The sequence below is a fragment of the Talpa occidentalis genome, unplaced genomic scaffold (genome assembly GCF_014898055.3).
Source record: "Talpa occidentalis isolate TD23 unplaced genomic scaffold, MPIMG_talOcc4v2.1 talOcc4.2, whole genome shotgun sequence".
Classification (NCBI taxonomy): domain Eukaryota; kingdom Metazoa; phylum Chordata; class Mammalia; order Eulipotyphla; family Talpidae; genus Talpa; species Talpa occidentalis.
The window spans coordinates 134,185,622-134,329,800 of NW_023602073.1; the positions used below are offsets into that span (position 1 = coordinate 134,185,622).

Sequence of the window (144,179 nt, forward strand, 5' to 3'; positions counted from 1 at the left end):
GTATCACTACTTTATAATTTTATCCTAACTTGAAGCTAGTATTTCATGTGCAAAATGAGCATTCTCTTAAAATTATACTGTATCTAGTTTCTTTGTAGGTTGACAGATGTTAAAAATATACTTGAATTAAAATACTGCATTATTAGAGTGGGAGTAAATGAAGTCAAAACATGTCCATATGACAATAGAAGACTTAAGAATTTGCTTTCTCAATTCTTTTAAGGAAATAACTCTTATCACTATGATATCATGTGATAGATGATACTCTAAATCAAGTTCTCAATTTTATTTCCACTGACATTTATGTTAGGACTATAGCACAATTTCTGAAATATACTCTTTTTTAGACCTTGTAGCCAAAGGAACTTATTTCAGAAATTTTGCTGTAGAAAAGCATTTATCATTGAAATATTTAGGAAAATGATGGGGTGAACTCAAATTTTTTGGAAGGAGGCAAATGTGAATAAATATACAGACAACTGAACAACAGATTAGTTAACTATATTCATAGTGATTACTAATCAAGTTCACCTAGTTTGACCATAAAATATATCATTTTAAGTCCAAAACAGTCAAATAGCATCACTTTTATGTCTTAAGTTCTTTATCATCCTCTCAATTCACTTATAAATAAGGATCATAGGCATATATCTTTCCTATTTAGTTTCTTTAAATGCAAATGTTATATTAAATGAAACTAGAATATTTTGGGTATCTATACATTACCATATTTATAAGGACTTTGGTATATAGGTGTTAAAGACTCAACTCACACTAATTTAAGCAAGTAATAAATAAAGGGATTCTTTGACTTAAGGGTAATGCTATCCTGTTGATTTAATTCTCAGGCCACCCCTATCTTTGTGATTCGAAGTTGGAAACTTAAAAAAATGGTCAGTCATGATAATGGTAAATAAAGATAGAGTGTTCTCTTTCATGTTCCATGAATTAATCTCAGGAATATTGACTTTGACCAGGATTGGTCACATTTCTCATGCCTAAATCAATCACTCTACTCAGGTACATGCAATCTTTATTAGTCAAACTAGATCAGATGTTGATTGTGGTGGATGGGGAGAAAGGCCCCATCTAGATCATATTAAATGTGGGGAGGGCACAGTGTATATATCCCTTCCCCCCAAAAAGCCTTATTAGTGTTAGAAGAATTTGAAATGGAAGTAGGCCCATGTAAGCAAGAGAGGTCAAATATTAACTTATCTTTCAATAACATAATTCAAGGATAAAGTAGGGCAAGTAAACATTAGAAATCTATGCAATAACTTTGATAGAGTTACTCTCAACCTAAAAGAAATTAACATATCCAAGTAGCCTGAACAAAAATAAAAACAAAAGACTTTCTAATAAGATTTTTAAAATAGTTTAAGAATGTTTTAATATAGAGTCACATGATATAGAAAAGAAAATATAGGAAGTTCTGTGTATCATTAGTCCAGTTTCCCCCCAATGATTACATTTTACATATCAAAAGCATATTAAAAAAATCATGAATTTGACATGAGTAAAATGTGTAACTTCTGTGTCATTTTATCACAAGTAGTTTTGTGTAACAATTGCTTGAAAATATATATATATATACATATGAGAAAGGTATAACTTTTATTTTTTAAAGATTTATTTATTTATTCATACAAGACCTGGGGTGTAGGCCACGGGTACCTGGGGGAGTGGAGGAGGGTGAGAAGATTCACCAGAGACACAGTGGGGAGCAGAACAGGCAGATCTTCTGAAATACACTGCTTGGGGGAGCAGCAGGCTAGACAGGAGAGTTCTGCTGCACCATGTGGGTCAGTTCCCTGGCATGGATCAAACTTGTGCTGCAGTGGCTGCAGATTGCTTCATAGTGCTGAGACTTGATCCCTTGTGCCACCAAGGAGGCCCCTAGATATATAGCTATTTTATCTTTACAAAGCTCTCTCATGTTACTACTTTATAGTCCTATAGATCCAAGTCCTTAATCTCAGGCAACCACTAATCTATGTTCCAACTAGATAATATTGTCATTACTAATATTACTAATATTGTCATTACTAATATTATATAATATTATCATATACTAATAAGATTGTTATTAGTATATGTTCTTTAAGAATGACTTTTTTCACTCAACATTGTGTCTGACAGCAATGGAAGTTGTTGTGTCTATAGTAATTCCTTCCTTTTTGTTGTGAGGTAGTATCCCATGCAGTGGATATAGCTTACTTGATTTAATTGTTTATGTGCTGCAGGATATTTTTATTGTTTACAGTTTTTGGTTATTATAATTAAAGCTGTTATAAACAAGCATATTCAGGATTGTTAGGGGGACACACATTTCTATTTCTCTAGGGTAACTGCATAAGAATACCATTGCTGGATTTTATGCGTTCATATATTTTCTAAAATGATTCTGCCATTTAAGTTCTCATCTACAGTAAGTAAGAGATCATTTTTCTACATTCTGTACAGCAGTTAGCAACTTACAAAATTTAGCCAGTCTGCTAAAAGTGTTGTGATATCCCATTGTGGTTTTAATTTTCATTTTCTTAAAGGTTCGTGATGTTGAGCATGTTATGTTTATTCATTGTCCATTTATCATTTTGGGTTAACTGTTTCTTCAAATACTTTCCCACTTTTTAATTGGATGATTATTTTTATGTTGAATTTTGGGAATTCTTTAATAGTCTAGGTAAAGCCGTTTGTCAGATGCGTGATTTGCAGTCGCATGTGTTTTCATCTTTATACATTCTTTGCGAGGGCAAACGCTTTTAGTTTTGATTATCATTTTTTTCTTGCATATATTTGCAGTTGGGCTTACATTATAAGTTTTTCACAAACTCTAAATTTTAATCAAATCTTACAACTTAACACAAAAATCAGCTCTCAATGTCTCATAAATGTCAATATAAATTTATGAAACTATTAAAAGATAACATGGATGATTTATTATTTTAATATAAAGTTGCATTATTTCCTCCAATTTAAAGTTGAGTTGAGAATATAGGCATGCAAGGAAATATTTATAATTGCTCTATGTAAATTAAAAGGGCAAGATTATTTACTGTGAATTATTTAATTCCTATCAAAGAGCAATTAGTAACCTTTATTTAGACTATTCCCATTCTCACACATGCTAGAAAATTTTAGTAATAATTGGTGAGTAATTCTCTGAAGCAAAAGGGGATCAATAGACACCAAAGTGATCACAAGTATTTCCACTGTAATAAAATCTGGCTAATAACAACCTTGTGCTGTAAGCAGCAACTGTGACCTTTGAACGAAAGAGTTTGGCTGAGATTGAAAATTACTGAGAACTCCACTTCTGGGACACAGGGTTTTCTTAGGAAAAACTGGTGGAAAAGTTATGTCTCTGTCCTGTTCCGAGGCAGCCCTGGGTGTTCGCAGCAGGAGTTCTTTCTATTGATTGAGGCAGCACCGCGTTTGTCATAATACAGTCAGGGCCAAATTGAGAGTGGCGGAGAGGAAACGGTCTTTCCTTCCTCCTCAAGCTGTATTTATAATTTCCTATTCATTTTTAGTTTGGCTACACTGGTGTGGAAATTTTCTTCTGACTGAGCAATAAAGCAAGTCAAATTTACCTCTAACCAGCTGGTAGATCAACTTGAGAGCACCAGCTAAAATAATACCAGCAAGCACTGGGAATTGGATAAGGTAACTTCTTTTGCAAGCATATGAAATAAAAATGCTGGATGAGTATTGATTTGGGAATTAATTCCTAGATTTCCTTTTAACAGAGTATGTTTCATCCCCAAGAACGAAAAAGCATTGTAAAAAAAAAGATATTCCAAACTTTAGATTTAAATTGTAAGATGTGATTGACCATAGAAGTATTTAGTAACTGTCAGGCAACTAGTGTTAGTTGTATTCACTGGAGAACACAGTTAAGTTATCCAGGCTGAAGTATTGACAGAAATTCTCAATGAATCATTCAGAAAACTTAGGAGGGCCTGAAGTTTGTGTGAGTTGTTGCCAGGTTAATCTTGGAGCCCATTTATGGTTTAAATACTGGTGTAGTGGTATTAGATAGTAGTGTAGGATAGGGGTGAAGGAGCAGAGGTACCATTTATTACTGCTACCAGTCTCCCAGAAAGCACGGGGGACATAGTTTTGGTTGCTGTGGAGATATCTCTTCTGATAGAATAATGACAACTATCAGCACCCAATTTATTAAATCCCAATAGGAATGTTTCCATCATCTCCTTGCTAAGAATTTGCTAGATGTAACATTTTCCAGAAGTACTGGAAAATTTATTTATGTGCCAAAAATAAGAGTGAAATTGACTAGAAGCAGAAAGTCCCTGTCCAAGCTAAGGAAATGCAGAAAGTAAACAAATGGTATAAATAGCAAAAAGAATGTAAGTCTGTGGTTAGCAGGGACGTCTGGATGTCCAGTTTAAAGTTTTGTGCTTTATTCCCAACCCTAGTTACAAACTGAATGAAATTGCAGCAGTAAATAGCTGCATGGTCTTTAATTAAATAAGCATTCCATAAATGTCATTCTGAAATGTTTAAAGATTTGAATCTCTAAAATGATTATCTTTGTCAAAAGCAAGTCATTTTAATTGTTCCTTTAAAATACATGTTAATGACAACAGTACACACTCTCTTACCCTAAACATACTTTCATTGCATTGTAGGTCATAGCTTCTTCAACCCCTCAATTATGTTGGTTGGTGGTGTTAATTACCAGTTAAAGTCTTTAATGGTAATGCATATGGATTTTTGTGATTGTTGTTTAATTTGGTTTAGTTTTATTTTTGACCTTAAGTCTATAGGATATTTATTTTTTATATGCAAATACTCAGAACCTGAAAAGTATAAAATATTTTCAGGTTCCCTCTTTTCAACTGGTAACTTTTTGTCATTCATCTTGAGTATTACTGTATTTATAAAAATTTTTAAAATTAGAACTCACAATCAATATTATTTATATGTCAAGCATGCAGTCTTTTGAAAACACAAGAATTAGCTAGAAAATACTAAGATACTTGTGTTTTCTTTCTAATACTTTAAGAAACAGACTATGACCACTGAGGATTTAGACTCATATTTTCATAAAAGAAGATATTGCTTAGCATATGAGCAGTTCATTCTTTTTTAAAAAAGATTTATTTATTTACACAAGAACTGGGGTACAGGCCAGAGGTACAGAGGGTGAGAGAATTCACCAGAGACAGAGTGGGGAGCAGATAAAAGACCGAAGACACCGCTGAGGGGAGCAGAATGTGAGGCAGGAGAGGTCTGCCATGCCATGTGGGTTTCTCCCTGGCCGGCCGGGAATCGAACCCGCACTGCAGAGGCTCCAGAGAGATTCACAGTGCAGTGCTCAACCTGCCATGCCACCTGGGAGGCCCTAGAACAGTTCATTCTTTCTCATTTTATATGTGAAGATCTATGATAATATTATTTCTATATTTTTTTAAATACAACTTACAAAAGTTTGTAGTACATATGTTTAATTGACAATTCTTAATACTTTACAATATTAAATGGAAATTATTAGACTCTAGTGGTTTCTATGCAGCATAATAGAAGACATAAGAATGAGGTAGTCCTGGGCCTCCCCGGTGGCGCAGTGGTTGAGCCCTGGGTTGCCGGTTCGATCCCTGGTCACCAGGCAAGTGTCCACATGGCGTGCAGACCTCTCCTGCCACCTGCTCCTTCCCTCAGCAGTGTATTTCGTCAGTCTGCCTGTTCTGTTCCCCGCTCTGGTTCTGGTGGATTCTCTCACCCTCCCATGTTTCTGACTGTACCCAGTGCTTGTATAAATAAATAAATCTTTAAAAAAAAAAGAAAAAAAAAGAATGAGATAGTCCTTACATCTCTTTCACTCACTTTGGTGCCATTCTCTGCAATTTTTGGATGTTTCCTACAAAAAAAAAAAAATCCCAGTAGAGAATCAGTTACTCCAAAATTTAATCTTTCTTTCCCTATTGTATATTATAAAATATTACACTATCCTTTCCCCCCCTTTCTTTCTGTGCCTTTTTTATTTATAACTATTTTACAGTAATTATTTTAACAAATTTTAGAAAATTATTCACCAGAAAGGATCTTAGGAACTGTTTTGACTAATTTCTACATTTTATGTATGAGGAAGTGGAAATCTGAAAGTATTATGCTATATAGGGAAAAAAATTTCCTCATTTCTTACTGGTTCTAACCCAGGAACAAAGGGGCAAATAAACATGAGAGAAGCATAGATTTACTTTGTGCAAATTTTACGTGACATGGGAGGCTTCATAAGGAAATAAAGACCCAAAGGAAACATTTCATCTGACTGTTTCAATACTAGTTTTGAGGAAGAGTACAAGGAAGTGGGAAAATGTGATAGAACACAAAAGACTATTGCTAAGTGCATAAACTGGGGGAATTTAACAGCTTCTTTGCCTTCCTCTGGATTCTGAGACAGGACACTCCTCTCCTCTGGCTACAGGAAGAGCACGTTAGCTCATATGAGAATCTTACGACCTTGTTCAGGCAAAGGTCAAAAATCCTTCATGCACCTTTTTGCCACTTCTCAAATTTCTTCAACTTAAAGTATTCAATATGCCAATGTGTTATATTTAGGGGTATTATGGTGTGAACCCCATTATTGCTTTTATATCTTATTCAGGACATTGGTAACAAAGTAAGATCTTGGGCCCATATCTGTTGAATCGGAGGTGCATTTTACAAATAAATACATGATTTATTTAAACAGCCTTGGTGTCCTTTTTTCAATTCCATGTGACAATTTCCATAAGTTTCATGGCAGAAAAAAACTTAACATAGTATTTAGGTTCCTTTCTAATGATGTAAAGGTAAATATGGTATACTGAACCTCTAACAATGAGCACTTATAATAAAATCGAGGGATTTCACATTTCAGGGCATTTTACTTTGATTTTAAGCATGTGTTTTTGACTGATGACTTGATTTGTATTTTTCAATGATGTGTGCTTTCTATAAACAAAACAAAAATCTTAAAATAATATTTTTGCAAGATTCATCCCTGAGTGCTATTGTTTTCCTTCGCAGAATGTCTTGTGGATTTTATATTGAAATCAATCTATCCATCCACCCAATCTTTTGTCTGTCAACGTCTATCATCTCTTTATCTGCCATAACCTTTATCTCCATGCATTCCATTAGTAGCATGACTTATTTGAAATATATCATAATTTTTTATTTTTATATATCATAAATATATCATAATTTGAAATATATCATATATCAATATATCACAATATATCAAAAATCAAAACCTAGACTCAGTATTACTATATCTATGACCTTTGAAATTTACTTAAATGTGTCTTAGTTTTTATATTTCTAAAGTTTATAATATGTGTCTCAGGCACCATGAGTGATTTTTATTATTCATTTTGCTTATTGAAATATGAGTAATAATTAATGAATGAACTAGAATCTACTATTAAATATGTGCTTTAAGATAAGAATCTAACATTAGACTAAAAAACATTCCTGTCCATTTGTTCTGTGAATTATATAGAGAAAGCTGTCCTCCCTCTACCTACAGTAAAACATTGTCTTTGACAATGTGTATCTCTTTTGTGCATATCTGTGTAGAAATGGAATGAGTTTCTAACTGCTCATATGTTATGGTCAATTCTTAATTGTTCATGATGAATTGTCAGCCCTATTACTCTCTTATGAGTACACCTTTAATTAGCAATATATTACCTCTGCTATCCAGGTATTAATCAAAGTGTGACCTTAAACTCACTGCCCCATAATCCTCCACAGGGTCTGTGTGATTTATTGAAGATTGAAAAATATGCCATGAAGCCTTCTTTTGAAGACACTCTAAAACCATGAGTATCAAGTCAGACAATCATAGAGGTTTACAGTGCAACCGTATTGTTTGCCCAGGTTGCAGAAGAGCTCTCATTGATTCTTACTTTGGCCTAAAGCCAATACTCTAGGTCAAAATACATTGAAGCTGGAGCCCTTCAGAATTCTCTTATTTACTAGAGGAATGCTAGGACTATTGTTCTCTCTACCGATCAGTATTCGCCTCATGGGAACTAAAGCACAACATTTTCTCCGGTCTTAGTAAGAGTGGTGATTATGCTTCTCCTCTACTATTTCTTCTTGATGTGATTCAATCTTATCAACTCTGTAACTTAGGAAACATAATTTTCCCTTATTCTATATTGTTATTATTATCATTTTATTGTTATCACCATCAATATTATCAAATACATTAGCTTCTAGGAAAAGCAAAGACATATTTGCAGTCCTAATTCTTAAACATTATTTTATGTCATTTCTTGATATATTAACTTTCCCTTGATTTTATCTTAGTATTTTCTGATTTTTACCACTTATGTTTTTAGCTTGTCAGAATGCATGTTCTTTTATAAAGAGCCTCAAATCATTTTTGAATAGATGTTTGAATAAATACTGGTTATTATTCAAATTGTACATCACTAGGAAAGTGATTTGATGTACAATTTTGTCTCTATATGCAGTTACTTTAGTAGCTAAAATGCAATGTTTAAAGGATGCAAGTAACTAAAAATTTTTTAGAAAACAGGTAAGGAAATTTGTCACTGAATAAAACAGGTAAGGAAATTTGTCACTGAATAAAACAGGTAAGGAAATTTGTCACTGAATGTGTAAAAATAATGATGACACTAATAATAGAGTAAGAAGAGGAGGAGGAAGGATAGTGAAGAAAGAGATTAGTAGAAAGGAAGTAACTGAACTTAGTATGTGTTAGGGACTGTCAGTACACACACACACACACACACACACACACACGCACACCCATATACCTCAGTTTTACTCAGGAAGAAAATGAGTCATTGAGCAGTCATTGCCTCATGTTAGACAACTTATAAATTATAAAAAATTAAACCCTTCAACTTTCTTATAAACCTTTTTTTCATCAAAAATAACATGAATTCAAATTTTATTTTAAGCTTTTCCTTTGGTCTAATTCATTAATCTCACAAGTAACTTTGGATTCAACTGGGATTTCTCACATAATCCATGCTACTACATCCTGAGAGAATTTAACTGTCCTAAAATGACATCTGAAGCCAATATTTATAACACAGCCCCATGTCCTTGCCAAGTTTCCTGTGCTAATGATCTCAAGCTTCAATAACAGCTGTCATGTAGATGAATTGCAAGGTACTTTGGGAGCTATACGGATGTATCACACAGCTTATATCACAGAAATATTCTCTCCATCTCCTCTGGATTAAAATGTCACCTATTTTAGGAATTCCTAGGAAAGAATTAAGAACCGCGTACATACATGTACCATAGCCAACTGAAAATTCAGAATAAAAATTAAAGTTGACAGAATGTCATTATAACACAAATTAGAGTGGACATAGAAATTAATCTTTGGAATTGATAAAATGATAAGATTATCATTTCTTTATATTTTCATTCATTTGCTTTTAAAAAGAAAATACAGTGAGAAAACTAGTTGTCAGCATTTTATGGTTAATTAATTCAGGGATTATTCAATGGCATAAAATGGTTTTATATAATTTTTAAATAGTTACTTTAGATATTGCCTTGACTATAGCACACCAAGCAAATTATTTTTATTACAGTGCAGATTTCTCTCCAATGTATATAATGGCCTCGATATGTTCTGTTACTTATTTTTTTCAGTCTTATTTTGTACACATTCTTTTTCCACATAAATTACCACTAAACAAAATCAACTAGGTGAGTGTTTTTCAAACACATTTGATTATGAGCATCTTAGTAATAATTCAGAGTCCTGTGTCCTCTATATAAACTTGAATCATATTTCCAAACAGAGGAAACTTATAACAGGTCATCTTCTTTGCAATTCCTGTTGATTTTTTTAAAGATTTATTTATTTATGCGTATAAGAGCTGGGGTACAGGCCAGAGATATATAATTATATAATTTTTAAATATAATTATATAATTTTTAAATAGTTACTTTAGATATTGCCTTGACTATAGCACACCAAGCAAATTATTTTTATTACAGTGCAGATTTCTCTCCAATGTATATAATGGCCTCGATATGTTCTGTTACTTATTTTTTTCAGCCTTATTTTGTACACATTCTTTTTCCACATAAATTACCACTAAACAAAATCAACTAGGTGAGTGTTTTTCAAACACATTTGATTATGAGCATCTTAGTAATAATTCAGAGTCCTGTGTCCTCTATATAAACTTGAATCATATTTCCAAACAGAGGAAACTTATAACAGGTCATCTTCTTTGCAATTCCTGTTGATTTTTTTAAAGATTTATTTATTTATGCGTATAAGAGCTGGGGTACAGGCCAGAGATGTGGGGGGTGACAGGATTCACCAGAGACAGAGTGAGGAACAGAAGAGGCAGACTGACGAAATACACTGCTGAGGGGAGTAGCATGCGAGACAGGAGAGGTCTGCCTCACCATGTGGGTTTCTCCCTGGTTGGCCGGGGATCGAACTCATGCTGCAGAGGCTGTGGATTGTTTCATAGTGAGGTACTTAACCCCTTGCATCACCAGGGAGGCTCCACCAAGTCATAGATTTTAATTGACCACCTTGTGAAGCCTTGAGATCTCTGCACAAAATCTGTAGATTTTCATTCCATTTCTTTTCCCGCTATATTTTTGATGGTGATACTTTTCTGCTCCACCTTCTTTTTGCCTCCTCCTCACCATCTCCCTCTCCCCACAGTTAATGTTATTGATTAGAACCCATTCCATACAGCTATTTATTAATAAAAAAATCTTTTATATACTCTCCATAAGCTACTTTTAATATCTAAACCTTTATAAAATACTGGACATTAACTCAGCCATTATGTTTACCTTGTTGATTAGAACTATGGTTCCACACAGCCTTTTCTCTCATTGAGTGTCAATATTCTGACAGCATTTGCTAAGATTTTAATTTGGTTCACATACAACTCTAATACATGGTAGTTGTCTCATATGTGGTGATAGTTGAATGGGTGAGTGGGTGGATAGATGGGTAGATAGATGGATGAATAAAAGGAAGCATCTTATCCCTAAAGTATGTATCAGAGAACAGTAAACAGAATGGACCTTATACTTTAATGAGTTTTAGAACATTGCACAGCTTTATAGATAGACAGGGAATTACCTAGAAGATATTTATCCTAAAAGTAAGAAAATAAATGCTCAGGTGGTTGCTAGCCCCAAAATATCCATCAGAAACTCAAGACAGGTCTTGATTTTACAATAACCTCAGTGTGTGTGTGTGCATATGTGTGTGTGTGTGTTTATAATCTCTACTAGGACTGAATATAACTTGACCAAAACGAGGCTATAGCAAGCCTTCCTGTCTACACTGGAATACCTTGAAGAGCCACACTGATTACTTTTAGTGCAATGGAGCCTTGCTCTTTCTTTTATTTAGAGAACAGGAGTCTTCTTCAGGTTGAATATAATTATATAATTTACTCACCATGAGGAACTTGGATAAAATCTGGTTGTACAATTTCAGAACAAATTAAGCTATATATTTCTCAGGCATAAACTTGGTTCAATGTTCTGAGGAGCTGAGGAGAGTGAGGTGGGTCAGAGGGTTAAGTTCTTCTCACATAGGCTGTGAGTGATATCACAGCTTGTGTCCTCTTGATTTGTAATGGAAATTAGACCCAGTAAGGGGCATCTTACCTTTTAAGCCATGACATTTTTGAAATTATACATTCTAAGCAGGCTGGAAAATATTTTAAACAAAACACCATAGAAAATCCAGTTCATCAGAGTCACTGCACATTCTCAATTGCTGATTTTTATATTGTAGTATTTTTGGCTCTAAAATCATGATGAAATAACACCAAAAGCAAATGGGCCATATTATGCACAAATAGTTTGCTAAATCTAAATTGCTAAATTGAAGCTTTTTCCAGCTGTGTCAGACAAAAATATATTCAGCTACAAATATATAGAATTGGGATATTTTAAAGGTATAAAAATATGCTAGAGTTCTATTATAAAACTGATTGAAAAAAGATAGCCTTCCTTTAAATTCTGTTTTTTAAACAGAAGAAATTTGTATTTCTGAACAAATTCTTTCCACATTAACATTTCCTAGGACATGTGCTCCATTTGGCCTGTAAGCTACCACTATGGAGTTATGACAGAAAAATCTTCTCTTAAGAAAGTATGGCCAACTTGATTGTAAAATTAAAACTGGATATCTGTGACACAGTACCTTCAGTTTTATGGAATGCACACTAACTCAGAACTGAATTATCTAGATCCTAAAGTTTGCAGAATAATCATTCTTGGCCAATTTATTTTAGAATTACAGTCCAGTAAGTGTTAAGAGAAGTTAAAAACTTTAATCCTGTGATTCCAATTTAAATCCTTAAAAAGTAAGGAATGCAACTGGTATTTTCAGACCCCTTGTGCAAAGAAGCACCAAATACAGTGTTCCAATAAATTTTCAAAGAATGATGAATAAGGAGTCCATTATAAGATTTACAAGATTTACTTGAAAAAAACAAGAGAATTTCAAAACCCAGATTTAATTTTTTTAATTTATTTTTTACTGAAATGCCTTTTTCTTACATCCTTGTTAATTTTTTGATAGTATAGGATTTCTACTTTCAGGTGGCCAAGGCATTCTCCCACACCCGTACTGCTCAAAACTCCACATTTTAAGTTGGTTTTGCCATTTTTAAATAACTATGCACCAATAAATTTTCTTCTATGGGCTGCTTTTGGTTTTTCAGTCACCTATTTGCCATTTATTTTTCAGGAAATTACTCTATTTTAAGAGGACAATTCACTCTGTTTTGCTGCTTTCAAAATCCTTTGTTATTCCTTGTTTTTTAACAAAGTACAATGTATTTTAGTGAGGTCTCTGAGTTTATCCTGATTGGGGGCTTGTTGACCTTAATGGATGTAGATTTATTTAGTAAGTTTTCCTTAAATATTCTTTAGGTCACTTTCTCTTTCTAACTGCATGGATTTATAATGCTTATGTTGCTATTCTTGAAAATTTCCCAGCCATATCTCAAGTTCTATTCATTTTCCTTCATTCTTACTGTTTTCTGCTCCTTGCTTATTCAAAATTACTGTTGTACTTCAATAGTGATATTTTTATTTCATTTATTGTATTTCTCACTTCCAGAATTGCCATTGGATTTGTTAAAAAAAATCCTCTATATTGATGTTATCCATTTGATAAGTTATCATTTTCCTTCTTTCCTTTAAGTCTTTTCCATGCTTTCTTTTAGTATATTTAAAAGTTACTTTAAATTACTTGTGATGTAAATAAAATCTTAAGACTGCCTTTATGGTAATTATTCATTATTTTTGTGAGTAGAATGAACTTCCTTGTATCTGCATGGCTAATAATTTTTCGTGGAAAAGTAGATATTTTGAACATTGTTCTATGCTGACTCTAGTAATCATTCTTCTCTATCTTCATAGTTTGATCTTATAACTTGTAGTAACTGTATGTTTAATTCCTTTTCCGAACTTATTTTGCTATTTACATTCATTGTCTTGTTGACCACTAATACATCCTCCCTTCAGTTTAGTGGTCAACTAGAGAATGACAGATTTTCTTAAGCATTTAGAAGAAGAAGGAAAGAAGGGAAGAGGGAAGTTGGATGAAGGGAGTGAAGGAGCTAGAGAGGGAGGGAGAAACAACCTCCTGGTTTGCAGATTGACTCTGTTGAGGTACTCCTTCAATGCTAGCCAGGCAATGTGTCTGCTTCATGCTTCACTTCCTGCTCATCCAGAACACCTGCCATTCAGCCAAAGACAAGAGCTTAGGTTCTTAGGTATCTTCAGAGAATGTTTCCAGATTTAGGCATTTGCATGACATTCTATAGTCCAGAATATGTGGACAATTTTCAAAGCCTTTGCTCCCCATGAATTTTCTTACTCAGTTACTTCATTCTTTAGCTTCTTCGTCTATTGTTTGTCCCAACTATTATATTTTGATTCAAGTGCATATGGATAATACATTTGCCTTAGGAATTTTCAATTAACACTACTGGAGAGGCTGCCTTCATCCAATGGAATCTCTGAGGCAGATGGGATATATCAAGCCCCAAACAGAGAAGATCCTTTCGAGACAGAACACAACCAACATTGTATGAGTAAGGTCCATATTGCTCCCTCTAGAACTAATAACAACACCAGTAATATAGGTGGACATCTCAAGTCTGTTGCTGTACTGTATAGTGGGGGATGGCAAACAGGGAAGTTAAAGTTTTTCAGAGCTTTCTTACTGAAATCCAAGTTGTTTTCCTCTCATTACATATTAACATAATTGTTTTATTTTTTATTTGATCCCAGACTTCAAAAAAGTTAATTCTGACAGATTTTACCAGCTTACTTCTTGCATTTGCAACATGACAGAGCTTTAAAATCATCGATCTATGATTTTTCTCTGATGTCACATTAACTTACTTTTTCATGCTGCTTTCTAATTATAGATAGTATGCACAATTTTTATCATTGGTTTTTATGTTATCTTTGATGACTTTCCATTTTAAAATTTTATATACAGTAAATATTGAACAATAGTTTTCAGTGAATGCATGAATGCACGAATGACTCAGTCAATGAATGTCCACATAAAGAGATTTTAATCACCTACCTAAAAGTGACTTACTTTTCAGTATAAAAATCATGAATATAAGATAATTTTCCTTATACTCCAAAAAAGATCTCTTTGGGCACATTACTTTTCTTTTGCTCAAGTGTTAATGAAGTGTTAGTGAAAATGATAAAATATGATCACTATATTTTTCCTCTCTTTGTGCACACAGAGTAGTTTTTTTAATCATTCCAAAGTCTCTTACACTCTAAAATAAACAATCTTTCAGTCATTTCTCACTGGTTTTGTTTTTTGACTGAGTTATCCAGATAAGGACTGGAAAATAAAGACCTCTCTCATTTGGCTAAGTTAGCAGCCTCCAAATCACTGGGGAATTGAGTAATCCTTTTGCAATGAATTCTAAAATTTTTTAATTGAGTGTGATTTTGTAAAATTACAATAGTAATATTACCCTTGAGATTGATTTTTTTTTTTTTTTTGGTAGTACTAGTGGTGGGCCTGATGGAGTTCATGGATGTTTATGATTGATACATCTGTGTTAAGATTGTTCCTGAAACCAGTGCAGGCAGATTCAGAGTTGAGACAAAGTTAGAATGATATTCTGAAGGACCAATTCCATATTTTTGCATCCAAAATCTAGAAAACGTTTATAGAAAAAGTATTTAAATACTGAATGTAGTATATTTCAATAGTCTATATTAGTTTTATTGAAATAATATTTCTAGAGTGTTTTTATGTACCATGTAAATTCCTAGAAGCGTTCTAATAATTGTTCAATGTGACAAATGCTAGCACCATAAATTGGATATCAAGTACCCATATCAGTGAGTGAAACTAAGGATCAAGGCTATTAAGAGCTATCAAGGATCTTGTGCAGAGGTTATGGTAACCACAAAAGGATACCCTTTAATTGAGCTCCTGCTCAACTGATTATCTCCAAATATCTTTTCATTAGTGCTCCTGCAGCAGTGATGCTGAACACATGCTCTCCTTGAATACCTTCATCCAATGTCCAGGCATAGTGGAAGGACAGGGCTTGTTCATTTCTGCTCAAGGCAGAACTCAACTGGCAGTCTTTGCTATAGATATCCCCTTCGAAATCCAGATTTTTCTCAGACCTACACCTTTGTCTCAGTCTCTCCCTTCCCACTTGCCCTCCCTTTATTCAGTGTCAGAGCTGCCCCACAGTCTCAGAGCTTTTCCTGCCCACTCCTGCTCTCTTTTCTGTTATATGTAACAAATATTACTTAAAATAATTCTTTTTAAACTTCAAATTCTGATTTGGCATCTTTTTTCCCAAAGGACCCAAACTCATTAAGGAGAAAGAATGACATATTGGAAAAAAAACAAGACTGATTTATTTATATAGGTGACTGAATAGGGAGGAGATGTATGTAGATTTTCTTTTTTTTAAAGATTTATTTATTTATACAAGCACCGGGGTACAAGCCAAAGGCGCCAGAGGGTGAGAGTATTCACTAGAGACAGAGCAGGGAACAGAACAGGCAGAAGGACTGAAATACACTGCTGAGGGGAGCAGTGGGCGAGAAAGGAGAGGACTGCTGCACCATGTGGGAATCTCCCTGGCCAGCCAGGATTGGAGCCGGCACTGTAGAGGCTGCAGACAGCTTCACAATGCTGTGCTCAACCCTCTGCGCCACCAGGGAGGCCCTTATCTGGATTTTCATTCTACTTCTGTGCAGCAATCCTTTTTTTTTTTTTTTTAAGATTTATTTATCTATGCATACAAGAACTGGGGTACAGGCCAGAGGTGCGGGGGGCGGGGGTGAGAGGATTCACCAGAGACAGAGTGGGGAACACACAGATCGACTGAAATACACTGCTGAGGGGAGCAGCAGGAGTGTCAAGAGAGGTCTGCTGTGCCATGTGGGTATCTTCCTGACCGGGGATTGAACTCATGCTGCCGTGGCTGAGGGACGCTTCATAGGCTGCATCTTAACCCCTGGCGCCACCAGGGAGGCCTTGTGTAGCAATTCTTACAACAGCATTGCTTTGCATGCAAGTCTTTTCATGTAGCAATACTGTTTCTGTAAAATGAGGACTATCCTACCTTTCATACTTTTCATGGTTTTTACAAATGTCTTGAATGCCATTTTTTAAAATCAGCTCTTAGTAACTTCTTAAAATGATAACTATTACTCTTGTTGATGATAATAAGCAACAGTGTTATATAATAAATATAAAATAAATTAAAAAATAATAAATCACACATTAAATATTAGTTTGGTGATTAAAATTCAAGCTTGCCTTCCATAAGTATGTCCTTTCTGGGCTCATACCTTTCTAACATCATTCTAAGAGATGGTATAGACATTTTATTTATTGAAGTTACTTTTCTTCTAATAAGTCAGTGAGTTTATTTTGTCTCTAAATATTTGGATTGATGACATACTGTAATGTATATGCTCATCTGCACAGTAATTGATACTACCTGTCAACAATCAGCAATGTATTCCTAAATGTCCATAAGAAGTACTGCATGCATTCTCTACTTAATTGTTTTCTAAAGAGCAATGATTTAAGAGTAAGACACATAGACTTAGTGCAAGAAAAGTCTGTTTTTATGTTTTAGCCATCTCATCAAGTAGCAATGGTTTGGGGCAATCAGCTCACACTTAACTTTTGTTTCTTTACTTATAAAATAAAGGAATTAACTCAGTTTATTTCTAAAGTTCCACTAACCTCTAAATTCTAAAAACTGATAACCTATAAATTTCTCAGAATGTATGCTCTAAGGTTGCAATTCATACCATAATTGTCTTAGGTTTTTATCATTATACAATAGGAATACCTTTATAATAAGTATGAAAGATTTTTATGAAAAAAAGAAAATAGTTACATATGTTTGTTCATCTAATAAATTAGGTTAAACAATTAATCATTGGATTTAAATTTTGATGCTATATATCCATGAGGTTACTACAATAGCAATAAATATTACTATTGATAGGCTTTTACCAATAGTAACAGAAAACACATATTTTAAAGAAAACCGACTCTTTCATATTTCCTTCCCTGAATAGAAAAAAAAATTAGGAGAACATTCATGAAATTATAGTGCTAAAGATGCTGAAACCATTAGAGATACAACACTCAGGAAGTTATTTCTATACTGCCTTTAAGATAAAAATTATCCTATCATTTCTAGACTATGAAGTTTGCATTATCATAAAAAAAATATGTTTAAGGTTTCTGTGTGATACTGTCCTCCAAGGCTATATAGGTTCAGGCTCTTATCTAAACTAAAGGAATCACATTTGACTTCTGGATCAATGTCATACTTGACATTAAAAACCCAAAGTTAGCATCAATAGATAGGAGTAGGTCACTGGTAATTAAGGATGGAAATGCCACCCATCTACAGCGATTGAAACCTCACTTCAAATTATTGAATTCAATTAGAAAAACCAGAGGGGGTAGATACAAAAACAGTTGCCTAAAGACAATTTGAAATGGCATGATTCAATTCAATAGAGTGGTTAGTCATTTAGTTCCTACTCTGAGCCAGCAATACTCTTCCAGGCTCTGCAGATCAAAAATGAATAAAATATGGCTTCTCCAATCAAGGGAGAATGATTTATTAGGAGACATGAAGTTGTGTCCAGGAGCATTAAGTATAATTGATGCAAGTTGCTATTTCTTATTGGATAAAGAGAACAAAATAAGAGTGTTCAATTTGAACAAAAATGATAATTCCCAGAGAAAAAGATAAGGAGATAGACATAGCAGCATATCAAACAAAATTAATAGAGTGTGGTCATCTAAGAACTTGTTCTATTTGGCAATGATGATTTTACATCTTGGCTGGCAGTTGTAGATTTTCCAACACCAAAAGCTGTATCATCTCAGGATGAAAGGATTGGTAATATAATAAACACAGGTCATTTTCTCTAGTATCTCTGACTTCTCACTCTCCTTTCTTTTTCCCTTTACACAAACACACAAAACACATACACGCCCTCCCTAAATGTCACTGAAACGTGATGACTTATCATTATGGTGGTAAAAAATCAATGCAGAGCTATATCTGGAGAATGACTATTTCCAATGACTTTGCTTGTTTCATAGAATGCTGTTCTTGCCAGTGCTTTTAGCATATCTGGAGAATGGCAAAGCTTCTTCAATGGAATAAAATGAAAAATAGAGAATAGCTACCAATATTTGATGTTCAAATTGTAAATTTGACCTATATCATGGAATATTTTAGATAACAGGGTAATAAACTTCTCTATCCTCCTTCATAAATTCTATTAATTTAAAGACAGTTAATAGGATGGCAGGAATAAAACACAGTTGAATGTCATTTAAATATCACTGTCCCTAATAGTGCTTTAGAAACAAGGAAGTGTTGTTGTTTGAAATCTTTATGCATGTCAAAGTTGCCAAAGTTCAGTATATCATATTTTCATGCCTGTGAGTTAACAGTAACTGTCCCTTAAAGATTCTGCAGTTGATTACTGGGACAGGAAGTTGTGGTTTGATAGTAATGGTAGTCACTGGCAGTCACTGTGAGCTTACTGAATCCAGACCCTGGGGTTTATGCTTTATCTTGCCTTAACTCATTTAGTTCTCAACACAGTGAAGTTAGGATTGCTATTTTTCCATTTTACATGCAAGGCAGCTGAAACCATGAATCCATTCTCAAATCATTCCAATTTTATAACACCACTCTCTGTTTCTATAGCTCTCTGTTGCAATATAGTTAGGATGCTAAAATCTCATATACAATGCATGTTAATAAAATTTCTTCACGTATTTGAAAATGCTGCTTATTTCAAGGTTCACACATAAATCTATTTTGATGCTTTTCTCTGAGGGAGAGTAAAATGTGGATGTATTTTCCAAGCAGAATTGACCTCTTTATTCTCCACCAGTCTTTCCCTAAGATGCAAGGCAATTGACTCCCAGTAAGCCTACATGCTTTTACATTTCCCATAGATACAATGACTATCTTTAACTATCATCTGTTGATAGTGTTCTTAATAGACACTCCTTTGGTGTGACACAATTGTAAATGGATTCCTAAATAAATAAACCATTTAAATACATGTCATTTTTTTTGAGTGCCACAATCATCCTTTACAGGGAAAATTTAAAAGCATTGATCAACCCATTGTCCCAATGGAATATGATGGAGGACTATGGGTACCTTTGTAGTGGGTGTCGTGTGGTAACATACATCTGAAGGAATGTGATCCTAGACCTCTCAATCACATATAGTGATAAAATGAATAAATAATAATGATATATATATTTAGCTTTTTTTTTATTAATTTATATGCATACAAGAATTGGGGTATAGGTCAGATGTGCAGAGGAAGGGGTGAGAGGATTCACCAGAGACTGAGCTGGGAGTAGAATAGGCAGATCTACTGAAAAAATATGCTGCTGAGGGGAGTAGTGGGTGAAATAGGAGATGTCTGCTGTGCCATATGGACAAGCTTCCTGGCTGGGGATGGAACTCATACTGCAGTGGCTGGTGATAACTGGATAGAACTGAGACTTAACCCCTGCAGCACCAAGGAGGCCTCCCCAAATGAAAAATATTTGAATGACAAAAATAATTATACTGATATAAATGTTAAATATCTCCAAATTATTTTGTTTCTTTACTTCATTTCACCTTGAGAGATGGGGAAATAATTATTCAATCCAGAACATTTAAATCTAATAAAAGATCCTGTATGAAGCTAAAAAGAAATACTATGTTTCCCACAGATCCCAGCACCATTATATTATGCTGGATGATTTCCAATGCAGCCATAAGACTGTGGGTCTTTTTATGTGTCTGTCTGGTGATCTATGAATACCTAAAATAATACTCTATTACTAGCAATCCATGCTTGCTGTTTACCCACTTTGTAGTATGTGTGATCTTGAGCAATACATTTAAGGTGTTTATGTCTTAGTTTCTTTATCTATACATTTAATTCTGCATCAGCGCACCTGTGCAATCCTGTCAGAAATAAAACATATTGATTTTGTAGCTGAGAATGATAATTTACTAGAACTGTTGTGCTACAACTGCTATCAACTTGAAAATACTCATTCATTCTTCTATTTTCTATGAAATAATATTTCACAGATACTAGAAAGAAAAAGCATTAACTCCTACTAATAGAAAATATTAAATTTCTGCTCGCTCTGGAATTCTTAGATAGCTCATTTCTTTATACATTGCCATTTTTCACACAATTTTTTAGTCAGAGAACAGAGGTTTGTGGTTGATCCAGTTCTGATCTTGAGATACAATTCACGAGAATGAAAAACTCTCTCATTGAGGATGCAGAGCAGAGAAACAGAAAGAGTTTTTTGAGGGTAATATTGAACACAAAAGCAAGACCAGCAACTCTCTTCCCCTGGGCATTTTGTTATGTATGAAAAATATATTACCACTTGTGTACAGATAGTTATTTAGGTTTAGGATCAAATGGAATTTAGAACTGAAAGATATAATTGTTAATCAACACTGGACCCTTGTGTTATTTCAGCCTTTTAATATCATCTTGTGATCGATGAGATGTCTTTGCTACGTGATTCAGTTTCATGCACTCATGTTTATACTTTCTCACCTACGTAGTGATAGTAATTGCAATGATACATGTCTACATTTGAAATTCAGTGATAATCCTTTTCTATTGGCAAGACTCCCTTGATATAATTTGATATTTGTTTTCACTTACCTGAGGTTTTTCTTTTGTCACTTTGGTCAGTGACCCCAGGTTAGTTATTTGATTGAGCATTTCTAAGGGTGAAATATTTTGAGAATACTACACTCCTGAATTATCAAATCAAAGTGTTGAAATTGCTTTAAAAAAATGGAAGCATAGTTTACCAATAAATTCCAAGTCCCTCATTGAATCCTATAGGATAAAAGTAAGTATTTACATAAAGATGATATTGATTGATATGATTTGCATCTAGTATTTTGAGAATGATATGAAGTCTTTTGGGATAGTTTTCAGATACTAGGTGCATTCTTAGGGTTCTAATAAAAGAGAGTGACATTAACTTTGTTAAAATATTAGAATAGGTTTATAATCTGATCTATAACATGTTTTCCTAGGAAAACTTAAAATACCTTTTAGAAATGAACACTTTATAATTTAAACAGACATCTGAAACCAAAATCAAGCTGGAAGGGATCATGCTCAGCGAAATAAGCCAAAAAGAAAAAGAAAAATACCGGATGGTCTCACTCATAGCAGGAATCTAGAAAACTTAAATAAGGGACCAGGAAAATGAATAAGTATAAGAAAGTGAAAATCAAAATCAACAAAAAACTATGAACCAGAGACACTTTTTGGGGGGTGGGGGGCGGGAGGGGAAGGATTGGGGTCAGAATGGGGCGTTTGCAATTGTATGGGGGAATATAAAAATAAAATTTATTATCTAAAAAAAAAAAAAAAAAGAATAGAGGGAATCATTGAAACGGATTCTAGGCTAACCTAATCCAATCTCTGTAAACTCTGTATTGAATAGTCATGTTCAGTGTATATTTATCTGTTGAGTGTTGGTATGGTAATAGATAACTCCCAATTCATCAAGTCTATCCATTCTACTTTTGTACCAGTCTAATTGACAGAAATTTCTTGCTATGGAGTTATATGTCTCATATAATTTTACTCAATGATATTGACATTCTATCCATATATCAACATTTTATTTATATATTGTTAATCTGTCAAGTGCTTTTTAAAAATAAAGCTAAATTATATATAATTTCATTTCACCAATTTAAGAATCTAGTTCCCTTTGCAGAAATTTGAATATGGGTGACTATGTGAATTTAGTTGAATGAAAACATGCTGTGTTTTGATAATGTCATTTTTTTTCTATTTTTCTATGCTCAAATTATCACTTTAAGTTGTCTGTCTAGTTTCTTGTTTGAGACAAAGTCAAAACAGCACAAGCCAAATTTATAGAACATCTTGAAACATGTACAACATTCATTAAATCCATAGTTCTTTTAAAACCTGTAGGTTATATAAAAATTGTGGCCCTTCATTATTTATAAAGTATATGTCTTATGGTTTTAAAAATACCTCACAGTAATTAACCATAAACCAATTTTTTCAAAGTTGATAAAAGGAAAATGTTTATTTCTTTAGTTAGTCGAATAATATTTTAGAATTAATAAAAATGAAATATAGCTAATATTTAAATATATTTGTATATAATAACATAAAGTTATAATGTTAAAATCAATTTCATATAATTTATTCTCACTGATTAATTTTATTCCTCTTTGCAACCATAGGCAATGATTGCAGTGAATAAGAGTATAATCCCAATGTGAAAATTACTTGATATTTCATTTACATGAAAACAAAACAAATATTTGCATCAGAAATTTACTTATTCATTAATGGCTTGAAAAACTTCTTCACAGAATTGGCTAATAGTTTTCTTATACTAAAAGTGTATTTCTTTAAATTTGCTGTGCTTTTAACAATACATTGTAAATAGTGACCAATCACTTTTAAGTTTATTCTGTTACTATTAACATTTTTTTCCATTATTTTCCTGAGTTGAGAGAGCAAAATAATAAATCAAGCCCTGATGTGCAGTCTTTTCAGTTTCTCACCGTTAATATTCTGATCCTGAGCATTTTCATGCTCCCACGCCACTACTGAAATGAATTTGGGAAAAACTGTACATTAGACCCTCTATGTCATATTTCCATCACCTTGATATATTACTGTAAATAGCTACAAAATTACAAAATAATTAGGAAGTCAAGATTCTGGAATAATAATGACTTTTGTTATAAATAAAATGTAGGCAATTCTAAAGTATAAAATTTTATTTTGTTAATGATTATGATTAAAAATGAGTTTGCATTATTCCTGAAAATTTATCAGGGTTTACTATAATCTAATACAACTCCTTTCACACTCACCACAATGTCAGGTTTAAAAGGAACAGGCGAGATGACAAGATGCTCATTTATTTTTTGTCTTTTTTAAAGAAGGGGCAGAAGTTATTGGGAAGCCGTGGTGTCCTGTTAGAAATATGGACTGTGGAGCAAGATGGGCTGTGTCACTCTCTCAGTTGCTATGTTTCTGTCAGCAGTTTTCTTATACTCTTTGTGTTCCAGTCTCTTCATCTGTTAAATGTATATAGTAACAATACTGATAAGAAGAGGGGGTAAATGCAGAATCTTTAGGGCATAGCCTTTACTAGAACATAGTAAACATTCAATACACATTACACATACTCTAAAATTATTATAATAATTGTGTTTTTAATATAAATATTTAAGATGAATGATTACATTTTAAGATATAATAAGGTATTTGTAATTTAAAAGATCACTTAGTCTATTGAAAGGAGTATTCAAATGTGTGGAAAAAGCAGTCAAATATCTACTATGTTAGTCTAGGAAGGTAAACAGGTTTCAATTTGTGATAATGTAATCAGAAACAACTGGACAGAATTGAGAGACATTTGATAGAAAGAAGTGTTACAGATAATGCCATTGTTCTTTGAATTAGGTAAATGGATGGATTTCTTCTTCACAGAGGGAAATATTAGTAGGAAATAATTACTTTTAGGCCAGGTGTGGGATCAGAATTTTTTTTGGGGGGGGTTATAAGTTTGAGATATAATTCAGAATTTCAGGAGATGTAGAGTAGTAAGATTAGTAAATGTGTAATATATAAAAATATGTCTATAATGCAAATATAAATTCATACATAATTTATCATCTATGTATTTTTGTAGAGTTCAGATGAGAGGTCTGAGTTTGGAGGTTTGGTTGGAGTTATTGGCATAAATATGGAGTTGGAACCACAGGAGTGGCTAATACCCTTTAGCAGTTTGGAATATATGGTAGAAAGATAAGAGATCTTATCTGAAGAACATCAACTCTGGAAAGTTGTGTCACAGAAAACTGTTACTCAAGGCAGAGTTTACTATCCCCATTTCATTGCTAAGAAAACTGAGTTACTTAGAGAATTCAAGTACATTTTTCTTCAGTCACATTGTTAATAAGCAGAGCAGCTGGTATTCACCTCAGTTTCATCATGCTCAAAGTCTCTTGGTCCATGTGCCATTAGTAGATTCTTCCTTCTTTCCTTTTTCTACATGGGAAGATTCATTGGTGTACAACTATATTCTGTAATATACATAATGCAAAATAGGTGAGAGAGAGGAAGAAAAGGGGAGATAAGGAGAGGAGGGGGAAGGAGAGGGATGAAGGACTTTAAGACTTTTCTGAAGTTATTTTATGTGTGTATGTCTAGATCAGTAATAGTCCTTATGTTACAGGGCAGGGAGGGGGCAACCCAGAGCCCCCAAACCTGCCTGCTCTAAATAGGTTCTGCCATCTGCCACATCAACACAAAACATGTAAGACTTTAGTGGGAAGGAACTTTAACACAATTAGTAAACAATACAGGAAAGGCAAAGGATCTAGTTTCTAAATCAAACACCCAAAGTTATCGGTCCCCTCATGGGGAAAAATCCACCCAAGCAGGATTGGCCAAGAGCAAGGCCCCAAAGCCTGCCACAAGTCCAAAGCATCTCTCAGTGGGGACCCACAGGAAAGGATCAGAAACAACCAGACAAGTCTGGAAGGAAAAGAGCAAAATCAAAACCAAGACAAAAACCACCATTGTCACCTCCCCACTGGTCTCTCACCCACATCTGTGTCACCCAGTCCACGACCAAAAGGCAAGTGCAGCTTCTTCACGTGTCTCTTGGCTCCATGTGGCTTCTCCAGGTCTCCTTCTGGTTCTCCATCCTGCTTCCTTCCTTCTTCAGTCTCTTCTCTCCAGCTTCTTTTCTTCTTTTTAACTCCACTCTCCTTTGGGTGGGGCAGGGAACCTGGAACTTCCCTTTTCCTGGGCCCCATCCTATTATAATTAGAAAACCTGCAAACTGTTCTAAGGGATTATTTTGTTTATAAGGACTCAGGGAGTAAAGATAACCCGTTTAGAACAATCTGTGCCAAGTGAGAAAGGAAAAAGGTAAAACACACCATTAACCCAGAGATATTCATATATGATCTTATCTGACTGTGCATGTTTCAGAGGAAATTCAAGAAAAGGGCAGGTGAGGTTAGGTCCTGGTGGTTGGATGAGGATCAGGGAGGCTGTTGTTTTCTCCTACCTGTTATATATACTAATCAATAATCAGAACTTCACTTTTAGTGAACTAAGTTCAGAATTTAAAGTGAAATTTTATAAAAGAGCATCTAAGGAATCATAAAACCTAGAATAATAATAGGTCAATAAAGTGTGTATTTTTCAAGTATTGTGTAGGAGATGTGCATTACATTTTTTTTGCTGAAGAATGGAAGACAACGAAATGTTAAAGCTTCAGTTCAAAATGGCTCACACAAAAGTGGATAAACAAAGCACTGAGATGAATATACAATGTGCAATTTTATAAGTGCTGAGCAATTGAAAAATACATTAATTGCTCATTCTAATTCAATGGCCCCAAGAGTGATAGTTCTTTTATAAGAGGGAAAATCCCCAACAACCCCAGAATACTTCCTATTCAACTCAAGAGACACTCATTTAATGATGTTACTAAAGGGGTGAAACACTGGGAGTATTTTCATTTATCACGGAGTTATATTTCAGACAAGGCTGAGAAGTTAGATTGAATAAAAAACAGATGAGGGATAAATTTAACCTTGGATCATTTGTTATTCAATCTTTGCATGGGATTTGCCATTTAAAGAGATTTAAATCTGTTTCAATAGATTCACACCCTTCTAGTTAATACACCAGTGGTAGCCTTGTAAACGAAGAAGTGTGTATTACCCTCCTAAATAAGGAAATGAGGAAACTGAGGCAGAATGTTTGGTTTCGGTTTAAAAATGTGCTAGTAGAAGCATTTTAGTTGAGAGTTCATTCACTTGAAATAAATTACCTATTCTCAGGAGCCTTATGATGGCCTTAGCAAGGGTAATTTATTTCCAAGAAGGGAGTACTTTGCTTTTAAGAGGAAACATTTTTACTTATTGTATTGTAGAATTGTGTCTGTTACTAATATAATAAGAAATATATATCCTGACTACACTAACATTAAGCCAAATGCTGTGTTCTGTTTTTCCTTACCAGATGTTTTATAGCCTGTAAGTGTGTTAAAGAAGATTGATAAACCTAATAAAGTTATATATAAACCTATCAGTAAAGGATTATAGAGAGGAAATTCTACTTCAGTTTAGAATATTTGTGAGCTTTTGACCATAGGTTTTGCTCTACTTTTTAGCTCATTCCCATTATAAGAGAAATGTTTTTTAAAGCTGAGTTTTCAAGCGCTTGTGTTTACACTAAGAAAGAGAAATATATGCAAAGCTTTCAACCAAATGCTTTCACTAGCTCTAATGAAACTATTCTGTGCCTCAGATATTTTGCACTTTTTTAATGAAAATATAATATGGCTGGTTAGGTGCCAATCAGTTTGACTTAATCTGATTTGGTTACTTGAGAAAATGGATTGAATTCCTAGAAATTTAAATGCTTAAGTGTTAAAGAGGAGAAAGGAGGCTTAAATAATTTTCCTGTGTAACAGTATCATTAATTTAACTGCTGGAAAATGATGACATGATCTATAGGTGAATATGCAGCAAAAATAGTTGTTTGCATAATTATAAAAACAATATAGGAAAGAATTATATTTATACAGATTTATAAGTAATTACATAAAATCACCAAAATGTTGATGCAGTGAAGTCTACTGAATTTTGATAGCTATTGTCCTACTTTCAATGATGTGCATAGATAATCCTAACATAATTCATGAGGCACAGAATGCCTTTCTAATGTAAACATTTTGTATATGTCTTTTTGTGAAAATAAGCAGTGGTTTCTGTAGGGTGTTTACCTAGGTGCAGAGTTGCTAGGTCAAAGTGTATCATATATTCAGCTTTAGAAAATACTGTCAAAGGACTTTTCAAAGTTGTTGCAAAAAATGGGTGGTTGCTTCACTTTTTTTTAACATTTTTTTTAATCCTTGGTTTTGGCCAAGTAGTCTATATTTGACCTATATTAATGTACATTTGCAACAGTATTGCATTTTGCAGTTTCTGCACTTATTTCCATTGTTCAGATGACTAATAATTTTAAGTAGATTTTTAATGCTTATAGCCATTTTGATTAACCTCTTTTGTTTCCTCATATTTAAGTGTTTGGTGAAATTGTCCCTTGCATTATAGTTCTAGTTGTTATTGACTTATAATAGTACTCTACACATTCTTAATAAAAACCATTGTTGGATGCATATTGGATTATTTACATTTGATTTACCATATAGTTGGGTTTACATGTAAAATCAGTTTTATATTCCATTCTCTCCATTATTGTCTTCCTTTGTATTAGTTGTTTATTTTTACTAATATTTAATTTTTCTCTATTATCTGTGTATACTCAAAGAGGTTAGCAGTTTACTGAAATATTTGTCAGTAAATATTTTTGCTGTAAATATTTAACATACACATGACATTCTAATGTAATATAAATATTACTTTTACAGCTCCATTTACTCTCATTCCCTTTTGTGTTATTTCCATAAAATTTAATCATACATATATTTAGAAATCTTTGACACATTTCTTTTTATACAATATCCATTTCCATTTTATGCTGGTTTTTTTTTTTTTTTTCATTTCATTCTGCATTTCTGTCCTTTCTGCTGGTGTCATTTTCCTTCTTACTAAATAACCCCCTTTAGCATTTTTAAGTGCAGATTTATTGGTAACAATTTTTTCAATGTTTTATTTACTTGAGAATATTCTTAATTTGTCTTCATATTTCGTAGACATAATTGCAGTGCATTCAATTCCATCTATCACTTTAAAGATATTGCTATATTGTTTTCTGACCCTGTATTTTTATAACGTTTTCAGTTGTCAATCAGACTATTACTCTTGAAGCTTATTCATATTTTCCCTTTATTTCTATTTTAAAAGCAACCTCTCTTTCTTTGATTTTCAGCATTTTGACTATAATGTGCCTAAATGTTTTATTTGATGTCATTTGATTTGATGATTATATATCTTACATGTGTTTGTAGAGATTCTTGGTTATATGAATTGATATTCATTGTTAGTATTTTAATAACTCATTATCTCTTCAAACATTTCTTCAATTCTCTATCTCTTTTCCTAGAACACCAATTACCAGTGGCTTACCTCTTTTGTCTTTCACTGGTCTCAAAGTCTTTTCTGTTTGGCTACTTTCTGAATATTTTTTTGACATTTTTCCTAGTTTCCTTCTCATATTTATTTTGCTATTAAGGTAATAATTTATATTTTACTATATTTTATATATTCTAATTTTCTTATGAAATTCTCAACATTTTACTCCACTTTTTCAGCATTTTTCTTTATTTTCTTGAGCAAATCATTCATAGTCATATTCTAGTCTCTTAGATCTGGATCATCTATAGTTCTGATTTTTTTAAATCATTCTATAATTTCTTTTTTTTTTTTTTTTTTTTATAGAGGCATGCTTTATTTATTTATTTATTTGTTTGTTTGTTTTGTTTATACATGCACTGGGTACAGTCAGAAGCGCGGGAGGGTGAGAGAATTCACCAGAGCCAGAGCGGGGAGCAGAGCAGGCAGAAGGGCCGAAGTACACTGCTGAGGGGAGCAGCGGGCGGCAGGAGAGGTCTGCGCGCCATGTGGGACCCTCCTCCAGTGGCCGGGGAGCAGCCGGGGATCGAACCGGCGCCACAGAGGCTGCGGGCAGCTTCGCAACCCAGTGCTCAACCGCTGCGCCACCGGGGAGGCCCTCTATAATTTCTTTTGACATGAATATTTAAAATTTAATTAAATATAATATCATACATTGCATATAAAAACTTTTAAGGGCTTCATGTGGCATTACGTAATAAAAGGAGTTTCACACATCATTTTCCAAGCAGGGATTAACCTGATTTATGGCTAGCTTGCTGTTTTGACAATAGTCAGCCTATAACTTTGTCCAGTCTCCAAAGTGTAGCTTTTCTGGACTTTTGCCTCACAGTGTATTATGTTTATGAGGCCTCTCTTCCATGACTTTTGTTTCCTAAAATCAAAGACTCTCAGTGATACTCACTAGCATACAGGGCTTTGGTTTAAGTGTTGAACCTCCTGCTTTGCTTAACTTCAGCATTCAGAGACATGCAAGCCATTTGAATTAATAAAAAGAAGTGAGATAGAGAGATGGAATCTGAGAGGCAAAATGTGAAGGCTGTATCATCCACATTTGAATAAGTACATTCTGTGACATCCACACAATACCAGTGCCTAACAACACATTTTTCAGTACCTGTCCTCCTCATTAAGGAACACATGACTTTATCCAGTTACATCAGTATATCTAATGATCAGATGTTTACCTTATTTAAGAAAAATTACAAAAGGGTGAAAGCAACAGCATAATATAAAAAAAAAAGCAAACATGTTATTAAAGCAAACCATTTATTTTGGAAAGTAGCTTAAACTAATTATTCTAAATCAATTTGGTCTAAAACTCTGGAAATGCTAATTTTAACTTTATATTTTCCTTAAGTTGAGGCTATCCTATATGTGAGTGGGGTGGAGAATTAGTAAGTGCATTGATGCCATGATTTACATGATATGCCTATTCACCTAAAATATGTGATTAAAGAGGTATTTTTAATTGTAGTATTTGTGAACTTGTCTTGAGCACTTTAAGGAAGAGTAGAAAGTGGGGAATGATAACAAAGCTTCTAATAACATGGCATTAGAACATATTTATATTATAGGAGAATGCTACTCTGATTTGAGCAGTTCTGAATTACTTTCACTATTTGAAATTTTCGGGATTTTTCCAGTATCATTATGTTATATGAAAGACAATAAGACTCTTAAAAATGACATTTGAAGGGCCTCCCTGGTGGCGCAGTGGTTGAGCGCTGGGTTGTGAAGCTCCCCGTGGCCTCTGCGGTGCCGGTTCTATCCCCGGCTGCTCCCTGGCCACCAGAAGAGGGTCCCACATGGTGCGCAGACCTCTCCTGCCACCCGCTGCTCCCCGCAGCAGTGTACTTCGGTCCTTCTGCCTGCTCTGCTCCCCGCTCTGGCTCTGGTGAATTCTCTAACCCTCCCACACTTCTGACTGTACCCAGTGCATGTATAAACAAATGAACAAACAAATAAAATAAAATAAAATAAAATAAAATAAATGACATTTGAAAACAGTTTTCGCTACTGTGCTTCAAATCATTTGATTATATTATTTTGTGTTCAATAAACTATGATTAACCTAGGTATGAATGTGATATGTGGTGGTATGTGTCTGTCTGTGCATGCACACACACGTACCTGTGTGTATATGAGGGGAGAAAAAGAAAGCAAGAAAAATAGGCATGTGGTGAGTGTAATGGACAAAGAATTTGAGGAATGTGATCTTGAACTAATAAACCATATTTTACTTAAAAACGGACAATTAATGTTCATGGATTGTTCATTGACAATCAGAATGTAGTATGATCACAATTAAAAATTTGTAATCTTATCTTTTGAGTCTCTTGGGCCCAGATTGGTGGTTGATAGACTCTAAAAATATTTCACTGTTTTCTATTTGGACTGTTTAACATTGTTCAACATTAAACCAATTATAATACCTTTCAATTGTCATAAGAACTATTCACTGGGCAGGAATTAGTTTTTTTTAAAAAAGATTCATTTTTATTTATTTATGCATACAAGAACTAGGGTCTAGGCCAGAGGTGTGGGGCAGGGGAGGGTGAGAGGATTCACCAGAGACAGAGTGGGGAGCAGAACAGGAAGAGCTACTGAAATATACTGCTGAGGAGAGCAGTGGGCGAGACAGGAGAGGTCTGCCACGCCATGTGGGTAGCTCCCTGGCTGGGGATTGAAGTCATGCCACAGTGGCTGGTAATAGCTTGATAGTGCTGAAACATAGCCTCTTGCACCACCAGGGAGGCTCTAAACAGTTGTATTAATAAGAAACAGTGACAGACTTACAACTAGTAAGTATATTCAGGAAAAAGTATATTTTGCCCAGAAACAAGAGTTTAGAAGGCAGAAAAGGAAATGTCAAAATTTTTTGGCTTTTAGTTCTTCATCACTTAACCTAAATAGTTGAATGACCTGATAATATTTTCAAAACAGATCTGGAAAAATATTTTCAGGTGGGATTGGAAGGGAAAGACTGGGAATGAGGAACCATTTGGAGTTTGATAAAGGGATTTTAGATGGATGTAACAAAAGCCTGAATTTAAGTGGTAGCTGTGGAAATGGATCCTGCTTCCAACTTCTTAACTGTGTCCTATGTCCTTTTACACATTTTCTGTGAGAACTGGTTTGATTGAGAGTCTTTACAATCCTTTTAAAGGTCTCTCTGGTGTTTTTACAATGAGCTGAATGCTTTTGGATAATCTCTCTGATTTATCTAAGCTTAGTAAAATGTTCAATAAAAGTGGACTATTTGAATTCAGTGAAAGAGCACAGACTGCTGTTAGATATTTGGAATGTTTTCTAATTTCTACGTGTAAAAGGATAACAAATTAAACATTCAAGGAAAAGAATATATTATATGTGTTTCATCCCTATGTAAAACAATGGAGTTTGAGTTTTGGCCAGAGAACATTTGTGTATTTGCAGCCTCCCTTTTCTCAACTCCACATTTCTTCTTGTTGCCTTGGTTTGTTTATACATGATCAAGTCCGGCTGTAGTTAGGTGACTATTTCCTTGTGGATCGTAATGTTTATTGTGCATGGTAGAGTGGAAAGAGCACTAATCAAGAACTTACAAGACCTATATTCTGAGCCAGGTTCTGTTACTTCCTCAGGTTAAATTGTTAAATGACTAAGATTAAATTGTTCATCCTTATTGTCTTGATCTCTTCTACATAGAGATTCTAATTCATTTAATTTTCTATACATATATATTTAATATCATCAAGCAAAACAAGAAATAAAGACTAAATAAATGTTTAAATCTTTTATAAATGATAAATCAGGTGCTAATATGTTTATTATTTATTTGTAGTTAAAAATAGATGGACAGAATAGATGATGTCAGGCACAACTTTTGATTCAATTCTGATTATTACTTGAGAAGCTAATATATGCATAAATAATCATATATCTGCATATCAGGTTTTGTGGATTGATTTAATAATTCTAATCTCTTTCTACATGTGTTTCTTGCTATCAAAGCTGGGAAATGAGTAGCTCTATTTTCTGAATTACTTTGCAACTCGGTGTCTACTGCAAACTGAGAGCTTTTCTACAGATAAACCCATATGAGACTTGGAAGTCAGTAGAAAGCAATGTGATCTGGCAGCTACAATTACTTTGTTTCTCATGGTTCTTCAGAGAAAGAGCCAAAAACCATAGTATACACACACGCACACACACACACACACACACACACTCATGTATTTGTGGGAATAAGTGAATCTGAAATTTGTAGGTCATGTCAGCAAGCTAGAAATCTCCTAAGAGTTGATATTGAAGTATTGAATCCAATATTTGAATACTGGATCAACAGGCTGGAATTAAAAGGCATTGCAGCATGAGACAACATTTATTTTTCTTTGGGAAATTTGTCTTTGCTTGTAAGGCCATTAACTGATTGAATGAGCCTCATCCACAGCATGGAGAACAATCTGCTTTAATCAGTCAACTGATTGGAAATGTTAACCACATCTGAAGAGGTCTTCAAAGTACATATAAGTCTAGAGCAATTACTAATCTGTATTAAACAACTGGACACCTTAATTTTGTAATGTTGCCATGTGTAGGGTAAGGAAAAATGTCAGGCTTTTCTGCCCCCCTGCCATCAGGATAGATGATGGATCCTTGCGGTCCTGAATGCATGCCTGATGGCGGGCACCTGGAATAGGGTGTGGGCATGCGTAGGTGGGATTCACCTGAGCTAAGACTGTGCTTTTTAAGGGCGGCGTCACGGGGACGCCAGTAGAAGCCGAAAGAGAAGCCGAAAGAGAAGAAGCAGAAGCCAAGAGAAGGCCCAAGAGCCCATAGAGTGAAGACCTGCTGGGGGCTGGGGGCTGGAAGGCCTACCAGGAGGACTACCAGCCTCCCAGCCCTCCCAACCCTCCCAGCCCTCAGCCCCCAAACCCCAGCCTCCCAGCCTCCCAGTACTCCTGCCTACCGTGTACCTGATAATCCCAATAAAAGACCTGCAAAAACCACTGAGGACCCTGACTTCTCCTTTACCCGGTCTGCTGGATCCTAGAAAACCTGCTCAGTGGTCCTTCCTGCCCCTATACCATGTAAAGGAACACATCTGATCATTTTTAACTTTCTTAATTTTGTTATTGCTTGGTGGTGTAGATGCTGGATAATAGATCACAGAACCAGTGGTGTTTTTCCAGCATTCTGTTTGTATAGAAATTAAGTTGATTTCCTGAGAATCAAAGATATTTTTATACTACTTAATTACTAATATCTAGCTAGTTAAAATAAAATCAAGAATGTATACTGTTGTCTGCAACTGAGAACCTTAACCAAAATAGAAGCATTTCAAGTGTCGTATCTTCAAAGATAAAGAACCTAGAGTTGGTTGTCTGCCCTAGATTGAGTTTGACACACTGAGAATACAGTTAGCATGAGAGATTGAGATGCTGGTAGTGGATGATGGACAAGGTGATATGGTTGCTTAAAATTATTCTCCCCGCTCCCCGACTTTGAATACATTTCTGCTTAAGATCAGGCTTTAGTAGACTGATTGGTTACTGTGACAGATCATTTTAAAAGAGTGCAAATATTGTGAGATGAGCTGGGTATTTCTAAGTTCAGTAAGGATTTTTTTTTTAAGATTTATTTATTTTATATAAGAGCTGGGGTCCAGGCCAGAGGCGCGGGAGAGTGAGAGGATTCACCAGAGACAGAGTGGGCAGCAGAACAGGCAGACAACCGAAATACACTGCTGAGGGGAGCAGCGGGTGACACAGGAGAGGTCCACCACACCATGTGGGAATCTCTCTGGCCAGCCAGGAATTTAACCGGCGCTGCAGAGGCTGTGGACAGCTTCACAGCACTGTGCTCAACCCTCTGCGCCACCGGGGAGATTCTCAATAACAATTTTATGGGAAAAAATGAAATGTTTAATATTTTTTATTAATTTTTTTAAAGATTTATTTATTTGTACAAGAACAGGTGTATACACCAGATGTGCGGGAGGGTGAGAGGATTGACCAGAGACAGAGCCTGGAACAGAACACACTGACAAAATACACTGCTGAGGGGAGCAGCGGGTGAGACAAGAGAGGTCTGCCGCACTATGTGGGACACTCGCCTGCCGGCTGGGATCGAACCTGCACTGCAGAGGCTGCGAACAGCTTCACAGCACTGCGCTCAACTGCCTGTGCCACCAGGGAGGCCCAAAATGATTAAGATTTTAAATGTTTGGCTCAGGTAGTAGTTGTCTGATAGTTTTTTATAATTGGACTAAACAAAAAAGAGGAAGAAGGAAGGCAAAGACATCGCTTATTCTCTCATTGCCCCAATCTACAACACTGATATTATCTAAAATAAGATGCAGAGTTTTAATTTTGAGATTGATTATTATAATGGCTGTTTGTTTGAATTCAATTTGGTGAAAGTTAGAGCATCAGTTGAGAGAGATTGTGCAAAGGCCTGCTGAATATAAGTTTGAATGGATTCTGAGCCACAAAAGGAAGAAGCATAATTTTTATCAAGTTTATTTATATAGAAACTGATGATTCTGGACTCAGTGTTCTGGAAAGGACAGCTGAGAGTGATTCTGTTTGCTTAATTAGTTGACCTATATTAGGCCTCAGGAGATACTGGTACTGATTGAAATTTAAATAACAAGATTTTCCTGTCGAAGAATGTGGAAGAAGGGATGCAGTAACTTAGGAGAGATAAATATTTATTATGTGTTTCCTGCTCATTGAGCCTCAAATACAGTCCTCAGGACATCTCAAAGGACACTGTTCTCCAGGGCCCTTTGGATCGCACCAGCAGTTTTTGAAAGTACTGTGACTGTTGTTGCCATTTGCAGCCCAAGCTGAAGGACATGGATGCTGCCATTAAAGTGGTTTTCTTATATCTTTGAGAGGCTGGGTGTCAGTATGCTTTTGCTAGACAATGTGACATGTCTAAAATTATGGGCATCAGAAAATGAAGAATAATAAAAATATTTTGGTGCACATAAATCTTTTGAAACTGGAGACCTCCTCCCCCACCTCAGGGCTCCAGCACCCAGCCCCAGAAGCTGCTTGCAGGCAGTGCAAGCAGCAGCAGGTGGTGGGCATTTTACTGTCCACCAACAGTGGGCCCTCTGGGGCTCAGGCTGTAGGCAGAGGCCAGCAGTGATGATGGATAGCAGTGGTTCCCCTACCATGCCATCTCAGGGCATGCAGCCCTGAGAGAGTCAGGGCTGCAAGGAGGAACCTGGGGGTCCCGCCTGGCCAGGTCCATGCTCCTTTCAGCTGCAGGCAATAGAGAGGCTGTGAATGTGGTGCCTGGGCCTATCAGGTGCGAGCTATGAGCTAATTGGAGCTACGGTCCAGTCCACTATGGGATTGAAAACATCCAGTTGAATTTGTGGGTGGGGGACCTGGAAGAGGGTATAAGGCAGGGCAGGCACCAACTTGACCACACTCAGATTCTCTCACTCTGACCCTGGCCTCCAAAGAAAGAGAAAGAATTAGACAGCCAACCTCCAAAGAGAGAAGAGAAGTGGAAAAGCTTCTTGGAGAAGCTGAAGAACTTTTCAGACACTGGGGGCTGCTATCACCTGAAAGGAACACCAGAGGAACACCAGAGGAACACCAGAGGCCCGGTGTCTCAAGGAGCTGTTTGTTGTTGGTGTGGGCCAACTACTCACAACAAATTGTACAATAGTGACTGGTTGTGACTGACACCATTGGCCATTGCTGTCCATCACTGTTGATAGGTGACCTCTGTCAGGGTCCTGACCATCCAGCACCACCTTTTGGTGAGGCTGCCTCCATTACTGTCTGGTCCAGTGTCAGGTGCCGTCCATCCCAACCTCGGGACTATCGCTTCAGGCTGCTGTGGTGTCATCTCAGCGCCCACCTTGTGAGCACCTCCAGCTGCTGCGGTGAGTTGGATCCTGGCCCACTGCTTTCTTGCCTGTGTGCCAGGATGTAAAACATGGCAGGGCTATTTTGGTTAGTAGGGAACACATGCCAATGGTATGATGACTACTTTCAATCTATTAGGGAGGAATACATGGTAGAGTTGTTGTTATTTTGAATATGATGATATGTGGATATGTTTGAGAATGAAAAACCGACAATTTGTTTTATGCTAGATGTTGTACATTGATGATGGGTTTCCCGTTAGAAAAAATTCCCTAGAAATCGGGGTGTAGATGGCTATAAAATCCCATCTGAGTTTGAAGAATTGAAGTGGATGAGATAGATTTTTTTTTTTTTTAATAAAGAAGTGACCAGGAGAATGTGGAACATGTCTAAGACAAGAAAGGAAGATATGACATAGCACTATTGGATGTCATCAATCCGAGAAAAAATGCTTTATGTTTATGTCTCTTTCAGGGTCACATTGTTTAATGATTGTTACATTTTCCACATGGAAAATGATAGAAGCAGTTGTGTGGGAGGAGGTGTATTCAGGATAATTTCTTATTTGAGCTGGGTTTAAAGTGGGATATCTCTTATAGGTGGGGATACTGGATGTGAACACAGATAAACATTGACATGAGAAATTATTTCTTTTCATACTGTTGTCCTTTATTCCTGCTTTTCTTCTTCCACATCATCTCTTGTATATCTTTCAGTCTGTATTTTGTCTGCTGTTTTCATAAGAATTTGGAGTGGTTAATAGAGAAATTTAGTTTGTGTTCTAATATTTCTAATGCTAGATTATTATCCACGTTTTATCTCAAGGTTTTGGAACTGTGTTCCATTGTCCCAGGGAACTAAGAATTTGATCTCTTTTTGCATTCATCAACAATAGCATTCTCATAGTACTATTGATGAAATATTATGAAAATATATTCTGAGCAAAGCCATTCATCAGTGTTTTGGCCTTCTTAAACTAGGCTTAACACTTCAAGTAATGCCTTTAAAAACATTTGTAACAAAGACATATTCATGCAGGGTTTTAGATGTAATCAATTATTTTAACTTAATATATAAAGAACAAAACAAAATAAAGCAAAACCAAAAGTGACCTTAGGGTCAATGGTTTGATAAACAAAAAGCTTGACTGTTTATGAATTTTAAAATCATTGAGAAAAAGAAACAAAAAACCTGCATGATTAGTTTTTCTTTTGGATTCATCTAAAATGTAGTTTATTTCTCTGATCTGCTAGTATAAAAAGGGGAAATTTGATGTGATGTGGCCCAATGCCATGCAAAAGAGAGATATGCCAATAACGTAACTTCTTTGACAGATACATAGTATTTAAACCAGATGAAACAATCAACATGTTTATTTTTCATCAAGTTAAGGTCACTAGAAATATTTCTATGTAATGTAATATATCATCATGGGATGTCATCTTGAGAAGGTCAATTTAAATAAGAAAGAAAAACTTGTAGCCTAGATCAAAGCCACAGAAAAGCCTCTAAAGAAATGCAAGCCTGGGAGTTGTCTTTAGATTGAGAATGTTTCATAATTGCTTTTATTAGGTAATTTCTGGGACATGGAAATCTAGCCTGTTTTGTTGGGCAGGAGGGTCTTAATTTGGTCTTTATAAAAATAACACTGGTCTCCTGCAAGGAGAAAATCCCAATTAAAGGGACATAAACTTGATTTGTGTCGTCACATGTGTTCCCAGAGCATGGACCTTTGTTTAGAATAACCTTACCACTCAAAACCACAGTCAGGCAGGACTCCGAAAAATACTGGAAATTTTCCAGGTGACTGGCCAGCTAATTGGTCCTCCATTTGGGGATGTGGGAGTAGAAGTAGAGGAAGGAAGATCAGTTTCCTGATGTTCCTGAAAACTGCTTAAACAATATGGCATGATGGGAATTTACCGGCTTTTTCTTATGGTTGTTATTATGTTTAATAGAACAATCCAGGTACTTCCACTGTGAGTGGTGCCATGAAATAAATTTAGCAGTAGAAGGAACAGGTATTTTCTTCGCTATAGAAAATTTGGCACAATGCTTATACCAATTAACATCGAAGGAGAAGAAAGCTGGATAAGCAAAGCATGATTTTATAATGTGCAATCTCTTTAAAAGTAAAATACTAAGAAAAATATATAACATAATACACTCTTGCTCTGTAGGACACTTTCAGGAAATCCTTCAGTGTTAATATGAGACATTAAAAATTCTGTGGTGTCAATAAAATGTTAAAAGCAGGAACACACAGGAACACTTCTTTCCCAAGCAGGTGTTGCAAAGAGTTAGTCAGAGGTTTTGAGAATAAGCAAAGTATTCTGCATAATCATTTTATAAAACAAATGTGTTTTCTTTGGAAAAGACCTTTCATTTTCAAAGAGTTGTCACAGTAGGGTAGAAGGTGGTAGCTTCCATGTACAAGTTTTTTTCTTGTACTTTAGAGACTTTTGGTCAAAGAATCTGTAAGCAGTCCTCATATTTCTACTGCTGGAGAAGATACAAGGTCTTTTCTTTCAGTTAAATAGTTGTATAGTTACTCACAAAGCAAATGTCCCTAAATATTTAAAAAACATCATATTTAAAATTTTCTAGAAAAACAGTTTTTTAATCCTCTTATGTAATCATTTGATTTCCTTTTCTATCCTTTTGAGTTTACTTAATAAAACATCCTGGTGTTTCTGTTTTGAAACTACTTATTTACATTCCTACATTTTCACTCCAGGGAAAGCATCAGTAAGCATCTATGAGGAGTCACATATTGGATAGACAGATATTAGAGGTACAAAGGTAAATAAAATGAGTGACGCCTATTATTTGCCATGGAGATGTTCATGAAATTCAAATCATGTAATGTGAAATTTCACTAAATTCTAGCTCTACCAATGCTTCCAGACATTTTCATATGAAAGTCTTATGTTAACTGAATTCAATGTTCAAAACTAAACTCATTTTTTTGTGTCTGCTGTTAAGTTAATGATCCCAACCCCCCTCCTTGTCCATTCATTTGTATACACACAAACATTATTGAAATAACTGTGATTTACATCACTGTTTGTATTTTGGGAGTACAGGATCCCCCCTTCAGGTGTTATTAACATAGTGCACAGACCACTGAAGAACCTGTAATCCACCACCATAGTCCACTGTGCTCACTCCCCAATTTGTTCTCCCTTCTGCTCCTTCTCTGGATTCTTCAGTTCCACATTTAGCTTTCATCAGTTAGTTTTTAAGTTTGGGTCTATCTGTCCATATTTTTAAAATGAAAACCTTCTCAAGTTGCTAATTTGAAAACTTCACACTCTTTTTCTTTTCCTTTCTTCTCTTATGTAATGATTTGCTTTCCTTTTCTATTTTTTTTTAGTTTTCTTATAAAAAGTCCTGACATTTTTGTTTTTAAACTGCTTATTTGCATTCCTGCATTTTCACTCCAGGAGAGATAGCTTGGTAGGTAGGACTTGGTTCCAATTTCTACTTTGCCACTTACGAAATGTATGTCTTTCAGAAACTTATGTTACATTTGTAAGTTCAGTTTTCCTTAAAGAATTGTTGTGTGGATTAAGAAGACAATGAATGCAAAGCACTCAGCAAACTACCCTCATTTTCATGAAGCCAACATTATCTGTATTAGGTTTAGACTGTAAATAGGTATTAGATAATAAATCATGACTTACATATATTAAAGATGTACCAATAAGATCTTAAAACAACTTTTGAATTAAAAAAAATATGTTTCAGGTTTTAAAACACTTTCAATTAATTCAAACTAGTGGTAGAACTCCGGTGAGACACACTGCTAGGAATCATTGCATATCCAAAATGAATTGATTCTTTCCACCAATCTGTTTAATTTTATTATATGTGTGGCTTTACTTTAGATCCTGTGAGATTTTTAACGGGAATGATAACTTATGTTTCTGAGACCAGAGGAATGGCTCTAATAAAAGGCCAAGAAAAAGAAAAAAAAAAAATCTGAGAAACCAATTGCCCGTGCAGGCTAACTATCTTTCTTCTTCCTTTCTCAACAGTTTCACTTTGAAAACAACTCTTCTGTAAGGGCCAAACTGACAGACTAAAGAGAACACTTCTTATGTTGTTCCTTGTTCTGTCTGAGTCATCCTCTGTTCAGGAAACCACTGTTAACAACTTGGCACCAGGGAGTATTAGCTTTTTGGGAATGCTTCTCTTCCTCCTTTCTCCGAAAAACAGTGAAAACATGCATTGCTGATAGAATGGCTTCAGGTGAAGCTATACTTACCTGCCAACCCTAGGAAGGGCAGAAACTCAGCTGTGAGGTTCGATCCACCTTGCTATTGAAAAAGGCATTCAATATAGGCCCGGACTGCCTTTCTTATTTATGATGTGGGCCATTGTCTCAAGGTTAGTCATGCAGGAGTGCCTTATCCAATTCTTTTGCACATGCATAAGTGCAAAGAGAGGCCATGAGCAGACAGGTGCAGAGGACCTAGGTGGACGAGAGGCCACACTGGATATGCCAGTAATACCAAGCTCTGACTGAACTCTTTGCCTGGACCATTTCTCAGGGTTGTGTTTGTGGTGAGCAACCTTGTAGAATGGGGTGACATCTATTTTTGGACACAGAGTAGGTTTTTCTTCCACCATAGAAACAACATATCCACCCAAATTAGTGTTTGTTCCTACAATGCAACACACTGAACTGCAGATATCCATTATGGACTGCTGTGGACAGAACTGTATCCATCTAATTCACATGTGAAAGCCTTAACCCTCACTGCGACTATCTGGAGATTGGGCATTTAGGAGGTACTTAAGGCTCTCAGAAGTCATAAGAGTAGGGCCCTAATTCAATAGAACTGAGGCCTAATGAGAGTCTCTCTCTCTTAGCAGTACCCTCTTACACCTGTAACCCTGCCCCACCTCTAACCACCTGTGAGAATATGGGGAACTAGCTCTCACCAGACACAAATCTCACTAATATCTTAATATTGGCCATATTTGCCTGAAGTATGGGAAAATAGATTTCCATTTTTTTTAAGTTTTATTTTATTTATGCATACAAGAGCTGGGGTATAGGCCAGTGGTGTTGGACGGGGGAGGGTGAGAGGATTCACCAGAGACAGAATATGGAACAAAACAGGCAGTTTGACTGCAATACACTGCTGAGTGGAGCAGCAGGTGGGGCAGGAGAGGTCTGCTGAGCTATGTGGGTTAGCTCCCTGGCTGGATATTGAACTCAGGTTGCAGTGGATGCTGATAGCTTGATAAGCATTGAGACTTAACCCCTTGTTCCACAAGGGAGGCCCAGATTTCTGGTCTTTAAGCCCCACAACCGGTGATATTTTAGTATAGCAACTCAACAAGACTGATACAGGACTTTTGTGTTGGTTCTGTGAAGTCCAGCAAAAAAGGGGAACTGTAACAAAGTTAAAGCTCTGGCTCCTACTGTTGCTTATGAAGTTGCTTGATAAAGTTACTGAGGTAGTACATTGTTTGTTGCCTGTGCCCATGTAGTACTAACAGGGTGTAAGGTAAGGAAAAATGTCAGGCTTTTCTGCCCTCCCGCCATCAGGATAGATGATGGATCCTTGTGGTCCTGAATGCATGCCTGATGGCGGACACCTGGAGTAGGGTGTGGGCATAGGTAGATGGGATTCACCTGGGCTAAGACTGGGCTTTTAAGGTCGGCGTCACGGGGACGCCAGCAAAAGCCAAAAATGAACAGAAGCCGAGAGAGAAACAAAGAAGCAGAAGCAGAGAACGCCAGAGAGAACACCAGCCCCCCAGCACCCCTGCCTGCCGTATACCTGGTAATCCCAATAAAAGCCTGCAAAACCACTGAGGATTCTGACTCCTCCTTTACCCGGTCTGCATGGGATCAGAAAACCTGCAGCGTCCAGTCCTGCCTCTACACAGGGGAATGTGTGTCACACGCTGTTAGGATAAAACCTAGGATGCTGTACATGAGGATGCCCTATCTCAATCTAAAGTGGTCAACTTCTAGTCACTGCTCTGAGTGATGACAGTGATGATGTGAATATGGTGACATAGCTCTTTCTGTCCCCACAGCTATGTCTACAACCACCATCATGTACTGGTAATTTTGTTCAGCACTTTTTCATATTAGCCCAATTAATCCTAACAACAACCCTGTGAAGTAGCTAATATTAAATAAAGAACATTAAATGATCTGATTTATATTTTAAGAAGATTATTTTGATTGCTTTGTGGACATTGGGGTTAGTTAGCAACTATTGTAATTGTCCATTTAAGATGTAATTGAAGTTTCAATTTATGATGTCAGTGATGAATACTGCATTACAACTCTACTATTGGTTTTAAAATATTTATGACATGTTTGTTCAATCATAATGGGGAAAACTCATTAATTAAAGTTAGCCTACTCTAATTTTTGATTCAAGATACCAAAATTTATTGTACCCACGTAGATTAATTCCTCCTACGTGAAATGAAATGAGGGTTCTAACAATATTTAGCCAGAGTTGAAACTGGTATTCTTGAGTGAGGTATAGCCATCTATGTTGAATGAAACCTGAATTCTCAACAATAATTACTATGGTGACTCACATTGACTATCAGTAACATTCATCAAAATCTTTAAAATATCTTTATATAGTCAAATAATTTAGAAATGTTTTATATGGTTTTTGTTTAAAAATATTTTATAAAACAATGCTTTAAAATGTTTTATATGGATTTGTTAATTTCCAAAGTGTTATTTATAATAGATTGTTGTCATAGATTAGGCTTATGTGAAAAAACAGTATTAATTTATAGTTCCTCTTCAGGAATCACAGCTGTGGTCAAACCATGGTCCTTTCCTCTCACATTATCTGTATTACCTCCTCTTGTCTCACCATTCTTATAGTGAGTCTCTGCCTTTTTGTTTCTGACACTCCCTGAGTTTGAAAGATTATGCATTTTCTCTCCTCGTGAGGCCAGTAAGAGGGAGTATAGATATTTACAAAATCACCTGCCCAAGAAGCTTTGACGACCTCTGTAAATGCTTTGCTTTAGCTTTCCAGAAACTGTTCTCTGACAACCTTGTTTACCTCCTACTTCAGCACTGCATAGTTTAAAATTCAAGTATAAGATTTTTGAAATTGATCACCTCTCCATGACTGGTACACCAACTTTTGCAAAGAACATTCAGTCTCTGAAATGTTTTGTTTTTTTTTTTTTTTTTTTTCATTTTCTATTTTAGAGTGATATATTTGCTGTACTGCAAGAAATCTGCAGAAATGTTTAGCAAAGAACAGATAATAGAACAAACTTTTCATTCTGTTATTGTTCTGAAACATGTCACAAAACATTGACTTAATACCAACAACAAAAAAAAAAACCCAAACTTTCTATGCTAAAAAAATGGTTTCTTGAAAATTGTGTCATTTCCAGAAGATTATTACTGATTATACCTTATATTTACATTGTACATTATAGGGATTAAAATGCCACAATATTTTTATTAAAATTTACTTTGGTTATTAAATTTTCTGAAATCAATAGTTGAGGTTAATAATGCCAAAATTCTGTTGCTGTTTTGATATTTTATTTTCAGTTAATTATGTTTTAAACTGTTAAGGATATATCTCATTCTTTCCTATGGTCTATTGCTTAAGAGGGTTTTTCTCTAAGAATTTATTAGTTAAGGGTTGATTCAAAATGATCTGATAACCAATTCTGATTCAATTTTTGCTCTAGCTGTTCTTTTGTTTTTTTTCCCTTTTATGCAAACCTGTCTACAAACCAGTTTTGAAGTCTTTATTCATGTGTGTCCTAACTTTTTGCTCTGATCACCTTCATTAAAATATCAACAGGACATGTCCCCAGGATAATCAATTTCACTATTTCATTAACATAACGTAGTTTCAAGATGGCAGACTTGTAATAATACTGTCTAGTTAATGGGTTTATTGGAAAAAACTAATTTGTTAATACTTGCAAAGATAACTTTAATAGTTTGATTTTTTTCCCATAGAAATGCACACATAATAAAGGAAATGCAAACATTCCTTCAAACAGTGAACTGATACCATTCTTAAAAGCTAAGATACTCAATTTAAAAGTTATGTCAGAACTTTTTCTTTCATGAATAATTCAGTATTTAATCCATTAATATTAACCATTTCATTTTTAAATATAGCCTGATATCAAATAGATGTGTGCATAAATTTATATGTATTTACATATAAAAACCTTTACAGTTAGTATGTTCTTTGTCCAGAAGTTCTGCTCCCAGAAATTTGTTCTAGGGAAATGATAATGAATATTTGCAAAGGTCAGAATAATAATATAGATCAAAACTGAATTGAGAAAAGTGAAAAATATATGAAATGCTCAGCAATATGGGAAGGGCTAAATAAGTGATATTCTAGTCTTAGTGTAAGTAATCTGAGTCTTATAAAATTATATTATGGAAGAATATGTCCTTATTGAAAAATACTCCCAGTGGATGTTAACAATTGATTATAAAAAATTGATATTATTAGGAAACATATGGATTGGTGTGATACTTAGAGTCTATTTTAACAGACTGTTAAATCTTTGGTATACTATCAAAAAATGGCAGAGGAGATTAAATAAATCAATACAGGGAAAATCTACAATTATTGGTGCTGAATAATTGGAATCAATGGATTTCTTACACTATTTTGTGTGTGCTTACAGTAAATTTACATATAAAAGTTAAATTTAAGTAAACTTTAATTTCTATTTAGGAACAATTAGAGCTAAATTTTCAAATGTATGTATTGACTTCTGAAAAAACTGAAAATATATTTTTGCTTAATTTATCTTTTTTAACATTTTGTGCTTTATTATTTATTTTTATACTTTTAATTTTTAAAAATTAATGTAACATTGGTTGACAGCATGATATATGGTTCACAACATAGGATCTGACTTTACGGATCCACACCTCAGTGAAAGCATCATAATCTGCCACCATAGTTATGTTTCATTTTAATCTATATAGAATTAAAACATGTGTATTTGTGTCCTGTATATACTAAGACATGTATACACACATATATACTAAGGCATGCATACATATATTTGGATGTTTATTTGGAATATAACGGGACCATTCTTAAACTTTATTCCATCATTATAGTCCATGTTAAAGAAAATCTGTATTTCTAATTTGGAAAATTGTCTAGGTTCATTTTTTAAACAGTATTTTTTTAATTGTTGTTGAGTTTTATGAGTTCTTTGGAAATTTGGATATAAGTTCCTTGTTGACTATGTGATTTGGAACATCTTCTCCCTTTCAATAGATTGCTTTTATATTTTGATATTGATTTATTTCATTTATTTAATAGTAGGAGCTTTGTGTGTTTGCGTGTCCCATTTGATTCAGATGTGTTTCTGTTTCCTTTAACCAGTACACAAAGACATTGCTAAGTCTGATGCTGAAGAGCATAATGTTTTCTTCTATGCATTTTATGCTTTTCAGTCTTACATACAATCATTAATAATTTTGTTTTTTTTTTAATGTACTTACTGTCTTGAATATCCACCTTCTGTCTTTTATATGTGGCTGTCCATTTTTCCCAGCACTATTTCTTGAAGAGACTTTCCTTTATCTATTGTATGTTCCTGACTCTTTTGCTATAAATTAGTTATCCATATATGTGTGGGTTAATTTGTGAGATTTCAATTCTTTTCTTTCATCTGTGTGTTTATTTTTATTCTATATTATACTCCATGTTATACTCCATTGACTACTATAGCTTGTAGTTTACCAAGAGCTTGATAATCCATTTTTGATCTTTTTTTTTTCTCTCAGAATTGTGTTGGCTATTCAGGGAAAATGAAAAAATATTCATTATCACTTACCATTAGGAAATTGCAAACCAAAACTGCAATGAGTTCTCACCATATTCATGTGAGAATGAATATTGTCAACAAGCAATGAAACATGTGTTAGTGAGCATGTAGAGAAAAGGGAACCCTTGTACAATGTTGATGGTAATGCAAACTGGTTTAGCCCTAGGGGAAAAAGTATAGAGTCCTCAAACGATTAGTACTCGATCTGCTTTTCCACTTTTAGATATTTATCAAGAATATGAAAACACCAATTCAAAAATATATAGCTACTCCTATGTTCAGCACAGCATTATTTTCAGTAGTCAAGATTTGGAAAAAAACTTAAATTCCCATTGGCTGATCCATGGACAAATAATATGTGGGGGTGTGTGTGTGTTTGCGTGTATGCATATATATTTGTGTGTATATGGGTATACCTATGTTTATGTATACACACTCCCAGTGAACTACTACTTAGTTATAGAAAACACATGAAGCCCTGTCATTTTTGACAACATGGATGGACCTTGAGGGTATTGAACTAGGTGCAATACATGAGACAACCACATATACTGTATGATATTTTTCTCAAAGAAATACAGCAGACTTGAAAAAAACAAAAACAAAAAAAAACAAAAAAAAAAAAACAAGAAAAAAATGGTGTTTGCCAGAAGGGATGAAAGAAGTGGAATGGATAAATTGGGAAAAAGTATTATTTGTATGTTGGATGATAGAAATTGCTTTTATATTTAGACTAATATTTTAATATTAGTATATAGTATATATTAGTATATATTTAATATTAGTATATATTTAATATTTAGACATATTAGACTTTTGGTCTAATTTGATCATAATATAATAAGGATGTAACATAATAATATGGCACCTCTGAAACCCACATAATATTAGAAGCCCATGTTCAATAATGATTTTAAAAAATTATTAAAATGTTATCTACTTAACATTTATTAAATATAGAATCAGAATATAGTTGTTATCAAGACACCTGAAACTTAGTAACATGTTATACACCTATTATATATGAACTTTAAATATAAACCCCCCTTAAATTACTCATTATCTAAAAGTCAGAAATCACTTATTTGGCTTTTAATAGAGCATTTTAATAAATAACTCTTCAAGAATTTGTAAATACTTTTCATTGATTGGGGAATCAATAGGTCATTTATAATAAAGCTGACAAATTTAATGAATAAAGATTTAATCCAAATACTACATGCACAGCAGTAAGACATTTATATTCTAGCAGGCAGGATCATTTAAACCCTGATTGGCTAACATACTTTATTCATAAAAATGGCTTATTGATTTCAAAAGCTTTATTGAATTTATGTCTGTTGAACTTAGGTACCTTGCAAATTTATGAGCTGGCTTCATTGACTCTGTTTTGATGTTTTTTAGAAAGTGCTATAAAAAGTTTCTGGCATCTGACCTTACCTATACAAGATCATCAACCTGTAAATTTTTATTATGTTAAAGTCTTCCACAGAGCAATAATAAAATCATTAATTTTAGCTTCTGTTATTTATAAAGCAAATCAAAGACACTAGTGGAAAAGTCAAATATTTTAAAAATATTCATAAGAATTTATTGCAATATAACTTTTCAAATGAGAGACTTGACTAAAGGAACCTAAATAAAACTTGATTTTCCCAGCACTATCTGGCACTATTGGCTTACTTGACAAAAAACAATGAAATGTTAGGGTGACATAGATGTGAAGACTTTTTCTATCTTCACAGAATTTTCTAATTACAGAATGACAATTACAGAATTATTTCAACATTTCAAATAAAATTGAGTTTTCTATAAATTTTTGATTCTGAAGCTTTTGATACTGTGAATTCAACTTAAAAATAATTCAAATAGGGCCTCCCTGGTGGTGCATTGGGTTGAGCGCAGCACTGTGAACCTGGCCTCAGCAGACTCTGCAGTGCCAGTTTGATTCCTGGCCAGCCAGGGAGATTCCCACATGGTGAGGCAGACCTCTCCTGTCTCGCCCGCTGCTCCCCTCAGCAGTGTTTTTAAGTTTCCCCGCTCTGTCTCTGGTAAATCCTCTCACCCTCCCATACCTCTGACCTGTACCACAGCTTTAGTGTAAAAATAAATAAATCTTTAAAAAAAAAAAAATTCAGGGCCTCCCTGGTGGTGCAGCGGTTGAGCGCTGGGTCGCGAAGCTGCCCACAGCCTCTGCAGTGCCAGTTCGATCCCCGGCTGCTCCCCGGCCACCGGAGGAGGGTCCCACATGGCGCGCAGACCTCTCCTGCCGCCCGCTGCTCCCCTCAGCAGTGTACTTCGGTCCTTCTGCCTGTTCTGCTCCCTGCTCTGGCTCTGGTGAATCCCCTCACCCTCCTGCGCTTCTGACTGTACCCAGTGCTTGCATGTACAGACAAACAAACAAATAAATAAATCTTTAAAAAAAATAATTCAAATGAGCAGAAATTGATTCTGCTGTTTACACTGTGTCATCCTATATGTGAATCATGTAAAATCTTTAAAAATTAGGATAATGCTTCATGAGTCTTATACATCATACTATCACCAAAAATATCTAAAGTTATTAATGTGATTTCCCTATCAAGGTTTTATTTAATTTTTCTGCCAACATTGTATAAAGTTGAAGTAGTTTTTCAAAATCTTGGGTGATATACATATATAATATATATATAAAATATTGTGTATTATATAATATAAATAAAGTTGATATAGTTTTTTTGAAATCTTGGGGGATATATATATAATGTACATTATACATTATATATAATATACATTATATATTATATAATATACATTTTATATATATATATATATATATATATATAAGCACTTCAAACTTAATATGACCTCAAAATTCTTTTACTTTCATTCATGGCATGGCTTGTTATTTATCTCAACGTTATTTTTAAAAATAATTTGTATAAATTTCCTTCATTTCTTGTCTTTAATATTTTTCTGTAAAATTCACTACTTGCCCTCTGTGTTCTTATTCAAGAAGTCAATATAAGTGCAGAATTGGGCAGTATTGTGGTTTGCTGATAGATGTCCCCTTTTAGATTGACATTGATCCATGAATCAATTCAATCATGACATAAAGACAGAACAAACAAACACACACCTATTGACAGTCTTTAACATATGCCAGGATTTTGTTCAATGATTAGCTTAGTAGCTGAGGATTTCAATGTTGGATTTTACCACCTGCATTAGAATTCTTTGTCAGTTACAAGTTTTTTGATTTTGATCAATGATTTAACTTTTCTGTGCTTTGTTTTTCCAACTGTAAAATACATATAACTCTTCAATATTAGTATCAAGTTGCCACTTTAAGGATTAATTCTACAAATAAATTAATACATTCCTACCCTTATATAGTGCTAATCCTAGTTAACCTCAATAAATACTACTTGTTAATATATACTTAACTAGAATTAACAGTGAACTGCATTTTAGATTTAAAAATTATGATTTGATTTTATATTCTTTTATTTAGTCATTTATTTTTAAATAAAATGCTATTGGGATAACCCTAACAGGTAATACCACCATGGTGCATCCACCACCAACTCACCCTTATTCCACCACCATAGACTTTTGTGCTGCCTTCTCTCTTTGTTCTTAACACCCTCCCACCCCTATCCTCCTTGGTACTTCAGTTCTATAATCAGCTATCAATGGTTAGTTTTTAAAATCGTGTTTATCTGACTCTTAGTTACTTTATATTCCACAGAGTAGTGATGCCATCTAGTATTTATCTTTTTCCTACTGAATTTAAAAAAAAAAATCTTATGGATGGTCAAAGAACAATAAAAAATAGCATGTAATAAAAAGACTCTTCTCATGTTCTTCATCTGTCTCCAGAGATAATAGCCATCTATTGTTTCTTTGGCATAATCTCAGACATAGTCTATGCAATTTTGTGTGTGTGTGTTCCTCTTTTCTAACAAACAAAATCCTCAATGAGGATTATATAGTTTGCAAGCAGGTTACATGAAATGTTTCAAGGATTTCTGCAAAGAAAATCTAGGTAGAGGTCTAGTTAATGTATCTGCCTGATGTTGTCTATGCACTGATGAAATCAGAGGATTGTTAAAATTTATCTATTTAGAGAATTGTCTACTGGGAACTGGGAGTTTTAACAACTCACAGATCTCAGAAAGGACATTCTTTGAAGATAATCATTTGTCTGAAGAAAGCAACTTCCACATGCTTTTTAAAAATTTAATTACTGTTATTGAGGAAACATTGGTATACATGATTCAAAGGTTTAGGTTCACACACCTTCAGATGTATGTTACCACACCAAAACCACCACCAAGGCACCCATAATCGCCCATCATAATTCGTTAGGCTCCCTGCACATTTTGCTCCACATCCCCCATCCTCACCTCTGGGACCCTCATCCCAGAAATCAGAAATTTCTAGGGCTTTGGTTGCTTTACTATTTTTCTGTTTCCTTTTTGTTTATAGTCCACATATGAGTGAAATCATCTTATATTTTTCTTTCCCCTTCTAACTTATTTTAATTCACATAATGACCTCACATCCATTCATGTTGTTGCAAATACAAGAGTTGATTCTTTCGACAATTGTGTAGTGTTCCATTGTGTATACATGCCACATTCTTTTTTTTTTTATTTATTTTTTAAAAAGATTTATTTATACAAGCACTGGGTACAGTCAGAAGCACCAGGAGGGTGAGAGAATTCACCAGAGCCAGAGCGGGCAGCAGAGCAGTCACTGCTGAGAGGAGCAACGGGACCCTCCTCTGCAGGACCCTCCTATGGTGGACGAGAGCAGCTGGGGATCGAACCAGCGCTGCAGAGGCTGCGGGCAGCTTTGCAACCCAGCGCTCAACTGCTGCGCCACCGGGGAGGCCCCATGCCCCATTCTTTTAACCTTGTCTTCTTTTGTTTGACACTTAATGTTGTTTGTATAATTTGCTATTGTAATAGTGCTACAATGAACATAGGAGTGTATATATCTCTTCAAACTGTTGTTTTTGTATTCTTCAAGTAAATACCTTGGAGTGTAACTGCTGGATCATATGGTAGACATATTTTTAATATATTGATAAATATCCATACTCTTGTCATAGGGGCTGGACTAATCTAGACTCTCAGATATATGATGTGCAAATATTTTGTCTCATTCAGTGGGATGTCTTTTCATTTTAATGATAATTTCTTTCACTTCATGGAGTGTTTTAATATAGTCCCATTCATTTAATTTTGCTTTTGTTCCCCTTGCTGTTGTTCTTCAGTCCCCAAAGACATTGAAGTCAATGTCATAGATTATTTTACTGTGTTTTCTTCTATGTATTTTATGGTTTCAGGTCTTACATCCAGGTCTTTGGATCATTTTGAATTTTTTTTTTTTTTGTGCATAGCGTGAGGTAGTAGTCAATTTTCATTCTTCCGCATGTGACTGTTCAACTTACCAACACCATTTGTTAAAGAGATTTTTCTTCATTGCATATTCTTGCCTATTTTGTCATTGATTAACTCTATGTAAGTAGGGGAATATTTGTGTGTTCTAAATTCTATTCCATTTGCTGTGTTTCTATTTTTATTCCAATACCATATCCTTTTGATTACTATGTCTTCATAGTATAGTTTGAAGTAGATACCTTCTTTCTCTTTTTTCAGAATTGCTTTGAATACCTAGGGCAATTTTGTGTTTCTATGTAAAATTCAGAAATGTTTGTTCCATTGCTTTGAAGAATCTGATTGTGTTAAAAATAATTAAATATCTACAGATAAGTTTACAAAAGAGGTAGAGGACTTGTAAAGTGATAACTATAAATACTAGTAAAAGAATTAGATAGAAGACACAAAGACATGGAAAGATATTCCTTGATTGGAACAGTCAATATGGTTAAAATGGATATTTCACCCATACAGATTCAATACAATCCCTTTCAAATACTAAGAGAGCACTTTTTTTTTTTTTGCTTAGAAGAACAAGGGTGTAGGCCAGAGGTGCAGATGGTGAGAAGATTCACTAGAGACACAGTCGGGAGTAGAACAGGTAGATTTTACTCAAATGCAGTGATAAGGGGAGCAGCAAGTGAGAGTGGACAGGTCTGCTGGCCCATGTGGGTCAGCTCTCTGGCTGGGGATTGAACTCAGGTTATGGTGATGATAGTGCTGAAACTTAACCCCTAGGCCATCAGGGAGGCCTTAAGAGAGCATTGTTCTTAGTTTCAGCCCTTCACAGGAGCAGCCAAGCTATTCCCTGACTTGTGACTTGAGCCACTTAATTTGGACCCGGGCCATGATACCTAATTAATTTGTTAGCTTTAGTTAACATAATTTGCCTTTACTTCATTTATTATATCTTGGCATTTTTATGTTATGCTAAACATAGAAGGACCTCATACATTTTATTGACAGCCTCATATACTTTTAAATTTTCTCTCTATTCATGGAGTCTTAGGTTGTTTCTTTTTTTTATCATAATTACTGTGATAATATTTGTGCTTGTATTTGAGTATGTGGATAAATATATCTGTTTTACAAATTCTTGCAATTACAATATTCATGTAGCAATTCAGCTAAGATTAATAAAATCACCTTTCATTTTGTATTCATTATTTAATAGTGCATATTACATATTCAGTTTATGTGTTCTAGTATTTTCTATGTTTCTTTCAGGATGTGAAAAGTTTCAGCATGAATTTTATGACTTATAAGAAGGTGACTTGTTTTAGGAGAGTTAACACTGTCAACATTGTTCTATGCCACTATTTTTATAAATTAATAGAGTATCATTTTTACCACACAAAGCATCTTTTGTTTCTATCATTTTAAAGATAAAAGGCAGATAAGGCAAACCTTTTAGTGTCAGCATTATTTAATTTCTGAGTACAATCAAGTCAAATAGTTTTACCTACAGTTGTATTTGCTTTTCCCATTTTCATCACCCCTGAGAGAGGCCACAAGTAAAGTCATGGAACATTTCCATGGTATGTTATTTATATTCCCAGTGGTACCATTCTTCCTATTTTAACTCTGGTCCACTGTTTTCTAACACATTTAGATAATTTTGAAATTCTATTCTTACATGATTTATTACCATTCTCTGCTTCAGTGTGACCAGTTTTAGCTCTGATATTGAGGATAGAACTAAATATTCCTTGTTGGCTCACCAAAACACATATGTTAGTTATCTAATAGTGTTGTTATGTTATAGAGTTTATGATCCCTCTTACTGAATATAACATTATTTTTTTAATGATAGTTTATTCCTAGTCTCATTGTTATGCTGCTAAATATTTAACAACAAACACTATGATAGCAAAAATGATTTGTAGAATTGTTGGTTTTGAAGATGTGCATATACTTATCCTCACCTCTTTTAAGCTCCCAAAGTGACGTCACCTGGTCTTACACTATTGTCAACATTTAACAATTGGCATTTGCCACCAGTTTCAGCACAAAGATGCAACCCTTGTGACTTATATGTAATTTGAATATTGGAAAGCATTAGATTATCCTTATTTTAATGGATCTTCTTTATGAAGAGATTGCTTTCCAATTTGGCAAGGACATTTCTGATAGTTGACTTTAGTACTCAAAGTGGCTGGGCACTTTCCTTATTTCTCTGCTTAGGGTTTTCTAATAAAATAAACTAGATAGCTTAATTATTACTTTCTATCAAGTGAGGTATTGATAGTTTTCTTGTTTTGAAAAAGCATAAATTAAAACAGGATATTCATATATTTATTTGCATTTTGGTTCATAAAATACATGAGTTAATTATTATAGATATATTTAAAAAAATATAGACAAGAATCAAATTAAAAGTTGGAATTTTTACATATACTGCATTTTGTTATTACCCCATTGGATTAAATATGTTTATGTCCACTTTGCTCTTATTTCTATGAAATATAATCAATACTGATTATTTTAACTTTGTACAGTTTTAGAATTTCATCCTTTGCTAACCTTGGGGACTAGAAACATTTTTCACAGTAAAGATGTTAGACTTTCATGTTTAATTTACTCAGGTTCCTGGAGGCAATGAGTAGGAATAGAAGGGATAGTAGTTGGGCATGATCTCACTAATACGATCTTCAAGATATTGGCTCCACATTCCTAAATGGAAGTCTGATTTTGTGTAGGGAGATGATTGCTTATACTGGCACAATCTCCTTTTCACAAATCTTGGCAAAGAACATTACTACAATTTTTTCAATCACCTTCTGACATTTATCTTCTATTTCAGCTTTTCTATTCTTTAGGGCAATGATGCTGAGGTATCTATCTAATATAACCCTATCATTTTGATAAAACAGAAATCAAAAATAATTTGGAAAGGTCTCTCTTGGTTTCTGAGATCTTCACCTTAATTTCTGGGACTTGTTTGTCTCTCTCACTCTTTTTACTCTGTACAGCATTTCTACTGCATGATATAAATCCATTCAAGTGTGACTCAGAGGTACAATATCAACAATGAAACAGGCATGTGGAACCTGAATAAATAAATTCAGTGTTTCTAAATAAAGTCTTTCACAAACATTCTTAATAAAGTTTATGACATCCTAGGATAACAGAATATATAGTAGGAACGACATGAGCATAGGAAAAATATGTCCATGGGGATGCATGATAATAATCCACACAATAAAACATATTTTGAAATGATAAGGAAATGAAAAATGTTTTCAGTATAGTTTCCAAGGCAGTAAAAGGTCTAAATGTAAGAGGTATTGCTTGGGTTAAACAGTAGAAGGGAGATATCATAGATATTTTCAAATATTAGAAAAATGCTTATAGGAATAGCTGAAATTCACTATTTTTAATTCAATTTGAAGGATTCAGTCTCTCTCCCAGTTACTTCAAGCTTAGTGAGATGCTAGCTGTGAGTTCTCCTTAGGGAATTCAAAAGAGAAAAACCTTGATTTTTTTTTTTCCCTTGAACCCATGTTGTTATGCCAATGTTAGAGTAACATAGCAGCTGCTCCCTCAAATCATGGAAATCCCAGGAGAGGTGGTTCTACTTGGTGATTGTAGCTAACTCAGCTGCTCTGGGGTTAGCATTGCTTCCTCCTTTTTCTGTGTCCACAAATACTTGTTAAATCATGTTCTGGGAGAAGGCACAGCAAAGATACACAGTCTTGTTTGGTACGCCCTCCTTCACAGTTTAGGATTAACAAAAACCCTAAGAATGTACAAATCCCTTTTTGTTAGAGGAAAGTACTTCTTTGGTATACATGCTGTTTCCTTTCACATAAAAGGATCTACATTTCTGGAAAACCCCTGATTTCTCTCAGGAAAGGAAAAATAACTTACTGTAATGTTGAGATTGGGAGACAAAGAGTATATGGGTAGTTCATCGTCTCCCTTCCTTCAACTCAATGAATTATGGTGATGTATCACCGTATTTTAATTTTAATAAGGTTTATAAACAAAGGAAGTTAGAGAGGAATTTTGCAGTACAGTATGAAAAATATGCATCAAATTATGTCATTAGGAAGTCCATTGTTGTAACCTGTATCTTTGGTATGTCCTGTGCCCAATTTTTCATTTACAATGATATATTGCTCTACTTTCTTTTTCTTATTTTTTAAAAAAGAGTATAGAACACAATCTGAACCAATGGGTGTTATTTGTGGGCATCTGCATTCTTGGAGTGCAAGTGAAATTTGGGGAAATTGAAGGAACTAATACTAATGAACACATGGCACCATCATAGACAGATGTTACACACCTATTTCAATTGTTGAATTTGTCAAGAATTTTTTTATCTTGATTTGATTCTTCCCAAAAGTAATTTCTAACAACATTAATTCCCACAAGTATTTGAAGTGCTCATTGGGTATCATAATACACAACCAAAACACTCTATAAGTGAATCTAGTAATTAAGAATAAAGAACTGGAAAAGAAGGGTAACTTCTAAAGTGATTCTCTCTCTCTCTCTCTCTCTCTCTCTCCCTCCCTCTCCCTCTCCCTCTCTCTCTGTGTGTGTGTGTGTGTGTGTGTGTGAGAGAGAGAGAGAGAGAGAGAGAGAGAGAGAAAGAAGTATTTAGTTCATAGTAGTGACTACCATTACTGCTTTCATTTTCTCTGCTACTCAGGCATGAACAAGTGTGTTTAGACTTTGGGTGATTTGCTATAAGATCATTTTTCCAGTTCTCCCATACTTACTTCTCATGTCCCTACATCAGTGTCTGTTAATGCAATGCTAATCCTTTGAAATTTGGTAGTTATATGCCTTCATACTTCCTAAATAAGTGATTCTCAACCATTTTCAGAAGAGAGAAGAATCCTCCCTCCAGAAACAAATAAGAACCCAAAAAGCAAATACACAGAAACAAAAGTCAATCTTAATATAATTTGAGAGAATTTACAAATCTTCTGAAATCCATGGGTATGAGATTAGAAATTGAGTACCTAGAAATTTGATAATGTGAGTTAAATTTGCCAATTAGGCTACAATAAACTCTTGAAGTAATATCTGGGGACTAAAAACACTCAGCTATTTTCTCCTTGTCCTCCCATATTTGACCCTCCCAAATCATTCATTGCATCTGGCCTTCTGACATTTCATAGAAAACATTCTCTTTGTGTCACCATGAACAAAGAAGACATATAGGAACTTTTTCTTTTAAGTTGTGCAGGTGCGTGTCTCATGCTGAGATGTACAGCAAACAAAGGAATGTGTTTACTATGTAAGAGAACATTCCGAAAAATATTGAGTGATTATCTCACTAGGAAAAGAAGATAGAAGTGTCATAATTGATATTTATGTTCAGTGACAGTTTATGCTTGCTGAATTTTATGATCAGAAATTACTTTTAGAACTTTGGAGTGTGGACTATAAAAGTTTCTTAATTTCTATGCACTTACTACATTTTGTCGACGTTCCATGAAACTACTGCTTTTCTCAGCACATTTAGGAGGAAACTAACTCTATACTTCAGATATAACAACTTTAATCCTTGATAAAAGTAATAACCAGTATGGGACAAACCACCGGAAAATAGTGTCTGCATGGCAATCCAGTCATGTTTCAAGGGTTGCCATTAAAATTTCACCTGGAGTGTTAAAAATTAACTTACTGGAGTGACTGGTATAATATGACATATGAATTGCTTAAAAAATAAAACAGACAATAGCAAGTGTTGACAAGATATAGAGCAACAGAAACTCTACTACATTATAGGTGTTCAAGAACTTTTACTTTTTGGAATAAAGTCCAAAAATGTAAGGAAGAAAACAAACCATAATGAAACAAAGTAGAACTTTCTCTTTTCTCTCTCCTAATCCACATATGTATGTTCTTTTTCTTCACCCAAACCATATTGTAGTTTTTAAACTTGGTTGAATAATACTACTATGTGTACATTTATTTTAAAAATGCATCATTTCTTTTCTCTCCTTTTCCCTTATTATGACATGAATTATTAAAGTAAGCAGCTATTATGGATTTATAGAAAACTAGTCAATAAAACTTAGGCTTAAAATAGGAATGTCATTGAGTTATATGGTTGCACTGACAATAGAAGAAGAATTTTGTCTGATAAAGATTTTATAAAGATTTTAACATTTTAAGAATTAAAAATGTAGGGCCTGAGAATATATCTCCATGTTAAATTAATTGTGACAATGACTTTCCTGTGTCAGTTCTTCATGTGAACTCACTGAGAATCTAGTTTATTTTGGCCACCTTACATAGAACAAAATGCCAGATATCTCTTCATTCCTACATGATGCATTTCCACCAGGAATCAGTCCCTGCCATGTCTTTTAGCCTTGGACTCCGTAATAGTAGCAGCATAGGCAACATTACAGTACTGGGAATGAATGATCATAAATATTGAATTAGAGCTTTAATTGTACAAACTATATTTTTTAACTAGAATTATAAAGCAAGTGTAGAGGTAGGTGAAAGAGTAATAAAAATCAAGGCTAGTTTGTCTGGTTTTAAGATGAATTTGGCTTTGGAAATCATCTGTTTTGATCAATGATCATTGTACCCAAATCAAAAACCTGTGATATTGATCAATTTAACTTTGCTTTACTTTGGTGATTACTGATTTTCCACTTAAGGTGATCATTTTGGACCTCAATTTTTTCACTTTTATTAAGTATATATCTGAAATTGTGCAATATGTCTATTTGAATGGGATTTGATAAAACTAGACAGTAGTGATTTATACCTATTGTGAAATGACAAAATAGAAAGGAGGCACCAGTACAATTTTGGTGCCAGTTAAATAGGGTGACGGCTCACCTTTTTATTCTTTTGATATATAGTCAACTACAGTCTAGTTTTTTTTTTTTTAAGATTTATTTTATTTATACAAGAACCAGGGTACAGGCCAGATGTGCAGGAGTGTGAGAGGATTCGCCAGAGACAGAGCATGGAACAGAATAGGCAGAATGACAGAAATACACTGCTGAGGGAAGCAGTGGGCAAGACAGGAGAGGTCTGCTGTGCCGTGTGGGTTGCTCCGCGGCCAGTGGGGATCTAACCGGCAATGCAGAGGCTGCGGACAGCTTCACAGTGCAGCACTCAACTGCCTGTGCCCCTAGGGAGGCCCTACATTCTAGTTTTAAAAGCACAACAGACCCAGGTATTCATCAATAACAACAGTAATGACATGTATCAATTGATACCTATCAGCAGATATCATTATGAAGCATGGTGGAATGAAAGTAGCATTCATAATAGAAAGACAAAGGCAGACCATGGTGATAAGCTTGAGAATATTGATTTATCTAGTCTCTCAAGAATCACATTTCACTGGTAGAAGGATATTGGAGGTCATTTTAAAACAGCTCATAGACAGTACTAAATAGTACTCAAAACAGTGGCAAGTGACTTTGTCTAAGATGGGGGACAGATCACTGTCAGTAGGTTCTCATCCACATGCCCAATCAAGCTTAGGGTTTACAACACCAGGGTTTATTTAACAAGCAGGAGATTGGCAAAAAGGAAGGAATTTCTAAAGCCACAAGTGGCTGTTTCACTCCAGAATTCCCAAAGACTGCTAATTGAAGATGAGGTGAACTGCAGCAGCCCACAGCTATAACTTAATGCTGGGCTAGATGCTGAACCAGCTAGTGATGAACTCCACAGCACCAGGTGGTGGTGACAGAGAAATGGAGACTGTGGCAAGCTCTTTGTGAGCTATTGGCACACATCAATAGTGAACAGCTCTTTGAGACACCTGGCCAAGGATGATGGTAATCCTTGTAGGTAGTGTCAGAGGCAGGGATGGAGGCAGGTGCAGTAGCCAGAAGTCTGAAGAGATCTATGGAGGTCTGGGACTCTAGAAGTCTATGAAGCTCTGGTAAATCCCAAGAAGGTCATCTGCAGGATGCATCTCTCTTTAGACTGTCTGCTGAATCCTTCATTTCTGAAGGTGTTCCAGTGAATGGTTCCTATTTGAAGGTTGTCCAGTGAATGATTCTTCTCTCTTTGGAGGCCAGCTGCTTAAATTATCTCTTTCTTTGCTTTATGTCCTCTTCAGGGACCCCACCCTGCAAGATTGATTGGACTGTTTTTAATCCTATGTGTCTGATTGGACCATTTATTACCAACCAGCACCCTTTTCATTTTCAATCCAAATTGGGATGTTAGGATTGGAAAGCTCAAGGCTGATTGGCCCATTTCTAGAAAGGATAAGCCCCTGCTACTGCCTAAACTGACCTATAGTCAGGTCAGAGCAGGCTCATTGGGCTGCAGTCTTTGGGGATACCTGGACAGAGCTGGGCATTTGTTCTTTGGAAGGGGGAATGGCCACAGGTGATATGCTGGGGCCAGTGTATCTCAACACCAATAAAACCATCTTGCTCCATGCCCTGTGGGTACCATGGGGACATGGTTGCAAATTCATTGTAGCTTCAAGTCAGAAAGTCTAATCTAGGCCATTCATGGTTTTATTAGGTGCCTACTGACCTTGGGGTAACATAATCATGTAGGAATTATCCTAGATTTTTTGTTGTTGTTTTCTGTCTCTCTTGAGATACTAAATCAATCTCTCTCTCTCTCTCTCTCTCTCTCTCTCTCTCTCTCTCTCTGTGTGTGTGTATGTGTGCGTGTGTGTAGAGAGAGAGAAAGTGATACTTTTCTAGATTATAAATAAAGCATGTCTTTCCATTATTACTAGATATTATTGTGGAATAATGGTGGACTGTACCATTTTATGCCCTGAATCACCAATTTATTTTATTAAGATGTGTAAACCTTGTTTTCCACCAAGAAAATTCCCTGGGAAGTCATGCTGTTTTCTAGATTTGTGTATTACCACATAGACTTTCTCATGTAAACATTCTATAATATTAATATATTGATTCATTGAACTCATAGGGTGGACTTAAGATAATAGTTCAACAATCACATGGTATTCTTTTACTTGCTTCTCAGGGTAATGATACTTCTTAAATCTTCTTAATACTTTTAAGACCCAGAAACTTAAATTTCTTTTTTTTAATAATAAATTTTATTTTTATATTCCCCATACAATTTCAACCCCCCCCCCATTTTGACCCCAATCCCTCCCCTCCCGCCACCCACCCCCCAAAAGTGTCTCTGGTTCATAGATTTTTGTTGATTTTGATTTTCACTTTCTTATAGTTATTCATTTTCCTGGTCCCTTATTTAAGTTTTCTAGATTCCTGCTATGAGTGAGACCATCCGGTATTTTTCTTTTTCTTTCTGGCTTATTTTGCTGAGCATGATCCCTTCCAGCGCCATCCATGTTGCTGCAAATTGCATGTGTTTATCTTTTTTGAATGCTGAGTAATATTCCATGGTATATATGTACCGCATCTTCTTGATCCAGTCATCTATTTTTGGGCATTTGGGCTGTTTCCAAAGCTTAGCTATTGTAAATAGTGCTGCTATAAACATAGGGGTGCAGGTGTTCTTTGGAATTGATGCAGAAACTTAAATTTCTAATAGTAGAATTTAGACCATATGAAAATCAATGGGGGGCTTGTTTGAGGGCAGATAATACTTTCTGTGCATTGCTATGGTGCTGCAACTACCTATGCAAATACATTTTCTTTTCTCTTTTTTGCCCTTTCCTTATTACTTTCATTGTCTCCTCTGTGGGCTGGAGGATGTATTTTCCTTTCAGTGTCTCATGATTGTAGAGAACCACTTTTAATGTGTCAGTAATAGTGTGATAGGCAGTCATCAGTGGTATACATAATCTGGAAGTAAATATAATATTCTACTTTCTCTATAAATTACAATATAGCAAAATCAGATTTTAAACAACAAAGTTTACTGTACATTAAATTTTTCCTAAATATTTTGTAAATAATAGTTTCCTAAGATTTCACATAACTTAGGTCTTATCAGGTAATGTAAGAGTTTCTATATTTTCTTATTTTTATTTTTGTATGGAACTGGGGTGTAGACCAAAAGTGCAGGGTGTGAGATGATTCACCAGAGACGGAGTGGGGAGCAGTGTAATTTACTGAAATATACACTGCTAAGGGGATCAGCAGGTGAGACAGGAGAGGTCTACTGCACCCTCTGTGGGTTAGCGCCCTGGCCAGTGATCAAATTCAGGTGGTAGTCATAATAGCACTGAGACTTAACCCCTAGGCCACAAGAGATAACCTCTGTATTTATTATTAAGTGTGAAATAACTTAAAAATTTGTGTCATATTTTATAGCTGGGTAGGAGAATCACTTTGAGTTTTGATTTTTCTTTTCCAGAAATTTTCATTTATTAATTTTCTAATCATAATGAGTATTATTAGGAGGAATAATACCAAAATGAACTGATAATTATTAAAATGACACACTGTCTAATTTGTTTAAGATTTTAAAAAGGATCATGTTGTCTTGACAAAATGTATATTTGTAAATATTTCAGAATGAAAAGGTATCATTCTTAATATTAAATAATGCAATATCTTAATGTGTTAAAGCTATTCAAGAAAACATTTCAATTACTTAGAATCACTTACCTATTTAAATTATAGCAGAAGGCCTCCCTGGTGGCACAGGGGGTTAAGGCACAACCTATGAAACTGTTCACAACCACTGCAGCACCAGTTTGATCCCTGGCCAGGGAGCTACCCACATGGTGCAGTAGACATCTCCTGACTTGCACACTGCTCCCCTTAGCAGTGTATTTTCAGTCAGTCTGCCTGTTCTGTTCCTCACTCTGTCTATGGTAGATCCTCTCACCCACTGCACATCTGTCCTGTACCCCAGTTCTTGTATGCATAAATAAATAAATCTTAAATAAATTATAGCAAAGAAATGATAGTGATTTTTGGAAAATTTTTAAAAATGCATATTGTCAGATCAGAAGAAATGCTAGTGTCAAATAGTTTGTCAAATTATAGCAGAATTTTTTCCTAAGAATTTTAAAATTGTTTTGATGAGATAAATATGTATGATTTAAGATAATCAATGTCTACTACCTTTTCTTTTAGACTATTGCACTGACATGCAAATTTAGGAAAGTGTTTTTCAATCTATCATTAAATAGTAACTTATTCAAAGGTGAAAAACAACACAAATATTGGGAACAGAAAATTTAGTTTTTTGTCCCTGCCCTGTGACCTATTATCCAAAATATACTTTCTACATTTTGTCAACCTGCCTGTATAGTCTCAGAGGGCTGTTGTAAACCAAATGAGACTGTGACTATGTGTGTGTGTTTTATTTATTTTTGAACTATAGGTCTAAAGGATGTCCTAAATTCCACAGTATTCCACAAAATCGAAATAAATATTAATCTGTCATTTGGCTGCTACTGATTTTAAGAACATACAAGAGAGGAATTTGGATGGCTGGGATTTAGTATTTTCATGATGGTCACTGTTAGCAGAGTTGTTGATAAATGTTCTTACAGTAGCTTCAGAGATAATATTTGTCACACATGGAGGAAAAAGTCAAATTATACTATGGAGTTAGCATGAAAACTGATGTTGATAAAATGCCTGGCACACTTTTAATGACCTGACTTTGTAACTTTGGTGGCTTTTTAGGATATGAGGAGAGGTTGCTCCTGCTTGATCAGGAGAGGAAGAACAGTAGAATATGTTGAACTAGCTGTTTTTCTAATGAAACTAAATTTCCTGGTGGTAAACCTTTATTCAGTATAAGATTAGAATCAGGAAATTATTGGTGTCTAACAATGCCCAGACATATAGTAGCTCCTATAATGCTTCCACTAAATTTGAGAATAAAGAACAAAAATTGCTCCACACAAAAAATGAAATGGAGAAAAAAAATTGTAAGATACTAAGTGGGGAGAAGTTTGATAAATTTATTTACTCAGGAGAATAGGGATAGTGATTGTTTTGCCAAGTTAAGTTTTATAATGTACATAGAATTTTAAGGGCCATTATGTGTAATGCCATTTGGATTATAAATTATCTAATCTGATTGAGAATATTTGTAAAGGTTTATTTTATTTATTTATGCATACAAGAACTGGGGTCTGGGCCAGAGGTGTGGGGGTGTGAAAGGATTCACCAGAGACAGAGAGGGGAGCAAAACAAGCAGATGTACTGAAACCCATTGCTGAAGGGAGCAGTGGGTGAGGCAGGAGAGGTCTGCTGCATCACGTGGGTTCGCTCCCTGGAGGGGGATCAAACTCCTGCTACAATGGCTTGTGATAGCTTGATAGTGCTGAGACTTTAGCCCCTGCAGCACCAGGGAGGCCCTCTGATTGAGAGTTTAGATAATTCACAATTGGAAGATTCAAGATATCCATGTGGCTGTTTTAGACAGGAAGAATTAAGTGAAATTCTTTCTATTAGTTTTGGATGTTTTCTTCTTTTGTTTTCATGTGGCTTTTCATTTAATCATTTCTCCAAGAGCCTAGAGTTTGGATCAACTGATGATTATTCTGTAACTAAGCAATGTATACAAATACATAATGTTGGGAATTATTTTCTTTAGAAGAAACAGCAGAAATTAAGTATTAAGTCTTTTTGCAAACTCCTTTGTTTCTTTTGTACATAGTGATTATGTATCACATCAAAATGGAATATGGATTAGTTGTTGAATGCCTCAGTCATTTTTTTTTACAAACATGTTACTAAATTTAAAAATACATTCTATTTACCCAAGATAATTAGGAGGATTTCAGGGTATATTATTCACTCATTTTCTTTCCACAACTTAACGTTAGTCTTTATCTAAGTAAGTGAATATGTGATTAAAGTATGTTAGACATACAAGGAAATTTATTCCTGGATACTGCTTCAATTATGGCTAAAGTATTTGTATTATGAGAAAAACATATTTTCAGAAACACTAAAGGGTATAGTTGAAAAGCGTACAAATACGCTGTTTTGAAGTCTTGCAAAAAATAGTTTAATTTGTGGAATTCAGAGTGAATTTGTAGTATTCTGTTTTATTAAATGAGCGTTTTAGCGTTTTTTTTTGTTGTTGTTAAATGTTCATAGCTAACATTTATTGAATGCTTACTAAGCTAATTCCTTAAAATACATTATTCTTTTAATAATAGTAATTCCAATTGTTCTGGTGTTATTGCTATCTCCATTTAAAGATACAGGATTCCTAACCTTTTTTGACCCCAGGAAGTCTGCTCATGAACTCAGAACTCCACTGTACTATGTGACTCTTCTAAAACACTTTTGATCATCATTAAACCCATGAAAAATAAATATAAATCATATTCAATTGCACATGTAGAATATAGGATTATTGTATATAATACAAAAAATGCAGAAAAAGGTAAAATATTTTGACTTTAGAATATAAACCAATTTTGTGAGTCTTTGGATTTATATTTATTTTCTCCATTTTTAACCAGTATTAAAGATAACTCACATTCATTAGCACTTAGAGGTATGCATAAAAAGGTTGAGAATATGTTAAAAAATAGTCAGACAATTATTTTAGACTTTATTGTTGGATAGCCACAAGGGAAATTAACAAAAAAAGCATTTACAAGTTATTTTTATTTGTCATGATACACATATAATTAGATGTTCTTCCATTGGTAGAATATTTTAAAGAAGAGTCAGACATTAACAGAAACGTTTCTTTAGCTATAAGAATTAGCACATATTTTTGGAGGAGTTTGATATTATATGATTATGTCGATTTATAAAGGAATGGTCATCATACAAATGTAGAAAACCTGAATCAGAAATGGAAACATTCTTATTTTTATCAAATAGGAAACATGGGTAGAAAATTATACAAATATTGTTAGATACTAAAATGTTTGAAATGAGGAGGCAAGGTTGTAATTCTCATATTTCCTTGACCTGTTGTTTTACTATGCTTCTGATTCTATGTGCTATGAGTAATTTTTGGAATAATATCAATTAGTCAATTATTTTAAAATGAAGAAATAATTACCTTTAATAAAATTTGGTAAGAGATTCTGATCACTTAAGTCTGTCCTTTGTAAATAAGTGCATTTGACTTTTGACTTTTTATGTCAATGTCTTATAAAGGTGAATAGCACATATTCTTTTCCATAACCCTATTCCCTCTGGATATGAATTTAATATACATTTGTGGATTGTAAGTTGGAATACTAAACATTAATGGGACTTCATTCTGGGCTTCTCCTGACACTGTTCCACTGCCTGTCAGTAGTGTCTCTGAAATGGTATGTTCTAATAGCTCTGAAGCAAATCATAAATAATTTATTATTAATGGTGAGGTGTTGAAAATTTGTAAATGGTTTAGTTTTTTCAAATTAGATTGTGTCCAACTTTATTCATATAAAAAAACCCTCTTATTGTATTACAGTAAGACATTTTTGAGTTGGAAAGAAGTCTGTGGAATTACAACATATCTAGTCTTTTGGGGACTGTTCATAAACCTTGCTGTGCCACTGCAAGGTTTAATATGTCTTTAATTTGTCTTTAATATGCATTAGAGCAGAAAACAAATTAGAATTGCTGTTCTAAGCCTTTATTGGTTTGTCACACTTCTGGTCCACAGGACAAGCCACAAAAAAGCACAGGAAATATTTAGAACTAAATAATGCAATATAATGCCATTTTTGAGTGTTGATATTTCCTGGCACCACTTTGTAAAAGCATTTGTTTATAAATTAAGCAACGATAAATTCACAAAGAAGTCTGCATACAATCTAACATAGTATCTGTAACTTCAGGTCTTAAACGAATAAGTTTCAAGGACAGGTATTGTGGGTGAAATAGTATTATGCAGTTAAAACATGCCTTCACCAATAGTTTACTTCTCTCAGTAGCTGGTTCATTTTTCTTAGTATTTCCATCACATCACAGATTCTTCAATAATTGCAGAAGGTGGTATTGATAATGTACTACAAGACTCTGGGGGTAAATAGAAATATATTTTCTATCCGTTATGCAACTTTCATTAATTTCCCTCTCTAAAACGGTAGCTTTTTTTTTTTTTTTTTTTTTTTTGCTACCAACCATAAGTTGTATTGCAAATCAGCCATTTGTGAAATTGTTTCACCTGTTCTTTGAACTGTAAGTTCCTTAGGGATGAAGACTTTATATTATCCGTATTGCCTGATGGTGACTTAGAGATAATTTGGCACATAGTAGGGCATATATTAGCAAACATTGAGTGAATGGCATCATTTACCTTAACTTAAATCAGTGTCATTATTAAAATCTTAAGAATTAAGTATTTTAAATTTTTCTAATAACTAGAATTGCCAAGAAAACATTTATTTCCTTACTAATTTTATAGCATCTTTCTTAGTATAAAGTAATACGTTGGTTGGAATACATACTTGAAATAATAATTATGTTTTTAAAGTGAATATATTATTGTTAAACCTAAGATAACAAAAAGAGAGTTATATTGATAATACAGATTTTTTTTTCAGAACAAATATGAATCTGTTTGATTTAAAAATTCAGGAATAGGGGCCTCCCCGGTGGCGCAGCGGTTGAGCGCTGGGTTGCGAAGCTGCCTGCAGCCTCTGCAGCCGGTTCGATCCCCGGCTGCTCCCCGGCCACCGGAGGAGGGTCCCACATGGCGCGCAGACCTCTCCTGCCGCCCGCTGCTCCCCTCAGCAGTGTACTTCGGTCCTTCTGCCTGCTCTGCTCCCCGCTCTGGCTCTGGTGAATTCTCTCACCCTCCCGCGCTTCTGACTGTACCCAGTGCATGTATCAAACAAACAAACAAACAATAAATAAATAAATAAATAAGACATGCCTCTAGAAAATTAAAAAAAAAAAAAAAAAAAAAAAGAATAAAAATTCAGGAATAGTTGGAAATCTCATGTATGTAATATCTTCAGGTATTTCTGTTTCAGATCTTCTCACTTGTTTTTATAGTGTCCAACAAAACAATTTTTATTAGATTATAAATGTAATATGAAGAAAAGGCATTGATACAGCCACTATCAGAGATAGTAAGGCAGTTCCTCTCAAAATTTAGAATAGAACTGCCATATGATCAAGCAATTCTTTTTCTACATATATACTCAGAGAAATTAAAATTGTTATCTTAAAGAATATCTTCATTCTGTGTTCATTATTGAAGCATTATTTACAGTTGTCAAATAATGGAAATAATCTACTGTCCTAAAGATGAGTAGACAAGTAAAATATATATACAATGAAAAATTATTCATCAAAAAAAGGAAAGAAGAAAATCTTGCCTTTCATGACACAGAAGGACCTTGAGGGCATTGTTATATGAAATAAATTAGATGGTCGGGCCTCCCCAGTGGTGCAGCAGGTTAAGCACAGCGCAGAAGCTGTCTGCAGCCTCTGCAGCATGGGTTCAATTTCCAGCCGCCTAGGGAGAAACCCACATGGTGCAGCAGACCTCTTCTGTCCCACCCACGCCTCCCCTCAGCAGTGCTTTTGGTTGGTCTGTCTTTTCTGCTCCCCACTCTGTCTCTGGTGAATTCTCTCACCCCTCACATCTCTGGCCTGTACCCCAGCTCTTGTACGCATAAATAAATAAATATTTTAAAAAAGAAAAAAAATAAATCAGATGGTCAAAGGCAAATACTGAACAGTCTCACTTTTATGTGGAATCCAAAATTATGAATACAGTAGACTCTTTTTCCCTGAAGTGAAGGGTGGTGGAACTGGGCAGATATCGTCAAAGGATACAGATTTCCTGTTTATGAAATGAGTAAACTGGGAATCTAATGTACAGTATTGTGTCTATCATTCACAATGCTGTATTATGTATACTAGAAGGTGGCTAAAAAGTAATGCTTCAACATTTTGACTACACTGGAAAAAATGAATTATGTGAGATGATAAGGTGTTAACTGACTTTATTGTAGTAATCATTTCATATTATATACATGTATCAGTCCATCATATTTTAAGCTATAAACTTATATACTATTATATGATTATTATATATAACTTGTATTTCAATAAAACTGAGGAATGTGAGAAAATTATTATACGAGAAGAACAACACTTGCCTTTTAAAAAATATTGCCATATGCAGGAAAATGAAACTACACCACTCTTTCACAACATACTCAAAATGGATTTAGGACTTGTGTGAAAGACTGGAGACCATAAAGTGCACAGACAAAAACAGGCAAAACATTCCACAGCATTGGCTTCAATGATGTCTGTGGGAATTGACTTCCATTGCAAGGGAAAAAAAAAAAAGTGAAAATAAACTAATAGAGCTATATCAAACAGCTAAAGCTATATCAAACAGCATGCATACAGCTAAAGAAACTATAATTAAAACTAAAATGGCAAAGATATTTGTACATCATGCATCTGTCAAGAGGCTTATCAGATCTCATCTACAAGGTCCTCATACAATGCAACAAAAAGAAAACAAATAACCCAATCAAAAAATGGACAGCATAGCTAAATAGACACTTCTCCAAAGAAGACATTATTGTGACAAACAAGCAGATAAAAACATGTTCAGTGTCACTCTTCAGAGATATATCTCACACCTGGAGAATGGCCTATATCTTAAATAAAAACAAGCAAACCAGAAACAACAAAGAGTTGATGTGGATCTAGAAGAAAAGGAACCCTCATGCACTCTTGGTGGGAAAGTGGACTGATCCAGCCCCTATGAAAAACAGTATGGAGATGCTTCAAAAATTTGAAAATAGATCTACTATATGTGGGAGTAGGGGAAGTATGAGGCCCAGTGGAACATGGTGGAGAATTGCTGGGGCGCTGTATAGGGCAGGGTATGAAAGCACACATTTATAGAGGTTTAAATCTATACACTCTGGGGCAGATACAAAGTTGTAAATCTACTTTACCTTAATAAATATAATTTGGGGGAAAACAGATCTTAAAAACAATAAAACTTGCCTCATTGAATTATAAAACTGAATTCTTCCCTTTGAAATACACTGTTAAAAGAGAAGCCATAGTCAGGGAAAAATATATACAAATCATAAACCTGAAAAAGAACTTATGCTAGCATATATAAAAGATTCTCAAATTTTATCATAAGAAAACAAACTCAATATTGGTAAAAAATAAATTAAACAAACACTTGACTGCAAAAATAACAGATGGCATGCAAGCATAATGAGTACTTAATATTAGTAATTAGGAATTGGATAATAAAACTACAAAGAGATGCATCTATTGATATTTGCTGCAATGGTTATAAATTAAAAGACCTTACTAAGAACGTTTGCAGCATTGCTCAGAATTGAAACACAGAAAACTTGTAAACTTCTGGGAGAAATGAAGTGGATAAAACCAGTTGGACAGCCTATTAAAAAGTTAAATGCAGACCTGCCTATGATCCAACAGTTTCTCTCCTCAGTATTTACCTGAAATACATGACAGTGTATGTTCACCCACATACATGTATACATTATGTCCAAATGTCTTGTAATAATCTAAAACTACAAACAACCCCAATATCTTTATTTTAATTATTATTATTATTTTTACAACGTTTGCATTCTTTTCTCAGGTGTAGTCCCCATAGAATTTCCACCACCAATTCACCCGTGCACCATCACCATAGCACCTTGTGCTCTTTCTGCCCTCGCCCTGGCCTCTTACACCCCCCCCTCCCCTGCAGACGTCTCTGATTTGTAGTTGTCTATTTATTGTTGTTTGGTTTTGTTGTGTTTTTAATTGTTTTTTTTTTTTTTAACACTTGGTCCCTCATTTGGTTCCGCTATATTCGTTCCATAAGTGAAACCATCCAATATTTTTCTTTTTCCTTCTGACTTATTTCACTGAGCATAATCCCTTCTAGTTCTATCCAAGTTGCTGTGAATGGCATTGGTTTATCTTTGATTACTGCATAGTATTCCGTTGTGTATATGTACCACATCTTCTTGATCCAGTCATCGATATTTGGGCATTTGGGTTGTTTCCATGTTTTGGCTATTATATATAATGCTGCAATAAACATAGGGGCACAAATACCCCCCTTTTTAAGATTTATTTATTTATTTGTTTGTTTGTTTGTTTGTTTGTTTATACAAGCACTGGGTATAGTCAGAAGCACAGGAGGGTGAGAGAATTCACCAGAGTCAGAGCTGGGAGCAGAGTAGGCAGAAGGACCGAAGTACACTGCTGAGGGGAGCAGCGGGTGGCAGGAGAGGTCTGCCCACCATGTGGGACCCTTGCCCATTGGCCGGGGATCGAACCGGCACTGCAGAGGCTGTGGGCAGCTTCGCAACCCAGCGCTCAACTGCTGCGCTACCGGAGAGGCACACAAATATCCTTTTAATTAATGTTTTTGTGCCCTTTGGGTAGATGCCAAGGAATGGAATTGCCAGATCATATGGTAGCTCCATTTTTATTAGTTTGAGGAATCTCCACATAGCTTTCCATAGTGACAACCCTACCATCTATCAGCAAATGAAAGGGTAAACAAGTTATGTTTTATCCTGTGATGGAATACTACTCGATGAAACATGTGGAAGCATTTGTTTGACACCCACTATACTTTGATGAAATTCAATTTACTTAGTCAATGAAGTCAGACAAAAAATATATATTGTATTCAATTTATGTAAAATTAATAGGATGGAAAACACTTCTGTGGTTGCTAGGGATGTGCTGGGTATAGTGAAAGACCTGAATTATAAAAGAGCATGAGCAAACTTTAAGGGGTGATGAATATGTTCATCACCCAGATTGTGTTGATGATTTCATTAAGGCACACATATGCCAAGACTTATAAAATTGGACATTTTAAACAAATAGTTTGTATAGGTCAATTATATCTCAATTAAGCTGTTAAATTTTTATAAAATAAATTTAAAGTATAAACACATTTAGACACAAAAAACAGACATTTCCTTAGCTAAGTGAAGACTTTTAATAAAAGAATATTTAGTAAGCCATCATCATAGTTATGAATCTTTAGAATGAGTTTAATATTGAGACCAATACAGTGACATATATTATCAAATCACTGATTCAAGTTTATCACTGAAAAACAAAACAAAAAATATAAAGACATGAAAAAAGTTATAATCAGTATTGTCACAAGGACTAACTCTAAGGGGCACTTCACTTTTGATATTAATGATGCCTCTGGAAAACAGGTCTGATTTTAAGATATGAAAGAATGAGGTAAAATTGCCAGCATTCACAGGTCAATGATTGTTTACCTAAAAACCCAAGCCCTTTGTACATTCTCAGAAATAATAATAGATGCCAGCCAAATCTATTTGCATAAATGGAGAGCATTAATACCAGCAACGATAATTAGAAAAACTTGAATAATAGCAATAATAAGCCTACCTATTATTGAATATATTATATTTCTTTAGAATATTTCTGCTACACAAATATGAAATCATCTAGGAGAAAATGATAAACCTTTAATTGAAGGTATTTAGTAAATGAAAAGACAAGCCATGCTTACAGATAGGAAATCACAGTATAAAGATCTCAGTTCCCCTTGTATTAATGTATATAATAATTGCAAATATTAAAACAATCCAGTATAGTACAATTTCTAAATATATGGTGATAACATAATTCTGAAATTCATATGAAAGAGATTAGTGAAGACAACTTTGAAGAATAAAGGATAGTCTCATTTTCAGATAGCAAAATATTATAAAGGTATGGAGGTTTTCATATGTACATCTGCACAAAAAATATAATATAGAAATAAGCAAATACAAACACAAAAATGCATGTGAATATGCCATATAAAATAGAAAAAATGTAGATATTGGTACTATAGCATATATACTTGTGTATCATATAATAATATACATGCATACTTATATGTATGTACTTAAAATGTGTAGATGTATATTTCTATATAAATCATCTAGAGAGACAAGCTGAGATCAAACAAAGAATAGATAGCCTATAAAGCACAAAAGCACATTCTATATACTAATGCTTTATTTTTTAATTAAAACCTAAAATATTTAGTATTTAGTGCAACAGCATACTTCTGAGTTGGGAAAGTTGTTACAAGCCACAGAATATGTACTTCTTAAGGAAAGGAATGTGTACATTTTACTGCTTTTAATTTGATTTATTATCAGCAAAGACATCACAAAAATATTTAAAATACAAAAGAAGATACTTGCATTTTTGTCATTCTCAAAAGATGTGAAATCAAATAAAAATTCCTATTAATGAGTGATGAGCAGCACTAACAATGAGCAATATATGGTAATTACCTCAAAGGTGGGTGAATAGAGAAAACATATAAAAAACACTTTAGTAATAATAGATATATTTCTGTGGATAGTTTTAAAACATTACAACTTTTTTGGATACCATTCCATCCAGATTTTGGCACTAAAATCCCGTCCCTTGAGTTTGGGTGGATGGATAACAAGTTCAATAAAAAGTATGACAGAATTGATACTTTGTTACTTCCAAGCTTAGGTCATAAACCTCCATGCACATTCATCTTTGGTGACCTGATACTGAGTCCTAGATCTGACTTCCTTGAGGATCTGTGCCCAGAAGGCTATAGAGGCTACGTGTAGGTAGTTTGGTCTCTATTCTCACCACTGCTCATCATTACCAACTGTTCAAGTCTTCCCATGAGATCATGATTTAAGGCAGAAACACAACACATCCCACTCAGAACTTGTCTTAATTGTTCTCTTTAAATTTGGGGGTTGTTTTCTATGCAGCAAAAAGTAACAGGGACACAGTTTGAAACAATAAGATATTTTCAGATTTCCTGTATATTGATAAAAATAAATCTCATAATAACTAGTGTCACCTCCAGCTGCCAACAAATGTAGACTTCTTCATACTACTCATGGATATCTCAACCACTTCACTCTTTGTAGTTAAGTATGTTAATACCTAAAGATTTTTTACAAAACAACTAATGATATTAGCAGTGATATTCTTAGCATTATGATGTATATAAGGAGAGAGAGAAAACTGTGCATAACAGCATAACTTTTAATAGTGAACATCTTGAATCAGCCCATAGGGAAAATAAATAGATAAATTTGCTCCATTAAATAAATGTCTGGTGTGTTATAATGTCTGGTGTGTTATATTATATAAAGCATATATGTATGGTGTGTTATATAAAGCATATGTTATATAAAGCATATATAAAGCATATATGTTATATTATATAAAGCATATATGGGGTACAGGCCAGAAGTGTGGGGGCAGTGAGAGGATTCACCAGAGATAGAGTGGGGAACAGAACAACAGACTGACCGAAGACACTGCTGAAGGGAGCAGTCGGCGAGTCAGGAGAGGCCTGCCTCGCCATGTGGATTGCTCCCTGGCCAGCCAAGGATCAAACTCGAACTCGTGCTGCAGTGTCTGTGGACAGCTTCATAGGTTGCGTCTTAACCCCTTGCACCACCAGGGAGGCCCACCATTGACTTTCTTAAATGATAGCAATAGTAAGTGGTGTAAAAGCACTAATATTTAGTGTTTCCTAACATTTAGAAGTCTTGTGATTGTCAATTTTATTTGAACTCTTGACCATGAGATACCCAGATATTTGATTAATATTCTGGCTGTGTCTGTGAGGGTGATTCTGGATAAGATTGACATTTGAACTGGTAGATGTAAATCTGGTTGCCCCCTTCCAATTCTTTGGAGGCCTGAATGGAACAAAAAAGTTTGAGTAGCAGACAATTTGCCTGAAATGCCTGACAGTGTTTTATCTGATACAGGTATGTTCTGACTTTGGGCTAAGATACAATCAGGAATTTACATTGATTATTCTCATTCTTAGATCTATCTTGGAGTCACATTGGACCTATATCATCAATACTCATGAGCTTCCATTTGAGGACTGTAAATACTGGGATTTCTTGGCTTCCAAAACTACATATACCAATTCTACAAAATCATACTCTATCTCTCTCAGTCCCCACTAATGTATTTCTGTCATATCTATCTGTGTTTTGCCTGCCCGTCTGTCCGTCCATCCATTCATCCAGCCATCCATCCAGCCATCCATCCAGCCATCCTATTGGTTTTATTTCTCTAAAGAACACAAACTAACACAAGTCCTGAAGCATATATAGCAAATTCAGGAGGCCTGGTATTAAGTATATTCATATTATATTTTTCCCTTCATGTTTCCTAATTTTTTAGATTATATTATAATACACTTTTAAGTCTTTTTTTTTTTTAAAGATTTACTTATTTTATACAAGAAAAATAGGCCAGATGTGCGGGAGGGTGAGAGGATTCACCAGAGACAGAGTGGGGAACAGAACAGGCAGATTTATGAAATACACTGCTGAGGGGAGCAGCAGGTGTGACAGGAGAGGTCTGCTACGCTATGTGGGACCCTCACTGGCCGGCCGGGATTGAACCCACCCTGCAGAGGCTGTGGATAGCTCAACTGCCTGTGCCACCAGGGGAGGCCCACTTTTAAGTCTTTAAATTATATCAATGCTGTTATAATAGAGATATATGGAGAAGTATCACTGTCACACATTATAGAGTAGATTCTGGGAAAAGTGACCTGGTCGTGCAAAGAATCAGCAATTTGATCCTCAGGGCATTCAGATCCTGCAGGCTGCAGAGTCTCCTCTATGTCTTCACAATCACTGGAGCATTTCACCAAATGAATAATTTGATCAAGTTTACATTTTAGAAAGGTCATTCTGGCAGGATAGTTTATATGATAATGGACAAAATTAAATGTTAGGAGGCAATTACAGATACTAGAGCTGAACCAGTATTGTCAGTGGAGATGGAGAGAAAGAGACCTAATTAAAGACACGTTTAAAAGGTAAAATTGAAACTGATTTTGAGGTGATCCAACGTTATGGTATGGTAGGGAGAGAAAAGAGACTGGGGAGATTACTTGGTTCTTTCTTTAGATTGAAGGTGAATACAGATTGTCTTCACTAGTTTATGGAATACAAGAAAGGGGTCAGGTCTGGATGATAAGTCCAGATTTTATATCTGTCAAGTTTGTCTGATGATTGGGACATATGGTTTGCAAAGGGATCTAAGCAAATTGGCTTCAGCTTAAGGCAAACAAATTAAGGGAAATTTGAGGGTGTCATTGTTTAGGACAGAATAGAATGATAGCAATGTAAAAATTTAGAAATTCTCATAATTTAATTTGAAATAATTTCTGTTGATGACCTACTTTATATCACAGTATTAACTGAGCTGTATGAAAGTCAAGGTATAGATCGTGTCCTTTCAATTCTGTCTTCTAGATTTTTGTATCAAATTCCCCAGGGCACTATTAATGGTCTGCATCACATCTGGGGAATCACACACTTCATTTACCCTTCATTTCCCTAAGAGAATATCTCTCTCTTCCTCACATGGGGGCCTCAATGTGGGTGGCACCTCTTCCAGGAAGACTCCCTGCCATTCATTGTCTCCTCCCCTACTTTTAGGTAAGTTCCTCAATAGGAAGGACTGTGCCTTTGTCACGTCATAGCCCAGTATCCAATATGGTTCCTGGTGATCTGTGTTTAATAAATACTTGTTAATTATTAAATGCTGTTTACTTAAAAATTAGGTATGGGTTTACAATCTAGGTTGCTGTAGTGTTTTCCTGGGATCATGTTCTGTTTCTTTATGCATTGTTTCTTTCCAGTCCCATGTAAATAATTAAGATTGAGAACAATATTTTTTTCCTGTTTGTCATTGTCTACCTTGCCTGCCATGAATATTTTAGGCCCCAAATGAAATTATCTATTTTGTTCTCTGTGTTCTTGTCAAATACTCGAGTGCAACCATATGGTTTCTTTAAGTGAAGACTGGTTTCCCCACTAGGGCCTATTAGCACCTCACAGTTGGCTTTGTCAACTTGGTACAAATCTGATTATCAGCTATTAATAATTTGCTAGATCTTTAATATAAATTTTAATTTCAGAACAGAACACTTCAAGTTAATGACTTTATCTGGTTATAATTTCAGAAAGAGAGCAAAAATTGCCAACATGATTTCTCAAATTCTTATGGTTGGAAGAGGGTTACTGCAATCATCATTTCTTTCTTTAGTTTTCTAATTAGTTTAAGTGCATTTTAGTTAAATTAAAAATTGTTTCATATAAAAAACACATGAAACTTGAATTTTTAAAAAGACTAAAAATATAAATCTGTGTTTTGTTAGCAATAGAGAGAGGTTGGCTTGTTGATTTAATGTCTTTTTTCTAATGTCTGCTTCTGTGCTTGAGAATTACATGGGGGGAAATGAGAACTAGAGAAAAAGAAACAGAACATTTGACTAATGACCTTTTAAATGGATCAAAACAACAATCTATTTATATCCACTGGGAAATGTTCATCTCTTCAAAGGCATTTCATACTCTCTTTATCCTATGTGGCCTTTTTAGGTGTTCCCTTTTAATCCTGATCTAAATAAAGAAAGTAAATGTTGCACAGGATCAAATTTACAGTCCAGCTAAATGAGAAACCCATTAAGTTTTTCTCGGTAGAAGCTGTATTGCTGTGACATTGATTTCTCTTTCCTGGTATCAACTTTGCCTTGTGACGGTTGAGCACATCCTCCCAATCGTCTGTCCATTTTACTCACCTATCATCACCCCATGGAGACCTGGAGGTGGCCTCTATAGCACATCTCTATGAAAAGCCTATGATGGTGAAAGCCTCAGTGTGACTCCAACAGTGTCCTAAAGATGCCTTTGTGCTCACGATTTTCATCACAAACAGAATCCCTGTAGTTGTAGAATATAAAACCAATGCCAAATATAATCAATATTAGAAAACAGGGTTAAGATATCATCATCTTAGACATTTAAAATTGTGTTAAGAAAGTTTAGAGCAAATAAAATCAAGTAGTGTTTTAACATTCTACTATTGACAGAAGGACAAAAAAATATTTTTCAAATTAAGGCACTGAAAAGGAAACCATATAGGGAGCCTATAGTAAAATATTATCTTGCTAGGCTACTATTTTTGACAAATTGGACAGATGATAGAGCTGAAGAAAAGTTCTTTCTTTGAATTGGAGAGGAAATAGCAGGCAGATTTAAATAGGACTTTTTTTTTTCACATACTAGCTCACCCTAACTTAAACAAGTTTAGCTTTAATAGACCCTAAAGAAAGAAGAAATAATAAAAACAGAATTATGAGCATGATGGCCATATGCTTTACCTTTCAAATCAGGACATTTAAGAAATGGAGAGACTTTCCTCAAAATTATACAGGAGTGCAAAGCATAGGCAGGACCGTAAATATGCCTTGAACACTGAGAACTATAGTCACCTAAATTATGAGGGGGGGGGGCAATTAAAACAAAATGCTAACAGAATCTATTAAGAATATAAGATTTAGTTTGGCAAATAGTGATATTTATTTGACAAATCTGATGAATAAATATGAAGCCAACCTCCTATATTAATGTGGAAGGTGAATAATTTGATTGGAGTTATTAAGGCCATTAAAACTGATTGCTTTAAGATTTGTTGTTATTCTGTTAGATGAAAAGATAAATCAATGTCAAATTTTTACTGGGACCCTCCCAAATAAATCAATCAACGACTAACTTAGTAAGTGCCTTCTGTTTCCAGTCATTTGGGTTTCATTTTCACAGGCTGATTGTAGTCATTGAAGGTACTGCTAGTTGTATTTACGTATAATGTGAACCTTGCCACTTTTTCCTTTATAGTTGTAGAAAATTTTCTTTTAAAAATAGGCAGTTACCTTGCTCAGTGGAATGGAGACCTTGCACATCTTTAAGCCACTTAGGAGAAATGTGTGCATGATTTATAGAGCAAGCAAACAAAGCATGACCTTTCCTGAACTGATTAACAGTGCTATTCTTCAGAATGGCAGTTTACTATAGACTCACTCGTATTGAACAATTTTATAAATGTGTGTAATGTACAATACAAATATGTAACCTGAAAATACAGTGGGATTAAAAGAAAATTTGAACCAAATATTTATAATGTACTGCTCAACATATTTTTCCTGAGCCCTGATTTCTAGAAATAAAAAAATGCTTTATGTAAAAATTGAAAATAGCAGGCAAGAAATTATTCCATTTTCAGTTTTAATATTAAAATATCTTCTACATCTAATTGTAAATATTTCCACAATTCATAATTGATACTTGTGTTGAATGAAGAAGAGTTTTAATCACTTAAATAAAATTGAAACTAAATATTGACAGAGAGATTTTTTAAAATGTTTTGCTCACAACTATTGCTTTCCTTCCTGTGACCTGACATAGTGTAAATACAAGAAAGTATGATATGAAGTCATCTGGAAATCAATTCAGTCTTCCCAGTTGGTCACTTTTACAATCACAGTAAGCACTTGTATAAAATTGCAGCTCATTTTCATTTCTATCTTGCAGAGTTATGCTCTTTTAAACCATGCAAGATAAGTTTAGGATAATTGTGGTATTACACGTTTTAAAAAAGAGATGCACACCAGATTTCCCAACACAATAATAAAAGCCTACACGTGGATAAAGGGTTCATGTACCCAAAATAACACTCCTTTATTGTTGATGTGGCAGATCCTGCTGGTGTTAAGTTCTTGGTACACAGGGGCCATTCTGTATAACTCTATCTCCTGTCCTATATGTTGAATAGTTTCTAAATAGAATATGAATTTGAAAGCCAAAATTTTATTATTATACTCACATTAAGCAAATGTTACAGAAATTCTGTAATTTTGCTTGTTTTCTTAAGTTAAAAAGCAGAATTATGTGAGGTTCCTGTTTTCAAGGAAATTCTTCAGAAATCCATGTTAAATATATTCTTCCCTACTTCCTCTCCCACACAGCATTTAACTTACTACAGCTTCATGCTCATGGGGATGTTGATCACATAGTTCTGGTCAATAGTCACAAACCAACTATTTTAAGTCAACTTGTTTCTCTCCCAGGACCATTCACAATTCTCTTTCTCTTCATATGAAGTTAATTTTTAGGCTGGGCATTGTTTCAACAGTTCTCTGTTGTGTAAATCTTAATGTATTTCATGTCAACTTTGATATAAAGAAATGCTGTTTATGTGGGGGAAGTATTCCTAGAAAAATAATTGAAAAGTAGGCAAAGCTTGTCTTTGTGTCCATTCCGCACTTCCGTTGAACACTTACCTGTGCTTCCCAAGGAAGCCACTATTTCCTTATTGCTAAGGCTCATTCCTATTATGGTAAGGAATACAGGAAATTCACATTGGAGTCTTTTAACTGATGTTTTGTACTTTAAACACAACCATGAAATTGCTATTTTGAAACAATGAATACTATTTAGCCACACATATGGATGGCACCGAAATGAAAACATGACTGTCTCTTAGAATAACAAAACAATTCAGACAAATAGACAAGCTGACCTTTGAAAGAGGCTCAGTTAATATAATCATCTTTTATTTAAAACCCTCTATGATGACCATTTGAAGTAAGAAAGGAAAGGTCAAACCAAGGCCATTTTTTAAATTTTCATTTTTAACCTAAGGCTATTAAACCAAAATGAAATTTAGTAAATGATCCAATTTTGTTTCAATGTTCATATGTGAGGAAAACTTATCTCTAAAATAATTCAATCTATGGAATTACTCATCCCTGGATAAGTGAGTAGAGGCATACTGTAGTTTTTGCAAATTAATAGGATCAAGACATGGGGGAGAAATTTGGAGCTGCTGCAGCAGAAAAGGAGCTCTTTCTGCTTCATCTGCTTGTACATTATTGTCACTAGTCTTTCTCTATTTATAATATCCTTAAATGAACATTGTGGAAACATGTAGTGTCTCTCTCATCTTACCTTTGGCATGGTCCAGCTGGCTTTCTTGGGAATTCAAGTAGTGGGATGTAATGTCTTGGCAGTGGTAACTGTTCAGTTGTATAATAGTATTTCTGATGAGGAAAAGGAAAAACATTTTTTAGGGTAGGCCTAAAATCATTCCACATTTGAGTGGGACAAAACCATGTTATACTGGAGATGAATTCCAAAAAGTCATATAGCAATAAAAACTGGTAAGAAGCAATCCTTTGTCAAATCATTCTGACCGAAAATACTTCAAATAACTAAAGAGAATCCCTAAGAAGGTAAATACAAGTAATTCTGGGGGTGGGGTGGGGGTGGGGTGGGAGTGGATTTCTTTGATGTCAGAGCAACACATCACCAAAATCACTAGAGGAAAATAATCAAGGCTTCTGTCTTTGATAATAATAACATGCTGACTTTAAGGTGTCCTAAAAAGTAGAAAGGGATGTGCAAGACATATTCATATAAGCACGTAGAGGAGTCTTCTTTTTTTTGTTTCATGTGTCTAATTCTTTGGTATTTTTGTGATGTTTCCTGTGAACATTCATGAATTTCTATTCTGAGAACTAAATTCCTTTCCACATAAAATAAGATACATAGAAATGATTACATAGATGGATATTAAGATCAATGTCCTCTTTGTAATTGTATAATATGAAAACAGGATAAAGAAAAGAAAAAAGAATGCAGATACATATCCATAGATGATATACTGGCCTTTATGAAAGCAAACTTCCCAGAACAGTCTAAGGATTATTTTAAAATTATTTGTTATATTTTTTTCTTTGGAGTTAGGTTGTTTTATTCTTCCTCACCTTAAAAAATACATCCTGTTTTACTTGGGAAAGTATTCATATATTTCATAGCCTGGAAATTTCTGAAGTGGTATTAATAAAGTTCCTTTTTGGACAGAATAGGCTAAGATATGCTGTAATAACAAGCTATCCCCATTTCTCAGCGATTAAATAAGACATAATTCTATTTATAATTTTATATGATCCATGGGGATCAGATGGGGTACACTATATCACAAAGTTGACCCATTGATGAAAGGTGCCAGATTCCACCATCCCAAAGCTGAAATATAAAGAATAGGATTCTTTCTCACACTGTGCAGCAAAAAAGGAAAGAACTAGAAGGTCTTACCCTCATACCCTAGCAGTGATATATAGGCCTGTCACTAACAGCCCATTCATCAAAACTTGTTGCAATGATTCACTTATTTGCAAAGCACTGAGAATTAAAAACCTCAAAAATACTAGGAAGAGAATGACTAAATTGGGGTATATTTTTGCATTTTCTATCAGTTGTATAGACATAGAGAGACATAATACAACTGACTAGAGAGAGGAATTTGTTTATGTCATTGCAGGAACCCAAATTGAAAGGGGACATTGTGGCTTGAATGTAGTGGAGTTTAGTAAATGGATTTATACTTGACCTGAAAAAACAATGAAACCCATGTTATTTTGGTTCTGAGAAACTGCTCTTGGTTTCATTTATAAAATCCTCAGTGTGGAATCACTATGTTTTGGAGTAGTGGTAGAGTTGAAGATGGGAAAATATTATTGGAGATAGACATATGGCAATCTCTTTTAAAATGCAAATATCCACAACTCCCTGTTCTGACATTTCCCTAATTTTCACTGAATTTGGCTTAATGTTTTATTGATTCAGCTTACACTTTGCCTCTTTCAAATGTGAGTTTGTTTCTTACCAGGAATCCACCTCTTACTTATTGCTACATCCCACATTCAAAAAGTGATTGCGACATTTGTAGGGAACAAACATGCTCAATTACTGCTTTAGTAATGTTAGTCTAGCTTAGGAGTACAATAAGAATAGAACTTGAAATCAGGGCATTATTCCTGTTAAAAGATAATGAAATCTTAAAAGGTGTGACTGTAGTGTGATTGGAAAGTCCCTGGAGAGCGCAGAAAAATCTGGAAAATAAATAGTTACTCAGGGTATGTTTTAGATTTGCATTTGTAAAGGGTGAGTTAATAGTTTATGTGAATGTAAGAAAAATGATAGAGCTTTGCCCTTAGTGATACACATATTTTTTTTTTTCATATAACATCAAGTCCATTCTTCATGTTACTGCCACTTAAAAAAAAATTAAAAAAAAAACACTTAAAGGCAATTAAGGCAGCAATTACATATATTTTCATAAAATAGTGTAAGAGCAGGGGTTCTTAGCCAAATGTCTGATTTCAAATGCTAGTTCTACTGTTTACAAGATAAAAATGTTGGAAAATGCAATTGAATTTGGCTTTGATTCTTTCAAATGGAAAGTGAATTCTTCAGCTAGTTTAATAATGAGATAGAGGATAAATAATTTATTTCCTCCAAAAAGTTCTAGTATGTAACATGAGAATCCTGAAGGTGGCAATAGTAGGGAAACAACAAGTAATATATGTTGATTGTGCTACAATGGGCTGAGGGACAGTGCAGTGGACACTTTTGATGGCAAGTGATAAATACATTTCAAACATAACTCTGAGACATATATCTCATGTAACTAGTTAAGTGGTCCTGAGAATGGTGAGTTAGGAAATAGTAATAATGAATCTGAATGTTTTCCATTTGAGAGAATCAAAGCCAAATTCAATTGCATTGTCCAACATTTTTATCTTGTAAATAGTATAACTAGCACTTGAAATCAGACATTTGGCTAAGAACCCCTGTTCTTATACTATGTTATAAAAAAAATATATATATAGGGCCTCCCCTGGTGGCACAGTGGTTTAGTGCTGGACTGTGAAGTTTCCCCCAGCCTCTGCCTCGCTGGTTCGATCCCGGGCCGCCGGTGTGAGGGTCCCACATGGCATGCAGACCTCTCCTGCCTCCTGCTGCTCCCCTCAGCAGTGTAGTTCGTCAGTCTGCCTGTTCTGTTCCCCGCTCACTCTGACTCTGGTGAATTCTCTCACCCTCCCGCGCTTCTGACTGTACCCAGTGCTTATATAAATAAATAAATAAATAAACAAACAAACAAATAAATAAATCTTTAAAAAAAAAGATTTTCACACTAATAACATCTCATAGCCTATAAAACATTTCCATCTACATTTCAGTTGAGCTTCACAATATTGCTAAAGCTCACAAGAATCTGCTACTTCACTTAATTGTGCCACATGATACAAATAGAAATTAAATCAACAATGATCTCTCCATTAAGGGATAATTGTCATTAATGTATTGTTATATTTGCTTCTATGTATGCTCTTGTGTGCCTTCCAAGTGAGTGGTCAAATGTGTATTAGTTTTTATAATATATCTCTCATTTTTCCTTTCAAATACTTATTTTGTACATTCTGATTATGAGTGGGATTTATTATTTCAACATAGACACCTCAGAAGAATTTGTTTTTATAGTGCTGATCATCCCTGTATAATTTATCAGTATTTACTCAGGTAATTTTATGCCTCTCAGTAAAACTTAACAGGTTTCTAATACTATCTTGTGCAGCATTTTTTAGTCTCTTCTGCATGGCCACTCTAATGGTAATTCTGGTGTTGCTCACTCTATTTTCATAAACCCATCTGTTCTTTCCCTTCCTCAGCTTTGTTTTTTAAAACATGTTTATTTGAAAGATTTGAGGAGTAGGTAGAATTTCTTCATTTCACAGAGAAAATATCTTTAGTTTTTCTTAGTGTATTTTCCTTCACTCTTGAGGTTGTAAGGATGTCCACACACACACACAGAATCATAACTTAGGTCATATGCTTTATTTGATTATTACAGAATCATTTATAATTAGCAAACCTTTCCTTCTTTCCATGTTGAGAGTACAGAAAAATACTAATTTGTCATAATCAAATTGTTCTTGAAGTCACTTTCACAACTTTATGGGAGATTATACCATGATGATGATAGTATGATATTAATGACTAGTTACAAACTGCATTGCAGTGTTAATGAAGAAAAGATAATACCAAATTTTTGGTTTTCTGTTTGAAAATAAGGATTCTTCTCTTTGCAAACTTTACCTCTGTGGTGTGACCATGTGATGGATGTGAAGTTTAGGCGTGAAGTGTGTGATGTCATATTTTGGGCTGTTCTTCTGGAAATTTTTGAGGCCACAAAAGAAAATGAATATTTACGCTTTAAAACTTAGCAGAATACAGACTTTAGTTAACATAGGAGGAGCATTTTCAGTAGTATAAAATTTTATGTATGATTTACTGTTGACCTTTTCTATAGGCAGAATAGCCAACCACTACTATAGGTAGTGGGTGACACCTGCCTTCTTAGAATCTGGATGGATAATGAGAGAAATACATACAAACAAAAGGATGGATTTACATGGCATCTAATTTGCATAGTGAAAGAGGGGTTTGATAACATTTTCATTGTCTTGCTATCTGTGAATAAGTTGCAACTAGGAAAAGCAAAGAGAAACAGACATGTCATATGAGTTTTACTGTTGAAAATTAGGTAAGTAATGGTGAAGCTAATGTATAACATGCCTGACCATGACACAAGTAGATTTTACCAATTATTTTCAGATTAAAGATATTTGGGCATTGCTACCAATTCAAGCACATGCCTGAATAAACCCAAGTGAGAAAAGAACATATAAAGATTTTCAACTCAAAATACTATTGGATTTGTTATATTATTTTCAGGGGAAGATATAAAAATAAATTTGCTTTTAAATCCTTAGGGAAGTCATTTAAACATGGGTATCATTACCATTTTTATGTATATTCTATCCCTACCCATCATCTTGTTGCAGCTCTTCATTGGCTTTGTGAGGTCTTGCTGGGCAAAATGCTATTCCTATTACAAAGCACAGATGCACTAAATGCCTATACTATGCATTTAACACTCGTGATTGTCTAATTGTACTCTCCTTACTCTCTAAGTTTCTCCATTTCCAGGCTATCTTTATATCTCTAAATATATATACAAGAACTGATTACTTGTTATAGTAGCAGTGAATTGTTTGATATTTGCTTCTTTAAGGCTATTTTATTTGAAAGTGTGAAACATGTTAACTTGTATGTACTGTATTTTCACTTTATTGCAGAATCTGAAAACTCCTTTAGTAATTCAAATCTGTTTGAGTTTTTTGTACTATATATCATTGAGAAATTGGATTTCAGTGTCATGTAGGACATTTTCCCCTATAGTAAAATTTTTGATAGCTTACAATTTTGCTTTATAAGATTCTATGGTTAAGCTTTTTTCACCCACCCCTAATTGGACTTGGAGCACAGATTTCTAGCTCTTAATGTGATTTCTTGTATCATTTTGCACCTTTTTAAATTTCTTCAATGATTCAAATCTTTTGGCCTTTGAAATGTGTTTTGTTAACTGGAAAGATGTAAACAGCTCATTTAAGTTGACCTTCAAATATTCCTTCCTATTTTCATTTCTTTGGTGTAAACATAGCTAGTGTTCTCAGCCTGCTAGTGTTCTCAGTAGCTGTGAAGTGGCATCCACCTTCCCCCAGCCCTTTCCCTTCATGATGCCAGTCATGCTTCGTCAATACTGACAAGCAATTATTAGTCTTTGTTTCCTTTACACTGTATATTGGCAAAACAATCATTGAAAGGAATTGTAGAGGTAGAAACCATTATCTTGGTACTATTGTGGTAACATAGCTTTTAGGCTTGCTGAGAATATCCATTAGTTTTGTCCTCTTATCTAAAAATGATTTCTTCTTTGCTTTGTATTGCTCCAGGAGTTGAATATTTCACCAACTTCTGCCACATTAGAGAAGGAGGCCTTTATTTCTTCAACAGCTGAGATCTTTTTCTTATTGGCCTTTGTTCCATGCTTAAAGGCATTCTTGGTTCATTTCAATTCCAGCTGTATTAGTTGTAATTTGAGTACTTTTAAAAAGTCATTTTGATTCTTGGTAGCTTTTTTCATCTTTTTTTTTCTTTTAGTATTAGTCTGACCTCAATCTACTGAGGAAAATGTATCCAGAGGCGCATTCATATAGATGCTGCCTGTATACAGACAGATAGAGAACACTTATCTAGGTGTTTTACTCAAATTACAGCTAAGAAATGTTTACCTTTAAACTTTTTATAATATCAGGTCTTGGAAATAGGATAAATTTTGTTTAGTAAAATTATCCTTTTAAATTTTACCATAGAGTCTGAAGTCCAGTTATTGTTTTTTTTTTTTTTTTTTTTTTTTTTTTTTAAAGATTTTGCCTTGTGGAAATAAACAAACATGCATCCATTGATAACATGGGCTAGTTATTCAGTTTGTTACTGCAAGTGAGTCAGCCACCATCACTTGGGTTTGAATTGAATTGAAGATAGAAGGAGGGAAAGAAGCTGTATTAGTGATACAAAGAATTCATGCTGGTATACTTTAATTTGAGGTTATTAAGAAGCTGAAGTGACTGGTGGGCTATCTAAAAGCAGGCACTCTATGACTGGTTGAGTAGCATATTCCACTTTGTCTGTTTGATCCTGTCGGTAAATAGTAAGGAAGTTGGTAGTTACTAATCAAGTTCTGACCATATTGAGCATATTTCTGCAAATACTGTGATTTTTTTAATATCACAAGACATATGTGATAATAGAAATCTATTTTCTCCACCTCTAGAATATGTCTTTCCTGTAAACATATATATATATAAATATATATAAACATATATATAAACATATATATTTAAACATATATATATTTAAATCTCAAAATATTTTTATTTGCCTTTCCTTTTTCCCCCCTTTATGAGTCTATGAAAAAATCAAGGGTTCTTTCATTGCGAAGCTGCATTTTACAAATGACTCCTATAAATGAACTTCACTCATTTTAATCATGACTTTGTAGTCTATATGATGTTCACTAAAATTTATTTTATTAACCCTATTGGGAAATATATAATCATGCTTTTCATGTGCTTTAAATTTATTAGATCATTGAAATAGAATCAAAATAACATCATTAGATCATAGAAATAGTGACAAAAATATCTAGACAAAATGCCAAATTAAAAGTCATCAGTGTTCTCAAGAGAGTATAGAATTTTGAAATGATGAAGCTGAGTCTTTTCCAGACAGGTAATTTTATATCATGTATATTACACAGGGACTGTATATGGAGAAGCATCTCCATGAACCATAAGGTATAGGGCAAGCCATCAGGGATACGAAAGGTTCTCTTCAATCCATCATGTACACATGTATATTTTGAGAAGAAAGGATGCCCAAGTTTTGGGGGGTCACCTGTGCGTAATGAAGAGGAGGTTATCAAGGAGAAAACTGCCTGTTATACAGTATCTTAGATTTTTTACTGCTCATTTTCATTGTCTTCAAGTTCACATAAAAATATATTTGAGGGCCTCCCCGGTGGCGCAGCGGTTGAGCTCTGGGTTGCAAAGCTGCCCACAGCCTCTGCAGCACCAGTTCGATCCCTGGCCACCATGTGAGGGTCCCCCATGGTGTGCAGACCTCTCTTGCCAGCCAGTGCTCCCCTCAGCAGTGTATTTCATCACTCTGCCTGCTCTGCTCCCCGCTCTGGCTCTGGTGAATTCTCTCACCCTCCTGTGCTTCTGACTGTATCCAGTGCTTGTATAAATAAATAAATCAGTCAATCAATCAATCAATCTTTAATATATATATTTGAAATCATTCAATAAAACATTCTTCAACTTCCTTAATCACAGTTTAGATATAATTCTATTTTTTAAGATTTTTAAATTTTTATTATTTATGCATACAAAAACTGGGGTATAGGCCAGAGGAGTGGGGGTGAGAGGATTCAGCAGAGACAGAATGAGGAGCAGAACAGGTAGATCTACGGATATACACTGGTAAGGGGAGCAGAGGGTGAGACAAGAGAAGTCTGCTGCACCATATGTGAGTTAGCTCCCTGACTGGGATTCCGACTCAGGCTGCAGTGGCTGATGATAGCTTGATAGCACTGAGACTTTAACCCCTGCGCCACCAGGGAGGCCCTAAATATAATTCTTGATTAATGTGTTTCTAAGAGTTGGCTGAATTCTTTGATTGCTTTGAACTTCTTATCTCCACTTTCCTCCATTAAATAATCTATTACATGATATTATTCCAAATTTTAAAAAAAATAAAAAAAAACCTGAAATGATAGCTATTGTATTTATCATTTCTAGATTGTGCTTATTAGATTTATATATGAAGAAAATGTTAGGGGTATATCACCTGGGGAGAAAACTTTTATAAAAATTATTTGCTCGACCAGGAAAATTTATTCTCAACAGAAAATTAAATTTAGCATGGATTATGTATATCATGTGAAATTCTAACTGAATTTTAACAGAGGCATATATTTTTCTGCATTTTTGGTCACTATGAATAATAACTACACACACACACATATCCCATTGTTAAATTGTCTTTACAGCACAGTAATGAATATTTGAAGATAAGTTGTGTTTTATAGATAAGCTTTCAGTCATTTATGCTATTTATTACATGTCTCATATAAAATGTAATTGTATCTTGGTCACAGTGGCCATTGTCATTTTTTTCATTGTGTTTGATTCAAAGCTAGGTAGGAAAAAAGACAATCATTTTTGTTGATTGAAATGTCCTGTAGGTATAAAATAAATGTGCCAAACCTAAGATTTTTCAGAGCAGAAAAATTTCCTGAGTAAATACCCCAAAGATGTATATATAACTCATTGTACATACCATATAGATTTAATATCAGTGGTATTTTTGTATTTCAATTGCATTATTTATGAAAAAAGGGAAATAAAAAGACTAGTAACAGAGTGGAAAATATGCCCATAATGTGAACAAATAACAGAAAGTGGCTTGGCTTCATTTTGAAAACTCTAGAGCCACCTAATGAGTGAGATTCATGCACTGATACTTTGGCTTTGTTCTCAGTTCCTTTCTAGTTCAGTCATTGCGATCATTTTTTCACTTCTTTTGTTTTCCAAGGTTTGATAGCACTACTTGACAGTTAGACATGAACAATGAGCATAATAATTGTTGCTATTTATATGGAGAGCTGTGTGGAGATTTCTGGACCTACTAAACATAGAGCTTCCATATGATCCAGCAATTCCACTCCTAGGTATTTACCCAAAGGACACAGAAACATCAATTCCAAAGAACACCTGCACCCCTATGTTTATAGCAGCACTATTTACAATAGCTAAGCTTTGGAAACAGCCAAATGCCCAAAAATAGATGACTGGATCAAGAAGATGTGGTACATATACACCATGGAATATTACTCAGCATTCAAAAAAGATAAACACATGCAATTTGCAGCAACATGGTTGGCGCTGGAAGGGATCATGCTCAGCGAAATAAGCCAGAAAGAAAAAGAAAAATACCGGATGGTCTCACTCATAGCAGGAATCTAGAAAACTTAAATAAGGGACCAGGAAAATGAATATAAGAAAGTGAAAATCAAAATCAACAAAAAACTATGAACCAGAGACACTTTTTGGGGGGTGGGGGGCGGGAGGGGAGGGATTGGGGTCAGAATGGGGCATGTGCAGTTGTATGGGGGAATATAAAAATAAAATTTATTATTTAAAAAAATGTATAAAATAAAAAAGCTTAAAAAATGAAAAAAAAATAATTGTTGCTATTTAAAAGGAGGTATTATTTACCTTGAATGCAGAAAATATTAGCAAACATACCCAGAAGTGAATTGTACATACTTCTCATTCTTAAAAATCAGAGATTTAGTCTTTCTCTATATAGTTGATCTTTTATGTATAGTTTGAAAACTAAGAGTTTGCAGTCAGGCAGGTTTAAACTGGGAAGTTTGTGAAACAAAAGCTAAATAAACATGGATTCTTTAGGTTAAGACTACTAGGTAGATTTTTAAAAAAATCATTTGCTAATTAAACTTTGTAGTTGGACTACCTTGTTTTCCCACAATTATATCATTTCCAAATAATAGTTGTATTTTTGACACGAAAATCCAGCCCTGAGTTTCCTGAATATATACCAATTGATAGATATCTAGATATCTGATTCATTTGACTGACCAACAATACCTATGAGGCCACTTCCGGAGTTGCCACATCTACAAAGAGGAAATTATGTCCCACTGTTCACAGCACCTAATGGCCCCCTGCCTTCTCTCATTTCCTTTTTTCATTTGTAAATCTAATCAGTTTTATTTATTGAGTGCCTTTATGTGAGGGACTCTATTGTGGTTATTTGAAGACATCAGTGAACAAAACAAAGATCAAGGTTCCTGGCTTCATGGATTACATACAGTGTGTGTGTGTGTGTGTGGCGGGGGGGGGGTGGTGGTGGGAAGTGCAAAGGAAGCAATAAACATTTCAAATAAGCATGATGTAAGAAAGCAAAATATAGAATGAAATAAGTAGAACAAAGGAATTGGGCAGGACATGAGCTGACGTGGGCCACATCACTGCATTCCATAGTTCAGTGCACACAGGCCTCAGTGAGAATATTAGGAAAGATAGGGATGGAGAAACAAGTAATTAGAATGGGTATGGCATCATCCATAGCTTCAATAAGTATGTTTTTCATATATTTCTAATATTTAATCAAACATGATAAGGGCTACAAAAGAATTCAACTTAAACAAAAACAAAACCAACCAACCAAAATTTAATATGGATACACCACTAGTGGATTTAGGTAAATGAGCTATCATGCAAAGACTTTCAAAGAATATGATCATATTTTCAAAGAATTAAAAAGATAACATTGAGACTTTAGTAGAGAAATCAATCTGTAAAAATATTGATAATTAAAATTAATAGCTCAGCAGATGTGGTTAATAACATATTCAACAGAAGAGAAATATTGGCGCCTGTAATTTAGGTCAGAAGAAAATTTGCAAAGCAATACATATATATGGGCAAAATGAAAAAAAATTAGATAATGGTATAATGAAATATTTTTTATGGCCTCCCTGGTAGCGGAAGGGTTTAAGATGCAGCCTGTGTGTGCAGCTGTTCCGCAGTCTCTGCAGCACGAGTTCTATCCCTGCCAGGGAGCAACCCACATGATGCAGCAGACCTCTCCTACCTCTCCCACTGCTCCCTTCAGAAGTGTGCTTCAGTTGATCTGCCTGTTCTGTTCCCCACCTGTCTCTGGTGAATCCTCTCACCCCCCTCACTTCTGGCCTATACCCCAGTTCTTGTATGCATAAATAAAATTTTTTAAAAATATTTTTTAAAAGACTGACTGGATTCAATGAAGGAGAAATAACTGAAAATGAGAAAGGACAATATTTGAAGATATATTGACTGATCATTGTTCACCAAACTATTGATTTAATAATCTCTATAAATCTCACAAAGAATTAATACAAAGCAAAGCCAATCTAGATACACCTACTGTAAGATTGCTGAATACTAAAGTCAAAGAAAGATAAGTAGAGAGTAAGAAGACATTATCACTAATTGGGCAACAATAAAACTGAAAATGACATCTTAAGAGAAACAATGGAAAACAACAGACTATGTTCCAAGGGGTGAAAAAAAGGAAATGCCTACTGAGAATTTTATATTTAGTAAAAACAGGTTTTAATAATAAAGATATAGTTGAGGCAATTTCTGCCTTACAAAACTAAGATGCCAAAAGGAGAGCTGTTGTATATGAATTACTAAGAGAAATTTTTCAAGCTCAGGGGAATAATCCCACAAGGAAATTTAAAGTTTCAATAAGTAATCAATGGTGGAAAGAATGCTCATGTGAATAAATTTGTATAAAAATGACAATTCTTTACGGTGCTTAAATTGCATATATAAAATTAAACTATGCAGCAAAGTAAGCAATAAGTTGGGGGAGGGTATGAGGAGTTAAAATGTTCTAAATTCTTTGTCTATCCAAGAAGTGAATATACAATTTATCATACAATTTATCATGTGATAATAAATGTATATTGAATAAATCCCTAAATTAATAATGTGAGACTGTAGAGATAAAACTCTTAGAAAGAAAAATTGAAGGAAAAAAATTAAAAATAGAAATGCTACACCTAATACAATGAGTATTTTAATTAAATGTAAATTAGGTGCTTCAATTAAAAGACTAACAGATTATTTTAATATACAACTTAAAAGAGACATATTTTATAATATGTTGGACATATTGTAAAATATACTATAACTCACCAACCATATTAAAGCTGCAATAGCTACAGTAATATAAAGAATTATTAAAGATAAAGAGGCATTTCAATATGATTAAAGATTTTTTTTTTCTAAACTTTTATGAACAAAAATATGCAAAGCAAAATCTACAGAATAAAAAACAGACAGAAAGTCCTCAATGATGTTTGGAAATTGAATTCATCCCTTCAGTAACTGACAGAATAAGCAGAGATAAATAAGTAAAAATATGGAGGATTTGAGTGATACATTTAATAAATTTTAGCTGATTTATCTATTAATGAATTGCAAACGTAGGGGTTGATTATATATTCTTTTCCATGAAATATGGAAGATCTTCCAAAATTTGCCACTTATAGGTCAATGTAGAAAGTAAAAGTCATATAAGTGAAAAATTACATTGTCTAGTCTCTTAATGCAATTAATATACCTTAGAAATCCACAATTAAAAGATAATGAGAAATTATCTCTATTTGGGAAAATTAAGCAATATAATTTTTATAATCTATGGGTTAATAATGAAGTCACTATGAAAAATAGAAAAATATTTGACCTTAATTATAGTAGAATCACTATTTATCTAGCTTGTCAAATGAAGCTAATGTCACTTAGAAGCAAATTTATAGCACACATGTAAATGTTAATAAAGAAGACTAAAATGCAATGATTTATGGAGTCATTTCAAAAGTAGACTGAGAACACTTAGACCCAATGTAGACTATGTAGAAGTGAAATTTAGTTAAAAAAGTAGACCATAGAGATGACAGTCATAGTCAAATGCTATTTTTTTAACTAAGACTTCAAAAGTTGTCACTACTTTTGTGAGACTCATCAAGAAAACACTAAATCAGCTTTGGAACTGAGGAAAATGGTATGTAAACATAGTTTCAAATATAAATGTGAGAATATTATTAACTAGTTCATGCTAATACATTTGAAAATTTAGATAATGTTTGTAAATTCCATCCAAAATTGATGCATTGAAATAAAAAATAGTACTTTCCCATGTGTTAATTAAATATAATATACAATTATGATACTTCTTTTTTTTTTTTAATTTTCTAGAGGCATGTCTTATTTATCTATTTGTTTGTTTGTTTGTTTGGTTTATACATGCACTGGGTACAGTCAGAAGCCGGGAGGGCGAGAGAATTCACCAGAGCCAGAGCGGGGAGCAGAGCAGGCAGAAGGACCGAGGTACACTGCTGAGGGGAGCAGCGGGCGGCAGGAGAGGTCTGCGCGCCATGTGGGACCCTCCTTCGGTGGCCGGGGAGCAGCCGGGGATCGAACCGGCGCCGCAGAGGCCGCGGGCAGCTTCGCAACCCAGCGCTCAACCGCTGCGCCGCCTGGGAGGCCCCAATTATGATACTTCTCACAAAGAAATCTCAAAATCCAAGTCCAGATGTTTATTCTTTAGGAATAAAAATTTTCAGTATTTTAAATGCTTCCAGTGAATGGAGATAACTGGAAAAAATTCTCACTTTGTGTGTTGTGTGTGTAACTTTGGTAAAAAAAATACAAATATGACATGAAATCCCTATGTATTAATAGTAAAGATTAATTTATCCTTGGGCATAGATGCAAAAATACTACATAGAATATTAGTCCATTTAAACAGAAATGCAAATGAAGTTTAGCATTACTATAAGAAAAGTGAGTTTATTCTAGGAATGTAAGTTATTTTAATATTTGAAAATAACTAAAAAATGATTGACTATATTGATGGAATAAAGAAGAAAAAATATTTCAATAGCTGCAGAAAATGTATTTGCTAAAGCTCAACATCTGTGGAAATCTATTAGCAAACCAGAAACTAAATTTCAATCAAATAATGGATAAATACAAAACACTTTTAACATTAGGATTGTAGCAAGTGCAAAAAGACAAGGAAAAAAAAGTCCTGAGGGAAAAGAAGGGACCTATAAATTATTTATACAGATAAAGTTTCAGTAGAGACTTTAAATAAGTTGTTTGGACCAAAATGGATATAGTTATCTTTGAAATTTCAAATCATTATATAAAATAGTTTATAATTTTATATGCCAATAAAACAGAATTAGAAAATGAAATAATATTAGCCTTTTAAATAACACAAAAATAAAATATACAGGTTAAATCTAAAGATATCTGCAACTTCTAAGCTGAAATCTACAATACTGTTTAAAAAGCAACATGGATGGCACTGGAAGGGATCATGCTCAGCGAAATAAGCCAAAAAGAAAAAGAAAAATACCGGATGGTCTCACTCATAGCAGGAATCTAGAAAACTTAAATAAGGGACCAGGAAAATGAATATAAGAAAGTGAAAATCAAAATCAACAAAAACTATGAACCAGAGACACTTTTTGGGGGGTGGGGGGCGGGAGGGGAAGGATTGGGGTCAGAATGGGGCGTTTGCAATTGTATGGGGGAATATAAAAATAAAATTTAATATTTGAAAAAAAAATAAAATAAAATACAGATTGTCTAAATAAAAAAAAAAAAGTTTTGTTTTTAACTACCTGATTAATAGAAGGAAACAGTATTTCATTGAATGGGGAACATTGATTTTTTTCTAATTTTCAAGTTGCTATGTATGTATCACAATACAATAGATATTTCGAGGAATATTTTCAGCAGGCATGTGAAAGACTAAGAGTTATTCTGAAATATATGCTTACTCAAAGGACAATGAGTGTCAAGATGCTTTCCCGAAGTATGAAACTTTCAATTTGGTATCAGAAGAGAGTATCCATTTAGAAGATAATTACATGGAGGGAGAAGGGTTGGTACATTGACTGAGAAGGCACAGGTTGGAATGCTGGCACTTCTGAGCTGCTAGTTTATTTCCTGAGAAGAGTGGCAGTTAAATAACTGAATTTAATCCATGACAGTTTCATTGGCTCTGCAGATATATTTGTGTGCTGTGCTGTATATATATTTCCATTAAATGTACTTAAGTTTTAGAAGACATTACACATAAATATTATGAATATTCCTTCATTTAGCTATGATTTGGAAAAGGAGAGGCAAAATCAGAGATCTAGATTACTATTGGGGAAATTTGAGATTTTGTATTCAATAATAATAAATGACATTGTTTTTATCTTTTTTTTTAAATTTAGGTAACATTTATTTACAATGTTGTATATGCTTTAGAGGTATAAGGTATAACAGCTTCCTGTATATGTTACCACACCAATCTTACCATCAAGGCACCAATGATCCTCCTCCAGAGTCTATGGGGTCCCCTTACCAACTCCCTACTCCCTTTTTCTCCCTCAGGAGAAATTACTCAAGTCTATAGTCAAATTACTAGAGTTTGTTATTGGTTTGGTTTTATCTGACCCTTTGTATGTTTGTTTGTTTTTTTTCCCCTCTGTGTTCCAGATATTAGTGTCACTATCCAATATTCAATTCACTGTCTAGGGTTTCCGATGTATATTAACTTGTTCAGTTATATTTTTCTCCTGTTCTATAAATGGTATTAGGTTTGGATTGACAGTGTTTCATTTTTTATGGTAGTATAGTTTAAACCAGAATTGCAAATGCAAAGTTAATTTACTTTAGAATACTTGTACAAAATAATTTTTGGTACAGATGATATGACAAAATATTAACTGCACTTGAAATTAATTTATGGTTATATGTTTTTTCATTATACTATTCAGTGCACTTCTCAGAATGCCTGGATAGTTGTATTGTAATAATGAAATTAAATAAAAAAGAAAACTAGATTAGTTTTCTGTAAAATAGTTTTTTCTTCATTTGGGTGGCTATTATTTATTCAATGAATGTATGAGTAAATGAATGAAAGAGTGAATGGACTATAGCCAAATCAGCAACAGACTAAAGCCAAATCTGTTTTTTTCTGAAATTTTATTAATGAGTAAGTAAGATTGAGTGCTATTACAGGACATCTTTTATTTTTTTATTTTATTTTTTTTTTTAAGATTTATTTATACAAGCACTGGGTACAGTCAGATGCGCAGGAGGGTGAGAGAATTCACCAGAGCCATAGCGGGGAACAGAACAGGCAGACTGATGAAGTACACTGCTGAGGGGAGCAATGGGTGTGGCAGGAGAGCTATGCGCGCCATGTGGGACCCTCTCCATTGGCCAGGGATCGAACCTGAGCTGCAGGCAGCTTCGCAGCCCAGCGCTCAACTGCTGTGCCACCAGGGGAGGCCCTACAGGACATCTTTTAAACCAACATTTCAGTGAAAAAGATGTAATTTTCTTTTTGAATTTTCTGTTTTATTAAAGGGTTTCTAATAGCACTTTTATCTTGTGGATTTCACTTTGTTAAACATTGTTTTCATGATCCAGGTTGTTTTTCCTTGGTTTAAGGCATTGTTCATCATCTAAATGTTAACTATCAGGCATACCTGCACACACAGACACTCCAATATTGATTTTGTCTGAACAACTCTTGGGTTGTACCATAGAAGTTTTTTTTATTTTTCTCTATAAAGTATATCTGGTTATTTTTGTTTTATGTATTCTTTTTGTTCTAAAATGCACCACAATAGATCCTGGTATATGGGACAGGGAAAATGTATCACTTAATTGTTGGTTTTTGATTAGTTGAAGTAATCGTGTTTGTAGTAATGGGGAGCTTTTAAAACATTAGGTGGAAACATCTAGTTGGAAATAAACTTTTTAATTTTCTGTGTTCTGACTAACAAAAATATCATTTAATTTTACTATAAACTCAACCTCAATGCTCTTCAAAATAAATACACTAAATCTGGAAGAAAATTTTTTTCTTTTGACATAGTCTCACCTGAGACCCACTTAGATTAACTCATAAAAACTCTAAATAATAAGATGAACAGACACATAGATCTTCCAGAGCTTATAGATGTTTTATAGCAGATGCCTTGAAATCTGTTATAATTCACATCTGAATTTAGAATATTTTTAAATGAATATTAATCTCTTTCTCCAATAAAGATGTGCCTATTAGAATATGATGTTCTCATCAGGCTGCACTTGTTCCCAGCCAAGGAGCGTTATACAATATTTATGTTGAGTCTCCTTCTTGTAATTATACCTTTCCTATAAGCCATTAGTAGTATCAGGAAAATGATTCTTTCATTTGGAATTTGTCTTCCAACTAAAACCCAAATTATTACAGAATAGACTGCTTTCTCTTCCCTCCACCAGCAACATAGCTAGATCTGAGAATTTATTATTTATTTTAAAGATTTATTTATTTATGCATGTAAGAACCGGGGTACAGTCCAGAGATGTGGGGAGTGAGAGGATTCACCAGAGACAGTGTGGGGAACAGAACAGGCAGACTGACTGAAGTACACTGCTGATGGAGCAGTGGGCGAGACAGGAGAGGTCTGCTGCACCATGTGGGTTGCTCCCTGGCCAGCCTGGAATTGAACTTGTGCTGCAGAGGCTGCAGACTGCTTCATAGTGCGGTGCTTAACCCCTTGTGCCAATAGAGAGACCCCTGGATCTAAGAATTTAAAGCCTGAGAAATCTTAAATGCTTCACCAAATAAATAGAATCATCAATTTAGAAAATCTTAATTGTACTCATGGAGGTTTGCATAACCTGCATAAAATGAAAGCCAGGAGGAACTTTCACTTAGTAAGTGAATTTGATCCTCGAATTTTCATTTTTTTCTCTTCCCCATGGCTAGATTTTAATAGTATAAACTTGAGTATCAGAATTCAACTGAAATGGCCTTCTCTATCTTCCTTACTTTCATCTTCTTGTCGACTTGAAAGTCTTAACAAAGTGTTAGAAAAATGTAGATGAAATAGTACAGTTGTTTTATACAATAGGTAATTAAATACTGAACAATGTAGACATATTTATCTTACGTCAGCACAAAACAAAGGTTTTTGTATTTTATGTAGCAGTGTAGTACATTTATCAATAGCACTAGTGGTAGTGTGTGTTTATATGATTTCCTATTGACATTTTGTCTAGTCAAAGAAAAAGAGAGCATATTTCAAAATGGCTAGTGAACATATTCTGTACTTAGCTTCAAGAGCTTTATCTGAACAATGTGATGGCATTTTAGTTCTATTAGGTAGCAAGAATAATTATTGGTTACTTCTCATCAGGATGATGAATTATTTTAATTCTCATTCATAGCCTTCCAAACAAATATTTTACTGTGTTATTTACGTCATAAGGGAGTAGGTGGTATATACTGATTGATTTTTCTGTCCTAATAACAGAATTTCTTGCAAAGTTAACCCAGAAAAATTATCGTGAAATAGCTGATCTACAGTATAGTATTAAAAGCTACTGAGATAGTTAATGTAAAGACTCTATGAATAAAGTTATCTTTTTCAGGATACTTCACAATATCTGAAATTTTCAAGTACCTGAACAAATACATTTACTCTTAAAGTGATAAATATGTATACTCATTTTTGTCTCTAGGCCATTTTCTAGAGCCATGTGCAAGGTCATATACTGGTCACTGTGGATAACACAGTGAATAATATAGATAAAATCCAATTCAGATGGAATCAGCTAAATTTATAGAACAGTTAAAATGTGTCTGACATTGATCTAAATATATCAAATACATTAACTGATGTCATTCTCCACATGATCCTATGAGATCAGTATTAATATTAGATTTATTTTACAGATGATGAACTAAAGGCAACAAATGATTCCTTATTATCTCCCAGAGCTGCAGAAGTGATGAAGCCTGAATACCTTGATAGAGTGGGAGTCTGTGCTGTTTGCTATAATTTGCTATCTCTCAGTGTGAACACAATGGGGTCTACATTCAATTTTGGTAATGGAAATAAATGAAAAAGTGAACAAGATAAAAGTAGATATTTTAGAGAAATCTAATCTTTTAGAATGCTACCAACTTAGTAGATCATTAGAATTGGAAAAGCAATGGTCATTTAGGGAAAAAAAAAACAACTTAAAGTAATATATATTACAACCCAGAAGGACAAACAAGGTGATATCAGGACACCTGTTGAGATTTCATGAGGTAGTTTTTTGTTGACTTATAAGAGTAGCTCTGGCTACATGACAGGTGCATTTTATCTCTCCTGTTTTATATCATGTTATATTGGTAGTCTCACAGGATGTGTAAACTTCATGAAAACAGGTATTTTCCTACCATTTTCCTTAAAAATCATTTATGATAAATCTATATTCATCTTTATTTTATCCCAGGCATCCCTAGAGTGAAGGAGAAAATTAAATTACAAACATCTTAGAAAAATGTTTTCCAGGAAATACCTGAACAACTACTATGCAGAATTCTAAGTGCCATGAGAGACACATTTCCTAGTGCATTTGTGTTAGAAATGATAGACTAAGGTGTCCATAGTGATGCATAATTCCCAAATCCCAATGTCTTAGCAAAATAAAAAAAAAAAAGTTGTGTGTTAGACAGTTCCTCGGGGGCCAGAGTGATAGAGGCTCCACCATTATGTAACTATACTGTATGAAGCAGAACTTAATGCCTCATCTCACAATGGAGAAGCCATTAAGTTTGCTTATGCCTTGACTTAGAGGTAACATATGTCACTCTCACCTACATGTCATTGGCCAAACTTAAGTGTATGCCCCCTTTGAAAGGGTGATGTAATTGGGATAGCAAATGGTAAATTCTGTGAAAACCACTGACTTTGACACAGTCTACTCTTCTGGTCAATAAATAATTCCTTTCCTCTTTCTATACTTAGAATACATACAACCCTCTAATGGAATTCAGTCAACCACAAGTCATCCTGTCAACATTTTGAACTCAAAGTCTAGGACCTCTGGACATTGTGCATTGTTTTCTCCATCAAACTTGGAATCATGTCTTTATGTCTAGACACCGATGGACTTCAAAGACAAGTTAACTGCCCCCATAGTATAGTGGAGAAGATAAGGACAAGATCCCCAATAATCATTACCATGTGGGAAGAGGAAGCATGAGTACCGCAAAGTGGTTCCTGGCATATATTATTGCCAAATCCCATTGGACAGATCTTGTGATAAATCTTTACTCTGAGGGTAGGAAATGTTCCTTGAAGAGGAGCTAATTTTGCTCATTTCTCCACTATTCTTAATGCTCTCTGTTTCTACTGTGGGGATATTGTTTCATTTCCCCTGCCCCATTTAAAATTAGCAGTGGGGAAAATGAGCTAATTGGTTGCTGAGCAGTATTCTCAACTTACCTCCTATTGTGTGAAAGCTAAGTTTTGAACAGTTACAGGACTTTGAAGTCCAAATTTCTGTTTTGTTTGGCAGATCAGTTTTCTCAAAAAAACATACCTAGTTTCTTTTAAAAAAATGAATGCTAGTCCATTCCAAGTGATAATAATAACCCTACAACTTCTCCAACCATAATTCTCAGATCAATTCTATTTTTCTGCCTTTCTGCCTTTGTCTGTCTTGATTTGCCTTGAGAGTGTCAGCTTTTCTCTTAATCACATTTTGCCTTGAGCTAAACATTTCAAAAACAGGCAAAACTGATCTATGGTATTAAAAGTTAGGATAGTGTTTACCTTGGCAGGTAGGGCTATAACAGGAGGGGAATTTCACACATGCAAGAAATGTTTTATTTCTTGATCTGTTTACAGAAGTGTATTCATTTTGTGAAAATTAGTTGAACTATGTATGATTTGAACACTTGTATTTATATATGCCTTGACTCAATATTTACTTTTGAAAAGCTACCAAAATTGGTTAGTAATTGTTTTTTGATAGACAAGTTCATTCAGACTAATTCTCCAACTTAGGACAACTTGAAGTTCCATTCCTTACCACACTGGGAAGGGGCTAGTGGTCTCTCTTCACAGTTCATAAGAGTACTAAGAGGGGACATTTAGGTACCAGGAATAGTTGTATGCTTTCATTTACCCTGTATAAATGGTTAAGAGTAGAATTACAGAGACGTTTCTGAAGCATGTTTACCTTTTTGAGACTTCCTGTTTTGGGCCTCCCCTGGTGGTACAGCAGTTGAGCAAGGGGCTGAAAGCTGCCCGCAGAATCTGCAGCACCAGTTCGATCCCTGGCCACTGGCGAGGGACCCACATGGGGCGCAGAACTCTCCTGTAGTGCCCGCTGCTCCCCTCAGCAGTGTATTTTGTCAGTCTGCCTGTTCTGTCCCCTGCTCTGGCTCTGGTGAATTCTCTCACCCTCCCGTGCTTCTGACTGTACCCAGTGCTTGTGTAAATACATAAATAAATCTTTAAAAAAAAAAAGAAACTTCCTGTTTTTTTCCAAAGTACCTATATCCATTGACAGTGCCAAAAGCAATGTAAAAGAATTCTAGATAGTCCAAACTTATGTCAGTGCTTTGTGTTATTGTTCAGTTAAATTTTGGCCATTCTAATAGAGTGTTGTGGAATCTCATGTAATTTACATTATCTAATGACAAACAACACTGAACACTTTTTTCATGTTACTTGTTTGACATGCATGAATCTTTTTGGTGAAACATCTATTCATACATTTTGCTTATTTTTAATTAGATTTTAATTATTGAATTTTGTGAATTCTTTATATATTTTGATAAATGATCCTTATCAGATTTCTTTTTTTTTATTTAAAGATTTATTTATTTATTTATACAAGTACTTGGGTACAGTCAGAAGCACGGGAGGGTAAGAGAATTCACTAGAGCCAGAGCGGAAAGCAGAACAGGCAGACTGACAAAGTACACTGCTGAGGGGAGCAGCGGGTGGCAGGAGAGGTCTGCACGCCATGTGGGACCCTCACCGGAAGCCGGGTATTGGAACTGGCACTGCAAAGGCTGCGGACAGCTTCGCAACCCAGTGCTCAACTGCTGTGCCACTGGGGAGGCCCCTAGATTTTATTTACAAATATGTTTGCTCTCTAAAAGCCTACTGTACAGCAAGAGTTGTAGTTCCCTCAGAAGATGACTGCCTACAGTCAGATATTATAAGGTGAGTAAAAACATAGAAATGTTTGAGATGGTGTTCACACACACACAGACACAAACACACAATGGAATACTACTCAGCTATGAAAAAGACACCATTTTTGACAATGTGGATGGAACCTGGAGTGAATTATGCTAAGCAGCAGCATAAAAAGGAAGAAAGAGAAACATGGGATAGTTTTATTTATATATGAAATAAAGAGAAACAAAGAGTCTACCAAACTGAACCAAAAACAAACCCTGAGTGTTTGCTTAGGCTACAAGTCAGGGAGGAAGAAAATGGAAAGCAAAGATGTGAGGGTACACAAATGGACTATATGGAGGACTGTGGGTGCCTTGATTGTGTGTGTGGTGTGGTGACATATATCTGAAGATGTGTGATCCCATCTCTGGAACTCAACAAAGTACTGTAAATCAATGTTTTCTCAATAAAAATATAAAATTAAAAATAGTGGCAATATAGAAGCTATAAGAACACTATAGTAGAATGTTGACTATACCCATAAAGCTTCCCAAGATGACTTCATGGACAAAATTATACCAGAGTTAGGTCCAATGAATGAGTAAAACTGTTGAGTAATATTAGTGGACCCATGGCTCTATTTACATCCGTACTTTCTTAGGTCTAGGAATCTTATGGAAGGGGCAGGGCAAGGTGCTGACCTCTTTCTTTTTGATGTTGAAAGCTGTTATTATATGCCTCCTGTACTGAGATAACCCAGATTGAGGAACTTCTAGGAGAAGCACTCCAAGTGTGATATCACCCTCAAGGAATGGAAAGTGGGAGTAGTGACTGAGAGCAGCACTCATCTTTTTTCTAAGACCACTCTAGAAAAAACCTGGTTGCAGACACTGTGGCTGATGGTAAATCCTCTCCTAAAGTATTCCTTTAGAACACAGGTTGACAAATGTGAAGGGACCTATATTAAATATTGATTGTTTGATGGTCATATGTGTTCTCTGTCACATAATTTTCTTCATTTGGCTTTTTAAAAAATATTTTAACAACTCTTTTTTAAAAATTTAAAAATACATTCTAAGATACCCAGTCACATAAATACAGACCAAAGACCACTTTCATATACCCTATCATTTGCTGGCCCCTTTTTATTATTTCTAATAAATCTAAACTAACATATCACCAACATTTATAATAGTGTGCCATGACAATTTTGGCAAGGAACAATATGAGTGAGATTGATGTGGAAGGAACCACTCTCTTGTCTTACTTCCCTTGGCACCACTGCATCATGTGCTCTGATGGTGGAGGGTCTTAAACAAGACAGTTCGGTAACTCTGATTTCCTCTCACTCTGCAGCAATTTCTTTAAGCAATCAGAGATGTATGACTGATTTCAGAATATCCAAGAGCAAAACCATCCACCTACTTAAAATAACCGAGGGTATTGCTGAAGGAAACCAGAAAAAATAGAGCTGTCCAGCAGTCAGCAGTGGCAGATAAACAAATCTGAATTATTGTTCTGACTCAGCAAGCAGGAGTAGCAAGCATCAAGGAGGACAGAGTCAATGGACCACTTTAAGCAGTCATTGCAATCCTGGGAATACTTAGATAGGACTCTGGAAGATAATAAATTTTTTTGTTGTGTTGGCCTTGGCAGTGCTTGAGGTGGTTTTATCAGTTTCCTTATGCATAGATATTTGCATGAGGGATTCTATAGTAAGATATTCTGTAGGAAACCAAATCCATGTTCCACTACATAATAAACATAGGTGGATGTGAAAGTACCAATCTTCTCTATGCCCTAGTTTGCCCACATGCAGAATAATAATAGTATCTTTTTATATGGTTGTGGTTAGGACTAAGTTAGATAACACCTGTAAAGTGCTTAGGAGCATAATTGGTACAGTGTATGACCTCAGTCAATGATAATTATTTCTATGAAATGATAAAAAACTGACTATATATATATATATATATATATATATCCCTCTCTATCATCTATTTAACAACCAAACTTTTAACACTGGGTTTGCTGTTTGGTGGCTATTGAAAATTCTTATATTTTATCTCTAATATCTCCTATATTTTCAAATTTTTAAAAAGGGGTATATAATAAACAAATGGCTATATATACAATATATCAACATTTTTAAAGGACTATATTATTTTCTTGATAGTCTGGTTCACCTGGTTAAACTTTTCCTAGGGTACACATTGCATGGCATATTTGGAGGTAACCTCTCTAGAACCTGGATTATGCCCTTTTATTGTGAATGTGAAGCTGCTAGAAAAATACTAATCGTAGCATATCATATTCAGGTATGATGCAAGGAGGAGTCTTAAATGTTCACGCCTCTGCAATCAAGTGCAAATTAGAAAATACTTCTGGCAAGTGGCCAGTACAGCCCATCAATCAGTAAAGTGAGGTTGGGTTCTTATTTATTAAACAATTCAAGTATCAGTTCCAAACCAGAGTCCTCTCAGAATGTCATTCATCCACACTTTCCCCGTCATGTTCAATGTCTGGAGCTGCTGCTGTTGCTATTGCTACTGTCGCTCTGTGCCACTCCAGTTGATTTGAAACAGAAGCTGCGGCCTTGTATGATGTAAGACCACTTAATGATTAATTAGTGACTCTCTCATGGAGCACATTAGGAGGATGTTCTTGCAGGAGTCATGATTAACTTTCCACTTGCTGATGTTGGAACAGTTACCTCAAAGCAGTACTATGTTGTCAAATGGGATGTTTAGATATCATGGTATTTGATGATTTAATTGCACTGCTAGAGAGTGCTTATCTCCTATTACCCTTAAAAAAAAAACATCATTATGGAAAACCTATAGATGCTGATGGAAATTTAGATATAAACACATGGAACAATAAATGTATCAGTGTACGAATGTTATTTATATTCATGTATATGTATATATTCATGAAATTTTCTAGCTTTTGCTAGATTTCTATCTGTGAATACTATTTGAAGAAATGTAAAACATAGGGATATATATTACATGCCATTTTTTTTTCTGGGAGTTAACTTTTGTGTTCCAAAAGTAGAGATAAGTTTAAAAATCAGAGGCAAGGTTAAAATCTTACAACCAAAGTAGTTGAGAATAAATAAAAGCAGGACTGGTCATAATGATAAATAATCAAGACCTCTCTTCACTCTACTTAAATTATTTCTTTGAGTAGTATTCTCAAGTGTTTGTGTTGCTGCTGACACAAATTGTAATAACCCAGATGATATTGGAAATCTGGCCTTGTGAAAATATATTATAATGCATATGACTTCAGAAAATAGGTCAGTCGAAGGTCAGTTCATATGTATAGATTTTAAAAACATATGGTTATTTATTTTCCACCCAGCTTTATTCATGGCGTTATTTCCAGCTTTTAATACTTGCTTAGGGCAGCATTGCTAAATTTGTTGTTTGTGTGTGTGACTGTCTATGTTTCAGTCAGAGTAGAAAGGCAACTTTGACTTTTAATGCCTAAGTGTTTTCCCTTAGTTGTATAGTGAAAGAATAAGGCATATTGACAACATCAATTAGTTGCAATATTACTGTGAATCATTGATGTCAGATTCTAGCAAGCTATTGAGTGTAGGAATATGCAATGGAAATGAAACAGTAGAGTCAGCTTGTTGAATTGTAGTAGAATTCTGTTAATGCACAAATGATTCATATATATACATGTAAATTCCCAGAGGTATGAAGAGAAAATGAGATAATAAAAAAATGACTTTCAAAACCATACAGTGTTGCACAAAACTAAGTTGCTATTATTATCATTATTTTTTTCATAATATTTTTTCACTTATAAAATCTCTCCAGAAGCATAGTGAATATATGACAATTTCCATTTGCTTTTTCTAGAATGTCAGATAAAATGAGTTACAGAAGAAAGGGAAGGATGAATAGAGAGAGCACAGAGGATTTTTTAGGTCTCTGAATATATATTCTGTGATACCATAATGATCGATACATGCCATTATACATTTTCCCAAACCCATGGAATATATAGCACCAAGATGGACAACTAATGTAAATATGAAACCTGGGTGATAATGGTGTATTAATATATGGTCATCAGTGTGACAAAATGTACTACTACTTTGGTCGGGGTAGGGGTATTGGGGAAAGCTATTCATGTATGGGAGCATGAAAAATCTTTGTACCTTTCTCTCAATTTTGGTGTGAACCTAAAAATATTTTAGATGCCATATACAAGTGGGGACCCCAACTATATTTCAGACTGACCATTTATAAATTTTGTGGGTCCCCATGTTTATCAATCCGCCTGAGGATTGATAATTTTCCAGAAAGAATCACATAGCTCTGATAGGTGCTTTACTCATGATTATATATCTATTATACAGGATACAACTCAGTTGCAGCTAAATAAGGGGACACATAGAATGAAATATGGAATGGTCCTAACCACAAGCTCCCATACCCCTCCCTGGAAATCAGGGCTTGTTATCTTCCTGGGACACCAGTGTTTTCACTAACTGGAAACCTCCGAAAGCCAATGTACAGAGTTGCAACTGGGGTTTCATTACACAGGCATGGCAGATTATCTGTACACTTCATTTAAGTCTCCTGACTCTTCCCCCTCTCTGAACACTGGGGAGGCTAAAAGTCTCAATCTTCTAATCACATCGTTGAGCCTTCTTGTGACCATTTCCATCCTGGACATATCTGGAGTCACCTGATAATAAACTGGAATGCTATCCAAGGGATTCATGATTAACAAAAGTGTTCCAATAACTCTGAATATTCCAATAATTTTACAAGCCCCTTCCGAGAACTAGAGACAAAAAACAAATTCTTTATTATGCAGTAACAGTATTTATAGTTTGCTCTTTTGAATATTTGTCTTATGGGAAAGTTACCAAAAAAAGTTTCTAAAAGATTTTCAGTGAGATTTTCCAATAATTGAGGCCAAAACAGTACCATTTTGTTATTTCCTTTAACTTTGAAAATATCAGAAATCTACAAGACAGAAGTAAGTATAGTTGCAACCTTAGGAATGATATGAAAACTACCCAAGAGTAGGAAAAGGCAAAGAGAGAGAGAAGAAAAAACAAACAACCTTATCTCTGAGACTTTGTTTTGGGCAACCACAAGATGAGAGGGTTTTTTTTTTTTTTGTTTTTATTTTATTTTTTTATCCATCCCCAGCCAAATCTCAAAAGTTTATATAGAAACTTTAACTGTATTTAATCATGATTGCATTCCAGAGTCTCAATAACACATTGTAACACATTCTCTTATGGTAGTAGCCCCTGCACCAGTTTCTGGGAATCCACATTCCAAAAGGCAAGGATATAACACTCATTCCAAGGGGAAGTGATGAGTTCCCTGGATCAAGCTCTTAAATCAACAGGAAGTCATGTTCTATTGATTGACTTCCTCTGTAAAGTCATATGACAACCAAAGAAACAGCTGCTTAAATGAAAAGTTTTATTAATTCCAAAAATACAGGTTCCAAATTTACTAGGAAGAATTTTGCAAAGAGAAATATAAGTCAGGGTACAGAAAGTAAACTTGAGAAAGAACACTTGAGGTATTCTCATATTTAAAATGATAATATTTGGAAGATGAATGCCCAAACTAGTTTCTAATATCTAAACACAAAGAAAGATTAAAAAAATTATCTAATTCCTATCTGAGATGTTAATTTATGTGTAGAAACTACTTTGGGTTTTATGAAACTTCATACAACTTCATCGAGCAACAGTTCTATCCATACCTTTCTCTGGAAATGGCATATATTATTTATAATCAGGAAGAGTGATAATTGAGACTATGTTTTCCACTGTAGTTAAATTGAAATCCAGTCTTTCAGAACCATCAGGCTTTGCTCAAATTCAATCTGAAAATTCGATTTTGGGGATTTTACAAATAAATTATGATCACTTAGTATGTTCTTTTGCTAATAGGTGTTCATGGGAAGAATTGAAAATAAATGTAGGGGGGCCTATGGGTTAAAGACAGCACTGTCAAACTATTGCCAGCCACTGCATCACGAGTTCGATTCTCCGGCAGGCCAGAGAGTTGACCCAAATGTGCAGCAAACCTCTCCTGTCTCACCCACTGCTCCCCTCAGCAGTGTATTTCAGTAGATCTACCTGTTCTCCTTACTCTGGTGAATCCTCTTACCCCCCCAACCTCTGGCCTGCACCCCAGTTCTTGAATGCATGAATAAATAAATCTTAAAAAACATTAGGTCTCACATTTCTAACTCCAAGACTTATCTCACAGAGAATCTCCAAGGTAGTGTTCTTTAGAATCTGACATACAAATGCTTATTTAGCATATGTTTTGTTTTTAGAATGATAAATTGTTGGTTTTATTCAAAACTTCAGCATATTTTGATTTTCATCTAAATGATGGAAAAATTACTATATTATTAGTATTCTATTCTACTCAGAAAACAAAAATTTCCCAAGACATTCCTTCCTGAATAATGTCTGATAGCGCTACAGTGATGTTATTTCCCAGAACTTACACTGTCAAAATAAAAAAAAAAAATGTGTGGTTCTAATTCCCATCAAGTCGCACTGAACGTGCAATTGAGAAAATGAAATTAATTATGAAAATAAACACAAATGGGAACTTGAGCAGAGATAAGGGTTACTCTTTTTTTTTAACTTAATGGATTGATCTGTGGATTATAATCTCTATTACATTATTTGAAATAATATCTTTTCTGCTTTATTGGGCTTGTAATATCTAATGATCAAAAATCTTACCTGGATTTTAATTCATTACTTTTAAAAAGAATCACTCTCATTCTATTTTTAAACATAGAATGGATTCCATCATTATATCTGAAAGTAAGATCATATAATTTGCCTAATAATGCATGTACTGCAATACTGCAAATGTTACAATAAAATACACAGTTCAAGAATAGGAATACTTTCAGATGTTTCATCATAAAGCTCATCGATATTTCAGTCTTTTGTACAGTGTTCTCAGCAGTCAATCATATAAAAAATGGGGCCTTGCTTTTGAATATAATTTTGCAGCTCCAATAAAACAACATAATTCTATCATTATCTGTTTTTCTCTGAGTTGTGCAAACTGGAGTAAACACTAGAAAGTGAAACATAAGTACAGATTTGCATGAATGCCTGCATGTGCACATGTTCATTCACATACTAAAAAACAAAAAAAATGGGAAAGTGTGAGTAGATTTTCCCACCTTAACACTATGCTCATAAACAAATGTTCTGGGAGTAGTTTGTTTCTCTTGAACCAAGTTTCTATTTTTAAAATACTTCTTCAAATAGATTATATGATGTGTGTGAACTCTAAGAATGTTCTGACTTATTGCCTTCCTGATAATTTAATTGGAGTTACTTCTATTTTTAGGAAATAGCTTAGTCACATATTTGAGAGTCTACTATGCTTCAGGAACACTTTTGTTTCACAGTAAAATGATCTGATGTATATAAACCATTTAGATTTTATGGGGTTGGGCTTTTCATACCGTCAATCATGAAGTTACAGGATTTTCTAAAGTGTTTAAAAGATATCTCTATTATTGTAACAGTTCTCTGTTATTTAAAGTACATTATGGAATATATAGGAATAGATGAAGGAGAAGTGGAGGAAGAAAAAAAAGACATTTTAATCAATGAGTCAGATCAGACTCATCATTCTAAAAGTTGCATATGATTTATTAGAGAGACTACACTGTATTATATGTGTCACACATATTTTTCCCTTAAAAGTTGCTTGTACAGGGCCTCCCCGGTGGCGCAGCGGTTGAGCGCTGGGTTGCGAAGCTGCCCGCGGCCTCTGCAGCGCCGGTTCGATCCCCGGCTGCTCCCTGGCCACTGGAGGAGGGTCCCACATGGCGCACAGACCTCTCCTGCCGCCCGCTGCTCCCCTCAGCAGTGTACTTCGGTCCTTCTGCCTGCTCTGCTCCCCACTCTGGCTCTGGTGGATTCTCTCACCCTCCCGTGCTTCTGACTGTACCCAGTGCTTGAATAAATAAATAAATAAAAATACATATTAAAAAAATAAAAAAAATGTAATTGCAACATCTCAATATATATTCTGACAGAGAGCAGATTTTTTTAAAAAATGATTTTATAATATGAATGCATACTTGCAATATTTTTTAAGAGAACATTGCTGTTCAAGAATGTATATGATTCACATGGATAGCCTCACTCTTCTTCAGGTTTATGTCACCATACCACATCCAAGGCACTCATCATTCTCTACCATACTCTGTTGGATCCCCTCCACATCCTGATTTCCAACTTCCTCCTCCACCTCACTTGTGCAGTTAATTTTCTAGAATTTGTTATTGGTTTGGTTCTGTCTATTCTTTTGCTTAATTTCTCTCCAGTCTACATATATGTGACACCATCTGGTATTTGTCTTTCTCCTTCTGCCTTATTACATTTAACTCTATCCTTCCAGTTCCACCCGTGTTGTCACAAAAGGCAAAACTTCATCTTTTTTATAGCTGAGTTATATTCCATCTTTTTAATCCATTCACCTCTCCTTGAGAATTTAGGTTGTTTCCATAAATGGGAACCTGCTTTTTGGATTGAGTTGTGTAAAATAAGTATATAAGTGTGCTGATTTAATATCACAGAAGAAGACATGACTTGATTTGATGTAGTCTTATCTTTGAATACCATGGAGTTATAGGGTTGGTGTCTTTGTTAGTTTGGACTGTTATGAAACAACAGAAACTTATTCCTCACAATTTTTCAAAATGAAGATGCTAGCAGAGTTGATGCCTGGGGCAAATATGCTTCCTGGTTCACAGAGAAGCATCTTCTTTTAGTCATCATATGACAGAAGGTATGACAGGGGTCTCTTGTGCAAGGGCACTCACCCCATTCATGAGGATTCCACCCTAATGAACTAATCACTTACCAAAAGCCTTACATTCTAAAACTATCACATTGAAGATAAGGTTTCAACATCCCGGTTTTAGGAGGTAACACATCTATCCATTTACATTAATATTTTAGATACACATTCTCAATCTGCCATCTGTATTTTGGTTCTGTCCTTTGAAGACAAATTTTATCTACTGACATCATTTAAGGTAATTTTTGGTTTGTAATTTTTAAAATTGTTTTCCATATGTAATATTCTGGATTTCAATTCTGAATTAAAAAGATACTTCCTTTGTCAAGTTTGTATACTCTTCAGAAACAGTCTTACAATGATTTTTTTTTAATAAATTTGAAGGCTTCTGCCAAATTTTTCACTTATTGTAATAGCTTATAAATATGACTAAATCAGGGCTCTCCCTGCGCTCAGATGGTTGAGCGCAGCACTGTGAAGCTGTCTGTAGCCTCTGCAGCACAGGTTCGATCCCTGCTGGCCGGCAAGTGTCCCACATGGCACTGCAGACCTCTCCTTTCTCGCCTGCTGCTCCCCTCAGCAGTGTATTTCATCAGTCTGCCTGTTCTGTTCCCTACTCTGTCTCTGGTGAATCCTCTCACCCTCCCGCTCATCTGGTTTATACCCCAGTTCTTGTATAAATAAATAAATACATCTTAAATAAATAAATAAATCTGACTAAATCATTAAGATATTTGATCTTAGTTTCATCATTTTTAAAATGAAAATGATGATGATATCTCAGTGGGATTGTAACCATAAATTTTATAATAAAGGTTACATCTCATAACACATGTAAGCAAACCGCATGGTAGACAACAAACACATAATAATGTTGATTATTTTAATAAGATAATAGGAAGATAAGGGTCCTAAATGAGCAACTTTCAAAGTTTTTTTTTAATTTTTATACAAAAGCTGTTGAATTATTGTATCATTACAGAAGGCAATCTAGCATCTGATACATTTGCTGATCAACTTGGATATTGCTATCTAAAGATTTATGTTTTGTTTGAGGTATAAAGTTATAATTTTAAATCTAGTTACTTTAAGTGAATTTATGACCTCATTTAAAAATACTCTAAGCCACTTCAATGTTTTTAGGCAGTGGTGAATTTCATGAGTTAATGATACATTGGCTTAGGAAGAATTTCCTGTTTTCTGTTTTGGGTGCTTTGCTGTTTTTGCAGTATGCCTCTCATTTTATGAGAAAGTTGAATGGAAAAAAATGTGACAGTGTGAGACTATGCACCAAAATACCTTTGGGAGAAACTAGCTCACTTGTAAATAATTAAAATATTTTTTTTCAGGAAGCACATATTTAAGTAAACAAAAGCTCGTTTGAATGAATAAATAAAGATCAATGTTTTCAATAATAAAATCAGCAACACTCTTCTGTTCCTGCTTAGATTTCCCTTCATACATGTTTTCTTTCTGACTGAACAAAATCAGAACTGAAAACTATGAGAAATAGCCTCATTGTGAAGTTTTAATCTACTTATAATAGTGGTTATAATTGACTTAAACCTATCTAAACTTCAAATTCCTCACTCCCTCCTGCCTGGAGTTCCCAGAGATCTGCTTCCAACACTGATTTTTAAAAACCCATACCCAAACACTTGCCATTTCATGCATCTAGAATTCCCTTTTCTGTCCTTTGTGCTTGAAAATTCCTTTCCTTTTTAATTCTGACACCATATGCAATGTCAAATTCTTTATCACATTTTAAAGCATATATTTTTATTGTGGTAATAATGGTGTACAGTACTGTGTATGATTCAGAGATACAGGATATCACCTCTTTGGATGCACAATACATCACCCTTCCCACCACCCAAGAACCTATATTCCTCCACCATACTCTGTTGTGTCCCACTCTAAGTGTGTCTCATTCCTTTCTTTTCTGTGCTTTGTTTTTCAGATTTAGCTAATATATAGCTAAATATATCTATCTAGAATGATGTTTTATTTTAGTTTTAGAAATAAAATTTGTGTAGCATATTTTTCTCCCCAGTTTGTAAATTTATGCATAAATAGAAAGAAATATAGGAGAAGGGAGTAGATTCAAATCAGGGGTGGGAAGAGCACGGGAGTATGGTGATGGTACATGAGTGAATTGGTGGGAATTTCACAGGCACTATAACTGAAATGAGAAAGCATACATTGTACAAAAATGAAGAACGATGTAAAAAAATATATGATAAAAATATAATGGAAAAAAAAGAAAAAAGAAAACTCAAACATGCAGGCAAACTAAAAAACAGGAAAAAGAATAAAATGGATAAATCCTAATACCCTTTTGTTTTCCCTCTGCAAAGCATTTGGATAAAAATGGGAAAATATTAGTAAGAGAGGAAAGTTAAGCTTTCAATTCCAGGTAGAACAAGATATGCTGTTCTTATAGCAACTGTACTGGACTAAGATATAATCTTCTCATTAAGCTTGAGAAGAGTGTGAACTTTATCTGCAGGACTTGGGACACATAATGGAAGCATTATCTCCAAGGATGAGACCTGAGTTTTTAGACTATCCTTGAAAAGAGGTCTTGACTCCCCTACATTTGACACTTCATGAAAGTGATTAGACTGCCAGAGGCCACTTGTTTCCCAAGGGTGGTCATGTGGTCTTGTACACTTACATATTGAGACTCTATAAACTAAAGTACTGATTCTTTTAAAAGTTAAACTTGAAGCTAAAATATATTTACACTTTAAATCATCAGCAAAGAAATCTATATTAAAACAATAGTATTACAAATGATTTTCATGAGCTGCTCAGACTTGATCTACTTTAGAAGATTGTGAAGTGATTAAAGAAAGTTAATTCATTAAGTGACATTTCTTAAATTTTGTATGGGTCTCAGGGAAAGAGTATATTTCAAGGGACTTTATAGCAAAACACCTTCCTGTATTGTATTTTAACTTATTTAGTTGTGCATTTCCTCCACTAAACCAGAAACTCTTGAGGTCAGTAGAATGGAATGAAAAACACATGGACTTTGGTATGATTTGACCATGTGTTTAACTACTGGCTATGTGACCTTGGGCAAGTTATTTAACTTTTAAGCTTTGTTTTTGTTTAATCTGTAAAGCCTCCTGGAAATTATTCTGCAGAAGCCTGCCACATATAAGACATATGGTACATATTTTTATAGTGAATTAACAAAATAATTAATTCATTAATGCTTCTACACATGAAAGACTTTTCAGTGATATTTACTAGCATTTGTGTGATACTGAGCATAGACGGAATACATTTCAGTGTACTATGTGCATTAGAATAAGATGGCCATAGAACTCAAGATTTTTTAGGGGAATTGTTAGACCACTTAATTTCCATGGTGAAAAGAAAAGGGCATTTCAGAAACATTGAGTTCTATTCATGTGATGTTGTGTTTAGAGGATCTTCAGTTAGGTTGGAAAGTTTGTTGAAAGATAAATCATGACTTCTACATCTCTTCTTACAATATATTGCCCAATTGAAAAATATTTCATAATCTGTGGATTGAAGTTAAGAAACATTTTAAGAAACATGCTGGTTTGCCATTTGTTTACAAAGCTATAGAATTTTGGGGAGTGCAGGTTCAAATCTCAACATGTCAGATGCTTCTTCTCACCCTCCGTGAAAACTCCAGTGTCAATACATTATCAAATTACCCCATCCTATCCTCCCTCATTCCTCTTCTCTGATTAACTGCCATCTTTTCATAGAATCTAAGGGTTATTTTTCTTCTACATTGCTAATTTGTCTTCCACAAATAAGCGAAACCATCTGGTAATTGTCTTTCACTTTCTGCCTTATTTCATGTGGCAAAATCACACATGATTCATTGATATTTTCATAAAGGCACTATTTCATCTTTTTAAATAGCTAATATTTCATTGGTTATATAGTCCACAATTTCCTTATCTAGTTATCGCTGATGGGCATTTTTAGTTTGATTCCATATCTTGGTTATTGTGAGTAATTCATTAATTTCCCCAGTACATAAATTATTCATAAAACTCAACAACAACAATAAAGTAACAGTCAAAAAATGGATTAAAAGACCTAAATAGATACTTCTTCAAAGACATAGATGGCTAACAGGCATCTGAAAAAATATTTTCAACATTCATTATTGCAAATTGAAGGTAAATCAAAACCACAATGAGATATCACCTCATCTATGTAAAAACTGTTAAGAATTAAATAAGGAAACCCTACATGAAATCCTCTTTTAAAATCAGGTCCATACTCACTTTAATATGTGCAAATTACCACTTTTGGTAGGGGCATAAGCTATAGGTTTCATAAGTTCTATGTGCCTCTATGAAAACAGTTTAGAGATTCCTTTAAACACTAAAAATCAGAAATACCATGAGTTCCAATAATACCATCGGTAGGTATTTACCAAGAACATGAAAATACTAATAAGAAAATATTAATGCCCCCTATAAACATTTTCCCCTTCCAAATGGCAACATCTAATAAGCAACAATGTATAATAATAGTGTATAATTAATAAAAACAAACAAATAACAGCATCTACAGAAGAGTTCTAATCTAAGACTCTATGACTTTTTTAGGATCAGCAGAGCTAACTCCAGGATTCTGATATACTATGCATTCTCATTCAACTGTATGCTTGGGAAATGACTGAGTCAGAAAGATGGGGCAGACATAGCCACAGTAGACATTAAAATGGATTTTTTTAAGATATATTTTTATTTATTTATGATACAATAACTGAGGTGTAGGCCAGAGGGGCAGAGGGTGAGAGGATTCACCAGAGACAGAGTAGAGCAGAACAGGAAGATCTACTGAAATACACTGCTGAGGGGAGCAGTGGGTGAGACAGGAGAGTCTGCTGTGGATCAGTTCCCTGGTCAGGGATCAAACTTGATAGCACCAAGACTTTAACCCTGCACCACCTGGGAAGACCTAGTGTGGAATTTAATGACACATTAAGAAAATTTATTACCTTTGGAAGTAGATTTTGTTGTGTTTGAAATTAATGTTTGTGATTATTCAAAGTTTTGTGAGTTAATGGGTCACAAGATAGAGGAATCAAGATACAGGAAGGAGGTAACTTCAGACCTTAAGTGTTGTGTGGTCAGCTGGTATATGCATGGTGGTTAATTTTAAAAAAAAGTACAAACTGAGGAGTGAGACTGATTTCAATCCAGGAAGATGTTTGCTGACAGAAGTTTGTGGAAAGAGACTGACTTAAAAATGAGCTAATTATTTGGAGGAAGAAAAATCAGCTATAAAGACATATATTGTCAGAATGCAAGGCTTGTGGTTATGTGCAGATTAATGAACACATAATTTTTATAATAATAGGAAGAGTAAGCATAAGAAGATGAAAGTTAGGTTTGAGAAGTAGACATAGAAATTATTTGTAGAAGGTTTATGAACTAGAATGAGCATTACAACATTTTTATTATTAAAATGCATTTTATAAATTGAAAAATATGGAAACTGTTCCTTTCCATAGTTCTAGACTGCATTTTAATGGTCAAGACTTGATGCTTACCCCCAAGAATAACTTCAGAAAGTAATGAATATTTCAACGGGATTGCATTGTTTTGATTCAAATATCACATTTTGTTACAATTGTGATATATTAGGAATAAATATAAATTTTCTTGATATTTAATTTTGTGGTATATAGAATTTTGTTGGGACAGAGGAAAGCACAGACACACACACACAAACACACACACTAACACACACACACACTTTCTGTAGGTACTTTCTGAAGTGCCTATATAAAACCCTACTTCTCATTTAAAATCTGACCCATGCCCATCTTGATATATGCACATTTTCTCAGACAATTAACTGAAACTGATTTGATTTTTAAATTTTCCTATCTGACATTACACAAGGAGAACTGCCTTATTATTAAACATAAAACTTCACTATTTCTTTACATCTGATGATAAATGATACATCAACGAGGGAAAGTATCATGGTTCTTTTACAATTATAAAATTGGATGAAATTTGAACTTTTATTCCTAAAAATAAAATGATTAGATTATAATAATCGTCTCATAAATTTTAGATAATACCGTCAAATGGCAAATCTGTCATTGTCTCATACATAGCACCCAAATCCTTCTATGGAACAATTAAGAAGCTGAAACTCCATCTTTTTTTTTCCCATTATGTCATCTTGCCTGACATGAACATTGAAACAGCGTCGAATATCTGAATATAGTTCTCCATGTAGGAAAGAACAGTAAATGGAAATTAGAAGAATCATGTTCTAGTCCTTCCAGGACTAGACAAACAGCTGCAAAACTTTGGAAAAACCCCTTAACATCTATATACTTTTATCACTTATAAAACAAAAGTATTGGGATTAGCAATCCATTCTAGATCTTAAATCAAGTCATCCTTTCTCATCTACGCCAGATTCCTAGGCATCAAACTCAGGAAATGGGAAGTCATTCTAGATGCCACATTCAATCCACTGATGCTATAATTCATTAAGTAATTTCTTATCATGACCAACTCTCTGTTTCTGGTTAATTGACATAGATCGTCTTTTTTTCCTAATCAGCTAGAATGGCCCCTTATCTGCTTTTTCTCTGCCTCCAAACTATACTGACCTCCTCAATTTCTTTGACCATGCAGCTGGACAGATATCTCTAAAATAGAAAGCTGATGATGATACTAGTCTATTTAACACAGTTTAGTTGTTTCACCTGAATCCTTAGAATGCTGTTAAGGCCCTTTATAATTAGTCATCCCTCTGCTTCTTTTTCTAACTCAATTCTCACCACAATATTAACCCATGATTTGACCTTGACCTCATTTTCCTTAAGTGAATTCAATTTCCTAAAGGCACCAGAGAAGGTTAAACGACATCTTTATTCAGTCACCCAGCACACTTGCTAGTCCAGAATTTAGCTTCTGTCACAAAGCAGAGTGAAGGATGAAAAATATTCATGACTTACTCTTCCTGTGGGAGCTGGTGAGGAGAGCTCCATCTTTTCAGTTAATATAACCAAGAGTTGAGCTTCCATTATGCTGAAGTGGATGTTTAGTAAAGTAGGGAGCAGGTCATACCCATAGATTAGCTATTCTTACAAATCTATTTGATAATTGAAGAAAATTCATTTGTAGCACATCTTAACACAATTTTCAGATATTTTAAATCACTGGTGTTATTGTAAGAAGTAATCATCATAAGTTTTGGTTGTTTTGTTGGAGAGCATGGCTTTAGAATATGCATGTTTTTTATATCTGAAATTGTCTCCTTTCTTGGGAATTTTGAACATATTTTGTTTCTGTTATATTATTGTTAAATTCAAAGGTTCAAGTGAAATTAACTGTAATGGCAAATAAGATTGTTGGTATAAATAGTTCTATAGGTATACTATTGATCTAATTTCTTCTCTCAGCTCTATATTTAGCAGGTATAAAATTATATTAATCTATGGGTTTTTATGTGTTGTTTAAAAATAACAGCAAAAAGATGCCAGAGGCTAGAGAATAAGTACAACTTTTCTATATCTTACTGGAATTAACATAGTTTATATCTGAAATTGATTCTGAGAAGTTAAGATGCATAAGTAATTCCTAAAAAAACTACAATAAAATAACAAAAAATAAACTGGAAGTGAAATTTTATACTCAATAATAAAATATTATTAAAATAAAAAATACCTTTAAGATAATGCCTTGTTCATGGATGGGAACAGGGTGAAATTGCAGTTACCATCCATGTTGATATAAATATACAATGTAGTAATTCTTCATTAAAATCCCAGTTTTGTTTTGCAAAATTAATCCTAAAATTAATGTGACCATCTAAGAAATTATTATAGTTAAACTGATATAGGAGAAGAATGTACAATTGGAAGACTCATCCTTCCCAATTTCAAAGCTTACTATAAAATTACAGTAATCAAAACAGTGTGGTACTGACATAAGAAGAAATATATTGATCAATGAAATACAATTAATAGTCCAGAAATAAATCATGCTGTTTACAGTCCACTGATTTATTGAAAATATTCCATAACAGTTCAACAGGGGAAATGGTGCTCAGACATAGGAAGAAATGTCCTATTCCTCACAACGTACAAAAAAATGAATGCGATATATGTCAAATGCTAAATATACAAGATAAAACTATGACGTTTGTAAAATAAACATAAGAGTAAATTTTTGTAATATGAACTCAGGGAATGTGTTTTTTAGATTAGAAAACAGAAGCATAGTAAGAGAAATAAATTGATACTAATTTTTTAATTGCTTAAAAGAACATCAAAAAATTGAATAGAGGGCCTCCCTAGTGGCGCAGCAGTTGAGCGCTGGGTTGCGAAGCTGCCCGCAGCCTCTGCGGTGCTGGTTCAATCACCAGCTGCAACCTGGCCACCGGAGGAGGGTCCCGCATGGCGAGCAGACCTCTCCTGCCGCCTGCTGCTCCCCTCAGCAGTGTACTTCAGTCCTTCTGCCTGCTCTGCTCCCTGCTCTGGCTCTGGTGAATTCTCTCACCCTCCCGTGCTTCAGACTGTACCCAGTGCTTGTATGAATAAATAAATAAATATTTAAAAAAAATTGAATAGACCAACTACAGAATGAGAGAAAATATTTGCAACATATGTTGCAAAGGATTTTATATATCTAAAAAAGAATTTGCACTTGGAATGTATAAAATAATCTTTATAGTTCAATGAGAAAAAGCAGACAACCCAAATAAAAAAATGGGCAAATGATCTTATCAGTGATCCTTAAGACCACCCTCAGTTTCTATGACTCACTAGAAGGACTTAGAGAGCTCAAAAGTAGTTACACATAAAGATAAATATTTTTATTAATAAAGGTTAAAGTCACTAAAAAGAGGGCCTCCCTGGTGGTGCAGCGGGTTGAGCACGGTGCTGTGAAGGTGTCTGCAGCCTCTGCAGCACAGGTTCGATTCCTGGCCGGCCAGGGAGTTCCCACATGGTGCGGCAGACCTCTCCTGTTTTGCCCATTGCTCCCCTCAGCAGTGTAGTTTGGTCAATCTGCCTGTTCTGCCCCCCACTCCGTCTCTGGTGAATTTTCTCACCCTCCCGCGCCTCTGGCCTGTACCCCAGTTCTTGTATATATAAAAATAAATCTTAAAAAAAATAAAATAGAAAGATAAAGTTGTACAACATAGAGTTTGTGAGAGACCACACCCAGCTGAGCTTCTAGTTGTCCTCTCATTGTAGCCATATGGAATGCCTATGCAGCCATAAGAATGCCTAATTCCACCAGGAATGCTCTGTGACAACAGAACAACAAAGTTGGTATTTTTTTAAGATTTATTATTTATGCATATAAGAACTGGGGCACAGGCCAGAGGTGTGGGGAGCAGGGGGTGAGAAGACTCACCAGAGACAGAGCAGGGAACAGAACAGGCAGATTGACTGAAGAACACTGCTTAGGGGAGTAGAAGGGGAGTCAGGAGAGGTCTGCTGCACCATGTGGGTTGCTCTCTGGCCAGCCAGGCATTAAACTTGTGCTGCAGTGGCTGTGGATAGTTTCGTAGGTTGCATCTTAACCCCTTGCACCACCAGGGAGGCCCAGAACAGTTTTGCCAACCAGGGAAGCTCACCTGAGCTAAGGTAGCTGGGGTTTTATTGGGGTCAATCATGTAGGTATAATTGACCTTGCTCAGCACCTCCAGAGATGAAACATCATGTGTTCCAAGGGGCTCACCATAAATCATACTGTGAACACAGTATCTGGTGGGACCTATGGGTCCAGGTAAACAAAGATTTTCTTATCAAGCAGAACTTTCCTAAGGTTTAGAGATTGTGTCTCAGTAGCCAATTTAAAATGAGAGTTTTCTTTGTTCTTTAGAATGTGTCAGGTTTGAACATCCCAGATTCCTTTTGCTGTAAAAATCTGACAGACATTTCTCCAATGATGATACACACATTCCACAAAAGACAATGAAAAATGCTTAGTATTATTCTCAATCACCAGGAACTGAAAATCAAAAGCTTTGTGCTCAAGAAGAAGGTTATAATAAGAAATACAGATCTTTATAAATGTTGATGAGAATGTAGAGAAATTGGAACCCTCCAATAGTGTTGATAGAAATATAAAATGGAGTAGTGACTTTATGAATCAGTTAAAGAACTTTAAAGAAGCAATTTAAAGATTAACAAGTTAACATAAACAAAAAGTTTAGAAGTTTAATAAGAATGTTGCTATTTTTATGAATATTATTTGAGCTAGAAATTCTACTCTATTGTGGAGATATCCAAAAGAAATGAAAATTTATGTTCACACAATAACTTGGATATGAATGTTCACAGAAGTGTTACAATAGTCAGAAACTGGAAGTGGCTGGCATGTGTGTTCACTGGAGAATGGGTAAACAAAATACTGTCTATTCATATAATGGAATATTGTCAGCAATAAAAGGGAATAATGCTACAACATGGATGCCTTGCAAACATTATGCTAAATGAAACAAGCCTGTCACAAAAGGCTACATATTTTATGATTCCATTTATGTGAAATGTCCAACACAGTTCTCTAGAGAAAGAAAGGTTTGTCAAAGGCATAGGGAGATGGAAGGAAAATGAACAGAGAGTTACATTTTGGATGGGTAAATATAGTCTACAATTAATTGTGATGATGGTTAGTCAACCTTGTGAGTATATTAAAAAATATTAAATTTTATACTTTGAATGTGTGAATTGTTAAGTATATGAATTACCTAATAAAGCTATTGCCAAAAAAAATGTCTAGAAGACATTTATGCCTCATCAGTCAAACATTTCCTTAAATGTTTTTTTTTTTTTCCCTGCTGTAAGCAGGGGGCTACCTGAAGAATAAAATGAACTTTTAATTTGGTGTATTGATAACCTGACAGAATTTTGTAGAAGGGAAAACACAAAATATATATTGATGAGGTGAATGATAGCATCTTTGTTTCTGTCAACAGTTTTGAATTACTATGGAATTCTAAAAATCATAATAGTGGATGGTAGATGCTTTCTATACCAGATCAATAGCCACTCTCCTCTCATTATAGGCATTAAGCAACTTTGATAAGAATCACATTTACCATTATACTCATGTCCAAGTATTTACTAGCCAGGAAATTTTCTACTTTAAACTTATTCTATACGTATACTCTGGAAAATCCATATGTATTCATTATAATCTGATCACACACATACATGTATGTGTGTATATATAAATGCTACATTTAATATTATATAAATAGATCTATAATATGTAATATACAATGCATCATATATGTTATATATGAAATATATAATGTATATACATTATAACATGATATGTATCTGCACATATATATGTAAAACTCAGTTGCATTCACATACAGATGCAGTGTAGAAAGTATGTCTCTTGAAAGAGTCTAGAAACCTGTCAATAGTTGTGCTTAGTGGATATATATTGGCAGGTTACTTGGTGAATACCATGATGTTACTAGTTAGTGACACTGTCTAAGACAGGAAAATGTTCAGTTTTCTTTATGGTAGTGTGGTTCTTTTAACTCAGTTGTCCGTGGAAAAACCCAGAAGCTATATGTCCTGCATTTCCACCTATTAATCTTATGTCAGATTATACTTCATAAATTTCATATAAAGTCACGTTAGCATCCTCCTTATAAACCTTCATTCATACTTCACTGGCTATGTAAATAATCCTGAAACTAATAATTTCTATGGCCTACCGTATTTCTAAAGTAGTATTGCACTAATACTCCTTCCGAAATGTACCCCTAGCAGTTTGCTACAATATCATCTCCATGTTTCCAAGTTATGTTACTTTTGCTGTTTTAAATGGGATTCTGATGTATTACTGTACCTTTGTTCATGTTTTCTCTATATAGAATTTTCCTGTCTAACTTCTAACTTTCTATGTCAAAATCAACTCATTCTTCAAGGGGAACTATTGATTATATTTCTGTCATTTTGTTTTCTTAACCTTTCGACATTCCACCTTGAATCTTATTTTATTTGCATTTTTACATGACATTTATGTTAATTTGCCTTGAGTCCTGAATATCTGAGTAAACAAAGATTGTAAATGCTTTAATTGAAGTACTTGTATCCTTGTTTATATCACCAAAACCTAAACTTAAATAAGGAAGGCACTGAAGACATCAAATTGGGAAAATTTTAGTGAACTTTCACTGAGATATTACGTATAATTCTTAAATATGATTAGACATTGGCATCTATTGCTATCCCAATAACCAGAATCAATATATATTTTAATACAACAACAAATAGAATGTAGAAGGAGAAAGTTAGGGGAACAGAAGGGTACCCGGGAAGCCAGATGGGCACTAAGAAAATAAACATGCCATTTGGTGAACTGGTACAACATATAAAAGTGATCTTATAAGAAACAAATTGAAAGCCTGATTACCCTATTTGAACTCCTGAGATTTTTGGAGCTCTGTTCAATTTCAAAATGAAAGAGTTGCAAACATAGGCTGTTGCCACCTTTAGGTTTTCAAAATATTCATCCCAGTTAGAGGATAAAGCAGCTTTGAACAAAATCAACCACTGTGGTTAGCAGAGAGGATGCTGAGGTGTTGACCTTGTTTGCTTCAGGTACCATGTTCAGCATTCTAAATTTCAAAAACAGGAAAATTGTCAATTATGTGTATGTTTAAAAAATTAATTGATATCTGCCTTCTGGGACCAAATATTACTTCCAGTATTTTTCCAGTCACTCAATGTTTCCAAAAACTATCTACAGTGGACATTTTTATAGTTCTGTTAAACCTAGTACTTTTCCTTGCTCATAGCAGTATTCAAACTCACATCTGGAGAGCTATAGGATGATGGAAATCTTTAGAAATTATTTCTTCTTGAAAAAATCAAAACATGCAGCTGCGATACAGCAGCACTACATAGTTCTTCTGAAACATGGGGGGAAAGAGGAACTGTTTAAAGTCATATGACAGGTTATCATTTTGGTTAATGTGAAATGTTCATCTGACAGGCTTATTGAGTTTGATTTGTGTGCATAACTCCACAGCAAATCTACAGTTTACCTGACCTCCCTTCCCCCTCTCAAACTAACATCAATGAATGTGCCATCTGAAAAAACAAAACCAAACAAACAAAAAAGAAAAACACCTGGAGTAGTAAAGTGTTTTAACCAGTATGATTTATGTAAATGGTATAGACGAGAATATTTTTTGGTTCTCAAAAACATCACAGTCAATTCATGTGCCATATTGCAGTATGGTTTTAGCTATCAACATGTCAAGATTTAGTTTTGCTGTTAACATTTTATGACTTGGAAGGCAATAAGAATATGTGCAGTGTAGCAACAACACAGGTTTCATTCCCTCAGCTATATTTATTGGGCTTTTATTTTTCCTTTTTTTATGAAAGAAATTGAAAAAGAAAGATCAGGAAAGACAGATAGGCATCTATTCAATATAATTTATTTTCTTTATTATGCCTGGTAATGAGAAACAAAGAGGCACAAAACCCTGTTCTCTTTTTTCTCCATTTTTTTAATTTTATATTTTTTTACATCATTTTTTTTTATTTTTGCACAATGTATGCATTTTCATCTGGGCTATCGTCCCCATACAATTCCCACCACCCTTGTTTTGGTCCTATTTCCCCCACCCCCGGACTGTGTCTCTGGTTTATAGTTGCTTGCTGATTTTGATTTTTACTTTATTATAATTAGTCTTTTTCCTGGTCCCTTATTTAGGTTTTCTAAATTCCTGCTATGAGTGAGACCATCCGGTATTTTTCTTTTCTTTCTGGTTTATTTCATTGAGCATGATCCATTCCAGCTCCATCCATGTTGCTGCAAATTGCTTGAGTTTATCTTTTTTGATTGCTGAGTAATATTCCATGGTGTATATACACCACATCTTCTTGATCCAGTCATCTATTTTTGGGTATTTGGGTTGTTTCCGTAGCTTAGCTATTGTAAATAGTGCTGCTATAAACATAGGGGTGCAGGTGCCCTTTGAATAAATGTTTCTGTGTCCTTTGGGTAAATATCTAGGAGTGGAATTGCTGTATCATATGGAAGCTCCATCTTTAGCAGACTGAGGTATCTCCACACAGCTTTCCGTAGTGGTTGGACCAGTTTGTACTCCCACCAGCAGTGCAGGAGAGTTCCTTTTTCACTACATCCTCACCAACATTTGTTGTTGCTAGGTTTTTTTTTTTTTTTTTAATATGTGCCATTCTCACTGGTGTAAGATGATATCTCATTATAGTTTTGATTTGTACTTCCCTGATTACAAGTGAGTTGAACATTTTTTCATATGCCTGTTGCCATTTGCATTATCTTTTGGAGAAGTTTCTTTTTTGCTCTTCTGCCCATTTTTTGACTGGATTATTTACTTTGTTTTTGTTGAGTCTCTTCACCTCTTTGTATATTTTTGTGATCAGTCCTTTCTCATTAGTGTTGTGTGCAAAAATTTTCTTCCAGTATGTGGGGTATCTCTTTGTTTTGGTTACTATCTCTTCTGATGTACAGAAGCTCTTTAATTTGATGTAGTCCCAGCTGTTTATCTTTGCCTTCACTATCACTGTTTTGGGTGATGTGTCTTTTAAGATGTTACTGAGGTATATGTCATGTAGTGTTTTGCCTGTATTTCCTTCTATGTTTTATGGTTTAGGTCTTATGTCTAGTTTTTCAATCCATTTTGAGTTGTTTTTTGTGCATGGTGTGAGGTAGTTATCAAACTTCATTCCTTTGCCTAGTTTTCCCAGCACCATTTTTGAACAAAGTTTCTTTGCTCCATTGTATATTCTTTGCTCCTTTGTAAAAGATAAGTTGACTGTAAATCTGTCAGTTTACTTCTGGATTTTCTATTTGGTTCCATTGGTCTGTGTGTCTGTTCTTGTTCCAATACCATGCAGTTTTGATTATTATGGCTTTGTAGTATAGTTTGAAGTCTAGGAGTGTGATACCTCCATTCCCTTCTTCTTCTTTTTTTTTTTTTTTCAAGAGCGCTTTGGTTATTCAGGGTTTTTGATAGCTCCATATGAATTTCATCAATGTTTGTTCTATTTCTTTGAAGAATGTCATTGAAATTTTTGTTGGAATAGCATTGAATCTGTATATTGCTTTGGGCAGGGTGGCCATTTTGATAATGTTAATTCTTCTAATCTATGAGCAGGGGATATCTTTCCATTTCTTCGTGTCTTCTTCTATTTCTTTTAACAGTGTTTTATAGTTTTCTTTGTATAGGTCCTTTACCTCTTTTGTTAGATTTATTCCCAAGTATTAGATTTTTTTTTTGTTTCAATAATAAAAGGGATGGTTTTCTTGATTTCTTCTTGTTCAGATTTATTGTTTGTGTATGGGAAGGCTACTGTTTTTGCGTGTTGATTTTGTATCCTGCCACTTTCCTGAACTGATTAGTTTGATTAATTTGTGGAGATTTTGGGGTTCTCTATGTATATTATCATGTCATTTGTGAATAGTGATAGCTTATCTTCTTCCTTCCCTATTTGGATTCCTTGTACATCTTTCTGTTGTCTTATTGCTCTGGCTAGGACTTCCAGTATTAAATTGAAAAGCAGTGGTGACAGTGGACATCCTTGTCTTGTTCCAGATCTTAGTGGAAATGCTTTTAACTTTTCAACATTGAGAATGATATTGTCTATGGGCTAGTCATATATGGCCTTTATGATATTGAGGTATCCCTTGTATCCCGAGAATTTCATGGGCCTTTATCATAAATGGTTGTTGTGTTTTGTTGAAAGCTTTCTCAGCATTTATTGATATAATCATATGATTTTTATATTTCGTTTTGTTGAAAGCTTTCTCAGCATTTATTGATATAATCATATGATTTTTATATTTCTTTTTGTTGATGTGTTAGATTACATTGATTGATTTTTGGATGTTGAACCATCCTTGTGTCTCTGGAATAAATCCTACTTGATTGTGGTGAATTATCTTATGGATATATTGTTGCATTCTGTTAGCTAAAATTTTATTGAGGATTTTTGCCATGTTCTTAATAACCTATATATTCTGACCAAACAAGATTCCAGACATTGGAAACTCAGTGTATTTTTATTGGTTAATTATCTCCAATAGATAACTTAACCTTGACAAAAATGTACCACCTGAACTCAGACCTTCATCAAATACAAGAGACCTGTGTTTAAACATATATTGTGCATACTACTCATCAGGAATCCCTGGCATTGTTACCAGATATGCAAGCAACTATGAGTAAGAGAAAAAGGAGGATCATCAGGAGGCCTCACTCTTCTACATGTTTAATTCTGACAGGTAATGACTTCAAACGAAAAGATAAGGCAGCAAGACTGCACCTACCAGGACTGTGTTGCTGCATAAAGAATAAATTATAAGCATAGATTAATTACCTAATCAAGACTTAATCTGTAATATCAAGGACAAGGCCACCTTTGCTGGTCATTATTTTCTGGTTCTGCATAGATAATGTATATCCAATATTGGTGTTTCTGAGAGCACTGTCAGTAACAATACTTATATAACCATTGGATTTAAGGCTTAATTCCCAGACACACAGACTTAAATTAATGAGATATATAGTATTCATAGATATTTATTTCATGACCAAAGAAACTACTTTAGACTTATTATGCATTTTAAAACATTTCAAACTGAGCCAGAGGGAGTGCTGGGCTGTGAAGCTGCCCGCAGCCTCTGTAGCGCCGGTTAGATCCCCGGCCGCCAGCGAGGGTCCCACATGGCGTGCAGACCAATCCTGCTGCTCCCCTCAGCAGTGTATTTCGTCAGTCTGCCTGTTCTGTTCCCTGCTCTGGCTCTGGTGAATCCTCTTACCCTCCCGCGCTTCTGACTGTACCCAGTGCTTGTATAAATAAATAAATCTTTAAAAAAAAAAAGAATATTATGTTTTCGGTTTAGTTTTTTTTCTAAAGAACTCAATATAAACAGAAGAAATAGGAGATAGTGTGTTTTATTTCCCATGTATGTATACAAGCTTGCTTGTCATCATATAGACTTAAGAGTGTAAGTATACTTTAAAATAACATGTGCATGTGTATACTGAAGGCATTTTCACATATAAAATTTATACCTTTATTATCAAAAATAACGCCTTTTTTCATTAGGATCATTACATAGTGGTTATGTCAGAAATTATCAAGTTTGTCCCCAAAATGGTCTAAAGATAAGGGAAGTGCGTGCGTGTGTTTGTGTGTGTGTGTTTGTGTATTTGTGTGACCACACTTATTAATGGGGGAGGAGAAGGTGAATAGTTAGATTAGGGACATATATTTTTTTAAATATTAAGAGCATTTACATCCTGTTAGAAGTTCTTACTGAGAAGACAAAACCAACTCATCCCCTCCCAAAAAAACGAGCACATTGAACTCAAGGAAATATTGGGATCTCTATGGTACTTTGGTTGTGGTGATGGTATATTGAGTGCACACATATATCCAAACTTATCAAGTTATAAGCATTAAATAAGTGCAACTTCAATAAAATTAAACCTCAGTAAGGCTAAAAAAAAAAATGAAAGGATTATTTTTTACCACTCAGGGAACAGGATAAATGGGAGGAAGTATCAGCATTCACTTGGCAAGTCATTCAGCTGAGAATGTGGTTGGATTTGGGATATAGATAGCTACAAAATAAATTTAAAATTTACATTGCAGAAAGTGGCATTCCAAGCACTGCATATTTGTACTGCTCACTCAGTCACCTCCCTTACTGAGTGTAGCATCCAAAATAGTTTTTTCAAAAAAATGAAGGGCATCATTATTCTGTCTTTGAATTGTATGAACCTGATATGTTACCCCAAATACAGTCCATTTACCTGCCCCATAATAATTTAAAGCACATATTTATGTAGTCCCTAGGGAAATGTTGATATTCTTCCCAAATGTTTCCCTTATATTAAAATAGCAATATTTAATGTTTCAAATAGCACCATGTCTTTGGCTAGCCTATAGTTACTTTGTGATATTTGAGACTGGGAACTTCGGGACCAAGTCTTTTTCATCTTTGTATAAGTAAGATAATAAACGTGAAAGTATCTTGTATATACCAAACAAATCTTCATTACAAAATCATAGTGGGAACTAGTGGCATAAAAATAAATAAAATAAACACTCACATATTGGTTTCAATTGAAAATCATACCAAAAGAGAGAAATTCCCTAAACAGCAACCCCTGTTTTTGAGAATATACAGCTCTATATAGATATAGATATAAATGTCGATATAGATATGGACATAGACATAAATATAAGGCAAGCTATCTTTCAGAACAGAGATTATATATGAACCTGAAAGAATCTGATATATTTGGCAGAGTGCTTCATACTACAGTACATAAAGCAGGTCATTGTTAAATTATTTACAAATGATAAGCCATTAGAAAACCAATGTGGTGTAAGAAAATATTATTCCAATGTAAAACAAAATTCTTCAAAGTGGTTATAATGAAAGGCCTAGCAATAGCCATTTCATAAAATGAATTCTATCTAACAGCATAGCAGCCCATAAAATGAAATTATGTTCTCTCCGTATATGTCAGCACTGATGATATCTAATCAATAACTCTGCTGCTGTCAAGCTCAGGTTGAATTTGTAGGGAGGAAAACATGTTACATAGTCCACCTATATTATTTCATAAAAAAAATAACCAAAAGAAATGCAAAAGAGAAACAGATACATGTTTATATGAGTTATGCTTTTAGGGACTCAAAATGATTTTAATGTATGTGACTATCTTCCACTGAATTCTTACTCATCCTTATGTTCAAACATCTTTATTGTTAAGACAGTGACAGTTGATGTCCCAAGTGGAAATGACTTCTCTTTTTCTTTTTGGCCGTAATATTTTAATTTCTCTTGAGGAAGTCTCTGTCAGTCTATGTCCTGAATTTTAGTTGTTTTGTGTTTATATCCTAATAGGAAACATAATTGACACTCGAAGGCCATGTTATTTACTAATTATAAATATTTAAAACTTCCTCATCCTCATGACACACATCCAAGCAATACAAAATAGGAAAATACAACTCTAGAATACCTCATGTATTTCCTTTAAGCCTTTACCTATCACTGCTTTAATTCTTCCAAATCTGTTAACTCTTTTCTGATACTGATCTAGTTGTATTTACCCTCCAATGTATTGTCTGTATTAATACTACACTTACAAGTGGAAGATATTACCCTTTGGCTACAAACATTCTGTAAGTCTTTACTATTCTCAGAAACACTCAAGATCTCTAATATGTCACACGAAACCCCTCATAACTGAGCTCTTGTGTTATTATCCCAGTTGCCTCCTGCTCTCTATTCCTTTTCTTCTTCAGGCTTCTCACAGAATACGTCAAACCCATTGTAGCTTTGAATCGTGATTAGTCATTTCCCAGAAAGACCAGAGAAAAGCATTTCAAGGAGAAGAAACTACTTGAGTAAGGGTTCACAGTGAATACAGTTGAGTGCTGTGAGAATGAAAACTATGACGGAAGCTGTCATATTGAACTTCCCCTGATCTTGGCTTGATAAACTTAATTATCCCTTCCTTTGTATCATTAACGGTGTCCGGTGATACTCTATTTATTTATTTATCTAATAAAATGTAGTTTCAGGGTTGGAATTGTTTTAAATTTGTCACAAAAGTAGAATAAACACAGTATGTGTGACTCATAGTCTTGTCAACTATTGAACTGACTCACAGTTTTGTTAACTATTGAATTGTTGAAAAATATCTCAAAATTTATTCATTTCAAGACCTTAGATTACATAAAATTTTAGAAAAAACTGGATGAAATTTTAAATGTCACAATGTGGTGTTCAGTCTTTGTGCTGTGCTTATAAATTGTTTACTTTGATCTTTGTGACCCATTGACTCTAAGGACAGTGGTTTCAATAAATATTAGCTTTTTAAAGGTAATTAAAATTGATTACAGGCATCTATTAGCAAGTTGTACTGTTTGTGGAGGAGCAAGAGGAGGATCAGACTCACTGTGCAGTCACAACGTGGAGATGGGAGTGTTCCTTGTTTCTGGGATATTGGAGGCAGGGAACCAATTATTTTTCTTTTGCAAAATCGATGGAGTATATATACATGGAAGAAATCTAAGTGAACATCCATTAACAAAACTGTTATGACACTATGGTTTTGCAAGGGATTCACATTTTACTGTACATATTTCACTATATTAAATTTTCAACCTGTGCACTTATGGTAAGGCACCTATACATTTCTTACCCTTAATGAAATGGAACAAAAAATGTCCCCTGTAAAGTTTCATTTTGTGCAAATGGAAGTCTTATTGAAAGAAATTATAATGGGATGGAAAATAATGCTAGAGGACAATAAAATCATTTAAGAATTTTAATCAAGCAAATTTCTAAAATGGTCATCTTTGGAAAAAAGCTAAATAACGTAAATCCAAGTTTTGGGTTGATGTTTTATTCATAGGTGTTCTTTTTGCAAATTAGGCTTCAAAAATTCAAGATCAAGAAGTAAGACTATTTAGGAAATAACAAAAAAAATCCATTTTTGTCTACTATTTTCTATGTTATGTTGTTTATGTATCAAATTAGATAGATGATAGCAAAATATTTGTGATTCTGTTTATTAGTAGTAGATTTTAAGGCACTTTCAGGTATATAACAAAACTAAGCAGAATACATAGAGTTCCCATGTACCTTTTACCCTCTTTATTGCCTAACACTCCCTTTGATCATTACTATCCTCTACTTGAGTGGTGCATTTGTTAAAATTTCTGAGTTATATTGACACATCATCCTCACCACAGCTCATAGTTCACATCAGGATTCACTCTGGGTATTGTGCATTTTTAGTTTAGGCAAATAAATGTATAGTGACATGGATGCATGAATATAGTATGATGCAGAGTATGCTCAGTGCTCTAAAAATCGTCTGTAACTTCCCATTCAGCCTTCCCTCCTCCCTAACATGAAATCAGTGATCTGTTTTAATTCTCCCCAATAGTTATTGCCTTTTCTAGAGTGCTATATACTTAGCATCATACAGTATAATTTTGGAGCCTTTTCTGGGTTGGCTTCTATTACTTAGTAATATGCATTTAAGATTCCTCATGTCTTTCCTTGACCTTATAGCTCATTCATTTTGAATGATGAGTAGTATTCCATTGTCTAGATGTACCACAGTTTGCTTATTCAGGTATCCTAAAAGGCATCTTCATTGCTTCCACCTTTTGGCAATTATGAATGAAGCTGTTATAAACACATTTATAGGTTTTTATGTAGAAATGAGTCTTTAATTCTCTTTGGTAAATAAGAAGGAGTACAACTGATGGATTATATGGTGAGTACAGATCTGTAATCCTTTTGCATTCTCAGCAGCAATAAATGAGGGTTCCTTTTGTTTCCTATATGCCTGTCATCATTTTTTTTTTCAGCATTCTGGATTTTGGTCATTGTCATGAGTGTGTAGTGGTATCTCATTGCTGTTTAATTGGCATTTCTCTGAAGACTTGATGTGGGATATTTTTTCACATGCTTAGTTGCCATCTTCATATCATCTTTGGTGAGGTGCCTGGTAAGCCCTTGAGCCTAGATTTTTAACTGGGCCATTTTTCTTATTGTTGAGCTTTAAGCATATCTTGTATATTTTGGATAACCATCTTTTATCAAATGTCTCTTTTGCAAATGTTTTTTCTCCAGTCTCAGAGTCTTTTCCAAAGTAGTTTTTAATGTTTTAATGAAGTCCAATTTATCAATTCTTCCATCTACAAATTATACAACCGTTATCACTCAACTCAAAGACATCTAGATAATCTTTTTCTGAGAGTTTTAGGTCTTATGTTTTGGTCTGTGACCCATTTTGATACATGTGTATTCATATAAACTCTGTCTATATTCATTTTTTATCGTATGTGAACGTCTAGTTGTTAAGCACCCCTTATTGAAAAGCCTATCTTTACTCCACAAGAGAGTAACTTCAATTTATTTAGAATAATTTCACATAAAATATTTATAATCCAACTAATTGCTGTATATATTAAATGTATCAATTTCTATTTTTGAATTTTTTAATTGACATTGGTTTACTTCATTGTTTCCATTATAGAGGTGTAGGGTATCCCCTTTAGGCTTTATTGCCATAATGCACCCACCACCAAAGAACCCACAGCCCACCACCATAGACCCGTGGTGTTCCCTCCCTATGTTTTTGTCCCTCCTCTTCTCCCTCATTCAACTCTTTTGGTTGCCTCCATTCTACATTCAGGCTTCAAGAGTTAGTTTTTCAGTTTGACTGCGACCCCACAAGTTGACTAATTTCTGCTCCATGTTTTTCCTTCTCTAGTTCTACACATTAGAGGATTTTAACTGGTCTGTTTCTTTTGATAATTAACTCTATATTTCTAAAATTTGTGTTCATATGCCAGCATTTGAATTTTTGAAATTATCTACATTCCTATTTTAGACACTTGAAAATATAACATTTTCTACCCTCACCTCAATTGTCAAATGTCAGTGTTCCATCGCTTTCTAGTATTTGTTATGAACAAAGCTATTCAAAGACTATATACATATCCATTACACACAAAGGCCCCATGAGGTCAGATCCATTATTATCCCATCAATGTGACCGAGGTGCAGAGAGGTTAATGATCTGCAGATTGTCAAAAACCAGCAGATTGCTCGGTCAGAGCTGCTGATCACTGGAGTCCTCTCATTTTATCCTCTCTTAATCCATAACATCTCTTAAATTCTTATGTTGTAAAATGAGGATTTTTGTCATCCTACAAATAATCATCTCCAAATTTATACTGTTTGTCATTATTCTGAAATATGCATGATCAAAACGTTTACTGCCAGGGAACTCTTATTCTAATAGAGAAATAAAAATAAATAAAGGACCTACTATTAAGGAAAGTATTAACAGAGAGTAATTGAGCAACTACTGTGATGTATATCTCATACTAGACACTTAATCAGAAAAGAGAAGTTCTATTAGACAGAGACAAGTTTGGGTTTAGGTTGGAAAGCAGAAACCAACTTATGCAATTATGAACTGAAAGAAGTCAGAGGACAGGGAAATAAGGGACATGAAAGAAAAGTTGAGGTCAAAGAGTTAGAGGCAGGTCATGCTGTTCTTTGTAAGCCTGGCGTAGCAGACAATATCAAATACCATGTCTCTACATTCACAGCTCCCATATCTGTGCACAGCATCCTATGTAAGATTCTTCTTTGCTAAGAGAGTTTTCTCTTTTGAAAACTACAGTGTCTGACATCCTTTAGTGAATGGATTATGGAAGTGTCTTAGTCGGTTAGGGTTGCTCTAAAAAATTACCTTAAACTGAGTGCTTAAACAAAAGTTTATTTTTTGCACTTCTGGGGATCCAAAGTCACAAAGCCAGCAGATTCAGTATCTGATAATAGCCCACTTCCTGGCTTGCAAAAGACAACCTTCTTACTGTGTCTCCCCACATGTTCCAGAGAGGGGTCATCTGTCTGTCTCTTTTTATGAGGGTGATAATCTTACCATGAGAGCACCCCATCATGACCTACTTACTTCTCAAAGGCCCTGTCTTCAGAGACCATCACATTGGGATTAGGAAATCATATGGATTTTGGTAGTTGTAAACATGGCAGCATCGTTGTTTATAGCCCAACTTTCTTGCCCTGTGTTGTTTGGACAATCTTAAGTATGTTACATACCATCTTTCAGATTTCTCCAGATCTATTTCTTAGGAAACTCAGTCTGAGGTTTAAATTTAAAATTGGAATTTATTTTAAAGTTTACTAGGAAAAAAATAGAGAATTATTTAGTAAGGCTACCACAAGACCGGACTAAATTATTTAATTAAAAATGTCGGCCTCCCCTGTGGCACAGCGGTTGAGCGCTGGGTTGCGAAGCTGCCCGCAGCCTCTGTGGCGCCGGTTCGATCCCCGGCTGCTCCCCGGCCATCGGAGGAGGGTCCTGCATGGCGCAAAGACCTCGCCTGCCGCCCGCTGCTCCCCTCAGCATTGTACTTCAGTCCTTCTGCCTGCTCTGCTCCCCGCTCTGGCTCTGGTGAATTCTCTCACCCTCCCGTGCTTCTGACTGTACCCAGTGCTTGTATGTATGTATGTATGTATGTATGTATAAATAAACAAACAAACAAATAAATAAATAAATAAATAAATAAATCTTAAAAAAATAATAATAAAAAATGTCACTTAGACTGCTTTGTGAGGAACTGAGTTGAGAGGAAGAAGAAAGACCTGCAAGATTATTTCAAAAGTCTAGGACCGGCATGAGGGTATATTGAACTAGTTTAACTTGTGTGGAAGAAACAATGTAGTGAATTCATACATCTTGAGAACAAATTGACAAGATTTAAGACTTGAATGGAAGTGTGAGTGAAAAGGCAAAATCAAAGATTAACTATTTGGCTTAGTGAATGCTGTCATTTAAACAGGCTAGGGAAGTCTACTAGAAGAGCAATTTTGGGAGAAATAATCACATTTTTTAATCTGTTTAGATTAAGATTCATGGTATTCAAACAAATAGATATTTTAGAACATATTTGTAGCTCAAATAAGTTAGTCTTGGACATCCAACTAAGAGACTTAATGACACACAGTGAAGAGAGATTATCTCTTTTCCTTTTTCTTTATTATTTAAGATGGAACTTGGGAGATTTTAGAATGCTTATAGAAAATATCCAGTGTTTAGAAGTTCTACCTTTCCATCTAGTTTTCCTTACTGATTTTATGATTGATGGGTATTAAATATCTGTGTCCACACAAAATCCATGCCCCAATATAATTATACTAGAAAATGAGACTTTTGTGATGGGATTAGTGCCCATTTAGGAGTTCCAAGAGAGCTTGTTTACTCTCTTTCTGCTGCCTGTCATTGAGATTATAATATGATGTTGGCTGTCTAGAGCTCAGAAATTGTTCTTCACTAGAACCCAACTATGCTGGCACCCTCATCTCACATTTCCAAACTCCAGGACTGTGAGAAAGAAATATCTGCTGTTTGTAAGTTATCCATCTATGACACTTCATTGTAATAGCCCAAACTGACTACAAAGGTTCAACTTATTTTAACTTTCACATTTCCTAAATTGATTACATTTATATTTTTTGTATGCATTTTTTCTTAGTATGATCAACTCTTTCATTTTTGACTCTTAGATTGAATTTTAGAAGTAAAAATATCACAATCAGTGTTAATGTTACTATCAATGCATATTGTCATTTATTTCTATAACTTAACACTTTAGCTTGTGTCCTTTCTTTTATATATGTTTGGTTTCCCTGGGGAATGAAAATACATTTCCTTCCTTTTTATTCTACTTGTCTTCAACATTCACTAATTCATTTTTTAATTCTCTGTCCCACTGGTAATTTTTTTCTGATTACCTCCCACTGGAGTCTTTTGCTCCTTTCGTAGACTTACTATAGTACTGCTTTATGACTGATATTCTCCGAACCCCTCCTGACTTTGCCATGTTTCAATCCACCATTTCTTGTACCCACCTTTCTTTTGGCTAACCCCCACATTTGCAGAATTATCTTCCTAGAGTATGAAATGCACACTATGAAATTTATATTGCAAATATGTCTTTATTCTGCATTCAAACTAAAGGAACACTCAGTTGGTTATAAAGTTCTAATATGGAAACATTTAATTTGGAATTTTGGGGCCACTTTACTAATGTCTTCTATCATAAAAATTTAGAATCTAAAATCTATGGCATAACTTCAAGTTAAGATGTATTGTTTTGCTTTTTTCTCTCTCCCTGAAAACTTTGAGTACCACTTACTTGCTGTTACTCTTTTTTATGTAATTTTCATAGAACAATTTTAGATTTATAGAATAATTAACCAGGTAGTACAGAAAGTTCCTACATACTCCCACAGCACAGTTTACCCTATTTTTAATAGCTTGCATCCATGTATAATATGTTACAATAAATGAATCAAATGGTATTATTCATTATTATTGACTAAAGTTCATAGTTTACATTGTGGCTCACTCTTTGTTTTCAAAATGTCATGGGTGTTGAAAATGCATAATGCCATATACCTACCATCACAGTATCCAACAGAAGGGTTTTGACATCCTAAACATCCTCTAGACTTAATGAGTTCATCCCTATGCCAGCCCACTCCATCTGCAATTCACATAACCTCCTCCCACCTCTGCAGCCCCAGAACTCATGATAACCATTGATTTTTAAATATCAATAGTTTTTTCTTTTCTAAAATCTCCTATAGTTGAAATCATGTCATATGTAGCCTTTTGAGAGTACTTCTTGACCTTAGCAGTATGTAATTATATTATTCCATGATTTTTTTGTCATTTGTAGGATTGCTCATTCTTTTTATTGCATATTATTTGCCTGTGAAAATATCTCGAGTAATGGATAAAAAAGCAAATTAAACTAGTTTCCAGGAATGAAAAAGAAAGATGGTATTAAACATATGTTTATTGGGTCTGAAAAAATTATAACTCTTTCATTATGGATAGTCCAGTCAAGACTGCTCCTTGAGTTACTGTGGGGTCATAAAAGCATAGTAGAGAAAGTTTATTATTGAGAACTACTGAAGTAAAACAAAGTATCAACTGGAAGGAAGGCTATTCAATATATTCACGTTTCAACAGAAAACCACATTGCTTTCTGGAGAGTATGGAATGTATGTTAGTTGAAAAGAAAACACCTAAATGTGAAGAAGAATATAGAAGGAATTATTATAAACTTATTGAAAACCTTTCATATATGCATTTTGCTTCACTGGCCATGATTATGTGATTATATAAATATTGCAATGATTTTGCTCCCCAAAACTCCACCATGATTACTCTACTTCCATAGTTTCCCTTGAACTTCAACTCCATAACAGCATATTGGCCCAGTGTACTTGAGTCATCAGTGAGTGAAGTGAAGATACCACTTAGGTTTCTGATAAAAATACATTGATCTAATACAAATTAAGACAAATGCTATATTCTTCACTCCTAGTACTTTAAGTCCAGCTTTCCCCCTAACTTACCACTAAGGAACAAAAGTTTATCTAAAAATCTTGTTTTATCAACCATAAAAGTCTAAGTTGTTACCACCTCCAGACTCAATCTGAAACTACTCTGGGTGGTGACCATTGTCTCACTTCAATCCATTTCTCCATCCCTTCATCAACATTCTTGACCAATGTCTCAGTTCTTCTGTTTGACTGTCAGTCTTTCAAATTGAAAACTATTAATTTGTATAATAAATTTTCACTGAGGAGGTAGCAGCTTCCAATGCTACTTCTGCCAGCATAGTTGGTACTTTCTCAAGGGTTTTCAGGAATTACTTATATTTAACAAAAGGGAGGCATCGCTAATGATAATGAAGCAAAAAAAAAAAAAAACACTGTTACAGACTGGCAGTTAAAATATTATTGCTTCTCTGAAAATATTTTCTAAGCACCTGGGAATTGGGTTGGGAGGATTTCTCAGCTGTAACTTGAAAAGCATTTCACATAGTAATTAATACTTACACTTAAGGCTGGCCTGACTATAGTAGCTACAAGCTGAACAATGCTGATTTATGTCTTACTTTGTCAGAACACCTGCCCTCCTCCTACTGTGTTTAATATAACAACAATGGCAATGACACTAAAAAGAGGCACTTGCACTAACAACCATTCATAGAAGCACTAGATGCCAATAAAAAATGTTAATATTAGAAGTCAGAATTCGGATGGCATTATGAAGTACTTTTGTGTATTTTGTGAAATATAATACTCAAGAGAGTGTGCTTTATAACATGCTGGCTTGGAGTTTCAACCTCTGATTTAGACTACTGAAAATAGGAGGAATGTAGGTCAAAATTAATTTGGAAATGGGTATCAATTTAAATAGTTCAAAGTGGCATGTTGATTGGGGCCATGGGGCTCCACACATTTTTGACCTAGGTGTGAAGCACCGAGGAGATACAAGTGAATATGCAGGAGCTGTGAGCCTGATCGCCAGCAGCCAGCCGATCAGGGATGTGTATGCGAGTTGCCCAGCCAAAGTGACTCTCACGTTGCAACTGGAATCCCATGTCACAAGCCTCAGGGCATGACCTGCTTTGCCTCAGTTAGCCACCTGGACATGGACACCCAGAGCCTGAGGGGCAGTGATGGTCTCCCACCCTGCTGCCCCAGCCTGTGCGGATGGTAGCCAGTGAGTGCTACTCTGAAAGTGTCAGTGACAGCAGAAATTCCTGCCTGCAGACCCTCCCTAGCACCCTCTGGGTTTAAGTGTGAAATCCCCTAAGCAAAGGGAGTTTCCCACAGGGTGCCTAGAGGTGCTGCCCTGCAGTAGGAGATTGCAGAACAGCTACATGGAGGCCCACCTCAGTGGGAGGGACTCGATGGCCACCATGGGGCTGGCCAGACTTGTGTGCCAGAGTCCCCCTTCCTTGGGGCTCTGACATCCTTCTCCAGAAGTGTGCTGCTTGCAAGCAGCTCAAGTAGCAGAGGGTGGTGGGCATTTTACCACTCGCCACCAGTGGCACCATTGAAGCTCAGGCTACTTGCAGAGGTGCTTGCAGTGACAAAGGACAGCAGTGGCTCTCCATGCATGTTGCCCCAGGGCATGCAGACCCACTGGAGCTGCAGTGGCGAGGTTGTGCTGTGCTGGAGCAGACTGCCCCAGAGGAGACAGCAGAAAGTCTTGAAGTCCCTGGTTCAGGGCTACAGGGAAGAGCATAGGATCCCACTGGGCCAGCTCCAGCACTGCAGGTCCCTGGAGCTCCAGGAAATAGAGAGGCCTGTGGAGTCCTAGGCCAACATGGCAGATTCCTAGCAGAGCCTACTTTGTAGCACTAGAACCAGAGTCATAGTGCTGCACAGCCCCCCTACCCCCTTTTACATTGTTATACCTGGACCCACAGAAGGGGTATTGGATGCAGAATTCCTCTGGCCCCCTGAAGTTAGCTCTGGCCTCAGAGCCCACCAGCCTATAAGGCTGGCCTGAATCAGGGCAGGTCAGGTCTGTGCAGGTACTGAGTTTTCTCTTTTATATTTGACACTTGGATCATAAAATGGGCCTATTGGGTGTGAGTTAAATGAACCAATCAGGTTCAAAAGCAGCTCATTACTTAATTATTCAGACTGAAAAATAAGAATGTGCTTATTGGTGCTAAATGGTCCAGTCAGTCAGTTAGGATTGAATATGGCCCAATCAGACTTGTAGGGTGGGGGACACTGAAAGAGAGTATAAGGCATGACAGGAGCTAGCTTAGAAACTGTGTTCTTGGCCTCCGAAGAAAGAAGAATCAGCTATCAACCTCTGAAGAAAGCAGAGAAAGCAAAATCTTGGCAGATACTTGGCTGCTGCTCCTACCTCCCCCCTGCCTCTGACATCACCTGAGAGGAATAGCAAAGGCCTTGACTTGCTGTCTGAAAGAGCTGTTTGTCATTGGTATAGCCAAAACCTCACAAGGAGCTGTTAACACTGTGTCCCTGACAAGTCCTCCTGGTGACTGGCAGTGACCAACACTACTGGCCAGTGCTGTCCAGCACTATTGACAGATGACTGGCACTCTATCAGGGTTACCTTTGAGAGCTGTCTTGCTTCTGATAGTCCAGCACCACCTCCTGGTGCTGTTTCCTCTATTGCTGTCAGGTCCAGCATCCAGTGCTGTCCAGCTTAACTTTCAGACTGTTGCTGTTGGCTGCTGCAGTGTCATCTCAGTGGCCCCCACTGTGAGCACCTCCAGCTGCCACAATGACTTGTCTCCTGGCCCACCGCTTGCTTGCCCTTGTGCCAGGAGCCGCTGGCCCTTATTGATGGGACAGCACCTTCTTGTATGGGCAGACTTTTTTTTTTTTTTTTTTTTTTTTGACTTGTGGAAACCATAGACACTGTCTGGGTGAGAGAGCTAGCCACTTACGACCTTAGAAATTGTGTCTCCCCTGTTTGTTAAATAAACCCCATTGTTGTTGTTCCCTGAGCTTGAGTGATCTTGCAATTGTACATGTGGGCAAGAACCCATAGACAGTGACCTGTCCTTTCCCTTGGCACTGTCCTTTGACCCTCGACAGCACTACCATAGCCCTGTTTCAGTGCCTCAGCACATACCATCTGCTGGTTTACTTTTATTTCTACATTCCATGTCTTGCCCAAATATCTTTTGTGGCTAACCCATACTAGGACCCATGCAGGGAAGGAAATTCAGGGGAAATGTAGTTGCAGATTAGCTAAGCTGAAATGCTACAAAAGCACCACAATTGATAAGAAAGCAAATGTGCAAATTTGCCCAAAATAGGCATTTTCCCATAAGTATGCTGTTGCTATACTGAGCAGTAGCTGAGTAATTAAAATCTCACCATCAGAGGTGTCATTATTAGAACCCTGTTGGTGCTCTCAGATGTGAAGTCAAGCATGCTATTTTATTGCATAGTATCCTGTGAATTCCGGCATCTTATCAGCAGCTAGTGATTCTTTCGATGGCACAGTAATAAAAATATACATTTTATAGCTATAAAATGAATAATACAACTATATCGATAAAAGCTAATAAGTCCTACTTCCTTCTCCCCAGTCCTTCTCTCTTGCATTTGTGCAAACACTCTCTCTTTCACACACACACAGCGCATATAGCCTGAGGTAAATACCATATATTACCTCAACATTGAAGAGAAAAGCTGCTCTGGGTAGAGTGTATTTAAGAAAAGTACTGTGAATGTGCTCAGTGATGACACATTGGCAAATAAAATGAAAGGAATTTGGTTTTGTTCTGATGGTTTCATCGATTTTTTCTAAGCAGGATGGTGATTACCTGCACAGGAGCTTAAATAATATGTGGAGTAAGTTTCAGGAGTTATCTTATTAAATGAATATGTTATTTGTATTCTATATGGAAATGAGCTTGTGTGTTTTGACTTTATGCATGAGGCTTGGACCCCCTGGGTATCCTGTGGGGACCAGGCACAGCTGATTTCTTCATCTGCAAGGCAGAAACCTGACAGCCACAGATGTGAGCTGCTCCAGCTTTAGGTGTGAAAGCTGCTTTGTGAAGCCAGAATTTAGGCAATTAAGCCGTCCCCCTCCTGGTAAGCTGGTAGTTAGCCAGGCCACTGTCAGTGCTGCCCACACTGCTGCAGGCAGAGAGCTTGGTGAGATGGAACACCTGAAGCTTCTTGCAGGAAAAGAACAAAGACTCAAAAACTAAAATATTAAGTAACTCCTTTGTAAAAGCATCTTAAATTTAGCTCTGCATTCTACATACAGATTCAAATAAAATATAAAGAACCCAAGAAAATATCATCAGTAATCATGTAAGACTCCTTGGAGTTCATCACATTATGCATTACATATAGTTATATATTAATTATATATTATATTGTATCTAAATTAATTTTTATGACAAGCATGTAAAGTCTATATCAATATTGCTGTTTAGAGATTAGAAACTATTTCCCAGAGCAGTTCAGTACATGATTGTAGGTTATACTGTCAGGACTGAACACAGATTTCCCTACTATCCTAGGGTTCACTTAAATCCTTATTAAGCAGACAGGACACACATGAGTTAGTAAAATAAATAGCCAATTTAACTGGGCTTTCCAGCCCAGCTGTCTTGTATTATGCCATGTATTATGCATCACTTATAAAACTAGTTCTACTGTGCTTTTATTAATCCATTAAAGAGTTACCAATAATTGTGGTTTGGCACTAGCACTTTGCCAATTTTTTGAAATAAAAGTTAAAGTTGTGAATAGTTGCTGTGATGCAAATACTACTTTAAATGAGAAGGAATTAAAAGGAAAATGGAATATAGACAAGCTGAATTTTCAGGAATTTTGGTAGGTGTTGAATTATTCCAAAAATAAGTCCTACTTGGTATATTATTCTCTTCCCAAAGAGAAGACAAAGTCAAAGTTCAAGAGCTTTACCCCAGAACAAGGAAACAATAAGTGGTTCAGTTGGGATTTGAACATTGGTCTGAGTTTCAAAATGAAGGGAGGGGGTGAAAAAAATGTGTGTAGCTTGTCTCTTCTTGGCATACACTCTACTCAGTAGTTTTTGATCATTATTTTCTATTTTTATAACCCTATAAAATTTGTAACTATTCACCATATTTTAGAAGTGAGAAAATGATACAAGTCAAATTTCCTGAATTCCCAAGTCTTGTAATTAGCAAAGAAGAACAAAGATGTGGGAGTGGTGGGGCTTGGATGCTTCTCCTTCCACTAACAGATGTCCCAGGCTGCTGGTGTAGACATGGAAATGTAAGCAACTCAGGAAAGAGATGACAGTTTTAAGTCAACAGGGTGTGCACTTAAAGATTGTTGGGTCCTTGGGCCTCCCTGGTGGTGCAAGGGGTTAAATGCAACCTATGAAGCTCTCCACAGCCACTGCAGCACAAGTTTGATCTCTGGCCGGCCAGGGAGCTACCCACATGGCGCAGCAGACCTCTCCTGACTCTCCCGCTGCTCCCCTCAGCAGTGTACTTCAGTCAGTCTGTTCTGTTCCCCACTCTGACTCTGGTGAATGCTCTCACTCCCCAGTATCTCTGGCCTGTACCCCAGTTCTTTATGCATAAATAAATAAATCTAAAAAAATATTTTGGGTCCTCCAATAACTGCTATAGAGTAATATACAATATGGCAAGTTCTTTTCCCATCAAGCTGCAAATACTAATGTACTTTGAAAGTTTTCATCTATTTTACCAAGGTTCTCATAAACTCAAGTTTACATGAAATACTCATCAGAGAAAATTCTCTATGGTAAACAGGAAATATAGCTAGAGACAGTATATTTTTCCAGAAGGAAAAAATCTCAGGAACAACCAAATTGTATATACCCAACAATAGTAAATGGACAATAATAGGTTTACTTATAAATGTTTCATTACAAAAACGTTCATTCTCACTAA

The 144,179-nt window shown here is 34.9% G+C and overlaps 1 long non-coding RNA gene across 4 annotated transcripts; it reads right to left on the reverse strand.

Moving 5' to 3' along the window:
- Nucleotides 1–23,539: 23,539 nt before the first annotated feature.
- Nucleotides 23,540–95,445, reverse strand: LOC119252929 (uncharacterized). 4 transcript variants are annotated; one of them, XR_008552795.1, is made up of 5 exons: nt 95,283–95,445; nt 80,552–80,643; nt 77,347–77,488; nt 24,607–24,710; nt 23,540–23,699 (listed from the first exon to the last, which is right to left on the reverse strand). It is a non-coding gene; the product is annotated as an uncharacterized LOC119252929 (long non-coding RNA). The 4 variants fall into 4 exon arrangements; XR_008552794.1 differs by having other exon boundaries at nt 23,540–23,724; XR_005126945.2 differs by lacking the exons at nt 23,540–23,699; nt 24,607–24,710 and adding an exon at nt 59,202–59,960.
- Nucleotides 95,446–144,179: the final 48,734 nt, after the last annotated feature.